This window comes from Hyla sarda, chromosome 10 (genome assembly GCF_029499605.1).
Source record: "Hyla sarda isolate aHylSar1 chromosome 10, aHylSar1.hap1, whole genome shotgun sequence".
In the NCBI taxonomy this organism is placed as follows: Eukaryota; Metazoa; Chordata; class Amphibia; order Anura; family Hylidae; genus Hyla; species Hyla sarda.
In genome coordinates, this window is record NC_079198.1 from 76858833 (window position 1) to 77003011 (window position 144179).

The following is a 144179-nucleotide window of genomic DNA, read 5'->3' on the forward strand; positions in this document are numbered from 1 at the left end:
ACCAATCAGAGCTCCCCTCTCCTGGAGGCGGGGATTATGAATCGTGACATCTGTATACGGGAGCCGGCGGCAGCGCAGTGGAGCCGCATATACCGCCGGCTTTTTAAGTTAATAAATGCAGATCGCAGCGGGTCTCTGGAGAATGACCTGCTGCGATCTGTCCTTCAGCCCGAGGACTACAACTCCCATCATGGACAGAGTCTGTCCATGATGGGAGTAGTAGTCCTAACAGTCACAATAGAGTCCCGCAGACAGGGGATGTGCGTCTCTCAGCGCTCCGGTACTACAACTACTCCCATTATGGGACAGATTCTGTCCCATGATGGGAGTAATTGTAGTACTGCAGTGCTGAGAGACGGCTCCTGCATCCCCCACCTGCATCTTCCACCGTCTGCCATTTTCTACGAGTCCTTGCTAGCACTCTTAGGTTTAGACTACTTTTCTTGCAAAAAAGCGCAATTGCGCAAAAAAAAACATCAACTTTTTTTTTGCGCAATTGATAAATACCAGTCCACTGGATTAGTTGGTGTACGGTACACCAAACTGGTGACAACTTTAGAAAACTGTCCACCAAAAAAAACGCAGCTCTATGCAAAAAAAGCGCAATTGCGCAAAATTTGTAGACGTGAAAAATGGTCTAAATGCAATGATACATGTCCCCCTATGTACATAAATTGGTGATTTGCACAGGCGTGGCTGATTTTGCAACAGTTCTGACATAAACACAAAACAAAAAATACCCACATGTGACCCCATTTGGAAACTACACTCCTCACGGAATGTAACAAGGGGTATAGTTAGCCTTAACACCCCACAGGTGTTTGAAGGATTTTCATTAAAGTTGGATGTGAAAATGAAAATAATTATTTTTTTCACTAAAATGCGGGTATTACCCTAAATTTTTCATTTTCACAAGGGAAAATAGGGAAAAAGCCCACCAAAATTTGTAACCCCACAAGCATATTAGTGAAAAAAAATAAAATAAAGTAATTTACACATCTAACTTTAACAAAATGTCTTCAAACACCTGTGGGGTGTTAAGGTTCACTGTACCCCCTGTTACATTCCTTGAGGGGTGTGGTTTCCAAAATAGCAATCCATGCGGGGGATGGGGGGGGGGTTGCTGTTCTGGCACTATAGGGGCTTCTTAAATGTGACATGCCTCCCAAAAACCATTTCAGAAAAACTCACTCTCCAAAATCCCACTGTCGCTCCTTCCCTTCTGAGCCCTATAGTGCACCCACAGAGCACTTGACATACACATGTGAGGTATTTCCTTACTCGAGAGAAATTGGGTTACACGTTTCAGGAAGATTTCTCTCCTTTTACCCCTTGTAAAAATTCAAAAACTGGGTCTAAAAGAACATGCGAGTGTAAAAAATGAAAATTTTGAATTTTCTCTTTCAATTTGCTGCTATTCCTGTGAAACACCTAAATGGTTAAAAAAACGTTTTGAATGTAAGTTTAAATACTTTGGGGGTGGGGTGCATTTTTTATAATGGGGTCATTTATGTGGTACTTCTAATATGAAGGCCCTTCAAATCCACTTCAAAACTGGTCCCTGAAAAATTTCGATTTTGAAAATCTTGTGATAAATTGGAAAATTGCTGCTGAACTTTGAAGCCCTCTGATGTCTTCCAAAAGTAAAAACATGTAAATTTTATGATGCAAACATAAAGTAGACATATTGGGGGGATTCATCATTATGGGGGACATGTATCATTGCATTTAGACCATTTTTCACGTCTACAAATTTTGCGCAATTGCGCTTTTTTTGCATAGAGCTGCGTTTTTTTTGGTGGACAGTTTTCTAAAGTTGTCACCAGTATGGTCTACCGTACACCAACTAATCCAGTGGACTGGTATTTATCAATTGCGCAAAAAAAAAGTAGATGGTTTTTTTTGCGCAATTGCACTTTTTTGCAAGAAAAGTAGTCTAAACCTAAGAGTGCTAGCAAGGACTCGTAGAAAATGGCAGACGGTGGAAGATGCAGGTGGGGGATGCAGGTGCTGTCTCTCAGCACGGCAGTACTACAACTACTCCCATCATGGGACAGAATCTGTCCCATAATGGGAGTAGTTGTAGTACCGGAGCGCTGAGAGACGCACATCCCCTGTCTGCGGGACTCTATTGTGACTGTTAGGACTACTACTCCCATCACGGACAGACTCTGTCCATGATGGGAGTTGTAGTCCTGGGGCTGAAGGACAGATCGCAGCAGGTCATTCTCCAGAGACCCGCTGCGATCTGCATTTATTAACTTAAAAAGCCGGCGGTATATGCGGCTCCACTGCGCTGCCGCCGGCTCCTGTATACAGATGTCACGATTCATAATCCCCGCCTCCGGGAGAGGGGAGCTCTGATTGGTGGAAAGCTATTCACCACTATTAGCCAATCAGAGCTCCTGTCTTCTGGCGGGGATTATGAATTGTGACAGGTCTATACAGGGGAGCGAGTGGAGCCGCTTCTACAGTATATAATTGTTATGTGTACTGTACCCCCCCCCCCCGACTAATACTCTAATACTGACCCCTTCTATAGTGAGCGCTGGGACCGCTGTGTGATTGACAGGTCCCCAGCGCAAGTGTCCGGCCCCACTGACCTTGTTATAAATCTTTATGATACACACTGCCCGTCCTCCTCTTCATTCTTCTGATACCGGAGACGAGCGGCTTCTGCTTTCACTATAGTCAGAGCGCCCCCTGCCGTTGTCTGGCCCCAGCCCCGTGCAGTGTGGAGGCCGGGAGGGGGCGCTCTGACTATAGACTATGATACAGAAGCCGCGCGTCTCCGGTATCAGAAGAATGAAGAGGAGGATGGGCAGTGTGTATCATAAAGATTTACAACATGTAAAGGTCAGTGGGGCCGGACACTTGCGCTGGGGACCTGTCAATCACACAGTGGTCCCAGCGCTCACTATAGAAGGGGTCAGTCTGGGGGAGGGGGGGGGGTACAGTACACATAACAATTATATACAGTACTGTAGAAGCGGCTCCACTCGCTCCCCTGTATAGACCTGTCACAATTCATAATCCCCGCCAGAAGACAGGAGCTCTGATTGGCTAATAGTGGTGAATAGCTTTCCACCAATCAGAGCTCCGGTCTCCCGGCGACGGGGATTATGAATCGTGACATCTGTATACAGGAGGCGGCAGGGAGTGCAGTGTTGCCGCCGGCTTTTTAAGTTAATAAATGCAGATCGCAGCGGGTCTCTGAAGAATGACCTGCTGCAATCTGTCCTTCAGCCCGAGGACTACAACTCCCATCATGGACAGAGTCTGTCCATGATGGAAGTAGTAGTCCTAACAGTCACAATACAGTTTCACAGCTGGGGGATGCGTAAGAGCCATCCCTCAGCACTGCGGCACTACAACTACTCCCATCATGGGACACAAAATTTCCCATGATGGGAGTAGTAGTCCAAGGGCAGACTGACGGATCTCAGGGGTCTCACTCTTGAGACCCCTTGCAACTTCTCCGCCCCTGCCCCTTAGTGATGACATCATTAGGGGGAGGAGCTTCACAGTCCAGGCCTGAAGCCAGGGTGGTAAGTATGGCTCTGTTCTCATTATGCGTTTTGCATAATGGGAACAGAGCCTTTTTGGCAGTGTGTTCCCAAACAGGGAGACTCCAACTGTTGTTTACCTACAGCCCCCATGATGGGAGTGGTAGTTTAGCAACAATTGGAGGCTCCCTCTTTAGGAACACACTGCATGATGTGCGCTCTCCCCAGGGGAGAGCGCCAAAAATGTACTGACCCATTTTTCGTGTTTTTATTTTCTTGTCATTTCAGATAAGTGAATGCAGAGGACTACCTGAGTGTGACGATGACTAGCATTTTTTTAATGTCAATAAAAGGGTTAACGAGGGCTGTGGGGGAGTGTTTTTTTAAATACATTTTTTATTTCATGTGTTGTGTTTTTTATAATTGAAATTTCAGGTTTAGTAGTGGAAGCTGTCTTGTAGACGGAATCTATTACTAAGCTGGGCTTAGCGTTAGCCCCGAAAACAGCTAGCGCTAACCCCCAATTATTACCCGGTACTCACCGCCACAGGGGTGCCGGGAAGAGCCGGTACCAACAGGCCCGGAGCATCAAAAATAGCGCTCCTTGGCCTAGGCGGTAACAGGCTGGGGTTATTTAGGCTGGGGAAGGCCAGTAACAATGGTCCTCGCCCATCCTGGTAATGTCAGGCTGTTGCTGATTGGTTGGTGTCTGATTGACACTGAAAATATGGGGAAGCCTATGTGTTGTTTTTTTTTGTAATAAAAAAAAAGTGTGTGGTTCCCCATATTTTCAGTGTCAGTCAGATACCAACCAATCAGCAACAGCCTGACGTTACCAGGGTGGGCGAGGACCATTGTTACTGGCTCTCCCCAACCTAAATAACCCCAGTCAGGAGCGCTATTTTTGACACTCCAGGCCTGTTGGTACTGGCTCTTCCCGGCAACCCTGTGGCGGTGGGTAACGGGGTAATAATTGGGGGTTAGCGCTAGCTGTTTTTGTGGCTAACGCTAAGCCCGGCATTGGAAAAAAAATGTATTAAAAAAAAAAAAAAACACTCCCCACACAGCCCTCATTAAACCTTTTATTGACATTAAAAAAGCTGGTCATCATCGCAATACACTGAATCTGACATAGTCCTCCCCATTCACGTATCTGAAATGAGAAAAAAAAAAGTTGAGGACATCATTTGCGATCTCACCTGGTGAGTGCGCCCATACTGCAGTGTGTAACAGGGAGCCTCCAACTGTTCTTGTCTGCCTACTGTATCCTGTATATACAGTCATCTATAGATGGCGGTATATACAGGAGAGCGCACAAAGATTTAACTCAAAGCTGCAGTGTGGGTTAACTCTTTCCTTGCAGGGCTCCTGTATAGTATACATGGATACACTATGCCCCCTGTATACTATACAGCGGGCAGAGGTAAGTAGTGATGCTCTGCACCCTGTATATGTATATGCTATACATCACTCCTTACCTCCTTACACTCCGTGGGGCGGGCGCTCTGCACCCTGTATATGTATATGCTATACATCACTCCTTACCTCCTTACACTCCGTAGGGCGGGCGCTCGGCATCCGACCCATGGAGTAGTACCTGCAGTGAAAAAAATGCCCACAGGGTACAAAAATGTTTGTTTCCGCACATCAGCAAAAATGCCAGAAAAAACACAAGGGGGGAGATTAATCAAAACCTATGTAGAGGAAGAGCGGTGCAGTTGCCCATAGCAACCTATCAGATTGCTCCTTTCATTTTGTAAAGAAGCAATCTGATTGGTTGCCATGGGCAACTGCACTATTCTTCCTCTGTACAGTTTTTGATAAATCTCCCCCAAGAAAAATTACCTAAATGCAGGAAAAGCTGGGACCGTTTTTCAGGCGTTTTTGCTGGTGGACAAAAAAAAAACCTCAGTGGAATCCTGAAAAACAATAGAACAAAAGCCCAGCGTCCAGGATACACCACTATTCCTGTGAGGTGTAGAACAGGTCTACAAATAGAACTGTGTGGAGATTTAGACCATTGCACGAAATGTATCATGGGGCTTGCACAAGTTTGATAAATTTGGAGAAATTGCTCCAAATTTAGACCAACCAAAATGATCTACAAAAAACGTCTACCAACAACAACATTGATATATCTCCCCCTATGTGTCTATTGTAGACACAGTTCTATCCATTTACACTGTTTGTCTATTGTACACTCTTGCTCAGAATTTACTAAGGCTGTGCACTCCTTTGATAAATCTTGTGCAAATATAGAAACGTCCCCCCTCGCTCTACCGTACACTCCTTCTCTACCTCACAGGAAAAGTGGACGTAGGGATTTTGTTCTATTGCTTTGAGGCCAGAATTCCAGTGAGGTTTTTTTATGCATCATAAAAGCGCCAGCAAAAACTGTCCCAGCTTTTTCTTGTGTTTTGTCAGTTTTTCTTGTGGTTTTTTTTTTCTTGCATTTTTTGCTGGTGTGTGGAAACCAAAAAATGTACTAAACTTTTTTTTCTTTCTTTTAAATTTAGATACGTTTATGCGGAGGACTATATCAGATGATGAACAGCATTTTTTTTTAATGTCAATAAAAGGGTTAACAAGAGCTGTGGGGGAGTGTTTTTTTCTTAAATAATTTAGTTTTTTCATTGTGTTGTGTTTTTGATAATTGAATTTTCAGGCTTAGTAGTGGAAGGCGTCTTGTAGACAGAATCCATCACTAAGCCGGGGCTTAGCATTAGCCCCAAAACAGCTGGTGCTAACCTCCAATTATTACCCCGGTACCCACCGCCACAGGGTTTCCAGAAAGAGCCAGAACCAACAGGCCCGGAGCGTCAAAAATGGCGCTCCTGGGCCTAGGCGGTAACAGACTGGCGTTATTTAGGCTGGGGAGGGCCAGTAACAATGGTCGCCCACCCTGGTAACGTCAGGCCGTTGGTTTGTATCTGGCTAATACTGAAAAAATTAGGGAACCACACACTTTTTTTATTTATTAAAAAAAACGCATAGGGTTCCCCCTATTTTCAGTATCAGCCAGATACCAACCAAGCAGCAACGGCCTGATGTTACCAGGGTGTGTGAGAACCATTGTTACTGGCCCTCCCTAGCCTAAATAACGCTAGCCTGTTACCGCCTAGGCCCAGGAGCATCACTTTTGACACTCCGGGCCTGTTGGTAGCGGCTCTTCCCAGCACCCCTGTGGCGGTGGGTACCGGGGTAATAATTGGGGGTTAGCGCTAGCTGATTTTTGGGCTAACGCTAAGCCCCGGCTTAGTAATGGATTCTGTCTATAAGACGGATTCCACTACTAAGGCTGAAAATTCAATTATAAAAAACACAACACATTGAAAAAAAACGTTTATTTAAAAAAACACTCCCCCGCAACCCTCGTTAACCATTTTATTGAAATTTAAAAAAAACGCTGGTAATCGTCGCAGTCCACCCAATCCGACGTAGTCCTCCGCATTCACATATCTGAAATGAGAAGAAAAGAAAAACAAGAAATTTGGGTTAGTACATTTTTTGTGCCCTCCCCTGGGAAGAGCGCACATAATGCAGCGTGTTCCTAAACAGGGAGCCTCTGATTGTTGCTAAACTAAAACTCCCATCATGGGGGGCTGTAGTTAAGCAACAGCTGGAGGCACACTGGTTGCAAAACACTGAGAGTTTGTTACTTAACTCAGTGTTTACCAACCCGTGCGCCTCCAGCTGTTGCAAAACTACAACTCCCAGCATGTACGGTTTGTCAGTGCATGCTGGGAGTTATAGTTTTACAACAGCTGGAGGCACACAGGTAGGGAAACACTGAGTTAGGAAACAGACAATGTTTCCCAACTAGTGTGCGTCCAGTTGTTGCAAAACTACAACTCCCGGCATGCCCAGGCAGCCGAAGGGCATGCTGAGAGTTGTAGTTTTGCAACAACTGGAGGAGAACAGTTTGGAGACCACTGTGTAGTGGTTTCCAAACTGTAGCCCTCCAGATGTTGCAAAACTACAACTCTCAGCATGCCCAGACTGCCAAGGAATGCTGGGAATTGTAGTTCGGCGACATCTGAAGGGCCAGATGTTACAGAACTACAACTCCCAGCATGCCTGGACTGTCTGGGCATGCTGGGAGTTGTAGTTTTGCAACATCTGGAAGAGCACAGATTACAGTGGTCTCCAAACTGCGGCCCTCAAGATGTTGCAAAACTACAACTCCCAGCATGCCCAGACAAAGGCTGTCTGGGCATGCTGGGAGTTGTAGCTTTGAAACTACCAGAAGCAGCAGTGAAGAGCTTCACTGCTGCCTCTGATGCAGATGCCGCTGATCCACATGTCCACTGATCCACATGTCTGCCTCATGTCAGTCTTTAAAAAAACAACCCACCACCACCCCTTCTCCTCTCCAAACCCCCCCCCCCCCCCCCAGCTCTCCCGGCAGGGTGCACTACTCACCCCTGCTGAGCCTGTTCCTGACCGTCCTGCTCGCTTGTTCCTCATGCTTCACTGAACTGGTATGCCTGGGACCAGTCCTGACAGCTGACGTAATAGACGTCAGCGCAGCTCCACCGTCCGACACATTAAACCCACGCCCCTCGGCGTCACGTATCATTGACAGTGACAGATCATCTCTGGGAGCAAGTTAACCCCTTCGGAGTCCAGCAGGTCGGTGGGGACACGATTGGGTGTGTACAGTATACAATTATTTTTGCACAATGTTTCTGCGAGCTCCATCTGCAGACCGAGCTCACAGAAACAGTGAGTGACACCGATTGTCGGACGAACGGCAGGGTTTCCTCCCTCATGGCACCCCCCTTGTGAGCGGCACCCGGGGAGGCCCGCCCCCCACGCGCCCCCCCACGCGCCCCCTCCAAAATGATCTGCTGCGATCCGCATTTTAGTTAAAAAGCCGGTGGTACACTGTCATAAGTACAAGCCCACTCGCCACGTCAAGGCCACCTCAGAGTGGGTCCGTAATCTGACACTGGCATGGCCCCCGGTGGCGACCACTGCCTCCGAGAGTCCATGCCCAATGGGGGTAGCGATCCAGTTGCCAGACAGCCCCACTACTGCCCGACCAAGCCCCTGGCTCTGGGCCACTCCACCCCACAGACAAAGCATCACAGAAACAATGGCCGCCACAGAGAACCACACCAATATGAAACCTACCATGTGCTCGCTGCCAGAGGGCTGGGAGAATGGTGGAAGGAAACACTTATGCAGTTTCCTGCTAATTAAAAACGCCTGGGCCAAATGGGTGGAGTGGAGTGCTGGCTATGGAAGGAGGGAGAGACTACAAATATGCAACACAAAAAGAGAAACATAGCCGCACATCCACCATTTGTAATTCGATCTACTTGCTTCTCAGCATAATTTCAAAAACTAACAGGTTGTTAGTATACATTTTGATCAAAAAGTACAAGCCCACTCGCCACGTCAAGACCACCTCGTTAGAGTGGGTCCCTAACCTGACACTGGCGTGGCCCCTGGCAGCGACCACTGCTTCCGAGACCCCACACCCAATGGGGGGAGCGACCCAGTGGCCAGGCAGCCCCACTACTGCCCGACCAAGCCCCTGGCTCTGGGCCACTCCACCCCACAGACAAAGCATCACAGAAACAATGTCCGCCACAGAGAACCACACCAGTTTGAAACCTACCATGTGCTTGCTGCCAGAGGGCTGGGAGAATGGTTGGAGGAAACCCTTATGCAGTTTCCTGCTAATTAAAAATGCCTGGGCCAAATGGGTGGAGAGGAGTGCTGGCTATGGAAGGAGGGAGAGACTACAAATGTGCAACACAAAAAGAAAAACACAGCCGCACATCCACCATGGTAGGTTTCATACTGGTGTGGTTCTCTGTGGCGGCCATTGTTTCTGTGATGCTTTGTCTGTGGGCTGAAGTGGCCCAGAGCCAGGGGCTTGGTCGGGCAGTAGTGGGGCTGCCTGGCCACTGGGTTGCTCCCCCAGTTGGGCATGGGGTCTCGGAGGCAGGAGTCGCCACCGGGGGCTATGCTAGTGTCAGGTTAGGGACCCACTCTAACGAGGTGGCCTTGACGTGGCGAGTGGGCATGTACTTTTTGATCAAAATGTATACTAACAACCTGTTTTTGAAATTTTGCTGAGAAGCAAGTAGATCAGATTTTAATTGGTGGATGTGCGGCTATGTTTCTCTCTTTTTGTGTTGCACATTTAAAATAAAATAAAAATGCACAATTTTCAATTTCTTCATAAAATTTTGGAATTTTTCACCAAGAAATGATGCAAGTTTCGACAAAATTTTACACCTTACATAAAGTAGAATATGTCACGAAAAAACTATCTCGGAATCAGAATGAAAGGTAAAAACATCCCTTAAGGTGTTAATTAGACATGTGCAATTCGGTTCGGCACGAATGTCTAAATTAACGAATTTTACCGTTTTCGTGCATTCGGACCGATCCGAATGCACGAAAACATATTTTGAACATTCCCGAATAGCCACGATAATACGAATAGTAAAGTAACGAATACATTCGTTATTTCCCGTCCATAATGCTGTAAATAACGAATGCATTCGTTATCTGTAAACGAACGTGAAGAATTCATTCTGATAACAAATATAATAAAAAGGATATAGATAGTTTGATTTTTCGGATACATTCGGTATTCGGGTACATACGGTAAATCTTTTTATTCTTTTTTTGGACTTTAGCGATCCTAAAAAATTACGGAAATACCTTTTTTATTAAAATTTCGCAGGGTATCATAAAAAAATCATAATAAAAAAGATACAGTGGTGATGGAAAAAATTGTATCTAATGAAATGTATCTTTTTATTATGAAATGTTTATTCATTTTTAAACAGGGATCAATTTATGTGAGCGGGTAAAGCACTAAAAATGTAGCCGACAATAATGAAAATGTAGTGTGTGCTTGTTTTTCACTTTTTTTTAAAACATTTTTTAGGTAGTACTACTACTCCCAGCATGGAACACACACTTCCATGATGGGAGTAGTAGTTACCTGTACTAATTGACAGATCGCAGGGGTCCCTTGCGATCATCTTGTATAATGTATAGATGTGGGGGCTGCTCTTCTATGGTCCCTGCACTCAGGTATATATACACATATTCATATTTCCCGCAGAGCTGTGATTGGCCAGATGGTTCCAGCCAATCACAGCTCTCTGTGAGAAATAGGAATATGTGTATATATACGGCCGTGCAGGGGACCATAGGAGAGCGGCCGCCGCATTCATACATTATACTGGAGGATCGCAGCGGGCGTCAGGAGTGATACCCGCAGTGATCTTTCCTTTACTACAAGTACTAATACTCCCAACATGGAGCACACTCTGCTCCATGCTGGGAACTGTAGTACCTGTATTAATAGACAGATCGCAGCGGTTACACTCGCTGCCATATGTCTATTAATGCAGGTACTACAGCTCCCAGCATGGAGCAGAGTGTGCTCCATGTTGGGAGTATTAGTACCTGCAGTAAGGGACAGATCCCAGGGATGTCACTCCTCCTGACACCCGCTGCGATCGTCCTTATGTGAATTTCGGGATCAGCTGTTCTCAGGGCTACAGAGCCAGGAGAACAGCTGATGCTGAGCCGTAGGTATATATGTATATCTACTGCCCAGCAAGAACTTACAGTGAGCTTGCAATGTGTATACAGTATACACATTGCTGGCTCACTTAACCCCTTGCTGAGCTGTGCGCTATGTGCAAGCCCAGTAAGGAAAGAGTTAACTTACACTGCTGGACAGTGTAGGTTAACCCTTTGGGCGGTATACACTATATACAGCTATCTATAGATAGCTGTATACAGTGTATACAGAAGACGAAGTCCAGCTTACTTCCCTCGAGTCCCGGGCGGGGTTCGTGTAGCTCCGCCCCCTAGTGATGACGTCATTAGGGGGCGGAGCTACATAAGGGAACAAGGCTAATTAATCTGAAGCTCTGTTCACATTGTACGTTTTGTATAATGTGAACAGACCCTTCTGGCAGTGTCTACCCAGACAGGGAGACTCCAGCTGTTGCTAAACTACAACTCCCAGCATGCCCAGAGAGCCAAAGGCTGTCTGGGCATGCTGGGAGTTATAGTTTTGCACCAATTGGTGGCTCCCTGTTTGGGTAGACATTGCATCATGGGTGCTCTCCCCAGCGGACAGCGCCAAAAATGTCATAACCAATTTTTTGTTTTTTTCTTCTCGTTTCAGATCCGTGTATGCAGAGGATTACTGCGGATTCAATGGATTACGGCGGATTATTTATTTTTTCCTTTAATAAAATGGTTAACGAGGGCTGTGGGGGAGTGTTTTTTTAAATAAAATAATTTTTCCAATGTGTTGTGTTTTTTTTTTTATTGAATTTTCAAGGTTAGTAGTGGACGCTGTCTTATTGACGGAATCCATTACTAGGCCAGGGCTTAGTGCTAGCCCCAAAAACAGCTAGCGCTAACCCCCAATTATCACCCCGGTACCCACCGCCACAGGGGTGCCGGGAAGAGCCGGTACCAACAGGCCCGGAGCGTCAAAATGGCGCTCCTGGGCCTAGGCGGTAACAGGCTGGCGTTATTTAGGCTGGGGAGGGCCAGTAACAATGGTCCTCGCCCACCCTGGTAACGTCAGGCTGTTGCTGTTTGGTTGGTATCTGGCTGAGAATGAAAATACGGGGAACCCTATGCGTTTTTTTTTTAATTTTTTTTATTTAAATAAAAAAAAAACGCATAGGGTTCCCCGTATTTTCATTCTCAGCACAATACCAACCAAACAGCAACAGCCTGACGTTACCAGGGTGGGTGAGGACCATTGTTACTGGCCCTCCCCAGCCTAAATAACGCCAGCCTGTTACCGCCTAGGTCCAGGAGCGCCATTTTTGACGCTCCGGGCCTGTTGGTACCGGCTCTTCCCGGCACCCCTGTGGCGGTGGGTACCGGGGTAATAATTGGGGGTTAGCGCTAGCTGTTTTTGGGGCTAGCACTAAGCCCTGGCCTAGTAATGGATTCCGTCAATAAGACAGCTTCCGCTACTAACCCTGAAAATTCAATAAAAATAAAAAAAAAAACACAACACATTGGAAAAATTATTTTATTTAAAAAAACACTCCCCCACAGCCCTCGTTAACCATTTTATTAAAGGGAGAAAAAATAATCCGCCGTAATCCATCGAATCCGCAGTAATCCTCTGCATACACGGATCTGAAACGAGAAGAAAAAAAAACACAAAAAATTGGTTATGACATTTTTGGCGCTGTCCGCTGGGGAGAGCACCCATGATGCAATGTCTACCCAAACAGGGAGCCACCAATTGGTGCAAAACTACAACTCCCAGCATGCCCAGACAGCCTTTGGCTGTCTGGGCATGCTGGGAGTTGTAGTTTAGCAACAGCTGGAGTCTCCCTGTCTGGGTGGACACTGCCAGAAGGGTCTGTTCACATTATAGAAAACGTACAATGTGAACAGAGCTTCAGATAAACTAGCCTTGTTCCCTTATGTAGCTCCGCCCCCTAATGACGTCTTCACTAGGGGGGCGGAGCTACACGAACCCGGCCCAGGACTCGAGGGAAGTAAGCTGGACTTCGTCTTCTGTATACACTGTATACAGCTATCTATAGATGGCTGTATATAGTGTATACCACACAAAGGGTTAACCTACACTGTCCAGCAGTGTAAGTTAACTCTTCCCTTGCTGGGCTTGCGCATAGTGCACAGCTCAGCAAGGGGTTAAGTGAGCCAGCAATGTGTATACTGTATACACATTGCAGGCTCACTGTAAGTTATTGCTGGCCAGTAGATATACGATATATACCTACGGCTCAGCGTCAGCTGTTCTCCTGGCTCTGTAGCCCTGAGAACAGCTGATCCCGACATTCACATAAGGACGATCGCAGCGGGTGTCAGGAGGAGTGACATCCGCTGGGATCTGTCCCTTACTGCAGGTACTAATACTCCCAACATGGAGCACACTCTGCTCCATGCTGGGAGCTGTAGTACCTGCATTAATAGACATATGGCAGCGAGTGTAACCGCTGCGATCTGTCTATTAATACAGGTACTACAGTTCCCAGCATGGAGCAGAGTGTGCTCCATGTTGGGAGTATTAGTACTTGTAGTTAAGGAAAGATCACTGCAGGTATCACTCCTGACACCCGCTGCGATCCTCCAGTATAATGTATGAATGCGGCGGCCGCTCTCCTATGGTCCCCTGCACGGCCGTATATATACACATATTCCTATTTCTCACAGAGAGCTGTGATTGGCTGGAACCATCTGGCCAATCACAGCTCTGCGGGAAATATGAATATGTGTACATATACGTGAGTGCAGGGGACCATAGAAGAGCAGCCGGCGCATCTATACATTATACAAGATGATCGCAAGGGACCCCTGCGATCTGTCAATTAGTACAGGTAACTACTACTCCCATCATGGAAGAGTGTGTTCCATGCTGGGAGTAGTAGTACTACCTAAAAAATGTTTTTAAAAAAAGTGAAAAACACGCACACACTACATTTTCATTATTGTCGGCTACATTTTTAGTGCTTTACCCGCTCACATAAATTGATCCCTGTTTAAAAATGAATAAACATTTCATAATAAAAAAGATACATTTCGTTAGATACAATTTTTTTCATCACCACTGTATCTTTTTTATTATGATTTTTTTATGATACCCTGCAAAATTTTAATAAAAAAGGTATCTCCATTATTTATTAGGATCGCTAAAGTCCAAAAAAAGACTAAAGATTTACCGAATGTACCCGAATACCGAATGTATCCAAAAAAAACAACACGAATACCTGAATACCGAATGTATCCGAAAAATCTAAACCGAAAATATTGCCGAACCGAAATTTTTTTCCAAAACGAAAAAACGAAACGAAATTAAACGAAAATTTTTCTAGTGCACAAGTCTAGTGTTAATGTTTTGCCAAGTTGTACAACATATAAAAAGTTTTTGAATCTAGCAGCGCCAATTTAACTTATGTCAAAACTAATCCTTAACTCAGTCCTCTACTTTCTTAATTCTGTCCCACACCAGTTCTCCTCATAAAGCTGTTCATGCCAGACACTGAAGTGCTACAGAAGCAGAGCGGTGGGTTAGCAGGTAGACAGTGTACAGCCTCTACACACAGAGATGCAGGTAGGAATGATCTTCTTTGTTCTTTTACAGAAAAGAGCCAACACGGTGATTCTGTCCCTTATTAATTGGAAGTGATCCGGCTATTTTTAGAGAAACATAATATTCATTATTAATACAAAAGCAATTTTGTGAAGTGATACAGGGTTACTTTTTTATCCTGCACAGACAAAGAGACGCACACTGTGTGCTGAATGCAATGCTGCTGTGTGTCCATTATTAATAGGAATGTATTGAGGGGCTCAGCTGCCGTGATCTTCTGTCTATCATTAATATGAAGCCATGCAGAGGACCATCTTCAGTGACACATCAGATAGCATAGGCAATGGGACATGTCCAAAGCTGCACTGTCCTAGTTATTCTGAGCTGCTTATGAAACCGCTTGCCATTAGTTTAACCATACAAATTAAAACTCCTCTATGTGCCAAGAAAAATCTGCAGCAATTATTGATCTCTGATCGATGGCGCAATACCCAGTCCTTCCAATATGTCACTTCAGATTTCTGAAAGAAAAATCCTCTTTACAACCTGCTGCTTAGACTTTAACATTTCTGTTTGCATTGTGTTTTATGCACTCACTCTGTGTTCTGCTGCTGCGTGTTCCTTTACCTGCCAAGACTTGCTGTGAGATTTTATATTTCATTCTGTACAGTAAAAGGATCAAACCAGTGATGTATAAACCTGCCAAAGATGTTAAAGGAACAGACACAGAGCGCTGGTCTGAAAATCACGACTTGCCTTCTATTGGAAATAGAGTGCATTGTGTTTTGAATTTGCCCTTTTCTCTTTCCAAAGTATTGCATGCCAGTTATTTTACCCTTTTATAAAATGTATGCACAGAGAAATGCAACCTCCAACATTAAAGGGGTTATCCAGGAAAAAAACTTTTATTTTATATATCAACTGGCTCCAGAAAGTTAAACAGATTTGTAAATTACTTGAATAAAAAATGGTAATCCTTTCAGTACTTATTAGCTGCTGAATTTGAGTTGTTCTTTTCTGTCTAAGTGCTCTCTGATGACACCTGTCTCGGGAACTGTTCAGAGTAGAAGCAAATCCCCATAGCAAACCTCTTCTACTCTGTGCAGTTCCCGAGACAAGCAGAGATGTCAGCAGAGAGCACTGTTTACAGACAAAAAAGAGCAACTCTTCTTCAGCAGCTGATAATTATTGGAATAGAAATCATTTACAAATCTGTTTAACTTTCTGGAGCCAGTTGATATATATAAAAAAAAGTTTTTTCCTGGAATACCCCTCTTAAGTCATATGGCACTAAGAATAGAAGAGCTAGGGGCATGATATAGCAGATTTTTTTGAAGTAGTAAGTGGCACAACTGAGCTTTTTACCAGGTTGCTGAGGCACCTGTTGGTTAATGAAAATCTAGGAATATTTTTGCCACTGCTGGGCAAACAGAATGCAGAAACAATTACAAAATAGCAGTAGTTCCCAGTACTTTTGCCCAAGTATCCCTTAGAAGCCCATATTAACGAGATTGTAATTAAAATGTACCAGTAGTTTGCAAAATCTTTTTATATAATGTAGAACAGAACATTATGGGAAGCATTTATGAAGGTATATAGAGCCTTTTTTTTTTTTTTTTTTTGCTTACTCCGGGTGCATAAAATGTTTCACTTGCACCCAGGCACTATTTTGTGCGACTTTTGTGGCTAAGCAAAAAGTTACAAACAGCCTTACCTGAGCAAATTTCAGTTTTCCCTTTGCAGTGGTCACGTATTTAAGATGTGCGAAAGTCACACGTAAGCAAAAAAAAAAAGTCAGAAACCCCTTACAAAAAGTCGCACGTCTGCTCCAGCTCTGATCTGGAGTACAAAACTCCCATACGTGAGCAAATTTAAAAAGCTTTGCAAAAAAGTCACACAAAAGTCTCAGCTGCGACTTCTATGTTTTGGTTATGTGCTCGAAATGTATCAACCCCCTGTGATAGTATGATAAATATGTAGCACGTAGGCAAAACTAATGCAAAAAAAAAGCCTTCAGAACTTGCTTACCAAAGCAAACAATGATAAATGTCCTCCTATATACATTGGTAACAAATGTGTACTGTCTGTGTGTCTCTGTGGGGAGACAGAATACAGGAAGTGTGGGCGGGACAAACAGGGATCTGTGCAGGCTCCTAGCTTGTCAATCATCCTGCTGTGTGAACCGGGAGGCATGATACAGATCCTCGCTATACAATTTATATTATTTTCTTTACTCCATATCCTCTTATGAGGACCCCATCTCCTCTCCCTATTTCCCCTGGCCCTCTGACTCATAGGTGAAATGTTCTCTGATCAGAGTTGGTCACTTTTTCTTTTCTTCACTATCTGGCCTAGGATTTCTTTCAAGACTAAGACTTTACAAGTCTCCACAGAACCTGCCAAACAAACATTTTAGGCTCCTTTATTCAGCACAATGGCCACTTGTTTACAAACTCCCCATGTGTATTGTCCTGCAAAGTAATAGTGCTTGCTTTGTGCCCCCATATAGCAGCTAGGCCCCCTCTGTGCCCCCATGATGCCCCCTAGTAAGCAGCCCCCATACTTCCCTCCATTTAGTAGTAAGCCCCCTTTGTGCCCTTTATAGTACTAAGCCCCCCTACTGCTCTCATATAGTAGTAGATGGCCCCCATATAGTAGAAGGTGGCCCCTTCTGTGCCTCACATATAGTTGTAGGCCCTTCATACTGCTCCTATATAGTTGTAGGCCCCCATACTGCCTTGCTTCAGTTCTCCATTGCTACTCTGGTCCAGGTACCTACTGCTACGGCCCACCCATAGCAGTAGTTCCCTGGTCCAGAGGAGCACTGAAGCTGACGTGGTAGTTACCATCCACGACAGCTCGATCATTCCTTGCGGCAGCAATTTCAGCTAATACCAACAGCCATTGGTCACTTCCCTTAAAGTGACTGTAATTCCCTCTGCTACTTCAAGATCAGGCAGTATGATCAGTGGCTGTGATTGCCATTGCCGATTTTTTTTTTTTTTTTTTTTATGTACCTCCAGGAGAACTGCTAAATACCACGTCTTGGGAACCGCTGCTGGTCACAGTTCAAGTTCAAAAAGACAAATTAAGATCTACAAGTGGGAGATCTTGTTACAATCCAATGCAAACAAAGTCAGTAAAATACAAATTCCCAGCACTTCAATTCATCTATAAAATCAATATATAAAATGTCTCTTTCTCTGGTCTTAAGTGCCCTTATCTACAGTTTTACTGGTACTTTTATAGTAAAGTTTTATGCTTTGTATTATTTAGCTCTGTGTATAAAAATCCCAGAAATATCTTGGATCTCATGATGAAGCATTAAGTGTGAAACCAGTAGGGACATTACAGAGTTTGTGAGATGTACACAGTGCTAATTACCCTACAATTCTGGGCATTCCATATGTGTCTATAAACAATAAAACAGGCAGATACTAAGGAGAACATTTATACAGGCTAGTCTGATCCTCTATAATACCCAAAGTTTGAGCAAAGATGATTCCTTTCAAAGATGACAGCTCAATGGAGATTTGTATCCATTTATACCTAGAGCTAGAAAATAAAAGGTAAGCCATTGCTATAAAAGTGCCAGTAGGACTGTACATAAAGACACTTAGGAGTTCAGGGGGAGGGAAGTGCAGTCGGACCCCACACCAATCAGCTTGTTGTCCTCTATCTTGTTTGAGTTGGGGCCTGCTATTTTCTAGAAACAAATCAAGTGATATCTCTTAGTCTCTGCTTGCTGAGCTTTCCAGTTTAATATATTTCTAATTGTTTTACCTACAACAAAACACCAACTTTTCCCTTGTATTGGGCTATTGTACTAGATTCTTAAAGTGTAAGCAATTAGGCACAGAAAAAACAAAAAAACTAAAAGGAATGACTGATAAGGCAATTGACCATTACAAGTGATAGACCTCATGTTGAGAAGTATCTTTATCTTTAAAGGGGTACTCCGCTGTAAACATCTTATCCCCTATGCTGGGATCTCTGCTGTGGCACCCCAGTCAATCAGTGCACGGAGCGAACTCTGCTCCATGCCCGATGACTGGCGATGCCAGCCGCTACACCCCCTCCATTCACCTCTATGGGAGGAGGCGTGATGGCTATGTGCTAGACATCACGCCCCCTCCCTTAGACATAAATGGAAGGGCCGTGACATCACAAACGCAGAAGCTGCAAGATACCGTGTTCCGAATGCCACCCCCGCGACCTTATATCTTGTCCCCTATGCTTTGGATAGGGGATAAGATGTTTTCAGCGGAGTACCACTTTAAGGCATCTATGTCTTTATGCTGGTAAGATTAGAGCACTACATATTTGTACAACATAATGTATACTCAAGCATTTCTTATCGGATACTATTTTCATTAATTTGTCTCCAATAGTAAATAATGGCACTATAATTCAATTTACTCTCTTCTTACGTCTTTATGTTTATTCCCTCTCAGGTTTCTGCAGCTGTGTCCCACTTAGTATACAAGGATGTTATCTACCACAACCTATGAATACATTTCATAATGATACTGATGTAATATTTCCTTTCCAGCGTTCCATTTTATTGAAAACCATCTGCATCATGATAGGTATTGCTTTCAGTTTATTACTGTTTATAGTTTAGTATCAATTGCGAAATAGGGCACATTACTCTTAAATAAGTTTAGCCATTCAAATCACTCACAATCCAATACAATTCAATAGTAGAAATCAGAACCTCCATAAATATTTGCCTAAAATTGTTGTCATAGTCCTTTTGTTGGCAACAAAAAATTGTATAAGTAAGGAATCTGTTGAAATGACATGCCGATATATCAATGCATTTGATATCCATCCATTGGATAGACATGGGACCCTTTCAATTCGAAGACTCAAGCATGGTCAGCTGGTAACTACATTCTGTAATTTTCCAAACACATCCAAGTTTTGGCTTAGTGTTGATGCAGAACTTTTCAGTCTGAGATAAAATCCAGATACATTTGTTAAATTACCCAGAGTCAATAGTCTAGTCATAAAACAGAATGGGTCACTTGTATATCTGAGCATAGACATGTCAGCATGTCATTTTGACAATTTCCCCAAAATGTCTGTGCCCCAAAGGCACAAATCATGGTCTGAAATCTGTCTTTTCCTTTTTTTCCAAAACCCTTTTAAAAAACATAAAATGATGACTTTCCACCTCTCAATGTCCAGTAAAAAGATTCCCATCCTTTTAATCATGGGGAGAAACTCTTAAAAATAATTTCACTTAAGGAAAAACCAAATTCCTATTGTTATGTCAAGGATAAAGTATCTAGTGTAATTCATTATATAAGACCATATTCTGGCTGACCACTTTTTTGCTGCTACGCCACCAGTTTGAAAGCTTTATTTTATGCCGCTGATTCTGCTACCTATTGTAGCATAATTAGCTGCACAAAATATGGTGCAGCTCCTGTACGCGTGAACGCACCCTCTAAGGGTATTTTTACATGTACAGATTTGCTGAAAAATTTCTTGTTGAAGTTAAAGGAGCATTCCAGTCAAAGGCATCTTATTCCCTATCCAAAGGATAGAGGATAAGACATCTGATCGCGGTGGTTCTGCTGGGACTCCCCGCCATTCTATGTGGGGCTGCAGCTCCAGTCTCAGAAACGCCCCCTCCCATAGACATGAATGGAGGGGTCGTAACGTCACGTCTCCAGTCCCGGAAACACAGAGGTTTCCGAAACTGGAGCTGCAGCCCCGCATAGAATGAGGCTGCTGCACGGAGATGGCACAGGGTCCCAGCGGCAGGCCCTCCGCGATCAGACCCAACCTTTTGGATAGGTGATAGCATTTCTTTGGCCGGAATACCCCTTTAATTAGGAAAACGTGCAACAAATGTGCAGCATATCTACAAGTGTGGCCAATCTGGGCCTATATGTAATCATACCCTGAAAGTGACAACTCTTGATGCTGTCAAACCTCCATTAAACCCCAGGATTCCAGGGCACCCTGGTCTGTGGTTTAAAATAACCCCAAGTAAAAGATCTTTGAAGCTAAGAAAGTAGTGAAGTACCCAAGCAGCAAACATTGCTGATTCTAAGGCCCTGCATGCAATAGGACATGATCAGTAATGGGTGTGTACCTGTAAAAGTAAAGTTACCTCATTGGGCTAAGTCCAAGTAGGCCAGATATATGCTTAGTTCTGTCCCAGTACTCAATGGATGGAGGAAGGTAAAAACTATTAAACAAATCCAAAAAAAAGTTGCAAAATGCTAAACAAAGCTTGGAAACTAAACTAAACTGAGGGGACAGGTGCTGGTTAAGGCATATAGGAAAACCAAGTCTGGTTCTCACACATCCAGGTAAAGATATTTTTCATAGAATAGGCAAAAGTAGATAGGAGACTGGGTGACTCGGGCTTGCAAAACTTTATAACGTGGTATAAACGTGGTGATCAGAAGAAGTATCATTTAGATTTGAAACAGCTGTCCTCCCAGCCCACTTCCCTGCTTCTCTGGCTTTTCTCTTCCACTTGGCTATGTGTGAGTTTTTACCTGGAAAGTTTTGCAAGCCGAGTTACCCAGTCCCCTATCTACTTTTACCTTATCTATAACAAATAGGAAAGTCTGCATAGATTTCAAACAAGTGTTTGACCAAAGTGTCAAACTGAAGCACAAAATGGGACCCAAAAGCAACCTATTTATGAATGTGACCCTGTCAAATCATTTAGGAAAATGAATACATTTTGTATTTCAGATACCTTATCAACATAAAATACAGTGGTCCCTCAACATACAATGGTAATCCGTTCCAAACGGACCATCGTTTGTTGAAACCATCGTATGTTGAGGGATCCGTGCAATGTAAAGTATAGGACAGTGGTCTACAACCTGCGGACCTCCAGATGTTGCAAAACTACAACACCCAGCATGCCCGGACAGCCGTTGGCTGTCCAGGCATGCTGGGTGTTGTAGTTTTGCAACATCTGGAGGTCCGCAGGTCGTAGACCTCTGTTAGAGAAAGTTGTACTCACCTGTCCTTGCCGCTCCAGAACGTCACCGCTCGTCACCGCTGCCCGGGATGATGCCGTCCAGCGCTGTCGCCGCGTCCCCGAGGTGTCCCCGACGCTCCGGTAAGGCCTCTGCTTCCCTGGCCACCGCACTCTCCGTTGCCGCCATCACATCGCTACGCACGCCGCTCCTATTGGATGATGGGACGGCGTGTGCAGCGACGTGATGACGTCGCTGGAGAGCGCCGACGATGCAGAGGATCCCGAAGAGGATGCGCCGGAGCCCCGAGGACAGGTGAGTGGCCATCACCGGAGCTCACGGGGCACTGTAAACGGCTATCCGGTGGCAGCTGAAGCAGTCAGCGCTGCTGGATAGCTGTTTATGCGATTGCCCCGACGTAAAAAAGCATCGTATGTTGATGCTGCCTTCAAAATGCGATGGCCTTTGAGAGGCCATCGCATGTTGAAATTATCGTATGTCGGGGCCATCGTATGTCGAGGGGTAACTGTATAGGTCTTATGTTCATAACAAGGTATTTGAAATACAAAATGTATTTATTTCATTAAATGACAATGTTTACCATAATGTACCATAAATGGTAGATAGGGGGTTGAGCAAAGACTGGTTTAAGTAAATTCTTCTAAAATCTGCCAACCAGTCTGCTGTTTGTCTCTAAGAAGAGAATTGAATTCTCACTCTGGCTCTAGTTTTTAACCTGCAGGTTTCCAGCAAATTTACATTCTACAACAAATGAAGTGAAGATGAAAGAGAGGGGGGTTTACAGAAGAAGCAAAGAGATTAAAGCAGACGTTTTAAGATTAATCTGCTGGTCTTCCTTGCTCTACTTTCTACAGATAATTATGGCTGAGGTTCTGTCCTCACAGCTATTGTGCGAGCAGGATTATTAGGAGATCCACATATTAAGCTGAGGAGACATGAGGCTGGCACAGAGGAGCAGAACGATGTATTAAAATGCCATTACCTGGAGCTAATAGTAAAAACACAATTAAATACAAAAAGTGATAGGGAGTGTGTATACTCACATAATAATATAGGATACGCAAGCGACTCACCGGATCATTAATTAAAGTATTAAAATCTGCAGAACTATGGCAATTGAAAACTATTTGTTTCTAAGATTTACATGAGACCCCTTTTCAAGACTTAATAGCTATAATTACCAGGCGGTAAGGAGAATCTCCAGTGAAGGAATTAAAATGAAATACTCAAAATATGTAATACTAGCCTGGCCCTGAAAAGTCTGTTTAAACTCCTGCTGAACGCATAAAGTCACATTTGTAACAAATCGGTAAATTGTTCTTATGTATGCATGTATCTAGAATCTTAAAAAGAAAAATCATTATGGTAAGCATACAGTTGTGGTCAACATTACTGGCACCCCACTATGTAAGTACATCATGTAAAATATCTCCTGAATTAAAGAGTTTACTGAGGCTGGGTAATAATAAACTCATGCATTTGATACAGAAAAGTACAAAAAAAACTTAAAAACTTTTTAAAACTCGCCAGCAAAATAGAATACAAAATTGAAACCAATGTCTAGACATACATATTAAGCAAAAACAAAAGGATAAAATCAGACTAACCTGTGATTAATTAGAAATCAGATCTACCGGCCCCACATTGTTTGTGCTCACATGACTTTTATCAGCCTATATATGGTGGCTTTAAAGAGTACTTCACTGGCCAGCATTCAGAATATTTAGTTCAGAATGCTGTGTGCACGCTGCGGGGGTTGGCCATGACCCCTCGTGAGGTCACGCCACGCCTCCTCAATGCAAGTCTATGGGGCGTGACAGCCGTCATACACCCTCCCATAGACTTTCATTGAGGGGGCGTGGCATGATCTCATGAGGGGGAGTGGTCAACCCCCGCATCACACACAGCCTGTTCCAAAATGTTCCGAACGCTGGCTAGTGGAGTACCCCTTAATGTTTATAAAGGCCAGCTTTACCCCCTGAAAGAGACCTTCCTGAGCACACTAGAAAAGCTATTATCACCAAACACAAGGCTATCTCCATGTAGAAGAATACCATTACTTGTCAAAAACCTTTATGGGCACGATGAAAAGAGTTCAAGAAAATCCTTTAAAAATTGGTTCAAAATATAACAAAAAAAAAAAAAACATGTACAACATCTTAAGAACTTCAATCTGAGCTGGAGGGTTTGGGTTGGTTTAAAGCCATAATATATTTCCCAAACTGAACAAAATGCTTTCTTTGGGTGAAGGACAAGGAGGACCCCACTGTTTAAAGATAAGCGTTAAAATGTATGACTGGACTTTGTGAAAAGTTACATTGACAAACCACAATCCTTCTGGATAAACAAATCCAGACAAGAGATATAGTAAGTTCAGGCACTGCTAGTCTACCATAGGGTGACAGTCTTACTGTGAGAGAGGCTTGTTGCGGTGAACAGTGTTGCACACAGTACTAATAGGTGGGGCTCATTTGTGAAAACGGCAGCATGTAGATACACTCCAAGATAGCATGAATGACAAAGGCACTCACCAGGTACTGTGCGACATCTTCTTTATTATATATGATACATTGGTGCAAGGAAAAGGCGGCCACAAGCCGCTACAAGTATAAGACGCCAGTGAACATTGATTGGTGAACTGCGCACACTGGCGTCTTACACTTGTAGCGGCTTGCGGCCCCCTTTACCAGCACGAATGTATCGGATATAATAAAGAAGAAATCACACAGTACCTGGTGAGTGCCCTTGTCCTTCTTGCTATCTTGGACTGTATCTACCTTCTGGGTAAATGTTCTTGGGATAAAATCAAACTGGAGTTCTTCAGAAATGCATACCGGCAATATATTTATAGAGGAAATGAAGGCTATAAAGAAAAATGCTCCCTACCTACAGTACACTGAAACTTGGTGGAAGACCTATAATGTTGTTCGGCTACTTTAATGTCTCTGAGACTTGAGGCTTTTACTGTGTTACAGGAACAATTAAATACAAAGATTATCAGAGTAATATGTGCTCCCAAGTGTAAGAAAACTAGGCATGACTCAAAGGAAGTAGGGTCTAAAGCAGGATAATGACCAAAAGCACGTATCCAAAAGTACATGTAAAGGGATAAGCAGGAAAAAGGAGTTGTTTTAAACTGACCAGCAATATAACCTAATCTCAATCCAATAAAAAAATAAAAAAAAAAACAGTAGAGAGAGATTAATTCTGCATTCATCATCATAACATATGTTCACACTGGCCATACATAATGACATCCAAAATAAAGGATGACTATGAGGATATTTTATTGGAAACATTCATTTATGGAAAAAAATCATCTCCACAAAACACAATCTGTTTATAAAGGCCAGTGACTAGTGACTATTGCACAATAAATATATGCATTGGTAATCACTTTCTAGACAATGATGGTTCGTCATCGATTAACTAAAATGATTATACGTTAAGTTTCACCTGACAAACCGAAGCTTTGGTTGAACTGGTCCATTACCATCAGCTATGATATAGAAAGTGGATTTCCACTTGTTACTTTCCATTTTCACAGGTCAGTAATCCAAAATGGTTCCTACATTTGTACACATTTTTTGTCAGCAGCCCATTCCATAATAAGATAGGAAGAGTCTCTTCTGACAAATAATAATTTTAATGTCTGCATAAAAAAAGGCAACTAGCCGACAACTGAGGATTTAAACACTTGTTAGAGGATCAATGGGATGTTTACACAGACCAATGAATGGGAACCAAAATTCAAAGGAGCATTCATTCACCCAAACATTGGACCATTTAAAATTACACTAAGAGGTAAAAAGGTAAAAAAAAAATACACTTTATTAAAGTGCATTAGCTAGAAGCAGGACAGAAGACAGAACCTATGCCCCCTTCTGCTCTCCAGCAATTCAGAACTAGGGATATATCACAGCTTGTCTTGTCAAGCAGGAAGGGAGGGGAGCAGCAGGGAAGGACAGGGAAGAGACATCCCAGCATGCGGGTTCATTGTTTACCTTACATCTGGACAACTGGTGGGCAAACAACTCATCAGCCCATATGACTTCACCATCCTATGTGACAACACTAGTCAAAGCTGACTATATGAAATATCAAGCTATGGTTTATATCTAAGAGTAATGAGATATCAAATTTTGGACATGAACTGTATGGCTAATATTTAGCAACTGTGTTGAATGCTTCATGGTAATATTCTCTTGGACTAATGAGGAAAGCCGATTACAGTCATTCGTCTAGGAACACAGGAACATCATTTTTGTGATCAGGGGCCCCAGCTGTTGAACAATACACTGATATTATGTGAATAAGTGTTGAAGTGTGACTGTCACTAATTTGAACCCTCATAAACTAATCCCAGGATGACAAAGTTAACAATTACAATTCCTTCACCCCCCCCCCCTGTTTACACAGCCACATCCTTCCTAAGTCATGACAGGAGTGAAGGTACGTCTTTCGTGTCCTTCATTGCTATGTCCACGGTGAAACCTCTTAGGGATGTACTGTGTGACAAACCCTTCTTGCCCTACATGCCTTATCAATGCGCACAATTACAAAATTTTTATAACATGGCTAAAATCTCCCTTAATCTTCACTGGCCACTTACGCCCTTTGAATCCCTTTGTGTTGCCACATCACCAGAGGCCTGTCTGGTAAGCATGTTCTACAGTCTCCTTCTCAATTGCTATCGCGACCACCCCTTGCCATTTCTCTCGGGTGGGAACATGAACTTGGTTGTACATTTACTGATGGGGAATACGACATTTCCCTGGCCCTATGTCATAAGTCAAAAATATCTTGCAAGGCACAGGAAACTAACTATAAAATACTTACCAGATGGTATAGGGTTCCGACCTTTCTTACACATATGTACCCCTCTCTCCCGAATGTGTGCTGGCGATGTGGTGCTGGAAGGGGCACTATGCTACACATATGGCTCACTTGCCCTATACTGTCGCCCTTCTGGACTCAGGTCCTATATGTGATTCACATACCTTAGGTAAAACTACAACTTGACCCGGGTCCCCTCTTTCTCTCGATTCTCTCTGGTCCAATCTCTTAGTGGTCAAGATCTCTTCTGTGATTTCTCTTGTTAGCCGCAAGAACAGTAATCCCTTGTCTCTAAAAATCTACCCTTCCTCCCTCCCTTTCATCTTGGCTTCAGGAGATTGTCCACCTCCATAGAATGGAATAACTGCTAGCTGATTCCCATGAACAACTAAACTTACATCAATCAATTTGGCACCTGTGGACGGAATTTTCTTCCTCCCCAGAGTTTAGGAACCTATATTCACTGACCTTACCATCCATAACGTAACTACCATGCAGCCCTCCCCACATAATCTCCCTTGGAGTTCTCCCTCGTTCCCTTTGCCTCCTTTTCTTATTCCATGGTTTGGGCAGTCAGGGGGATGCGCATGTCCGGCGAGGTAAGTCTCTTTCTCCATTACCTGTCTCTCTCCGCCCCTTTCCTCCATACTTTCTTTTTTGCTGCATATGCTCTTCACCGCATGATATTTCTGAAGATGTACACCCTCTTGAATTTTATGCATACGTCATTTTCCATATGCTGTCTCGACATTGCCTCCATTTTTATTTTAGTTTTTATGTCTTGTTATACTTATTGGAAAGGTTTAATAAACATTCTACTATTTAAAAAAAATGTACAATTCAAGCATACCTTTTGCTGCTTTCTAGAAGCTTTGATCAACAACAGTTGGATCCCCTGTTTGTCACCGCTGGGACCGCCGTGTGATTGACACACAGGTTCCAGTTCTTCTTACATGTGGACGGCAAGTTTTCTACTGTAGAAGAAAAAACAGTGCCCATTCTCCTGTCTTCCTAGAGATCACACCGGTGATGTGTTTTCATAGCAAGCACTCGCTCTCTCTTCGAATGCTCGCTCCCAAAGGCCCCAGTGTGCGGCGTAATGCTAGCAGCAGGGGAGAGAGCCAGAGCTTGCTGTGAAAACTGCCCACCCGCATCGCTTCACCAGGGTGCACTCTAAGAAGACAGGAGAATGGGCACTGTTTTTTCTTCTACAGATGAAAGCCTGCATGTAAGAAGAATAAGGGGCCTATGCGCTGGGACCTGTGTGTCAATCACACAGCAGTCCCAGGGCAGAAATACAGGTGATAGGCGAGGCGGCCATGTGCCATAGCCACGCCTACCCCACTGTTGTTGACCATCTTATAAAGCATTTTTTAGCCTGATCAAAGCTGCTAGAAAGCAGCAAAAAGGTATGCTTGAATAGTAAATGTTAACAACATTGTCATCCTATGGTTAGTTTAGGGGGGTACAAAATAGTGACAGGTGTGCTTTAAGTGTCCTTAGCATAGTTTAACCCTGATTAACCAATACATCCAAGTGAATCACAATCAATTCGGTGGATTGATGAACAAAACATAAAAGATCTCACCTCTAGTCAAAATGTTAAATTATTAGAACATGTTTGTTTAATTTTCTTTTAATTCAAAGAATGTTCACAATTCATATTGTATTATTTTAATACATGATAGATGCAATTAATAATTGCTGGTATGGTGTATCATTATGGGTTTAGCTGCCTTAACTTGAAGTTTGAATGTCAGCGATATCAATGCCACTATAGAGCATATTAACTCATCCTGTGACACAATACATTCGCTGTTCCTTGTCTGCCGAGTGATCTTGAAATGAAAGTATTAAAAATTAAACTTCCTAGAACAAAACCATTTTGTAGGGAGTATTAAACTCTTCGGTGGTTGCTCAGCTCAGATGGCATATAAGACCCACAGGCGTCCCCTGTACATGGTGATGTTCATAACCCAAGGTCATAAGAGAAAGAGAACAGGAAATCATTTTGTTGGCTATTCACCTTTTTATATGGCGTTCAATAAATATCTATCAATTTATTCTCTGTCAGAACAATAGACACTCAAGGGATGCAGAGCCATGATGATAACTGTAATTAAATTTACTAGCTAATTACCAACTAATGAAACAACAGCTGGTCTTCATCCTAAAGTTGTGGGCTGTACCGACTTACCAATATGTGTTCTGCAAAGTTTGTATCATATCACCTCCAGCGACAATAAGTTATGTGTAATTCAGACAAATCAGTTTGGTTATGGAAGACTCTGCTGAGACAGTGTTTTGTATAGCGAATGCCACCTACACTAAAGATAGTAACTACTGTTTACATTGTTCTGCCGAGAAGAATAGAATAACTTTCTGTCCCACTTATATCACATCAACACCCATAAGTTTAACAGTCACAAGTATTGTCACGTCTGACAGTAAGGAACAGAGTACACTAATGCTCAGCCCAGCCACTGTCCTTACTTACTTGGACGATCTGCCCTTAATGGCAGTCTCAAACTGGGTGATGGTCCCTACACTTGATAAAGTGCAGGGATGTCAGGATTATCAGACCAGGTAAGGTTAGTGACAAATGGGCAGACTAAATACAAAATCAGCAGACAACAGGTGGAAGGAAAAACAAGTCAAAGAGTCAATACCTACAGGGGAGCATAGTACAAAATCAGACAGAACAAACAGATTGGTTGACAGGGTTGTCAGTAATATGACATACAGCTTTGCACTGAGCAGAGCAGGTCATCATCAGGAGACCCCAGGAGAACTGGTAGGTTCATGACAAATATGAGTCGGAAAATTCAACCCAAAAAATGGGGAGAACTATGAGGCACATTTTGACTTATTTTGTGGTACTGTATGTGACCTTGTTTAATCATAATGCAGAGAATTGTTTCTATTACTGTAGAATTATGTGTAGATATAAAATTCAAGCCTTAATTCATTAGGGATCGTCCTTGCTTTCACCATTGCCAATCACCAACTTGGCCCAAGGAATTGCCTGCTCAGCCAATCAATAACTGCAGGTGGTCACTGCTATGGCAAATCATTGTTAAAAACGGGCATTTCCTATGTGACTAGAGGAGACCAGGAATTGGGAAACAAGAGTGACAAGTCACCATCAGAACTTGAGCAGTGGCGGCTTGGGCAGGTGAGTTCAACTTTTGTTTCCTTTTTTTATTTTTTGTAAACCAGACAATTTCTTTAAACAAAAGGGAGGAGATTTATCATTAGGTGTCTATTGTAGACACAGATCTACCCCTTTACACTGCTTGTCTTATTTACACTCCTGCTCAAGATTTACAAAAGTTGTGCAGTCCTTTGATAAATTTTGTGAAAATATAGCAACGCCCCCTTGCTCTACCGTGCACTCCTTCTCTACCTCACACTTCACAGAGCTGTAGCATTTTCCCGCTGGACACTGCTCACATAGCTAGAAGTGTTGGAGCAGCAGTGTGCACCAAACAAAACTCTGCACAATAGTAAAATCATAAATCTTTATAAAGTACACAGAGAGGGAGATTCTCAAAACATTTTGCGCCCAAAAATCGATTTTGGCGCGAAAAGTATCGACCACATTTTCAAAGAGCTTTGTGCCATGGTTTACACTGTTCACATCAGTTTTGTGAGTGGGCGTGACCACATATATTGTCTGCTTTACATGATATTTTCAAAGAGGTGAGAATCCAGTGTACATCAAAAATTTCACACCAGCTTTTTTGATAGAAATCAAATTTTGTGTAGAAATCACAGAAATGGGTGTTTTATTTTTAATAAAACATTTTTTTTCCAATGTGTTGTGTTTTTTATAATTGAATTTTCAGGCCTAGTAGTGGAAGCCATCTTGTAGACATAATCCATTACTAAGCCGGGGCCTAGCATTAGCCCTGAAATCAGCTAGTGATAAGCCCCAATTATTACACCGGTACCCACTGCCACAGGGGTGCTGGGAAGAGCTGGTACCAACAGGCCCGGAGCATCAAAAATGGTGCTCCTGGGCCTAAGCTATAACAGGCTGGCATTATTTAGGCTGGGGAGGGCCAGTAACAATGGTCCTTGCCCACCGTGGTAACGTCAGGCTGTTACTGCTTGGTTGGTATCTGGCTGATACTGAAAAAATGTTGAAACTACACACATTTGTTTATTTATTTATTTAAAAAAAAAAGCATAGCCCCCCCCCCCTATTTTCAGTATCAGCCAGATACCAACCAAGCAGCAACAGCCTGACGTTATCAGGGTGGGCGAGGACCATTGTTACTGTCTCTCCCCAGCCTAAATAATGCCAGCCTGTTACCACTTAGGCCCAGGAGCACCATTTTTGATGCTCTGGGAATGTTGGTACCGTCTCTTCCCAGCACCCCTGTGGCGGTGGGTACCAGGGTAATAATTGGGGGTTAGCGCTAGCTGATTTTGGGGCTAACGCTAAGCCCGGCTTAGTAAGGGATTCTGTCTATAAGACAGCTTCCACTACTAAGCCTGAAAATGTAATAATAAAAAACACTCCCAGAGAGGCCTCGTCAACCATTTTATTGGAAATAAAAATGCTGGTCATGGTCGCAGTCCACTGAATCTGATGTAGTCCTCCACATTCACATATCTGAAATAAGAAGAAAAGAACAACAAGAAATATGGGTTAATACATTTTTTGCTCTCTCCCCTGGGTAGAGCGCACATAATGCAGCATGTTCCGAAGCAGGGAGCCTCCAATTGTTACTAAACTGCAACTCCCATCATGGGGGCTGAAGTTAAGTAACAGCTGGAATCTTCCTGTTTGGGAACACACTGCCAGAAAGGCTCTGTTCCCATTATGCAAAACGCATAATAAGAACAGAGTCAGAACTGGACAGTGTGGCTTCGCTTCCTACTGACGTCATCACTAGGGGGCGGAGCACTAAAGGTTGCAGGGGGTCTCAGGAGTGAGACCCCCTTTCGATCTGTCCCTCTACCCTTGGACTACTACTCCCATCATGGGGCAGAGTCTGTCCCATGAAGGGAGTAGTTGTAGTACCGCAGCGATGAGGGATGGCACTTGCACATTCCCTCGGCTGCGGGACTTTTCGGACTACTATTCCCATCATGGACAGACTCCATCCATGATGGGAGTTATGGTCCAGGGGCTGAGGTGCAGATCATTCTGCTGAGAACCACTGTGATCCGCATTTATTAAGTTAACAAACCGGTGGCACATGCAGCTACACTGCACTCCCCGCTGACTCCAGACAGGGATTACTGTATAGACTGTCATAATTTATAATCCCCGCCGCCGGGAGGCCGGAGCTCTGATTGGTGAATAGCTTTTCACCAATCAGAGCTCCCATCTCCGGGTGGGGATTATGAATTCTGACAGTGTATACAGGAGCCGGCGGGGAGCGCAGTGTAGCTGCACGTGCCGACAACTTTTACAGTTAATAAATGCGGATCACAGTGGGTTTCTGGAGAATGATCTGCTGAAATCTGCACCTCAGACCCTGGACTATAACTCCCATCACTGATGAAGCCTGTCCATGATGGGAGTAGTAGTCATAAAAGTTCCGCAGCCGGGGGATGTGCAAGTCCCGCAGCCGGGGGATGTGATATGCAAGTGCGGTACTACAACTACTTCCATCATGGGACAGACTCTGTCCATGATGGGAGTTATAGTACAGGGGCTGAGGGGCAGATCGCAGCAGGTCAGTCTGCTGAGACTCAGTGCGATCCGTATTTATTAAGTAAACAAGCCGGCGGCACATGTGGCTACACTGTGCTCCCCGCCGGCTCCTGTATACAGCTGTCACATTTCATAATCCCCACCCTGGAGATGGGAGCTCTGATTGGTGAATAGCTATTAACCAATCAGAGCTCCAGTCTCCTGGTGGCGTGGATTATTAATTATGACAGTGTATACAGGAGCCGGTGGGAAGTGCAGTTTAGCCGCATGTGCCGCCGGCTTTTACAGTTAATAAATGTGGATCGCAGTGGGTATCTGGAGAATGACCTGGTGTGATCTGCCCCTCAGCCCCTGGATTATAACTCCCATCCTGGGCAGAGTCTGTCCCATGACGGGAGTAGTTGTAGTACCATAGCACTGAGGGATGCCACTACTGGACTACTACTCCCATCATGAACAGACTCCATCCATGATGGGAGTTATAGTACAGGGGCTGAGAGGGAGATCACACCGGGTCATTTTCTAGAGACCTGCTGTGATACATATTTATTAACTGTAAAAGCCGGTAGCACATGCAGCTACACTGCGCTACCCGCCAGCTCCTGTATACACTGTCATAATTCATAATCCCCGCCCGGAAGACGGGAGCTCTGATTGGTGAAAAGTAGAGTTGAGAGAACTTACAGTAAACTGGCTCGTAGCAAACCTCGCAGCTCGGCTGTTGATTTCTTTAGTCTGCGTGAATTAGTTCAGCTTTCCAAGGGCTCTGGTTGCCTGGAAAAGTCTAGGCTGACAGTCTTAGGTCTCCTAGGTCTGTATCCACCTTTTCCAGGCAACTGGAGCCCTTGGAAAGCTGAACCAATTTATGCAGACTAAAGTAATCAACAGCCGAGCTGCGAGGTTCGCTACGAGCCAATTTACTGTAAATTTTCTAAATTCTAGTGAAAAGCTATTCACCTATCAGAGCTCCGGTCTCCTGGTGGGGGGGGGGGGGGGGGATTATGAATTATGACACTCTATACAGTATTCCCCGTCTGAAGCCGGCGGGGAGTGCAGTGTAGCCGCATGTGCCGCCGGCTTGTTAACTTAATAAATCGGGATCGCAGTGGGTCTCAGCAGAATGACCTGCTGCGATCTACACCTCAGTCCCTGGACTATAACACCCATCATGGATGGAGTCTGTCCATGATGGGAGTAGTAGTCCTAAAAGTCCCGCAGCCGGGGCAAGTTCCATTCCTGAGCGCTGCGGTACTACAACTACTCCCATCATGGGGCAGACTCTGGTCATCATGGGAGTTACAGTACAGAGGCTGAGAGACAGATCACAGCAGCTCATTCTCCTGAAACCCTCTGCAATCTGCATTTATTAACTGTACAAGCTGTCAGCTCCACTGCGCTTCCCGACGGCTCCTGTATACAGCTCCAATAATTCATCATCCCCGCCGCAGGGAGATGGGAGCTCTGATTGGTAAATAGCTTTTCACCAATCAGAGCTCCCGGCTCCCGGCGGCGGGGATTATGATCGATGACAGCGTATACAGTATTCCCCGCCGGGAGCGCAGAGTAGCCGCATGTGCTTTTACAGTTAATAAATGCAGATCTCAGTGGATCTCTGGAGAATGACCCGATGCAATCTTCCCCTCAGCCCCTGGACTATAACCCCCATCATGCGAAAAGTCTGTCATGATGGGAGTAGTAGTCCTTACTGTCCCAAAATAGTTAATATATTATGTTTCCAAAATGCAAAGGGGAACACAAGTTTCACATTCTCAGATGCTTTCTGACACTTTGGTACGTGTGTTCCGAGGTGGTGTATATTTGCGCAAGAAAAATGCTTTTGCACTTTTTTTGCGTAAAAAAAAAAAAAGCAGTTAATAAATTCGATTGTACAGTAGAAAGTGCTCTATGGTAAACTTAACCGTAGACATGGCTATGAAGAATTTTATCAGATTTTGTGGAGAAATAAATGCAAAAAAACTCTTGTGCAAATTTTTGCGTAAAAAAATACACAAAAAAAGCTCTATGTACAATGATAAATTCCCCTCAAGGTCCATATAAGTTTTTTTTTTAAAGGACCAGCAGGCCGTCTTATGTGTATGGGGGCCTCTTGAGTCTCCCAAAATGGATTCAAGAGAGAAAGGAATTATACATATTGAATTTCAACTGCCTGATCCTTTTGCAGTCACATGTAGGAATAGCTCCATACCTCCTGCTGCTTTTTAGCCTGCTCAGCTCTTGCCAGTCCTATCAATAAATCAGATTGCTTCTTTAATTTTTCAGAAACCTTTTTTAAAAATTAAAGAAGCAATTTGATTGGTTGCCATGGGCAACTGCACCACTCTTCCTCTACACAGGATTTCATAAATCTTCCACATAGACTCAGATTTATAAAACTGGTTTACAATCTAGAGAGTGTAAACTGAATTAAACAGTCTAAGGATGGGGCAAATTAATTACAGTGCCTGAAAGGGGTACTCCGGTGGAAAATAAATATATATATATATATATATATATATATATATATATATATATATATATATTTTTTTTTTTTTTTATCAACTGGTGCCAGAAAATTTAAAATATTTTTAAATTACTTTTATTTAAAAATTGTAATCCTCACAGTACTTATCAGCTGCTGTATACTATAGGGGAAGTTGAGTTGTTATTTTCTGTCTGACCACATTGTTCTTTGCTGACACCCGTGTCCATGTCAGGAACTGTTCATGGAAGATCAAATCCCCATAGCAAACCTATCTGGACAGTTACTGAAACGGACAGAGGTGTCAGCAGAGAGCACTGTGGTAAGACTGGAAAAAAAATCAAAAAGAAAATAACTTCCTGTGGAGCATACAGCTGCTGATAATTACTGGAAGGATTAAGATTTATTTTTTTTTTTTAAACATTTAAGAAAAGAAACTCAAACAATGATATTTGGCAATACTAAACAACAAAGAAAGTTTAAGCAATTTAGATCTCTCTTCCACTCCATTCATACTCTCCATATTCACTAGGCATCCACTGCTTCCCTCTAACCTCCATCCCTAATCTGTTTTTCTAACTGTTTTTACTAACTTCCCCCCATTTCCTAAATTTGGGATTTGTATTTCAAAAGATTCCCAGATTCTTCTCCATTTCCTTCAATTTCTTTGATTAGGCAAACTATCTAGTCTCAATTTCTCCATAATGCAAGTCTGTTTTAAACTTCTTAAGATACTAGGGATTTGGGGGAGTTCCTGGGATTTCCAACATCTTGCAATACCTACACGGGCTGTTGCTAGGATGTGGTAACTTATTGCTATTTTCTCTAATGATAATACTTCTAGTCCCAAAGACAAAAGGGCCATTCCCGGTCCCCAGCCTTGGATGTCCTCTGTTTCTAATAATTTGCTTAATATGTGGTAAATACTACTCCAGAAGGGCTGAATTTTTGTACAGTTCAACCATATATGTAACATTGACCCCTCCTGTGAATCGCAGCGCCAGCACAAAGAGGAGTTGGTCGTATTAAATTTAGTTATTTTCAGCGGGGTCATATACCATCTATACAGCAACTTACGTGAGGACTCTAGGTGAGATACGCAGTGAGATACCTTTGTTGGAATAGTGTATATAAAAGCCCATTTTTCTTCTGTAATGATAATTCCCAGATCTACCTCCCAACTGTCCTGATAACTTTGCCTATTACTCTGCTTTATTAATTGGAGAGCTTTATACGTTTTAGAAATACCTCCTCTTTCCCCCTTTGTTTTAAAGAAATGTTCACTATAGGCCGATTTCTCTGACGGGTTCCTCCATTTAAAAGATGAGATACAGTGTCTGAGTTGCAGATATTTGAAGAAATCTTTAGAGGAAATTCCATACCTAGTTGAAATTTGGGGAAATTGAAGGAGTACTCCCTTTTCACAAATAGAGCCCACTGTCTTAACCCCTTTACTTATCCATATGGACAAGTCAGTTGCTGGTACTAGGTGTTGTATGACTTCCATGGGGATGTCTTCCAATCTCCCCAAATTAATTATATTTTGTTTTGAAGCTTTTAGCCACTCTGTTATGCTTGCTTCCAATGCGGAAGGAAACATTATTTTAGTCCTATTTTGGAGTGCTGCTTCCCACAATATCTCTCTGGGATATCTTACTCCCGCTGCCTGAGTTTCCAGGGCAATCCAATGCATCTCCAAATCATTATGCCACAATCTTTGTGTTTGGGTAAGTATTATAGCTCTATAGTAATTTAAAACATTAGGGCAGCCTAGACCTCCTTTTTCCAACGGTTTATATAACCCCTTAAGGACCAAGGACGTACCGGTACGTCCTTGGTCCTGCTCTTCTGATATAACGCGGGGTTACACAGTAACCCCGCGTCATATCATGGCGGGCCCGGCGTCATAGTGAAGCCGGGACCCGCCTCTAATAGCGCGCAGCGCCGATCGCGGCGCCGCGCGCTATTAACCCTTTAGCCGCGCGCTCAAAGCTGAGCCGCGCGGCTAAAAGTGAAAGTGAAAGTTCCCGGCTAGCTCAGTCGGGCTGTTCGGGATAGCCGCGGCTAATCGCGGCATCCCGAACAGCTGACAGGACAGCGGGAGGGCCCCTACCTGCCTCCTCGCTGTCCGATCGCCGAATGACTGCTCAGTGCCTGAGATCCAGGCATGAGCAGTCATCCGGCAGAATCGTTGATCACTGGTTTCTTATGAGAAACCAGTGATCAACATAGAAGATCAGTGTGTGCAGTGTTATAGGTCCCTATGGGACCTATAACACTGCACAAAAAAAGTGAATAAAGATCATTTAACTCCTCCCCTATTAAAAGTTTGAATCACCCCCCTTTTCCAATAAAAAAAAAAACACAGTGTAAATAAAAATTAAAATAAACATATGTGGTATCACCGCGTGCGGAAATGTCCGAATTATAAAAATATATCATTAATTAAACCGCTCGGTCAATGGCGTGCGCGCAAAAAAATTCCAAAGTCCAAAATAGTGCATTTTTGGTCACTTTTTATATCATTTAAAAATGAATAAAAAGTGATCAATAAGTCCTATCAATGCAAAAATGGTACCGTTAAAAACTTCAGATCACGGCGCAAAAAATGAGCCCTCATACCGCCCCATACACGGAAAAATAAAAAAGTTATAGGGGTCAGAAGATGACAATTTTAAACGTATTAATTTTCCTGCATGTAGTTATGATTTTTTCCAGAAGTCCGACAAAATCAAACCTATATAAGTAGGGTATCATTTTAATTGTATGGACCTACAGAATACATATCAGGTGTCATTTTTACCGAAAAATGTACTACGTAGAAACGGAAGCCCCCAAAAGTTACAAAACAGCGTTTTTTTTTCAATTTTGTCGCACAATGATTTTTTTTCCCGCTTCACCATAGATTTTTGGGCAAAATGACTGACGTCATTACAAAGTAGAATTGGTGGCGCAAAAAATAAGCCATCATATGGATTTTTAGGTGTAAATTTGAAAGAGTTATGATTTTTTAAAGGCAAGGAGCAAAAAACGAAAATGCAAAAACGGAAAAACCTCCGGTCCTTAAGGGGATAAAATTTTTGTTGCTATACGAGGCTTCTTATTTCCCCAAACAAAGTTTTGTATTATTTGTTGGAGAGTTTTGATTGTTTTTATTGGGATTTTTACTGGCAGATTTCGGGGGGTATATAAAATCTTGGGCAATAATATCATTTTTGAGACTGCTATTCTGCCGATCCAAGAAATCGGCAGTCATGTATATGAGCCTATGTCTGTGTTTAATTGATGATAGAGCCTGTTTATACTTATTTTAATAGAGTCCTGTGGAGAAGGGGCTAAATCAATACCCAGATAGGTCATTGACTTATTGGTCCAGTGAAAGGGGTAAGATTTTTCTAATTGTGATTTAGTGTCTGAGTAATAGTAATAGTAAGGCTATTGATTTAGAGACATTTAATTTATAATAACTAATTGATGAAAATTGCGCAATCAGGGCCATTAGTGATTTTAATGATTCTGTTCGGTTGGTACATGAGATAAGAATATCATCGGCAAACAGACTTTTACAATGCTCGTCACTCCCTACTTGAATGCCCTGGATTCCCTTCGATCTCCTCACTTGTTCTCCAAGGTAAACAACAATGGGGACAGGGGGCAACCCTGTCTTGTACCATTTGAGATGCCAAATTTCTTTGATAACACTCCCTCTGTATATACTTTGGCACTAGGGGCCGAGTACAAGGCCATTATAGCTGAGATTAATTTTGGGGGGAAGCCGAATTTGGTCATCACTGAGACCAGATATCCCCAGTGTACGCGGTCGAATGCCTTCTCTGCATCCAATCCTAGGAAAAGAGAAGGCACCCGACTGCGTCCCACTATGTCGATCAGGTCCAGGACTCGTCTAGTGCCGTCCGATGTTTGGAGCCCTTTTGTGAATCCGACCTGATCGACTTGTACTAAGTTAGGGAGTATTTTATTTACTCTATCTGCAATAATTTTGGCGTAGAGCTTAATATCTTCATTAAGTAATGAAATTGGCCTGTAATTTGATGTTGAAGATAAAATCTTTCCTTCCTTAGGGATTGTGATCACAGTTGCCTCTAACATCTCAGCCTTCACTGAACCTGAGTTGAGTATTTCATTAAATATTAAGATTTTTAAATAGAAGTGATTTAAAAATCTGTTTAACTTTTTGCCAGCAGTTGATTTTTAGAAAAGAATGTTCTCCACGGGAGTTTTTTGACGTTTGCGCACAGCCTTATACAATATTGTGTAGTCCTAGTTCTACAGCTGGACACATCTTTATACTAGTCTGAAGTTGCCTTAAAGCACTAGTGTCAAACACAAGGCCTGTGGGCCGAATCCGGCCCGCCAGACCTCGTCATGTGGCCCGCGTAGCCGCCGCAGGCCGCCAGCCTTCGCCTTTTATTCTCGCTTTTTTCTTTTTTTTTATGCTTTTTTTACGTGACTAGTTTACGGTAGAAACAAGCAGCTTTGGTTGTCGTAACCTAACCAATTAGCCTTCGAGCTAAAGCGAACATTTCCTAAAGCTCAGCCTGAGCCCAGATGCACACAGCTCATTTTTTAGGACTCTAAGTTTTTTTGTTGTTTTAACTACTAAAGATTCTCTTCACAACTGCTTCTCCAATATACATATCAATGTAATTTACAGCACAGGGGCTAGGCAGGAAAAAAGCTTGCGTTTTATTTGATGACATGATGTATGCTGCTATATAGGTGAAATCAGCATTCAAAAGAGCTGGAGACACTGTGACATATAGGTTTCTGTGACTTGGAGCAGGATTTCAAAGGAAACAATTAATCCTGAGAAGACTCCTAGGAGAGTCTACTGTGAGAGTCCTGATTATCCCTCCACAAATAGGGGGAGATTTTTCAAAGCCTGTGTAGATGAAGAGTGGTGCAGTTGCCATGGCAACCCATCAGATTGCTTCTTTCATTTTAAAAAGGACATGGCAAATATGCAGCAGAAAATTGCACACGCGTGAATGTGCCCTTAAAATGTATTGGTGTTTTTAACTCAGAAATCCTGTATCCAATTCTAAAAATCCATAAATCATAGGCCAGACTTTTTCTCTTTATCATACATTGCTCTCAGATAGAGCAACTCAAATCACTTGACCGGTTGACGTTCAACACAATTACAGACAGAATAGGTATAATGTTCTCCCATGTGATTTTCACAGATGTAGATTTTGAGGTCCATCTCTATGTTTTGCAAGTTAAGGGGTACTCTGGTGGGAATTTTTTATTTTTCAAATCTACTGTTGCCAGAAAGTTGAACAGATTTGTAAATTACTTCTATTTAATAATCTTAAAACTTCCAGTACTTATCAGCTGCTGTATACTACAGAGGAGGTTGGGTAGTTCTTTCCAGTATGACCACAGTGCTCTCTGCTGACAACTCTCTTCATTTCAGGAATAGGGTTGCCACCCAGCCGGTATTTTACCGCACAGCTGGTATTTCCATCTTCCTGCCGGTAAATATGTATGTAAAATACCGAAATGACTGCTACAAGGCAGCAAGACATCAGTAACTGGTCACCAGAGAGGAGGCAGAGGAAAGGCTGCTGTGCCTCTTCCCCCTGTGCTGTGAACTCCACTCTTGTTTGGAGTCAGCTCATTTGCATAATTTATTCACTGCCCTTCCTGAACCCGGCTGTTCCAGCACACAGTCTTCTCCTTCACTGTGCTGTGATCCCCCTCCCTCCTCTCTATTACACCTATACCTGGACCCAATATATGCAGAGATTGGCAGCTGCTTCTGGCTGAGCCTGGTACCGCAGGGAGCTGTGATGAGAATGCAACTGCTCCTCCTCTGCATGCTCAACCCTGTGTGAGAGAAGCAGCATGAGAAAGTCCTGTAGCAGGTCTGCAGAGTGTACAAAGATGGGAAAGGGTGGTCATGGGTTCTTGTGTACTGCTATAGTCCCCTCATGTGTCCTCCTGTAAGCCCCCCATATCTACACTGTTGTACTCCCCCATATGAGTCCAGCTGTAACCCATTAAATCAGTCCTATACTCCCCCATATGAGCCCTGCTGTAACTCCCCCCCATATCTGCCCTGCCATACTCGCCCATAAGTGCCCTGCCGTAAATATGGATGGGCACACGGGGGGGCCCTTCAGTTGTCAGTCCACTCCTGGATAAGCCCTGGCCCTGCCCACAGCAGCTGCCGCCTCAGCTCACTGTTCTAACAGCGCCATGGACACCGCTGTGGCGATGGCTGCCAAGGCTTACAAGTGACACCTCTGAATTTGCAGCAGGAAACCACACAGTGCCAACCGCCCAGACCTGCTGGTGCCAATAGAAGCTGCCTGCACCTGAGCCTGGAGAAATACAGACCAGGTAGATACAGTGCCAGGATGGCAGGGGGGAATCAGGGAGGGGGGGGTATCATTTGGCTTATAATGCATATGGTTGGATGATCGGTGGGGGGGGGATTGAATTTGAAATGGCCCTGCCATTGATGCCCCTGTGTAATTTCAATCCTCTCCTCTGATCCCCCCTGTGCCATTTCAAACCTTCCCTCTGATCCTCTCTGTGCCATTTCAATCCTTCCCCTCTGATCCTCCCTGTGCCATTTCACCCCCCCCCCCCCACCCCTGAATCCCTACTTCCGATGATGTCCCACATATGTACATGTCCGGTCTTTTTTTGCACAAAAGTCAGGGACTGTCCAGAGCAGGAGAGGTTTGCTATGGGGATTTGCTCCTACTTTGGGGAGTTCCTGACATGGACAGAGGTGGCAGCAGAGAGCACTGTGGTCAGACTGAAAAGAACAACTCAACTTCCTCTGGAGCATACAGCAGCTGATTAGTACGGGAAGGATCAAGATTTTTAAATAGAAGTAATTTACAAATTTGTTTTACTTTCTGGCACCAGTTGATTTGAATATATTTGTTTTCCACCGAAGTACCCCTGCTGTAGGAAAGGAAAAAATCACACTAAATTGCCATATTTCTAGGAATCCTACACATTGGCTCTCTAAGAAAAGCTGTCATATGTAAGTAATGGACATGATACAAAAAAGCTGAAAAGCAAAAGATGTGATCCTCCACAAATTAACCAGCGGGCAATGTTAACGTACACTGCTTCCTGCTGGCCCATGTGGTCAGTGTCTTACTACAAAGAAGGTAAAATATTTATTCTGTGGTAATTAACCATAATTACTACTTACAAATGTGGAGGACCCTGTCCTTGGCCAAGAGAGTTCAGCAAATCATTTCTGCATATCCACGGGATCCAATTAACATGCCGGCTAATGACCTTAGGTCTCATCTCTTACAAATAAGCTTGGAGGATCATTTTGCCTGAAATTAATTATCTGATTATGTAAGGTTATTTTATTAGTCCTCTCCTCCCACTAAAAGTTCTGTTTTCTTCCAGTCAGTTTACTGCTTACAGACCTGTAAATCTAGAAGCAAGATAATGAACAAGAATATGTCTTGTGGTAAAATCTCTAACAGGGTCCTTAGCTACCATGTGCTAGTTATAATGCTGCATTCTTCTCAAATGTCAATGGGGCTTTTGGCTACATTCTGGAACTAGGACCTGCCTGTCAGTTCTACCTTTGCATCCGCTATATCAATAACCCTGACATTAAGCTAAAGTACTGTATGGGCAGTGCATTGGGATATTGTTCAGACCATTAACCTCCTTAAAGGGGTACTCCGGTGGAAAACTTCTTTTTAACTCCTTAAGGACCGTTTTTTTTTTCCATTTTTGCATTTCCTTTTTTTGCTCCTTGCCTTTAAAAAATCATAACTCTTTCAATTTTGCACCAAAAAATCCATACGATTGCTTATTTTTTGCGCCACCAATTCTACTTTGTAATGACGTCAGTCATTTTGCCCAAAAATCTACAGTGAAACGGAAAAAAAATCATTGAGACAAAATTGGAAAAAAAGTTGTTTTGTAACTTTTGGGGGCTTCCGTTTCTACGTAGTACATTTTTCGGTAAAATGACACCTTATCTTTATTCTGTAGGTTCATACAATTAAAATGGTACCCAACTTATATAGGTTTGATTTTGTCGTACTTCTGGAAAAAATCATAACTTCATGCAGGGAAATCACTTTTTGCGCCGTGATCTGAAGTTTTTAACGGTACCATTTTTGCATTGATAGGACTTATTGACTTTTTTCATGATATAAAAAGTGACCAAAAATGCACTATTTTGGACTTTAGAATTTTTTGGCGCAAACACCATTGACCGTGCGGTTTAATTAATTATATATTTTTATAATACGGACATTTCCGCACACGGCGATACCATATATGTTTATTTTTTTTTTATTTACACTGTGTTTTTTATGGGAAAAGGGGGGTGATTAAAACTTTTAATAGGGAAGGGGTTAAATGATCTTTATTCACTTTTTTTTCACTTTTTTTTTTGCAGTGTTATAGCTCCCATAGGGACCTATAACACTGCACACACTGATCTTTCACATTGATCACTGGTTTCTCATAGGAAACCAGTGATCGATGACTCTGCCGCTTGACTGCTCATGCCTGGATCTCAGGCACTGAGCAGTCATTCAGAGATCGGACAGCGAGGAGGCAGGTAGGGACACCGGGGTCGTGAGGCGAGGGATGTGAGCCTCCAGCGCTGCCGGAAGCCGCAACAGGTGGGTGCTACAGCCGAGATCTGACATCTTATCCCCTATCCTTTCGATAGGGGATAAGATGTCTAGGGGCGGAGTACCCCTTTAAGGCAAGGACCTCCACGGTAATATTTTCTGAAATATTTCCGGTACCCCGAGCCACATTAGAGAGGCAGCGGTAGATTAGGGAGGTAAACAAGGGGCTCAGACGCTGGTGTAGGAAGGAGGGGTTTGGGTTCATGGAGGACTGGGCCGACTTCGCTGTCGGATACCGGCTCTACCGTAGGGACGGGTTGCATCTCAATGGGGATTCTGATAGGGGTTGGCTATAAGCCACCAAACATAATGGAAGAGCCAGAAGATCAATAACTGAGGCAAATAGATAAGGCAGCAAATCAGAATGATGTGATAATAATGGGGGACTTTAACTATCCTGATATAAACTGGGAGACTGAGACCTGTAAATCTCACAAAGGAAACAGGTTTCTGACTATAGCTAAAGACAATTATCTGTCCCAAATGGTGAAGGGCCCAACCAGAGGCGACGCCCTACTAGACTTAATATTAAAGGGGTACTCCAGCGCTAATACATCTTATCTCCTATCCAAAGGATAGGGGATAAGATGCCTGATCGTGGGGGTCCCCTTTAATCAGCAGACCTGACAGAGTAACTAATGTGCAAGTAGGAGGACATATATTATAGCTTGTTCTTCAATAAGGGAATCTCTCGAGGGGCCACCAAAAAAATTTACTTTAGGAAGGCAAAGTTTGATCAACTCAGATTAGCCCTTAAAGGGGTATTCCAGGCAAAGACTTTTTTTTTATATATATATCAACTGGATCCAGAAAGTAAAACAGATTTGTAAATTACTTCTATTAAAAAATCTTAATCCTTCCAATAGTTATTAGCTACTGAAGTTTTCTGTCTAACTGCTCAATGATGATGTCACGTCCAGGGAGCTGTGCATGATGGGAGAATATCCCCATAGGAGCTGGACAGCTCCCTGGACGTGAGTCATCAGAAAGCAGAAAATAGCAACTCAACTTCAGAAGCTAATAACTATTGGAAGGATTAAGATTTTTTAATAGAAGTAATTTACAAATCTGTTTATCTTTCCGGAGCCAGATGATATACAAAAAAAAGTTTTGGCCTGGAATACCCTTTAAACAATATAAATTGTTATAATGTCCTCAAAAACACTACTGACTTTTAAAAATACACTACTGACTTTTAAAAATATCTTAAATTCTCACTGTAAGATGTATATACCTTATGGGAACAAAAGGGTCAGAAATAAAAGAAAACCAATATTTATGAATAAAAATGTTAAGGGGTCAATAAATGACAAAAATAAAGCATTTAAACTAATAAAACAGGATGGCAGTGAGGAAGCATTAAAAAGCTACAGAGAAAAATAGAGACAGAAAGACTTATTGCCAAAGAAAGTAAAACTAACCCCAAAATGTTTTTCAACTATATAAATAGCAAAAAGGTTAAAAATGAAAGTGTTAGCCCTTTAAAAACTGATGAGGAAGAAATTATAAACGGGGATCAGGAAAAAGCAAATATATTAAACAAATTCTTCTCCACTGTATTCACCAAGAAAATTGAAATGCCAGGTGAAATACAGTGTGATGAGGTAAACTCCCCAGTACAGGTCACCTGTCTAACCCAGGAAGAAGTACAGTGCCGCCTACAAAAAATCAAAATAGACAAATCGCCAGGTCCAGATGACATTCACCACCATGTTCTAAAGGAATTAAGTTATGCGATAGACAGACACCTATTTTTAATATTCAGGGACTCTATAGTGACAGGGACTGTTCCCCAGGACTGGCGCATGGCAAATGTGGTGCCAATATTTAAAAAAGGGGTCAAAAGTTGACTCCGGGAATTATAGGCCTGTTAGTTTAACCTCGGTTGTATGTAAATTGTTTGAGGGTTTTCTAAGAGATGCTATTTTGGAGTATCTTGATAAAAATAAATGTACGACTCCATATCAGCATGGGGATCAGTCCTGTCAAACTAACCTGATCAGCTTTTATGAGGAGGTGAGCTCTAGACTGGACTTGGGGCAATCACTGGATGTCGTATATCTGGATTTTTCCAAAGCATTTGATACTGTGCCACAAAAAAGGTTGGTGCATAAAATGAGAAGCATTGGGCTGGGGAAGAATGTGTGCAAGTGGGTAATTAACTGGCTCAGTGAAAGGAAACAGAGGGTGGTTATTAATGGTACTTTTACTGATTGGGTGACTGTTACTAGTGGGGTACCACAGGGGTCAGTATTGGGTCCTATCCTATTTAATATATTTATTAATGACCTTGTAGAGGGGTTGAACAGTAAAGTAGCAATCTTTGCAGATGATACTAAACTCTGTAAAGCGGTAAACACAAGAGTACATTGCACTGTAACAAATGGATCTGGATAGGTTGGAGGTTTGGGCTGGGAAGTGGCAGATGAGGTTCAACACTGATAAATGTTAGGTTATGCAAATGTGGAAGAAAAATCCAGGGTGGGATTATGTATTAAATGGGAGAACACTTGGGACGACTGACGTGGAAAAGGAATTGGGAGTCTTAGTTAACAGTAAATTTAGCTGTAGTGACCAGTGTCGGGCAGCTGCTGCCAAGGCTAATAAAATCATGGGGTGCATCAATAGGGGCATAGATGCCCACGATAAGGAAATAATTCTACCACTGTACAAATCACTAGTCAGACCACACATAGAATACTGTGTACAGTACTGGGCACCAGTGTACAAGAAAGATATAGTGGAGCTGGAGAGGGTTAAAAGACGGGCAACTAGAGTAATATGGGGAATGGGAGGACTACAGTAGCCAGAAAGATTATCACAATTAGTATTATTAGTATTAGAATTTGAATTATTTAGTTTAGAAAAAAGAAGGCTTAGGGGCGACCTAATAACTATGTATAAATATATCAGGGGGGCAGTACAGGGATCTCTCCCATGGTCTATTTATACCCAGGACTGTATCTATAACAAGGGGGCATCCTCTATGTCTAGAGGAAAGAAGGTTTCTACACCAGCACAGACAGGGGTTCTTTACTGTAAGAGCAGTGAGACTGTGGAATTCTCTGCCTGAGGAGGCGGTCATGGGGAACTCTGTAAAAGAATTTAAAAGGGGTCTGGATGCATTTTGGATAATAATAACATTACAGGTTATTGATTCTAGATTTATATCAACTCAGTAAGGACTCATTAGGGTTATAGGTTGAACTCGATGGACTCTGGATTCGACCTTATGAACTAAGGGGGACATGTATCAATGTTGGTGTGTAATAGACTAAAATGTTGACGTTTCCAAGCTGTGCAAATTTTGCTCAATTGCGCAAAATTTACCATTTTAGCGCAAGCCTCATGATAAATTAGGTGCAAACTTCAAACTTGAACCGCTCTTCCAAAGTGCACAAGATTGTCAAAAAGGTCTATCCTGCATCAAGGTAATTTGCTCTATTCAATGGTACATGTCTGTTTTTCCAAAGTCAGTTTAAATAATTGTTGTTTAATCTTTCTCTCTGTTTTGCTATTTAATTTATAGTAAGGATATTATTTGAAAATATTCATTATAAGGTTAGATCATGTCGCTGGATGTTGCTTGTGAGTTTGCCTTAGAGGGAGATTCTTCTCCTATACCTGGTCCCTCTCAAGAAATTGGCGCCTTTCGTAGGCGCTGGTTAGGATATACTAAGAAGGAATTTTTTTCCAAATCATTGGTTTTGGTTTGTGTTACCACAAAATGTCCAAATCTGATTTTAAAATGTTTTTATTTTTTTGTTAATTGAATCCTTTTATTCCATTGTGTTTGTTTTAATGCATTTGCAATATGATGTCTTGTTTTTCTGGTTTATGTTGGTGATTGTTTATGTTTGAAAAATGAACACATTTAGGGCCTATTCACACGTACAGTATTCTGCGGAGATTTGATGCACAGGATTTGTAACTGCCGATTAGAAGCTGTGCTCAGTCATTCAGTTTACATTGAAATCTGCAGCAGAAAATCCTGCGCATCAAATCTGCGCAAAATACTGTACGTGTGAATAGACCATTGAAAAGCAAAATCAACTTTTAATTGTGAAGTAACCTAAGGGGAAACTGTGCAATGACATCACATATTAATGAACCACTTCCAACAAGAAATCCCTCACAAAAAAAGCAATTTGAAGAGCCGTGCATGCTTGGATTAAAACAGTGTAGCATCAGACACTTTTCTATGTGTCCTTGCTACCACTCGTAGATTTTTTGCAAAAAAAAAAGTGCAATTGGGCCCAAAAAAAATCCACATTTTTTTTTGCGCACATGATACATACCAGTCCACTGGATTAAATGGTGTATGGTACAACAAACAGGTGACAACTTTAGAAACTCATCCACCAAAAAAAAAAAAAAAACACAGCACAAATGCAAAAAAAAAAGTGCAAATGTGCAAAAATTTTTGAGGTGAAAAGTAGTCTAAAGGCAATGATACATGTCCCCCTATGTTACTATGCAAAAGGAACAGTTGTCAGCAAGAGCACTGTGGACAGACAGAAAAGAAATGCAAAAAGAAAATAATTTTCTCTGTAGTATTCACTAGCTAATAAGTACTGGAAGGATTAAGACTTTTTAATAGAAGTCTTTTACAAATCTGTTTAACTTTTTGGCACCAGTTGATTTAAAAAGAAAAATGTTTTCCACCAGAGTACCCCTTTAAGTCTTGTTACGTTGAAGCCTTGATCTAAAATAAAATATCAAGTTTTCCTTCATTATTCTGCACTCAGTACCCCATAACGACAAAGTGCATGCAATGAGGGACATTTATCAAGGTATTTAAGAGCCTTTTTTTTTTATTTTCAGTCTCCATGTGCACAAAAGGTCACATGTACCACTAAGCACTTTTTTTGTGTAACTTTTGTGGGTAAGGAAAAAGTTACAAACAGCCTTACATAAGCAAATTTCAGTTTTCACTTTGCAGTGGTCACGTATTTATGATGTGCGAAAGTCACACGTAAGCAAAAAAAAAGTTGCAAACCCCTTAAAACAAGTTACAAGTCTACTCCAGGTCTGACTTGGAGTACAAAACTCCTGTACATGAGCAAATGTTTTTAAAAGTCTCACAAAAGTCTCAATTGCGACTTTTGTGTTTTGCTTATGTCCTCCAAATTTATGAACCTGCTGTGATAGTATGATAAATATTTACCACATAAGCAAAACCAAAACAAAAAAAATTACTTCAGAACTTGCTTACCAAAACAAACAATGATAAATGTCCCCCAATATGTTAGAAATCTTTGCTAAGTTATTTAAAAAGGAAACTTAAATATTACATTTACATGAGTATTCAGACCCTTTACTCGGTGCTTAATTGAAGCTCCTTTGGCAGTCATTATAGAGGATGAGGCCACCTGGATTTAGGGATTCTGACATTTTTGTAATGGGGACTATTGTTGGAAGCCATTTTTAGGTATCTCCAGAGATGTTTGATTGGGTTCAAGTAAGTGCTCTGTCTGGGTCACTCAACGACACATTCACAGAGTTGTTCTTAAAGGACACTGGAAAATATATATATATTTTTTTTTTTGATTTTTTAAATTACTTCTATTTAAAAATCTTAGTCCTTCCAGTACTTATCAGCTGCTGCATGCTCCACAGGAAGTTATTTTCTTTATTAATTTATTTTCTTTCTGACCACAATGTTCTGTCCATTTTAGGAACTGTCCAGAGTAGGAGCAAATCCCCATAGCAAACCTATCCTGCTCCAGACATTTCCTGACATGGACAGTGTCAGCAGAGAGCACTTGAGGTCAGAAAGAAAGGAAGTTCAAAAAGAAAAGAACTTCCTCTATAGTATACAGCCACTGATTAGTACTGGAAGAATTAAGATTTTTAAATAGAAGTAATTTACAAATCTGTTTAAATTTCTGGCACCAGTAAAAAAAAAAAAAAATGTTTTCCAGCAGAGTACTCCTTTAACCTCTTAAGGACGCAGGGCGTATGGATACACCCTGCATTCCGAGTCCTTAAGGACGCAGGGCGTATCCATACGCCCGTGGGAATTCCAGGTCCCCACCGCTAGCCGGTTGGGGACCGGAGCCGGATCCCGGCATATCGCCCAGGGGGGTCATTATGGCCCCCCCCCCCCATGTCGGCGATGGCCGCAGATCGCTGGACAATTCAGTCCAGCGATCTGCGGCGATTCCGGGTCAATCGGGTCTCCAGTGACCCGGTGACCCGGAATCACTGGCTGATCGGGGCCGTCTCTGAGGGCCCCGAACAGCCATAGCCAGCAGGGGTGAGGTGGCACTGGTGCCACCTCACGATCGCCCTGATTCGTAGGCCGGATTACCGGCCGACCAATCAGGGCGCCTGCTGCGGGTGTCACTCCCGCACCCGCTCCGCCCCTCTTCCAGAGGACGTGAGCGGGTGTGGGAAGACGACCCCGGGTGCTGGGGACCTCGATCCCCGGCGTCCCTGTTGGGATCGGGGCCCCAGGAGTGACGGCCGCGGCGAGGGACTTTCCTGCGACGGAGCAGCAGCAGGAGGTAAATGACAGCCTCCTGCTGTTGCTTAGCAACAGCTCCCAGCATGCAAAAAGGGCATGCTGGGAGCTGTAGTTATGCAACAGCAGGAGGCAGACCATCACAACTCCCAGCATTCCCTTATGGGCATGCTGGGACTTATGGTTTTGCAACAGCTGGAGGCACATTTTTTCTATGGAAAAGTGTACCTTCAGCTGTTGTATAACTACAACTCCCAGCTTGCACAAACAGCTAAAGTGCATGCTGGGAGTTGTAGTGGTGCATCTGCTGGTTGCATAACTACAACTCCCAGCATGCCCATTGGCTGTCGGTGACTGCTGAGAGTTGTAGTTTTGCAACAGCTGAAGGCACACTGGTTGCGAAACTCATTTTTTGTTTTACCTAACTTAGTGTTTCACGACCGGTGTGCCTCCAGCTGTTGCAAACTACAACTCCCAGCAGTCACCTTACACCATGCACCGTACATGCTGGGAGTTGTAGTTTTGCAACAGCTGGAGGCACACTGGTTTTGAAACACTGAGTAAGGTCACAAACTCAGTGATACATAACCAGTGTGCCTACAGCTGTTGCAAAACTAAAACTCTCAGCATGTACAGTCTGTCAGCGCATGCTGGGAGTTGTAGTTTTGCAACAGCTGGATGTCCCCCCCCCATGTGAATGTACAGGGTACACTCACATGGGCGGAGGTTTACAGTAAGTATCGGGCTGCAAGTTTTAGCTGCGGCAAATTTTCTGCAACAGCTCAAACTGCCAGCGAGAAACTACTGTGAACCCCCGCCCGTGCGTCTGTACCCTAAAAACACTACACTACCACAAAAAATAAAATAAAAAGTAAAAAACACTACATATACACTTACTCCTACACAGCCCCCCTCCCCTCCCCAATAAAAATGAAAAACGTCTGGTACGCCACGGTTTCCAAAACGGAGCCTCCAGCTGTTGCAAACCAACTACTCGCAGTATTGCCAGATAGCCACTGAGTGTCTAGGCATGCTGGGAGTTTTACAACAGCTGGAGGCACCCTGTTTGGGAATCACTGGCGTAGAATTCCCCTATGTCCACCCCTATGCAATCCCTAATTTAGGCCTCAAATGCTCATGGCGCTCTCACTTTGGAGCCCTGTCGTATTTCAAGGCAACAGTTTAGGGTCACATATGGGGTATCGCCGTACTCGGGAGAAATTGTGTTACAAATTTTGGGAAGTATTTTCTGCTTTTACCCTTTTTAAAAAGGTAAAATTTTTGGGAAAAGAAGCATTTTAGGTAAAAAAATATATATATTTTTTTACGTATGCAATAGTCGTGAAACGCCTGTGGGGTATTAAGGTTCACTTAACCCCTTGTTACATTCCCCGAGGGGTCTAGTTTCCAAAATGGTATGCCATGTGTTTTTTTTTTGCTGTCCTGGCACCATAGGGGCTTCCTAAATGCGGCATGCCCCAGAGCAAAATTTGCTTTCAAAAAGCCAAATGTGACTCCTTCTCTTCTGAGACCTGTAGTGCGCCAGCAGAGCACTTTTCACCCCCATATGGGGTGTTTTCTGAATCGGGAGAAATTGGGCTTCAAATTTTGGGGGGTATTTTCTGCTTTAACCCTTTGTAAAAATGAAATTTTTTGGGGAAACCAAGCATTTTAGGTAACATTTTTTATTTTTTTTTACATATGCAAAAGTCGTGAAACACCTGTAGTGTATTAAGGTTCACTTTACCCCTTGTTATGTTCCCCGAGGGGTCTAGTTTCCAAAATGGTATGCCATGTGTTTTTTTTTGCTGTTCTGGCACCATAGGGGCTTCCTAAAGGTGACATGCCCCCCAAAAACATTTAACGCTCCTTCCCTTCTGAGCCCTCTACTGCGCCCGCCTAACAATTAACATAGACATATGAGGTATGTGCTTACTCAAGAGAAATTGGGTTTCAATTACAAGTAAAAATTAGGTCTACAAGAACATGCGAGTGTAAAAAATGAAAATTGGGAATTTTCTCCTTCACTTTGCTGCTATTCCTGTGAAAACCCTAAATTGTTAAAACGCTTACTGAATGTCATTTTGAATACTTTGGGGCGTGCAGTTTTTATAATGGGGTAATTTATGGGGTATTTCTAATATGAAGACCCTTCAAATCCACTTCAAACCTGAACTGGTCCCTGAAAAAAAGCGAGTTTCAAAATTTTGTGAAAAATTGGAAAATTGCTGTGGAACTTTGAAGCCCTCTGGTGTCTTCCAAAAGTAAAAACTCATCAATTTTATGATGCAAACATAAAGTAGACATATTGTATATGTGAATAAAAAATAGAATATGCCACGGAAAAACAATCTCGGAATCAGAATGATAACTAAAAGCATTCCAGAGTTATTAATGCTTAAAGTGACAGTGGTCAGATTTGCAAAAAATGCCCGAGTCCTTAAGGTGAAAAGGGCTCAGTCCTTAAGGGGTTAACGGGGTACTCCACTGCTCAGCATTTGGAACAAACTGTTCCCAACGCTGAAGCCAACACCGGGAGCTCGATATGTCATAGCCCTGCCCCTTCATGATGTCATGCCCCACCCCCTCAATGCAAGTCTATGGGAGGGGGCATGGCGTCACGAGCTCCCGGCGCCAGCTCCAGCGTTCGGAACAGTTTGTTCCAAACACTGAGCAGCGGAGTACCACTTTAACCCCTTAAGGACCAGGCCCATTTTGGCTGGACCAGGCCAATTTTATTATTGCATTTTCGTTTTTTCCTCCTCGCCTTCTAAAAATCATAACCCTTTTATATTTCCATCCACAGACCCATATGAGGGCTTGTTTTGTGCGTCACCAATTTTACTTTGTAATCACTTATTTTACCATAAAATGTAGGTATCGACCGATATAGTTTTTTAGGGCCGATACCGATAATCGGTGGAGGTTAGGGCCGATAGCCGATATCTTATATCGATATTCCAGTATAAGTTATCGGCTATTTATCCCCCCGTGACACAGCTGCAGATCATTGATTTAAAGCGGCGCTTTAAATCAATGCACTGCAGTGGCTTTTGCGGTGCCTTAGGCCACCTTCGCCACCACCCGCTTCTCTCCCCCTACCTGTCAGGGTGGTCCGGGCCATCCATCCTTCCTGTAGTGTCCGGCGGCATTCCGGGTGGAGGGTGAACCGGTCCGGGCTGTCCTTCTTCTCCGGGGGTGCTCTTCTCCACTCCGGGCAGGCTCCGGCCTAGTAATGCAGCATAGACGCCGCTGCGCAGTGATTGCCCGTGCGCAGTGAGCAAAAATCCATACCGTGGGATAAAAAAAACGGTATCCGGTTCATACCAGTATACCGCCCAGCACTACGGTGGGGGGTGCGACGCGGTGCGTTGGGTTGGGGGGGGGCGGTCGCGGTGCGGCGGGTCGGAGGGGGGGGGGGGTCGCGGTGCGGTGGGGGCGGTGCGGGGGGTGGGGCATTATCGTCTTATCGGCAAGGTAATTGCCGATACCGATAATGCCCAAAATCGTGATTATCGGCCGATAAAATCGGCCATACCGATAATCGGTCGATCCCTAATAAAATGTACTGCGCAAGCCCAAAAAATATTATTTATGTGGGGAAATTGAAAAGAAAACGCAATTTAGCAAATTTTGGGGTTTTGTTTTCACGGTGTACACTTTCTGGAAAAAATTAAAAAAAAAAATATTCTGGGGTTAATCCTTTAACGACCACGGACGTAAATATACGTCGTGGTTTGGCGGGACTTCCCGCATCAGGACGTACATTTACGTCCTGTGTATGACCGCGAGCATCGGAAGGGTGTTCGCGTCATACACGGCAGGTTCCGGCTGCTGCCGGGGACCCGCCGGTAATGGCCGACATCCGCGATCGCGCGGATGTCCGCCGTTAACCCCTCCGATGCCGTAATCAATACAGATCATGACATCTGCGGCATTGCGGCACTTTGATTGGATGATCGGATCGCCCGCAGCGCTGCCGCGGGGATCCGATCATCCAGCATGACAGCCGGAGGTCCCCTTACCTAGCTCCGGCCATCTCCCGGGGTCTTCTGCTCTGGTCTGCGATCGAGCAGACCAGAGCAGAAGATCACCGATAATACTGAGCAGTGCTGTGTCCCATACATAGCACTGCACAGTATTAGCAATCAAAGGATTGCTATAGATAGTCCCCTATGGGAGCATAAAAAGTGTAAAAATAGTTGAAAAATGTAAAAAATAAAAATAAAAAAAAGTGAAAAATCCCCTCCCCCAATAAATATGAAAATTGTCCGTTTTTCCCATTTTACCCCCAAATGATCCCGTACGGTGAATGACGTAAACGTAAAAATGATCTAAAAGTTTTATATATGCAAATGTGGTATCTAAAAAAAAAAGTAAAGATGACGGCGCAAAAAATGAGCCCTCACACCGCCCTATATACGGAAAAATGAAAAAGTTATAGGTGGTCAAAATAGGGCGATTTTAGATTACTGATTTTGAACAAAAAGTTTTAGATTTTTTTAAAGCGGTACAAAAATAGAAAAGTATCTAGCCATGGGTATCATTTTAATCATATTGACCCACAGAATAGAGTAAGACGTCCTTTTTACCGTAAAGTGTACAGTGTGAAAACAAAACCCTCCAAAATGTGCAAAATTTTGGTTTTCATTTAAATTTCCTCCCTAAAATTTTTTGATGGGGTTTGCTGTACATTTTATGGTAAAATGAGAGGTTTCATTACAAAGTAAAATTGGTCACGCAAAAAACAAGCCTTTATATGGGTCTGTAGATGGAAATATAAGAGTTATGGATTTTAGAAGGCGAGGAGGAAAAAACGAAAATGCAAAAATAAAATTGGCCTGGTCCTTAAGGTGAAAATGGGCTTGGTCATTAAGGGGTTAATATGATTAAAATGATACCCATGATATATGCTTTTCTATAATTGTACCGCTTAAAAAAAAATCGCAAACTATTTTACCAAATTTTGTATGTGTGAAATTGCCCTATTCACTTTCAAATGTTTCCGTATACGGGGCGGTATGAGGGCTCATTTTTTGTGCCGTGATTTGTAGTTTTTATCAGAACCTCTTTTGCTTAGTTTTAACTTTTTATAAATTTTTTATAAAAAAATTTTGGAATAAAATGCAGCAATTTTGGACTTTTTAAAATGTTTTTTACATTTACGCCGTTCACAGTATGGGATAATCAACAATATATTTTGATAGTTCAGACTTTTAGACATGCCGCGATACAAAATATGTTTATTTGATTGCTAATACCGTTCAGTGCTATGCACAGGGCATAGCATTGATAAGTATTATGGGTGATCATCGTCTCTGGTCTGCTCGATCTCAGACCAGAGTGGAAGACCCCTGTAAACGGACGGAGGCAGGTGGGGGGACCTCCGTCCGCCATTATAGATTATCGGATCCCTGCTGATTGCGGTCATGGCAGAGCGTAAATGTATGTCATGGTGCGTTAAGTACCACGGAACCATGACGTACATTAACGTCCATTGTCGTTAGGGGGTGTTGCGGTTCTACGGTGATAATCATGTCTGCAGCTCCACTTATTGTGGAAAATCCTGCATGCTACACCAATTGTGATTTTAGAATTAGAGTAAGACAAACATTCCCCTCCTCCGACCATGTGCTCTATTTGTTGGAGTCAAAATGGCACCAACTATATGAAAACGGAAGCAGGAAGTTCAGGCTAAATTTATAGGTCCTAAATATGTTTGTAAAACACCCAGAAACACTGATTAAGTTTTGTACAACTATGAAATAATTGCACAAGAGGACGGTATTCCCACTTTCACACAGGTCACTACTAGATGGCATGAAAATCCTATCATCATGTTGTATGCAGGGCTCCGCATGACCACCTTCATGATGGATAGTGGTGCCACTTCTAGTGTCCTGTGTAGGGATCTATACCATGGTCCCTTGCGGAAGTCCGATCCTTCAATGGGAATCAATGGGATCTTAACCAGAAGCTACCTAACCAAACCTCTGCCAGCCTGTACCCCATGGGGTGACCATTTAACCTTCCATTCCTTTCAAATCATACCTGAATGCCCAGTAAACCTCCTGGGAAGAGACCTCATATGTAAACTCAAATTATATATCACTGCATCCCCGTCCGGGTTACATGTCACGTCTGACCTCACAACCATAGTCACACCTGCAGGGTACTATCCTGCTGGGCATTATCCTGTTATGTCCCCGGCCCATGTCCCACCTGAGATAGACCCCATTGTCTGGTCACATGGAGACCATGATGTGGGACTCATTGACTGTACACCGTACAAGGCAAGACTCAAACCAGACATTCTCCCGGTCTACCAAAAACAGTACCCCTTGTCACCTGAAAAAATTGAATGTATCCACCCTAAGCATTTTCTACAAATCAGAGTTTTAGAACATTCTGTCTCTCCCTACTGCAGAGCTAGATCTGCGAGCCATCAACAGACTAATTGTGCCTATTGCCCCTATCCTTCCTGATGTCACCCAGCTGTTGTCATCAATCCCAGCACAGGCAACTAATTTTTCTGTCCTCGATCTGAAGAATGCTTTCTTCTCGATCCCAGTGGACAAAGAGACCAGACTCCTTTTTTGCTTTTTCCTTTGAGGGACTACAGTTAACCTGTTGTAGAATGCCCCAGGGGTATGCTTATTCACCAGTTGTGTTCAGCATTGTCCTCTAAGCCACTTTAAAATCATGGCATGCCCCCCAGGGCTCTTTTCTCCTTCAATATGTTGATGAATTGTTACTGTGTAGTTCTTCTGAGGAGGCCTGCCTTGAGGATGGTGTTTCTTTGTTGCAATGGCTAGGAAAATGTGGTCACAAGGTGTCTGTTATGCCCTGCTCTCTGGCCGCCTGCACCAGCCTTGAGTGCATTGTGCATCTGTCCCCGGCTGCCGACGGGGCCGGGATTCGCTTTGCGGGATGCGCCTGCATGCGAATCTCGGCCTGTCCCTCACCCTGTACTGCTGCCCCTTCCGCTCCTGTGTCTCGGCTCCATTGCATGCACGACCAGTATGCCAGTACGCCCATAATTACTGTTTGCACCTGACACTACCTTATAAAGTCCCTGCACCTCCCTCACTTCCCTGACGGATCTTCAGTGCCCCTAGCCTGAAATGAAGTATTCCCTATAGCCTGTTTACCTTGTCCGTGTACCCAGACATTCCGCTACGTTATTTGACTCCGCACCTTTGCCGCCTGCCCTGACCTTCTGCTACATTGACTACGCTACTGCCTTATCCTCCTGTACCTCGCCTTGCCCAGCTACCTGTTTTGTCGAGCCGTGTCGGAGGCAGCGACCTGGGTGTTGCCTGCCTCAGCAAGCCCATCCTGCCTTGCGGTGGGCTCTGGTGAAGACCAGCGGCACCTTAGACTCCGCTCCCCGATACGGTCCGAGTCATCAGCCACACAGGTTAGAGGATCCACATCCAGCTTCGTTACAGCAAGATCCAGCCATGGATCCCACTGGGGTTCCTCTGCCCGATAGCCTGGATCTCGCTTCCACCGTGGCGCTCCAGTCACAGCAGTTGGCCTAGCAGCCACAGCAGATGAACCAGTTACCCGCCTTGATGCAGCAGTTGCTATCTGCTCAGCAGCAACCATCACAACCACAGCCTCCTCCTGCTCCGGTGGTGCCTTCAGCTCCTGCAGTCCTCTACGGTTCTATACTCCGCCTGTCTCTTCCCGAGAAATATGAAGGGGATCCAAAGTCCTGTCGTGGTTTCGTGACTCAGTGCTCCATGCACATGGAACTCATGGCAGATTTGTTGCCTACAGAACGAGCAAAGGTGGCCTTCATCCTCAGTCTTGCATCCTCACGCGCGGTGATGCTCTCACTATCAATCTCTAGGCGTTCCTGACAGAATTTCGGGGTGTCTTCGAAGAACCTGCTCGAGCTTCCTCCGCTGAGTCATCACTGCTGAGCCTTACTCAGGACAACTCCTCTGTGGTCGAGTATTCCATTCGTTTTCGTACCCTGGCATTGGAGTTAGCATGGAATGAAGAAGCTCTCTGCGCCACCTTCAAGAGAGGACTGTCAACTCAAATCAAGGATGTTCTCACTGCCCGGGAATTGACATCTAATCTCAATAACCTTGTACAGTTGGCATCCCGGATTGATATCCGTTTCTCAGAGTGACGTGAGAAACTACGCCAAGAAATGGAGTCTGCATGACATTGGCGCTTTTCTCGTCTGGCACAAGCCTTCCAGCAACCACCACAACCTTCTATGTTGCCTCCTGCAGTGGAGGCTATGCAGGTGGATCGGTCTCGCCTGACCCCGCAGGAAAGGAATCACCAACGAACTGAGGATCTCTGCCTATAGTGCGCCAGTGCGGGTCACTTCCTAAAAGACTGTTCTCTGCGTCCTCAGCCAGGGAAACACTCGCACCTAGGGTTTGTAGGAGAGGCCTCCCTAGGTGTGAATACCACCTCTCCACGCTTAAATATGACGGTCCAGCTTTTTCTACCTTCCAAAGAGATCATCTCCGTTATTGCCTTTCTGGACTCTGGTTCCATGGGATATTTTATTGATGCTTCTCTAGTGCAAAGGCATCGTCTTCCGGTGTCCCGCCTGTTAAAGCCTCTCTTCATCTCCTCAGTGAATGGTGAAAGACTGGATTGTACCGTGCTATATCACACAGAACCATTGACTATGCAGGTTGGAGTCTCGCCTAGGGAGAACTTGTCCTTCTATGTTCTCCCACATTATACTTCTCCTCTCTTGCTTGGCCTACCATGGTTGCAACTTCATGCTCCGAAGCTGGATTGGAAAACTGGAGAAGTTCTTCGCTGGGGTCCGCATTGCAACAATAACTGTATCCACATACATATCACAAAGATGGAACCATCATCTAGTCCTATGCCCGGTTGGCCTCCTTTCTTCTGGACTATGCTGATTTCTTACCACCACATTGCCCCTACGATTGATCAATTAACTTGCTACCCGGCACCACACCTCCCAGGGGCAAAATCTACCCTTCATCTGTTCCCGAAACTCTGGCCATGTCTAATTATATCCAGGAGAACCTTCAGAAGGGATTCATCAGGAAGTCCTCTTCCCCTGCCTGAGCTGGTTTCTTCTTTGTGGAAAAGAAAGACGGGTCTCTGTGACCTTGCATCGACTACCGTGGTCTGAATAAAATTACGGTAAAGTACCGCTACCCACTTCCTTTAATCTTGGAGTTGTTTGATTGTCTGTGAGGTGGCAAAATCTTCTCTAAATTGGATCTTTGTGGGGCCTATAATTTGATTCATATACGAGAAGGGGACGAATGGAAGACCGCATTTAATATGTGTGATGGACACTTTGAGTATCTTATGATGTCATTCGGACTCTGCAATGCTCCAGCGGTTTTTCAGTTCATTAATTATATTTTCCGTGACCTCCTGTACTCGTGTCATTGTTTACCTGGATTAAAAAGCACAAGCGGATGCGCTCCGTGGTGTAACACCAGGGTGTAATTGGTAACGCTAAATGTAAACTGCGCTTACCGCAAGGAGTTGTACTACAGCCAAGTACAACAATGGAACAATGTGTTTCATCAAAGTGTCTCTGCAGCTTCTTCCCGCTGTGATAATAGCACGATAAAAGCAGACAATCTCCAGACAGCAAAGCAGGATGGATAGGGGCGCTGAGACAAGGTTGAGATTTAAAATGGTTTATTTCCCATCATGCAATGCGTTTCACGGTTACCCGCTTCCTCAGGCAGCCTGCCTGAGGAAGCGGGTAACCGTGAAACGCGTTGCATGATGGGAAATAAACCATTTTAAATCTCTACCTTGTCTCAGCACTCCTATCCATCCCGCTTTGCTGTCTGGAGATTGTCTGCTTTTATCGTGTTTACCTGGATGACATACTCATCTACTCGCCCAATGTGCAGTCTCATCGCTCTCACCTACGTCAAGTCTTACAGCGTCTCTGAGAAAACCATCTCTACGCTAAACTTGAGAAGTGTACGTTTGAACTAAACTAGATACCCCCTGGAAAGGGGAATGTGCATTAGCTAAAATCCTCATGCCCATACACATTATTCCATTAGAGGAAATAGTTGAACAGACTCTCTCTTACACTCCACACACAAGGCACACGAGGGACACCCTTCCAGGAAGTTTTGACCCCTATGTCTATATAGATGCAATAGGGGTCCCAATAGGGGTTCCCGATGAGTTTAAGGCCTGGGATAAAGCTGCTGCCGGTTTTGAATCAATAATCCTGTATGTAACAGTGAATAGAAATGTGGCTTGGGCCAATTATATCTAATACAACCAACAGCGATTTGTAAATTATACCAAGAATGCCCTAAAGGGAACTGAAGAACAGTTAGAGGCCCCCTCCCAAATGACTTTCCAGAATAGGATGGCCCTATATATGATCCTGGCTAAAAAGGGAGGGGTGTGTAAATACATATATAAGGTGGATGGATGTTTCACTTACTTCACAGACAACACTGGCCCTAATGGGAAGGTAACCCTAGCTATCAAAAAGCTAGAAGACTTATCTATAGAATTAAAAAGGAACTCCGGTGTCGACAACCCTTGGAGCCAGTATTTCAGATGGCTTACCAATTGGAAACAAGCCATTGTACAGTTGTTTATAGTGATAGGTATAGTACTGTTGATTGCTGCCTTTAATAATAAGCATTATAACAACACTCGGAAATAGAACCATGTTATTTGAAGAAATATTATGGTTCTAAGAGGGGATTGAAAGGCTGCAGGAGAACTGTCCTTTCTTTTTGTGTTTTTTTCTAAGTTCCCAGTTTTTTTCTAGTTTCTTGATAAGTTTTGTTTTCCCCTAGCTGACGTCACTTACTGAAGAAATGAAACTTACTGTGTAAACTTCTGCTATTGGCTAAAACTACAACTATTGTACCAACCACTTACTTGTGTCAACTCCCCAAATTGATAGATACGCCCTTGGCTTTTAAATACCGATGCTAGATAACAATAAAGTTAGAGTGTTCTCTTCATACCTACTTGTCTATCATCTTTTCCCATGAGTGAGACACCCTCCTGGCACCAGGGAAGGTCACGCAAACCAAGGTGAAAGCAGGGCACTTATGCCTGGGGCATATAGTGAGGAGTAGCAGTTCCTTTCAGGGTCACACGTGACCGTATGACCGGAATCGCCGCAGACCGGTTTTTATTCTTGTTTAGTCCCTACAGCTGTATTTTGAAGTTGTTGCTGTTAAACCCAGTCTATCTTGTTTTAGTTCATTTAGTGTTCTACCAAGCCTTGCCTTTGTCTCTGGGCCCTAGTGCATGCTTATTGCTGTGTTAGGATGTATTTGCGGATTTGCAGGGTTATCATAGAGATATTTGCAGGCATAGTGGGGGAGATTTATCAAAACCTGTCCAGAGGAAAAGTTGCTGAGTTGCTCATAGCAACCAATCACATCACTTCTTTAATTTTTGGAAAGGCCTGTGAAAAATTAAAGAAGCAATCTGATTGGTTGCTATGGGCGAATCAGCAACTTTTCCTCTGGACAGGTTTTGATAAATCTCCTCCAGTGAGGCTTAGGGGTGTCTGGTGTTAGCTGTAGTGTTCAGGGATAGGTTTAGGGAACGATTAAGATATAGCTAGTTAGGGTCAGTTTTTTGCACTTTTGTCCTATTAATCTTTTTCTGCTCTTTCTGACTGCCATCACTCGGTTTGTACCATCGTCCATTCCATTATCATACAGGTACTGTTATCTATTGGTGAGTTACTATTCTTGCTATTTGTTAACTGCTTCACATAGTTATACAGTAATACATACTTGTCATAGAGTTTGGCCCTACTGTAAGTCCTAGGGGTATCTAAGTACTGTGAGCTACTGTTAGGACCAAGGAAAGGTCAAAGACTATAGATTAAGTTAATTTCTTCGTTCTTGTAACCAGCTGACAAATTTAAACTTAAGGGTCCTTTCTTTAAAAACATAAGCCTAAGTGTTTATAAAGTTAATAAATTAAGATTTAACAAGAAAATCCCTTTATTACTTTCATCAATATGAGTTCCTGCTATTGACACATGGAGCAGATTAATAGGAAGGGAATTGAGGCCCCAGAAAGGATAAATAACTCCAAGAATCATTTCACTAATAAAGAACTCAGGGCTCTGGAGGATTCCTGGGACACAAACACGAAGAAATTAAATGAGTGGAGGAATCACTGTGATAGGACTGACAATTATTTTCCTGGAGCTGAACTGCCACGGTCTGAGAGAATTAGCTTTTATCTTTTAAAACTCAGCCATCTCCTTCATTGACACAAAAGAGAAGTCCTGTCCAGATCTCTGTGATCTCTGTCCGTAAGTAAAAATAAAAAATTAGGCCTCAGTTGCTAGAGAAGGATGATTTACCTACATTCATCCGAAGGCATCAGGAAGATTAAAGGGTTATCTCCCATTAGGTGATTTTAGTACGTACCTGGCAGACAGTAATGGACATGCTTAGGAAGGATCTGCGCTTGTCTTTAGGCTAAATGGCTATGTTGTGAGATTACCATAATATTTGTGGCTAGCTTTTTGTGAACTGGTATTTCCTTTTTGAGTTTTTTTCTTTGCCTACAAATCCCATAATTTCATTACCCTCCCTCCCACACATCAGCCACCCCACCTATTGAAACATAAATTAGCTTCATCTATTTAAAAGACCTGTGGTTTTCAATCAGGGTGCCTACAGCTGTTAAATTAGTTGCAGATTGATCTCTCCCACCAAGCGATCCCTCCACCCATTGAAGCAGACAGGCTCCCTGTCATCAGCTGACTAGTGAGTCAGGTCTCGGCCACTTTGCAACCTGGAAAAATCTGAGACAACAGTCATTTTGTATGCTGTTAAAAATAAGTATTGGGGTAAAAATCACTGAAGAATTGTGAGAAATCGTCACACACAGTTACAAACACTATATTATGAACTACACTAACTTTACAGCCCCTGTAGCATAGTCAAATAAAAAAAATCCTGGAATACCTCTTTAATTCACATAGTTTGTGACTGGGAAGCGGAGATGCTGAGATGTATTATGCCAACCTTTCTGAGCAAAGGAAAAAGCTGCTACGCCTAACACAACACTACATACAGAATCAGTGATAGGATTCTGCTACACTATTTGTGTCCGATGAGTAAAGTGCCAAAAGATAATACATAGTGTAGCTGTACTTGACATGTTCTACTAAGGGTGCATGCACACCACGTTTTCACTCTATGGGTGTCGGATCCGGCAGGGGGAGGGGAAAACCGTGCGCTCCAGCCGGACCAACGCCCTAATCCAGTGACTTTAATGAGCAGCTTTACTCCGGTTTTCTGACCGGACCTCAAAACTTAGTATACTACGTTTTGAGGTCCGTTCATAAAAACAGATACGGGTCAAAAATGAGCCAACCGGAGTAAAACGGTGACTCCGGTTGGCTCATTGAAGTCAATTGATTAGGGTGTCGGTCCGGCTGGTGTATGGGTGCATGCGGTTTTCGCCTCCGCCAGCCTGATCCGGCACCCGTAGAGTGACGTGGTGTGCATGCACCCTAACTCAAAAAAATACCAAATCCCCAGTGGCTCAGGGCAAAAGGTTGAAGGTGTATTCCATCTTGGTGAAAAGACTGGGCTTTATTCTCATCATGTTAAAGGGGTATTCCAGAGTAAAATGCATATATATATATATATATATATATATATATATATATATATATATATATATATTTTTTTAATTACATTTTTTTTTAATCAACTGGTGCCATAAAGTTATACACATTAGTAGATAACCTGTAAAAAAAATTCTAAAGAAAAATTCAAGACTTTCAGGACTTCTCAACTTTTGTATTCACCTGAGGAAGTCATGTTGCTCTTTACTATTTAACACAATGCTCCCTGCTGCCACCCCTGCTTACAGCAGCTAATAAGCACTGGAAGGCTTGCATTTTTTAATTCCTTAAGGAAGCAGGATTTTTCCGTTTTTACATTTTCCTTTTTTTCCTATCACCTTCTAAAAATCATAACGCTTTCAATTTTGCACATAAAATTCCATATGATGGCTTATTTTTTGTGCCACCAATTCTACTTTGCAGTGACATTAGTCATTTTACCCAAAAATCCACGGCAAAACGGAAAAAAATCATTGTGCGAAAAAATTGAAGAAAAAATTTCATTTTGTAACTTTTGGGGGCTTCCATTTCTACGCAGTGCATTTTTCGGTAAAAATAACACCTTATCTTTATTCTGTAGGTCCATATGGTTAAAATGATACCCTACTTATATAGGTTGGATATTGTCGTACTTCGGAAAAAAATCATAACTACATGCAGGAAAATGTATCTGTTAAAAATTCTCATCTTCTAACCCCTATAACTTTTTTACTTTTCCACGTACGGGCCGATATGAGGATATATTTGCGCCATGTTCTGAAGTTTTTATTGGTACCATTTTTGTATTGATCAGACTTTTTGATTGCTTTATATTTCTTTTTTTCATGATATAAAAAGTGACCAAAAATACGCTATTTTGGACTTTTGAATTTTTTTGCGCGTAGGCCATTGACCGTGCAATTTAATTAACAATCACACGTGGCGATACCACATGTGTTTATTTTTATTTACACTGTTTTTTTGCAGTGCTATAGCTCCCATAGGGAGCTATAGCACTGCACACACTGATCTCTTATGCTGATTTCTGCAAAGCCATAGCTTTGCATGGATCAGCGAGATAGGGGCTCGATTGCTCAAGCCTGTAGCTCAGGCTTTGAGCAATCAAATCCAGATCGGACGCGACGGAGACAGGTAAGGGGACCTCCGCTCGCGTCCTAGCTGATCTGGACATCACGATTTCATTGCAATGTCCCGATCAGCCCGACTAAGCTGCCGGGGAGCGTTAACTTTAACTTTCAGACGCGGCGGTCAACAGTTGACTGCAAAGTCTGAAGGGTTAATAGCGCGCAGCACAACGATCAGTGCCGCGCACTGTTAGCCCAGGGTCCAGGCTATGACTAGGGAAAGACCCGGGACCGACCCTGTGCGGTGTAACCCCGTTTTAAACACCGGGACCGGGCAGGCATAGGGTCTGTCATGCACGTCCCCGTCTCCTAGGGCGCGCGTGCCGGAGCTCTGAAATTTAAATGGCCAGTATGCCCATAATTACTGTTTGCACCTGACACTACATTATAAAGTCCCTGCACCTCCCACACTTCCCTGCCGGATCTTTAGTGCCCCTAGCCTGCGATTAAGCGTTCCTTTTGCCTGTTTGCCTCTTCCTGTGTATCCAGACCTTCCTGCTACGTTATTTGATTACGCACTTTGCCACCTGCCCTGACCTCCTGCTAAGTTTGACTACACTTCTGCCTCATCCTCTGGTACCTCGTCTGCCCAGCTACCTGTGTGGTCGAGCCGTGTCAGGAGTAGTGACCTGGGTGTCACCTGCCGCAGCAAGCCCATCCTGCCTTGCGGAGAGCTCTGGTGAAGACCAGTGGCACCTTAGACTCCACTCCCCAATACGGTCCGAGTCATCGCCACACAGGTTAGTAGGATCCACATCCAGCTCCGTTACAATGACTATGCATAATAGCTCAGCCATTGAGGTATATTGGGCCTCTACTGTACCTCCACATGCCTTTAAATTTTATGTTAGATGCCATATGAATCCAACAGTTTTTAAGGGAAAATAATTTTATCCATGTAGGTATATGTACAGCTATATAATTTGAACCCATAAAAGTTAATTGGCTGTATGTTTCAGGTATGTTTTTTTTTTTTTATAGTTTAAAAAAATGAATGCTAATGTATTTTTAACAGGTAAATAATAGCCACCATTTAATATTTATTTACATTCATTTAGCTTCCAATTTAAAAAATAAATATATATATATATATATATATATATATATATATATATATATATATATAAGAAAAAATGGCTTTGTGTTTTTCTGCAGATAGATCCAAAGCAAGAACATGCAATTTCTTAACTGCAAATGCATTTTTCTTATGTATAATGTATTATTTCTTATGTATAATGTATAATGCATTGTGTATTTGTGTGAGCTTTACAAATGTATGTAAGGAATGCACACTTTTGACAATGCTCTTTCCATAAGAATTAAAGGGGTTCTCTGATGAAAGAAACAACCTGGGGATGGAGTCAAACAGTATAATAAAGCAACTTGTTGATATAATGTTATTAGCCATGATGCAGAGATCTTACACATGAGCTGTGCTGTCTGTCATCATATCACACTGTCAGAATGCATAGCTCGCATTCATGCTCCCCCATCTCCTCCTGTCTGCTTGGGATAAGACCATTGTTGTGAAGAGGGGGGCTCATATTACTGCTCTTTTGATTTACGACTCCTTAGAGAAGGCAGAAGAAAGCCTTTTTCAGACACAGTAGTTTCCATCAGAACAGGCTCACTGCTGTCTCATCTATGGAGTCATAAATCTAATAAACAGTAATATGAACTCCCCCTTTATATCACTTGTTGCATCCTGAGCAGACAGGAGGGGAGGAGAGATGGAGTAGACAAATTTAAAGAGTGTGACATGATGTCACAGCTACAAACCAGACAGATCTCTGCACTATGGCTAATAAAATTATATTAGTACATTGCTTTATTATACTTTTTGACAACATACACAGGTTGTTTCTTTCACTGGAAAACCCCTGTAATGATAAGCAGATATTTATGTTTACTCAATATTTGACATAGGCAGGGAAGTTGTTCTTGTGACCTGGGTGCTGGGTGTTTAGGTCAGTGACATTAAATGTTGAATCAAATGTAAGAGAGTTTGGCTATGATGGTTAGTTGGCTGTGATATTCCAAACACTGCTATCCTTATGATGTCATCATTGACATTTTGAGTTAGGATAATATGGTAGACTATTAAATGGACAAACCCTTAAAGGGATACTCTGCTCCTGGACATCTTATCCCCTATACAAAGGATAGGGGATAAGATGTCTGATTGCGGGGGTCCCTAGGGACCTCTGCGATCTCCCTGCTGCACCAAGCATTCTTTTAAAGCATCAGGTGCAGCACTGGAGCCTCGTGATGTCACAGCAACGCCGCACTCGTGACATCATGGACACGCCCCCTCAATGCAAGTCTATGGGAGGGGGCATGATGTCTAGATGTCTAGGGGAGGAGAACCCCTTTAAACAGGACTTACTGGCAGTATACTGTAGTCAGATAGAATAACCTAGTTTGCCATGCATTGACATAGGCATAAAAAAGGAGGAGGCTGGCTGCGGAAATATGAGGCCAGAAAAGGAAGGCGCAGAAGAGACTTAGTAAGGAGTAGAGATGGTTACACAGCTTCCTATTGTTACACCAATAGATGTATTCATTTCCACCTAACATTTTTCCAACCTGGTTATTTTGTGATGGAAAAATATACATACAGTGTCCAGCAGTGCAGAACAGACTGAAAAACAGTACAATATAGAAATACTATCTAAGTATTACACACAATAGAAGTCTAAAGATCCTTCACTAGACGTTCCACATGCTGCGCTATAATATTCTAATAAACCTTAAATGTCAAACAGGCACAATGGGTGAGCCATAAGGGGGACAGGAGAGAGAAAAAGTGGAAAGAGAGGGGAATCACAGGGCCAAAGCTTTATTCAAGGACAAGTAGTTATTAACAGACAATGTATTAATTCTCCTAGTAAAGAGCCAGCTAGTAGGAAAACTTAGAGTAAAAATTCCATGAGGAACAAATGTGCAAAGTAGCTCTCCTTCAAAAAGAAGAACACTGCCCCACTAGCGTTACCTATAGGTAAGACTTGATAGGCAAACATCTATTTTGTCTGGTGGAAAGTTATTTTTCATGGCTTTTGAATTTATGGAAATGAAGGGATTGCATTAACAGAGGATCAGCTATTACATGAGATACACACAATACAGCACTCATTTCATCAATAGCTCATTTTTTATATTATCTACCTTTTTAAATGTTTATGACCTTGCCATGCAGGATAACCTACAAAGTAGCAAATGCCTACTAAGTTAACTTTACACAACACTTCCAGATAAAAGTATGTATACAAGGAGCATTTCTTGATTTACAACCTGTAATCTGATGAAAAATCCCCTTTCATGATAATACGCATCATTGATCATTTTAATTCAGACAGGGTCACAATTATAATGGAATGATCCCTGGGAAGAGGTCAAGCGCAGCAATATTTGGTGAAACATTTAGGAACATGATTGAAGACCAGAATAACTTCATATGCTAGAAGTTAATTATAAAAAACCTATTACTTATTTATAAAGAATCTAAAATGCCAAGTAGCACATGATCATCTCCTTTCTTGGCATAGGTATATGATACTTTGTTTTTCCACTTTGCATTTTTAGATAAAAAAGAATGTTCTTTGTCCCCTGAAGTAGATGGTTTTTACTTTTATGTTTTGGAAAAAGTAATATGTAGAGCTTTATAGGAATTGTTGATTACTTTGGCTAATAAAATATTCAGTTGACATCAAATGCGCTAAACTACAAGGACCATCAGCTTTTCAATTTAGTTAGTTTAAAATGTCTCCATTATTTCCCACCAATACTCTCTACAGGGATAAAAGCAGATAACTGAGGGCCCCTGTGCAGAAGCAGTGTGCAGGTCTCATTCTACAAGCATTGCTGCAACTTACATCGTACATCTGAGAAAGTATTGTAAGAGAATATGAGAGCTCTCCAATACACAGCTATTAGCCTCAGCTACCAATCCACAGATTTGTGTACTATTTATTAATTTCTTCTGCTACTGCCCAACCCCCCCAACCAACTCTTTCCGCCATTAGTTCTGGCTCCTGATCCTCCAATGAGTTCACATCACCACTGCTCAGTTCTCAACAAGTTTATGTCTAGTTGAGAGCAGTTTTGACCACCCCCTTGGCCATCCTTAGACTGGGATCTGAGTGCTCTCCCCACTGAGAACTGAGCAGTGATAACCACTCCGTTCAGAGTCTATGCGCTCATTAGGAAATCAGACAACGAAACTAACTGCACCAACAAATATAATAAAATAAGCTTGTGAATATGTGGAAAGGTGTCTCCACATTAATGATGACAGCTCAATTGTTTTAAGCCCTTAAGGATCAAGCCCATTTTGACCTTAAGGACCAAGCCAATTGTCACGCTCTGCGCAGTGTACCGGGGTCCCCGTCTGCCGGCGGGGCTGGGATTCGTATCGCGGGACGCGCCCGCATGCGTATCCCAGCCCGTCACTCACCTCGCTCTGCTGCCTCTGTGTATCAGCTCTGGGGCGTGCGTCCCCGACTTCTAGGGTGTGTGCGTGCCAGAGCTCGGAAATTTAAAGGGCTAGTGCTCCCATAATTAGTGTTTGCACCTGCCACCACATTATAAGTTCTGCAGCTCCCACACTTCCCTGCCAGATCTTCAGTGCACCTAGCCTGAGATTAAGCATTCCATTTTGCCTGTTGCCTTACCCGTGTATCAAGACCTTCCTGCTACATTATTTGATTCTGTACCTTTGTCGCCTGCCTTGACCTTCTGCTACGTTTGACTATGTTACTGCTTTATCCTCTGGTACCTCGCCTTGCCCAGCTATCTGTGTGGTCGAGCCGTGTCGGGGGTAGCGATCTGGGTGTCGCCTGCCGGAGCAAGCCCATCCTGCCTTGTGGAGGGCTCTGGTGAAGACCAGCGGCACCTTAGACTCCGCTCCCTGATACGGTCCGTGTCATCAGCCACACAGGTTAGAGGATCCACATCCAGCTCCATGACACCAATTTTATTTTTGCGGTTTTTCCTCCTCGCCTTCTAAAATCCATAACTCTTTTATATTTCCATCTCTAGGACCATATGACGGCTTGATTTTTGTGTCACTATATGTACTTTATAATGACTCCTCTCATTTTACCATAAAATGTACCATGAACCAAAAAAATATATATTTTTTTAGTAAGGAAATTTAAATGAAAACCACAATTTAGCAAATTTTGGAGGGTTTTCGTTTTCACACTGTACACGTTACAGTAAAAATGACATATTTTCTTTATTCTGTGGGTCAATACAATTAAAATGATACCAATCTTTATGTACTTTTCTATTATTGTGCTGCTTTTTCACTTTTCCGTATACGGGACGGTATGAGAGCTCTTTTTTTGCGCCGTGATCTGTACGATCCACTAACCAGGAGCAGGTAAGAGGTACATAGTACCAGCCCCATACAGTATCCCATTTGTGCCTTGTTTATATTATCGGCCCTGTGCCATCAGGGCCAATCAAGTAAAGTTGGACAGGATTAAGGGACCTACAGCGCTGCCCAGCACTTTGTCTATATACTGTACCTGTGATAAAGGGATCTACAGCGCTGCTGAGCGCTTTTACTACATACTGTACCTGTGATTTTTTTTAGATTTATATATATATATTATATCGGCCCCATGCCACCTGGGCCATATAAGTGAAATAAAATAAGACATTGGTATTTACAACCGGCAGAAAAAACCCAATGTAAAAATCAGTACAAGACATCATATAAAAATACTTACACTTTGTCATGCTGGACCCTGAGTATGCATGTGCAGGATCCACCTTGCCTCTTTCTACAACAGTGCTTTCCTTCTATCTCCCCCAGCAACGGGTTGGCTTCTCTCTTTTCCCAAAAACTTCAGGACAGAGGTATCCCCCTTATGTTCTTAATTGATGTATTCAATGATCCTCGGACAACTCCTCAATGTTTTTACAGAACGTATGTGTTCACGGAAGCGAGTGTGCATGGGGAGTATAGTTCTCCCTAGTTCTCCACTCGATTCCGTACACCGCATAGTCTGTGCAGCAGGTAATAAGGTCTCTTTCAAACACGTTTTTTCAAATGGGGACACCATTTACACCGTCCACAACAATGGTTCCCATTGGTGCCGATCCGCTGAGCCAGTCTGATTTCTTGTTCTTTTCTGAAATAAAACAGCTATTAGTGAGCATGTTACTTATGTTCTTTACCTTCCTAAAGGCTATTACAGGTCTATTTTGTGTCACACTGGTTAGTAGGGGGTCTTTTTGGATAAGAGACCAGTTATCATTTATGGCTTTTTTGATTACATTAGAAAGGTGACTGAAGTCATAAACAAGAGAAAATCTATCAGATGTGGATTTTTCTCTCTGGGGATCAGACTCTCGGTTCTGATGAAGATCTTTTAGTTTTTTCATTTTATTTCCTTTCAATAAGACTGCACAATCCTGAGATGCTGCTCTTGCGAAGGCAGCATCTATAACCTCTTGATGGTAACCTCTAAGGGTTATTCTTTGTGCAAGATCCTAAGCCTGCATTACAAAGCTATCATCCGAACTGTAGGCACATGTATTGGCCATAAGGTACATCTGTCTTGACGTGGCTCGGATGATAGCCATGAAAATGAAGGAGTGTGTTCCCTGCGGTGGGTTTTCTGTAACCCCTTGTGTGGAGTTGTCCATTTTCTGGTTTCACTACCACATCAAGGAATTCCAGTTCCACGGTGCTGATCTTGTAGGTAAACTTTAGATTCATGTTATTAGTATTGATGTGGTTGACGAAATCTGTGAAGCCCTTACTCGTACCACGCCAGACGATAAAAATGTTGTTCTTGAATCTGTGGTAACTGCCAATCCACCTGCGGTATGGATTTTTTTGCGGAAAAAACATAGTTTTTCTCAAAAACTTCAACAAACAGATTAGCAAGAGTGCCCATGGCCAACCGGCTTATCTGTTTGTTCCACACCTGGTTGAACTGGAAATTGTTACTGGTGATGATCAGAGTGAGGGCGTCACAGATTAAGTCAACACACAGGGGAGTTTTGTTTGATCTGGATAAAATGTCACGGACACATTGGATACTGAGGGATTGCAAGTAGCCATCTTATCAAATACATTCCTGGATGTTAGAAAGAAAGTCGTTGGTATCCTTTACCAGTGCATGTATATCGTCTAGTAATGGATGGAGTAACCAGTTAATGTATTTAGACAAAGGCTCCATAATGGACCCCCCCCCCCCCTCGGACACTATTGGGCATCCGGGGGGGAGGAATTATGTCCAGCGTTTTATGCACTTTAGGTTAAAAAAAAACAGCAAGGGAAATTTGGATATTTGGGAAACAATTTGTTAGCTGTTTTATTACTTAAGATACCCTTTTCTACGTATGTTCTTAAGAGGGTTTGGAGTTTAGAACTATATTTATTTTTTTTGGGGGGGGGGGATTTACTATTAGGACCTCATAGTTAATATCCAATGTGTCTGTGACATTTTATCCAGATCAAGCAAAACTCCCCTGTGTGTTGACTTCATCTGTGATGCTCTCACTCTGATCCTCACCAGTAACTCTTTCCATTTTGTCCATGGGTGGTACAAACAGATTAGTGGAGTGGTCTGGCCGTGGCTAAACTTTTTGTTGCGGCTTTTGAGAAAAACTATGTTATATTTCTGCAATAAAATCCATACCACAGGTGGATTGGCAGTTACCACAGATTAATGGACGACATTTTTATGGTCTTGGAGGATACGAGTGATGGCTTCACAGATTTTGTCAACCACATCAATAATAAAAATATGAATCTAAAGTTTACCTATAAGATCAGCACAGTGGAACTGGAATTCCTTGATGTGGTAGTGAAACCAGAAAATTGACAACTCCACACAAGGGGTTACAGAAAACTCACCGGGGGGGAACGCACTCCTTCACTTTCAGAGCTATCATCCAAGCCACGTCAAGACAGTGGTACTATATGGCCAATTCTTATGCCTAAGGATCTTGATCAAAGATTAACCTTAGAGGTTACCATCAAGAGGTTATAGATGCTGCCTTCGAGTGGTTACACTAATGAGCTGACTGGCCCTTTAAATCTTAAAGCTCCGGCGCGCGCATGCCCTAAGGGACGGGGACACTCGCGCCGGAGCAGAGAGGAGGAACCAGAGGCGGGGGAAACACCCGGAGAGTGACAGACTGGGGGTCGCATGCGGGTGCGTCCCGCAATGCGAGTCCCATCCCCGTCAGCAGCAGAACGTAAGGGGACCATGCGCTCACAGCCAGCGTGTGAGGCAGGAGCGCATAGCGTAACAGTACCCTCCCCCCCCCCTTTGGTCTCCCCGTCCTTTTACGAGAGAGGAAACTCCTGAGAAGGTCAAGGTCCAGGATATTCTCCTCCGGTTCCCAAGATCTCTCCTCAGGACCATAACCCTCCCAGTCGACCAAAAACAATTGTTTACCTCTCACAGTTTTTGCAGAAAGGATCTGTTTAACTTTGTAGACATCTGAGGAGCCGGAGACAGGTGTTGGGAGAGGATTCTTCTGAGAAAGCCGGTTTACAACAAGAGGCTTGAGGAGAGAGACATGGAAGGAATTGGGAATATGTAACGTAGCAGGTAGACGGCGTCTGTAGGAGACAGGATTGATCTTTTGTAGAATCTGGAAGGGACGAAGGTAGCGGGGACCGAGCTTGTAACAGAGGATCTTGAAGCGGATGTATTTGGATGAAAGCCACACCATGTTACCAGGAGAGAAGGACGGAGGAGGTCTTCTACCTTTATCCGCTTGTGCCTTCATGCGTGAAGAAGCCTGGGACAATGATTGTCGGCTCTGTTGCCAGATGGTGGAGAAGTCACAAACCAGCTCATCAACAGCAGGCACACCGGAGAAGACTGGGAAAGGAAGAGGAGGACGGAGATGGAGTCCGTAGACAACAAAAAAGGGAGACGACCTTGTGGACTGGGAATCCTTAAGATTATATGAGAATTCAGTCCAGGGAAGAAGGTCGACCCAATCATCTTGGCAAGCTGAAACAAAATGCCGAAGATAAGCCTCAAGAATTTGATTGACCCTTTCCACCTGACCGTTGGACTGAGGGTGGTAGGCCAAGGAGAAGTCCAGATTGATGTCAAGACGGTTACAAAGGGCTCGCCAGAACTTAGAAACAAACTGCACACCTCAATCCGAAACGATAAGCTGTGGAAGACCATGTAAATGAACGACATGTGACAAGAAGTACTTCGCCAGCTGCGGAGCAGAAGGGAGACCTGGTAGAGGAATGAAGTGAGCCATCTTGGAAAACCGATCTACCATGACCCAGATGACGGTGTTATTATGAGAAGGTGGCAGATCGGTGATGAAATCCATGGCAATATGGGACAAGGGAGTCTCTGGAATGGGTAGAGGCTGTAAGAGGCCTGCAGGTCTTTGCCGAGGAGTTTTGTCACGGGCACAAGATACACAGGACCGAACAAAATCAGAAACATCACGTTCAAGATGGGGCCACCTGTAGTGCCGGGAAATAAGATGTAGGGTCTTGCATATTCCAGGATGTCCTGCTGTTAAAGAAGAATGACCCCATTTCAACACCATCTCAATCTGGTGGGCACAAAGGATTTTCCCAGAGGAATTTGCTGAATCTCGGCAGGAGCGGCAGGAATCAAATGGTCAGGAGGAATAATGTGCCTAGGCATGGAGTCCAAACCAATGACGTCAGAGGACCTGGAGAGTGCATCATCCCTGATTTTCTTGTCTGCAGGACAGAAGGGAATGAAGAAATTGAATAGGGAAAAGAACAGTGACCATCTTGCCTGGCGGGGGTTCAAACGCTGAGCTGACTGAAGGTATAGAAGATTCTTATGATCGGAGTAGATGCTGACCGGATGAGAAGAACCTTCCAGTAAATGTCACCATTCCTCCAAAGCTAGCTTAATAGCGAGAAGTTCACGATCTCCAATGGAGTAATTCCTCTCAACAGAAGAGAAAGTCTTGGAGAAGAACCCACAAGTTGCACTCTAGCCCTTGGCTTTTTTCTGTGTGAGGACGGCACCCGCTCCAATAGAAGAGGCATCAACCTCCAACGCAAAGGGCGTCTCTGGATCAGGTCTTGTAAGCACGGGAGCAGAGGCAAATGCAGACTTTAAACGGGAGAAGGCCTCTTCAGCCTCTCGAGGCCAGGACTTAGGAATGGATGCTTTTTTCGTGAGAGCTACAATTGGAGCAACCAAGGATGAAAAATGTGGAATAAACTAACGATAATACTTAGCGAATCCCAGAAAGCGTTGAATTGCACGTAGGCCCAAGAGATGAGGCCAATCCAAAACTGCAGATAACTTATCTGGATCCATTTGCAGGCCCTGATGAGAGACAATGTAGCCAAGAAACGGAAGACTAGACTTTTCGAACAGGCATTTCTCCAATTTGGCGTAGAGATGATTCTTCCGTAGTCTCTGAAGAACCAGGCGAACATGAGCACAATGCTCCTCCAAGTTGGAAGAGAAGATCAGGATGTCATCAAGGTATACGACAACACAGGTGTAAAGAAGATCACGGAAGATATCATTAACAAACTCCTGGAAAACGGCTGGAGCATTGCAGAGACCAAAAGGCATAACAAGATACTCAAAATGTCTGTCACGAGTATTGAAGGCTGTTTTCCATTCATATCCCTTGCGGATACGAATGAGGTTATACGCACCGCGTAAGTCCAGCTTGGAGAAGACCTTGGCACCACGTAAACGGTCAAAAAGTTCTGAGATAAGAGGTAGAGGGTAACGGTTCTTTGCCGTGATTTTGTTAAGTCCCCTGTAGTCAATGCATGGACGGAGTGAGCCATTCTTCTTCCCTACAAAGAAGAAACCTGCTCCAGCAGGATAAGAGGACTTGCGGATAAATCCTTTTTGGAGATTCTCCTGGATACACTCAGCCATGGCTTTGGTCTCAGGAACTGAAAGAGGATATATCCTCCCACGAGGAGGAGTGGCACCAGGCAGAAGATCAATAGGGCAGTCGTAAGGACGATGTGGAGGCAGAGATCCAGCCTTAAATCTTGGTAGGTGGCGGCAGGCCAGATAAAGGTGGAAGACAAGAAACAACTTTACGCAGAACAGGTTGGAGGCAAGAATTTTGACAGGATTGTCCCCAGCGAATTACTTCTCTAGTTCTCCAATCCAGTTGCGGGGAATGGCGTTGCAGCCAAGGAAGACCAAGAAGAATCTGAGAAGTACAGTGTGGCAGAACATAGAATTCAATCTTCTCTTTATGCGATACTCCCACTTGCATGACGAGAGATTCAGTATGGAAGTGAACCTTACAGTCCATATTTTGTCCATTTACAGAGGAGATGAACAAGGGCTTGGCAAGCCGAGTAAGAGGAAGATGATACTTGTGGACTAAAGCCGCATCAATAAAGTCACCTGCAGATCCGGAATCCAAAAATGCTGTAGCGCTGAAGTGAAGACTTGTACAGGAATAGTTAAGCTTGGAGAAGTAGAATTATCACCCAGGGATGCCTTTCCCACATACCCTAGGTGCGGACGAACAGTACAGTCCTTGAGAAAGTGCTCTGGGCTAGCACAGTACAAACACAAATTCTCATTGCGTCGGCGTGACCTCTCCTGCTGCGTAAGATGAGGATGATCCCCTTGCATAACCTCTTTGGCAAGAGGCGCAAGAGACAGAAGAGGAGAACGTTGGGACACAAGTGTCAGGTGGGCAGATTCCCTCTCAAAGCGCAATTCCTCCTGCCTTTCGGCAAAACGCACATCAATGCGTGTGGCCAAGTGGATAAGTTCAGACAAAGAAGATGGAGGATCTCGTGCGGCAAGGGCATCTTCAATCCTGCTTGACAGTCCTTTTTTAAATGTGGCACACAAGGCCTCTTCATTCCAGGTGAGTTCAGAGGCTAGAATGCGGAACTGAACTGCATAGTCACCAACGGTAGAATCTCCTTGACAGAGATTCAGCAACGCTATCTCAGCTGAAGAGGCACGTGCAGTTTCCTCAAAGACACTGCGAAATTCGCCCAAGAATGCAGACAAATTGGAAGATACTCGATTACCATGGTTCCAAAGGGGTGTAGCGCAAGCCAGGGCTTTTCCAGTAAGTGGACTAATGACAAAGGCCACCTTACTACGTTCAGTCGGAAACAGTTCAGACATGAGCTCCAAATGCATGGAGCACTGTGTAACAAAGCCTCTGCATGACTTGGAATCCCCATAATACTTGGAAGGCAAAGGCAGGTGTAGCTGGGAGCCAGGAGAGACTGCAGGAGCTGGAGGAGGGAGTGGGCCAGATTGAGGTACCTGCTGTGCTGTTGCAAGGCCAAAAGTTGTTGCATCATGGCTGCAAGTTGAGAAAATTGCTGCGCTTTTTGGGACAACTGCTTTGAGTGACGTATCACAATGGAGGAAAGATCCGCAACTTCAGGCAGGGGTTTCTCAGCGGGATCCATGGCCGGATCTTACTGTAACACTCACGTTTTTGTAGACAGGAACTCCGGTGTATGTGGATCCGCTGGACCTGTGTGGCAGATGACTCGGACTATGCCAGGGAGCGGAGTCTAAGGTGCCGCTGGTCTTCACCAGAGCCCGCCGCAAAGCAGGATGGGCTTGCTGCTGCAGACAACACCCAGGTCGCAACGGCTGTCAACGGCTCGACCACACAGGCGGCTGAGGAGATGCGAAGCACAGAAGGGATGAGACCACTCGTAGTCAGGATAGCTGTAGGTCAGGGCAGGCGGCACAGTAGCGTAGTCGGGACGTAGCAGAAGTTCAGTAGGCAGGCGGCAGAGAAGCAAGGTCAAGGTCACAAGAGCAGGAGATCTGGTACACGGCAAGGCAATACAAATGAATGCTTTCTCTAGGGCACAAGGCAACAAAGATCCAGCAGAGAACTGAGGAGGGTGGAGGAATTTATCAACAAGACACAGGTGGTTACACTAATGAGCGTACTGGCCCTTTAAATCTTAAAGCTCCGGCGCACGCACGCCCTAAGGGACGGGGACACTCGCGCAGGAGCAGAGAGGCGGAAGCAGAGGCAGGGAAAACACCCGGAGAGTGATGGACTGGGGGTCACATGCAGGTATGTCCCGCAATCCGAGTCCAAGCCCCGTCGGCAGCAGAAGGTAAGGGGACCATGCACTCACGGCCAGCGTGTGAGGCAGGAGTGCATAGCGTAACATTCTGTACTAGGTCACCACATCTGCACTCCCTCTGGAATGCCAGATCTGTACTGTGTCAGTTACGGAGTCTTTATGATTGTATGAGATACTCAATTACCTGATTATTAGAAATAAACAAACCAATTTGGTATGAATTAGACTTGGGCTGAATTTTACAAAAAGTTAGGATTAGTTAGAATCTGAACTTTTTGTGTTTCTTTTTGTTCCTGTTCCTGTACACTAGTGGCCCAGAAGCAAGTACTGATGCTGTTTGCATCCCAGCTTCCACTTACTGCATTTGTTGGGCTATGCTCTCTGCACACGGCCCAGCTGCTCAGTGTACTGTACAGGAGCAGGGAATCCCACCTTTGACCGGAGTCTCTGCTCCTAAAAGTACCTAGTGTGGGCAATAATAGATCAAAATCTGAACAAATCTGCCAGAGTAGGCCCAATCCCCTCTTGGCTCCTGTCCAGATTATCAGGCTGCATAGACTATACAATATGTCTGCTGTTGACTCCCCAGGTCTTTGCGATCCCCTGCAATAACATATAATAGGACAAGACATTGTTCTATAGCACGCACCTGTATACTTATTACATATAATAGTTGTGCAGGATGTGCTGATCAATTTTTGCTTTTTATGTCACTGCTGTTTATGAACCTGCTTTATAATATGCCAGATGTTACATCTGTGAGGGACAATCTGACACTACAGTCACATAATGTCTTGTCCTGTAATGTGTTATTGCAGGGGATCCCAAAGACCTGGGGAGTCAACTGCAGACATATTTTTTTTTTGCTTTTTATGCTACATATGTGGAGGGAGTGGCTGCCTCCATTTTGGTTTATGCACTTCACTTATTCCACTTGGTATTTTTAAGTAGGGGATAGCTGGATCTTACATGCCCAGAAACTGTAGGCTTAGTGCTAGCCCAAGAGAGGCATATCTACAATGTATGGTCTGTCCCTTATCGTGGTGGGATGGTACACACAATTTGGCCAAATGGTAAGCTAAGAATCTCTATTTTTCTCTATAGCAGTATTGCCATGAAAAATGTGTTATATTTCACAAATATCTTAGGGCTAGCATCGTGCTGCTGTAATTCTCTTGTTTGCATAAGCAGCAATGAAGCTGGGAACCCAAGGAGTGATAGCAGGAGGATAGGAAAGATATGTTTATTGTTAGGCTAGGATCACATATGTCCAGTGTCTGGCATACGTAATCCCAGCCTAAATCATGACACAACTGATGCCACAACTGCTGACAACATGCATCAGTTGTCATCAGTTGTGTAGAAATTTTTCTGAACACTGAACGGGGAAACACAGCAAGATACACAGGATGATTCTGAATTGTCCTATTCAAATGAATGGGATCAGTTCTGCTATCAGTTTCCCTCCGGTGCATGCAGGAGGGAAACGCCACCAGAAGCCTGATATATGTAAAGGAGGCCTTATTCTCTTTAGTACCATTTTGGGATTTTTAGATATTTGGGAAATCCCTTTGAAACAAAGCTCTTTATTTAAGCTACAAAAAAATCAAATTGTTGAATAGTTGTGCCTGCAAATTCCATCAAATCATACCGTATTTGTGCTTAGTCTGCAGACAAAAGACACATTCACCTTTCGTGTTTCAATTTCTAACATATGTTACATATTCAGGTTCATCATTCCTAGAGGCTTGAATCAACAGACAACCACTAGTGGGCTTTTTCTGTGATTACTGCACAGCAGATTGAAAACATTTGCTATATATACGTGCAGTGATGTAAGAACACTTAGCTGTTCCCAGATGACTGACAGATCCAATGTCAGTAAATAATTCACAGGCAGAAATCCTGTAGGCTCATGGCTGTTCAGCAAGTGAAAACTTTATATCAAACTTACCCTGTGCCCTAGAGGTCAAGATGCCCGCAGCATGAGTCTGGAGCTCACATAACTGAACTATTTCGGAGTCAGACCTTATGCTGTGTAATTTCATTTCTCTCTTTTTTTTCATACAAAGAAATGGCAAACTGGAGAAAAAAAGCAAAAACAAACACATATTTCAATAAAGGTCTAGCCTGCACTTAAATGTGTACAGTTTGACAAAAGTTCAAACTGTATTTTTTTTTTCCTAATACATTTAGGTTTGAGCACATTTTATGTCTTGTTTCTCACCCATATATTTCAGCAATTTATGCAAGCTAGGGGTTTTGTAAGCCTTGCTAAATTCCAATAATAAAGCTATCTTTGTGAGAAAAAGAGGAGGAGGGGGGATCAGAGACGGCATAGCGAATATTGGCGAAAATTTGCACAAGATCCAGCTGTATGCAAAAATTCTGTGAATTATTCAATTTATGCAGGGTGCACAGGCTTACTGTGTGGGAAACAGATCTTAATAAATACCCCCAAACTCTTTCAAGTACTCTTAATTACTATTTAACCCCTTAAGGACCAGGCCCATTTTGGCCTTAAGGACCAGACCAATCTTATTTTTGCATTTTCGTTTTTTCCTCCTTGCCTTCTAAAAATCATAACTCTCTTATATTTCCATTCACAGACCCATATGAGGGCTTATTTTTTGTGTCACCAATTGTACTTTGTAATGATATCACTTATTTTACCATAAAATGTATAGCACAACCAAACAAATATTATTTATGTGGGAAAATTTAAAAGAAAACCGCAATTTAGCACATTTTGGAAGGTTTTGTTTTCACGCTGTACACTTTCCGGTAAAAATGACATGTTTTCTTTATTCTGTGGGTCAATACAATTAAAATGATACCCATGTTATATGCTTTCTATAATTGTATTGCTTAAAAAAAATTCTCAAACCATTTTAACAAAATGAGTATGTTTGAAATTGCCCTATTTTGACCACCTATAACTTTCTCTTTTTTCCATATATATGTGGCGATATGAGGGCTCATTTTTTGCGCCATGATCTGTAGTTTTTATCAGTACCACTTTTGCTTAGGTTTTACTTATTATAAATTTTTAATAATTTTTTTTTTAATAAAATGTGACAAAAAAGAAGCAATTTTGGACTTTTCTTTTTTACGTTTACGCCATTCACCGTACGGGATAATTAACAATATATTTTAATAGTTCAGACTTTTACGCACGTGGAAATACCAAATATGTGTATTAATTTTTTTTTTTACGCTTTTTCGCTGGTAAAATGAGAAAAACTGACATTTTACTCTTTTATTGGGGAGCAGATTTTTCAATTTTTTTTACTTTTTTATTAAAAATTTTTAACTTTTTTTTTTTTTTACACTTTTTACGTCCCCCAAGGGGACTATTCATAGCAATCATTTGATTGCTAATACTGTTCAGTGCTATGTATAGAACATAGCACTGATCAGTGTTATCGGTGATCTTCTGCTCTGGTCTGCTCGATCTCAGACCAGAGCAGAAGACCTCGGGAGAGGGCTGGAGCCTTGTGATGGGACCGCCGGCCACCATGCTGGATGATCGGATCCCCGCGGCAGTGCTGCGGGCGATCCGATCATCCATTCAAAGTACCACACTGCCGCAGATGCTGTGATCTGTATTGATCACGGCATCTGAGGGGTTAATGGCAGACAACTGCTCGATCGCGGATGTCCGCCATTACCGGCGGGTCCCTGGCTGCTGATATCAGCCGGGACCTGCCGCGTATGACCCGTGCACCAGCCCGGTGCTCGCGGTCATGGCGGCGCGTAAATGTATGTCATGGTGTGTTAAGTACCACGTCACCATGACGTACATTTACGTCCATTGTCGTTAAGGGGTTAATAGAAAGAAGGGAACCTAATTCAAGAACTCCAACAGCTGGATAGCCTTTTGATTTAATTGGCCCCATATTATCCAGTCTAATCTTTCAAGAGAATCTGTCAGCTTTATATCATGCTTAGACCTGGCACACATGGGCAGGTAGGGAGACAAAACAAAGCATGCTTTTCTCTTAGCTAATGGCTGTTTTCAAGGTTATTAAATCATGTTTTGTTTTTGAATTCAAGAGTTGTAGAGGTGTTGAGCTACAGCATGCATGCCTCCTCAATCTGCCACTTCTAGCACTGAGCCTTGGACATCAATTATTCAGGAGGGGTGAGAGAAAGCGTACATGCTGCAGCTATGACTTGAGCTTGGAAAGAAAACATGATTTTATAACTGTGTAAACAGCTCAAAAATAAATAAATAAAGGGAACACATAAACAACACAATGTAACTCCAAGTCATTCACACTTCTGTGAAATCACACTGTCCACTCAGGAAGCAACACTGATTGACAATCAATTTCACATGCTGTTGTGCAAATGGAACAAACAACAGGTGGAAATTATAGGCAATTAGCAAGACACCACCACTAAAGTAGTGGTTCTGCAGGTGGTGATCACAGGCTACTTCTCAGTTTCTATGCTTCCTGACCGATGTGTTTGTCACTTTTGAATGCTGGCGGTGCTTTCACTCTAGTGGTAGCATGACACGGAGTCTACAACCTACACAAGTGGTTCAGGTAGTGCAGCTTATCCAGGATGGCACATCAATGCGAGCTGTGGCAAGAAGGTTTGCTGTGTCTGTCAGCGTAGTGTCCAGAGCATGGAGGTGCTACCAGGAGAAATGCCGGTGGCATGGAGGCGGCCATAGGAGGGCAACAACCCAGCAGCATGACCGCTACCTCAGCCTTTGTGCAAGGAGGAGCAGGAGGAACACTGCCAGAGCCCTGCAAAATGACCTCCAGCAGGCCAAAAATGTGCATGTGTCCACTCAAACGGTCAGAAACAGACTCCATAAGGATGGTATGAGGGCCCAACGTCCACAGGTGGGGGTTGTGCTTACAGCACACAGGATGTTTGGCATTTGCCAGAGAACACCAAGATTGGCAAATTCGCCACTGGCGCCCTGTGCTCTTCACAGATGAAAGCAGGTTCACAGTGAGAGCATGTGACAGAGTCTGGAGATGCTGTGGAGAATGGTCTACTGTATGCAACATCTTCCAGCATAACTGGTTTGGCGGTGGGTCAGTAATGGTGTTGGGTGGCATTTCTCTGGGGGGGGCCGCACAGCCCTCCATGTGTGTCACGATTCGGCTGGCTGGAGGTGGATCCTCTGTGCCAGAGAGGGATTGGCGTGGACCGTGCTGGTGGACCGGTTCTAAGTTGCTACTGGTATTCACCAGAGCCCGCCGCAAAGCGGGATGGTCTTGCAGCGGCGGTAGCAACCAGGTCGTATCCACCAGCAACGGCTCAACCTCTCTGACTGCTGAAGATAGGCGCGGTACAAGGGAGTAGACAAGAGCAAGGTCGGACGTAGCAGAAGGTCAGGGCAGGCAGCAAGGATCGTAGTCAGGGGCAACGGCAGGAGGTCTGGAACACAGGCTAGGAACACACAAGGAAACGCTTTCACTGGCACAATGGCAACAAGATCCGGCGAGGGAGTGCAGGGGAAGTGAGGTATAAATAGGGAGTGCACAGGTGAGAATACTGATTAGGCCTGCTGCGGCAATCAGTGGCGCAGCGGCCCTTTAAATGGCAGAGACCCGGCGCGCGCGCGCCCTAAGGAGCGGGGCCGCGCGCGCCGGGACAACACAGACGGGTAACGGGTCAGGTACGGGAGCCGAGATGCGCATCGCGAGCGGGCGCGTCCCGCATCGCGAATCGCATCCCGGCTGGGAGTAATATCGCAGCGCACCCGGTCAGCAGGTCTGACCGGGGCGCTGCGAATGAGAGAACGCTGCGAGCGCTCCGGGGAGGAGCGGGGACCCGGAGTGCTCGGCGTACCAATGTGCTTGCCAGAGGTAGCCTGACTGGTATTAGGTACCGAGATGAGATCCTCAGACCCTTTGTTAGACCATATGCTGGTGCGGTTGGCCCTGAGTTCTTCCTAATGCAAGACAATTATAGACCTCATGTGGCTGGAGTGTGTCAGCAGTTCCTGAAAGAGGTAGGCATGGATGCTATGGACTGGCCCGCCTATTCCCCAGACCTGAATCTGATTGAGCACATCTGGAACATCATGTCTCGCTCCCTCCACCAATGCCACGTTGCACCACCGATTGTCCAGGAGTTAGTGGATGCTTCAGTCCAGGTCTGGGAGGATATCCCTCAGGAGACCATCCACCACCTCATCAGAAGCATGCCCAGGTGTTGTAGGGAGGTCATATGGGCATGTGGAGGCCACACACACTATTGAGCCTTATTTTGGCTTGTTTTAAGGATATAACATCAAAGTTGGATAAGCCTGTAGTGTGGTTTTCCACTTTGATTTTGAGTGTGACTCCATATCCAGACCTCCATGGGTTGATAAATTTGATTTCCATTGATCATTTTTGTGTAATTTTTTTGTCAGCACATTCAACTATGTAAAGACGCAAGTATTTCATACAATTAATTCATTTAATCAGATCTAGGATGTATTATCTTAGTGTACCCTTAAATTTTTTGAGCAGTGTAGATACTTCATAGTGTTTGTTTCTCAGTGATAACAACAAAAGGGACCAATGGGTGGAGGGTTAATTTACTCAATGCTATTTAGAATTGATCACTGAGTGATCACTAGAACCCTAAATTTACCACCCACTAAATTAATTATGAAACCTAAAATATAACTTTTAATGCCAAGCCATTTAAAATTCCAGTGTATATGTCTCCAGTTAATTGCTGCAATAACATATCTGCTGCATGTAACCACATGCTAGTGTTTGATGTATGATTCCAATGCCTCGGCTGCAGTCCGACAGGCAATTTTAACTAGGAGCACACTGTAGTTAAAAACGATCACACAAAACCCTCCCCATGGAGAACATACATTTCCCATTAATTTGCATGGGATATTAAACAAAAAAAAACAACCCTCACAAATGGGGGTAGTTAAGGGTTAAATTAACTATCCTATATTTTAAGTGGACATATAAGTAACATGTGACCAAGTTTTATTGAAATATCTCCAGCCGTTTAGAAGTTAGGCAGTAACATATATTTCCGATAGACTTGTATGGGACTTTAAACATAAACCCCGCCCCTGGCAAATGGGGGTGAGTAAGGGTTAAATCACCTATCTTATGTTTGTTGCTGACATATAAGTAACATGTGTGCCAAGTTTCATGTTATTATCTTTAGCCGTTTAGAAGTTTTTGTGGAACATACACACATACACACATACACACACACACACACACGTTGAGTTTTATATATATAGATATGCTGCCATGCATAGAGGTCCCTGTCTAAAAGGCTGTCACCTGCCTCCCCAACATTTCACCAGTGACCTGGCTTTATCAAGGATTTACGAGGCTAATGAATTAAATGGATGGATTAAAAACATAATGGCATGCCGAGTTCCATCCAATACCAAGTTTTTTCCTTTCAGCTTCTTCAGGGAAATTTCAAATATGATTAAATTCTACTTCGAATATGTTAGTCAGAAGCCTGTCTGATTTCTATATTATTATTCTGTCAAAAGATAAGACCTTTAATTCTTTTAATTTTACACTTTTTTATTCATAATACATTATAGTGCCTCTAGAAGGTGCCACATTATAGATATATTTTCCTCTACAGAACTAGGTCACTGAATGAAAAAAAATTATAAAAACAAATAATGTAGCGCTGGAGCCCTATTAAAATAGAAAAATAAACTATATTTAGCTACTCTAGTTATCTCCACTGGTCCTGCCGCAGCTCTTGTACTCATCTTTAATTTACCTCCAAGACAAGTGCTCGGCCAGAACCTTCCTACTTATCCAATCACTGGCCAAAAAGGGACTGTAGTGGGGCCAGGAAAGTCCATCTTTAAAGGGGTACTCCAATGGAAAACATTTTTTTTTAATCAACTGGTGCCAGAAAGTTAAAAATATTTGTAAATTACTTATATTAAAAAAATCATAATCCTTCCAGTACTTATTAGCTGCTATTTGCTCCACAGGAAGTTCTTTCTTTCCTTTTTGTCTGACCACACTGCTCTCTGCTGAGACCTCTGTCCATTTTAGGAACTGTTAAGAGTAGGAGAAAATCCCCATAGCAAACCTCTCCTGCTCTAGACAGTTCCTAAAATGGACAGAGCTGTCGGCAGAGAGTACTGTGGTCAGACAGAAAGGAAATTCTAAAAGAAAAGAACTTCTTGTGGAGCATATAGCAGCTGATGGCAGCTTGTGGAGTAAGGCACCAGAAGTCCTATATACTTGCAGGGGTCTTGAAACAAACCCCCATCCTTCACCTTTGGGGGTAGGTTAAGGATTAATTTAACTATTATATATTTTTATTTGACATATAAGTAATATGTGACCTAGTATTAGTGAAATTTATCCAGCCATACGGAAGTTATGCTGTAACATACATTCCCATAGATTTGCATTTGACTTTTAAAAAAAAACCAACCCTTGCAAATGAGGGTAGGTTAGGGTTAAATTAACTATCCTATGTTTTTATTGGACATATAAGGAGCACGGGACCGAGTATTATCGAAATATCTCCAGCTGTTTGAAAGTTATGCAGTAACATATATTTCCCATAGACTTGCATCGGACTTTAAATAAAAACCCTGACTCTCGCAAATGGGGTGGGTAAGGGTTAAATTACCTATCCTATGTTTTTTGTTGACATATAAGTAACATGTGTACCAAGTTTCATGTTAATATCTTTAGCGGTTTGAAAGTGATGCTGGAACATACACACATACACATATAAACACATACATACACACACTGGGGGGAATTCACCAAGCTGTGCTTACACAACTTAAGTATACTGTTTTCCATGGTGTAAGTGTTTCTTAGGTGTGACACATTTATCCTACTATCACAGGGGGGGTTGATAAATTTGGCATACACAAGCGAAAACACTTTTTTAGCATACACTAGCTGAGTACAGTGACCCCCCGACCTACGATGGCCCAGACATACGATAATTTCAACATACGATGGCCTCTCAGAGGCCATCGCATGTTGAAGGCAGCATCAACATACAATGCTTTTGTATGTCTGGGCCATCGCATAAACGGCTATCCAGCAGCGCAGACTGCTTCAGCTGCCGCCGGATAGCCGTTTAAGGTACCCATGTGGTCCGGTGACGATCACTTACATGTCCCCGGCACTCCAGACCGTCCTCTTCGGGATCCCCTGCATCACCGTCGGTCTCCATCGTTGTCATCGCATCACCACGCACGCTATCCCGTCATCCAATAGGAGTGGCGTGCGGAGCGGTGTGCGGAGCGGCATGATGATGGCGATAAGGAACGACTATCCCAGGCAGCGGAGACGGTCTGGAGCAGCGACACCACGAAGGTGCGGCGACAACAATAGACGGCGACATCCAGGGCAGCGGTGACGGTCCAGAGCGGCGGGGACAGGTGAGTATACCTTCCTATATTTAACATTGCAAGGATCCCTCAACATGCGATGGCTTCAACAAACGATGATTCATTTGGAACGAATTATCATCGATGTTGAGGGCATTGCCCGGTTTTTCCTTCCTAATCCTTGTTGGGGAGGAAAATCAACAAAGTAGGAAAACTTTGACTTTATATCCCATCCTCATATATTGTTGTCATATCCCATCCTCATATCCCATCATTATATCCCATCCTCATATCCCGTCCTCATATCCCATCCTTAAATCCTGTCCTCATATACCGTCCTCATATCCCATTCTCATATCCCATCCTTAAATCCTGTCGTCAAAACCCGTCCTCATATCCTGTCCTTACATCCCGTCCACATATCCCGTCCTCATATCCCATCCTCATGTCCCATCCTCAGTTGGGACTGAGTTGTGATGAAGATATTGTAAGCCCAAAATGGAAGGGGATGTGGCTTTGTGGGAATGGGTGTTATTTGCAAGCCAGACTGATGCACAAAAAGGGTAGAAAATAAAAGGGTGTGGCTTTAACAGTGGGTATGTCTTTGTGAGATGGGACGTGGCATGCGTGGAGGGTGTGGCTTGCAAGCTGGACTGCCACATTCACCTGGAGATGCAAAGCGGAGTGTAACACGTTTCAGAAGACAGGAACCCCGGTGTATGTGGATCCATTGGAACTTTGTGGCAGATGACTCGGACTGTACCAGGGAGCGGAGTCAAAGGTGCCGCTGGTTTTCACCAGAGCCCACTGCAAAGCGGGATGGACATGCTGTGGCAGGCGGCAATCAGGTCGCTACCCCTGGCACAACTTGACCACACAGGCAGTTGAGGAGATGCGAGGCACAGGAGGGATAAGGAAGCTCATAGTCGGCATAGAAGAAGGGCAGGGCAGGCGGCACAGTAGCTTAGTCAGGAACGTAGCAAATGGTAAGTAGGCAGGCGGCAAGGAGCAAGATCAGGTCCCAGAGCAAAGAATCAGATACACAGCAAGGCAATAACAGGAATGCTTTCTCTCAGGCTCAAGGCAACAAAAATTCAACAGGAAAGTGAGAAGGGTGGAAGAATTTATCAATGAGCCAAAGGTGAATTACACTAATGAGCGCAATGGCTCTTCAAATCTTAAAGCTCCAGCGCACTTGGTTACCCCAAGGGATGGGGACACGTGTACTGGTGCAGAAAGGAAGAGGCAGGGGCAGGAGAAACACCCGGTGAGTGACGGACTAGGGCTTGCATGTGTGTGCAACCCGTGATGCAAGTCCCAGCCCAGTCGGCAGCAGCAGGTAATGGGACAGCTCACGGTCAGCATGTGAGGCCGGAGCGCATAATGTAACAGTACCCCCCCCTTTGGTCTACGAGTCAGAAATATCCTGAGAAGGTCACGGTCCAGGATATTCTCCTCAGGCTCCCAAGATCGCTCCTCAGGACAGTAACCCTCCAAGTTTTTGTAGCAAGAATCTTTTTAACCTGGAAGATGTCAGAAGAGCCGGAGACAGGTGTAGGGACAAGATTCTTCTTAGAAAACCGGTTTATGACAAGAGGCTTGAGTAGAGAGACGTGGAAGGAATTGAGAATACGTAATAGCGAGGACTGAGCTTGAAACAGGGGATCTTGAAGCGCATGTACTTGGCTGAAAGCCACACCATGTCACCAGGAGAGAAGGATGGAGGTCTTCTACTTTTATCCGCTTGCGCCTTCATGTGTGAAGACGCCTGGGATAACGACTGTCAGGTCTGTTGCCAGATGGTAGAAAAGTTACGGACTAGCTCATCAACAGCAGACAAACCTGAGGAGACTGGGAGAGGAAAAGGAGAACAGAGATTAAGTCAAGACAAAAAAAAGGGGGACGACCTTGTTGACTCGGAATCCTTATGATTATATGAGAATTCAGCCCAGGAGAGAAGGTTGACCCAATCATCTTGGCGAGCTAAAACAAAATGCCGAAGATATGTCTCAAGGATTTGATTAACTCTCTCCACCTGACCGTTGGGCTGAGGGTGGTAGGCCAAGGAGAAGTCCAGATTGATGTCCAGACAGTTACAAAGGGCTTGCAAGAACTTAGAGACAAACTGCACACCACAATCCAAAACGATATGCTGAGAAAGACCATGTAAACAAAAGACATGCAACAAGAAGTACTTCGCCAGCTGCGGGGCAGAAGGAAGACCTGGTAGAGTAATGAAATGAGCCATCTTGGAAAACCGATTTACAATTAGTGTTGCTCGCCAATAACCGCAATGCGAATGTTATGCGAATATTCGTGAATATAGCACTATATATTAGCAATTACGAATATTCGCAGTTTTTTTATTTTTTTTGTTCTTTCACACTACACATCACAGTGATCATTCCTCTCTGCTTCCAGCTTGTGTGGTGTAAAGAAGGCTCTAATACTACTGTGTGAGACTGGCGTACGAATTTCCGCTTATGCAAATTTTCACATATGCAAATTTCCGAATATGCAAATTTCCGCATAGGCAAATTTTCGCATATGCGAAAATATTATGTGAATATTACGAATATGCGAATTTTGCGAATATATGACGAATATTCATCCATATATTCACGAAATATCGCAAATTCGAATATGGCCTATGCCGCTCAACACTATTTACAATGACCCAGATGACAGTGTTATTATGAGATGGAGGCAAATCGGTGATGAAATCCATGGCAATATGGGACCAAGGAGTCTCTGGAATGGGTAAAGGCTGTAAGAGTCCTGCAGGTCTCTGTCAAGGAGTTTTGCCAAAAAAACAAAATCAGAAACATCATGTTCAAGATGGGGCCACCAGTAGTACCGGGAAATAAGAAGTAGATTCTTGCATATTCCAGGATGTCCTACTGTCAAGGAAAAATGACCCCATTTCAGGACCTCAATTTGGCGGGCACAAAGGATTTTCCCGGAGGAACTTGCAGGAATCAAATGGTCAGGAGGAATAATATGCCTAGGCGTGGAGTCCAAACCAATGATGTCAGGGGACCTGGAGAGAGCATCAGCCCTGATGTTCTTGTCTGCTGGACGGAAGTGAATGAATAAGTTGAACCTTGAAAAGAACAGTGAACACCTTGCCTTGCGGGGGTTCAAACACTGAGAAGACTGAAGGTATAGAAGATTCTTATGGTCGGAGTAGATGCTGACCGGATGAGAAGAAACTTCCAATAAATTTTGCCATTCCTCCAAAGCTAGCTTGATAGCAAGGAGATCACGGTCTCCAATGGAATAATTCCTCTCAGCAGGAAAAAAAAGTCTTGGAGAAAAACCCACAAGTAACAGTCTAGCCCTTAGCGTTTTTCTGAGCGAGAACGGCACCCGCTCCAATAGATGAGGCATCTACCTCCAAAGCAAAGGGCCTCTTTCAGGATCAGGTCTTGTAAGCACGGTAGCAGAGGCAAACACAGACTTTAAACGGGAGAAACTTTAAACTTGGCCTCTTCAGCTTCTTGAGGATTAGAAGCCTTCTTAGTGAGAGCTACAATAGAAGCAACTAAAGACCAAAAAATGTAGAATAAATTGACAGTAATAGTTTGCAAATCCCAGAAAGCGTTGAATAGCACGTAGGCCCGAAGGATGAGGCCAATCAAAAACTGCAGACAATTTATCTGGATCCATCTGCAGGCCCTGATGAGAGACAATGTAGTCAAGAAACGGAAGACTAGATTTCTCAAACAGGCATTTCTCCAGTTTGGCATAGAGATTATTCTTCCGTAGTCGCTGAAGAACCAGACGGACATGAGTACTATGCTCCTCTAAGTTGGAAGAGAAGATCAGGATGTCATCTAGGTATACGACAACACAGGTGTAGAGAAGATCACGGAAGATATCACTGAGAAACTCTTGAAAAAACTACTGGAGCATTGCAGAGACCAAATGTCTGTCACAAATATTGAAGGCCGTTTTCCATTCATCTCCCTTGCGGATACGAATGAGGTTATACGCTCCGCGTAAGTCCAACTTGGAGAAGACCTTGGCACCACATAGACAGTCAAAAAGTTCTGAGATGAGAGGTAGAGGGTAACGGTTCTTGATCAGGATTTTGTTAAGTTCCCTGTTGTGAATACAAATTAGCCATCCTTCATCCCTACTAGTGTTGCTCACGAATATTCGCAATGCAAATTTTATTCGCGAATATCGCATATTCGCGAATTCGCGAATATTCGCGAATATAGCACTATATATTCGTAATTACGAATATTCGTTTTTTTTTTTTTTCTTCCACAGTACACATCACAGTGATCATCCCTCTCTGCTTCCAGCTTATGTGGTGTAAAGAAGGCTCTAATACTACTGTGTGAGACTGGGGCGCGAATTTTCGCATATGCAAAAAATTTGCATATGCTAATTTTCACATATGCGAATTTTCCCTTATGCTAATTTTCGCATACGCGAATATTCGCGTATGCGAAAATAAAACGCGGATGTTACGAATATGCGAATATTCGCGAATATAAGACGAATATTCGTCCATATATTCGCGAATATTCGCGAATTCGAATATGGCCTATGCCGCTCAACACTAATCCCTACAAAGAGGAAACCAGCTCCAGCAGGAGAAGTAGACTTACAGATAAATCCCTTTTGGAGATTCTCCTATATATACTCAGCTATGGCTTTGGTCTCGGGAACCGATAGAGGGTATATCTTCGACGAGAAGGATTGGTACCAGGCAGAAGATCAATAGGGCAGTCGTAAGGACAATTTGGAGGCAGAGACTCAGCCTGTTTCTTGCAGAAAATGTCAGAGAAATCTTTGTAAGGTGGTGGCAGGTCAGGTAAAGGCTGAGGACGAGAAACAATTTTAGACTGAACTGATTGGAAGCAAAGATTTTGACACAATTGTCCCCAATGAATATTCTCCCCAGTTCTCCAATCCAGTTGCAGAGAATGGCGTTGCAGCCAAGCAAGGCCAAGAAGAATCTCTGAAGTACAGTGTGGCAGAACATAGAATTTAATCTTTTTTTTGTGCAATACTCCCACTTGAATGACAAGAGATTCTGTACGGAAGTGAACCGTACAGTCCAGATTTTGTCCATTAACAGAGGAGATGAACAAGGGCTTGGCAAGCCGAGTAAGAGGAAGATGATACTTGTGGACCAAAGAAGCATCAATAAAGTCACTTGCTGATCCAGAATCCAAAAATGCTGTAGCACTGAAGGAAAACTTGGCTGAAGCGAAGACTTGTACAGAAATAGTCAAGCATGGAGAGGTAGTATTCACACCCAGGGACACCTCTCCCACAAACCCTAGGTGCAAGCATTTTCTGGATACTGTGGGCGAGCTGTACAGTCCTTGAGGAAATGCTCCGGACTAGCACAGTACAGGCTCAAATTCTGACTACGTCGTCGTGACCTCTCCTGTTGCGTAAGACAAGAACAATCCACTTGCTTAGCCTCTTCGGCAAGAGGCGCCGGAAACTGAAGAGGTGAACATTGAAACACAGGTGCCAGGCGAGGGTATCTCCGTGTTCATACAGGTTCCCTCTCTAAGCGCAGTTCCTCCTCTTAGCAAAATGCATGTCAATGCGTGTGGTCAAATGGATAAATTCAGTCAAAGAAGATGGAGGATCACGTGCTGCGAGGGCATCTTTAATCCTGCTTGACAGTCCTTTTTTGAATGTGGCACACAAGGCCTCATTATTCCATGCAAGTTCAGAGCCAAGAGTGCGGAATTGAACCACATAGTCACCAACGGAAGAATTCCCTTGGCAGATGTTCAGCAACACCGTCTCAGCAGAAGAGGCACGTGTGGGTTCCTCAAAGACACTGTGAAATTCTTCCAAGAAGGCCGACAAATTGGAGGATACCAGATCACCACGGTCCCAAAATGGTGTAGCCCAGGCCAGGGCTTTTCCGGACAGTAGACTAATGACCAAGCCCACCTTCGCACGTTCTGTCTGAGACAGTTCAGACATGAGCTCAAAGTGCATGGAGCACTGTGTAACGAAGCCTCTGCATGACTTGGAATCCCCATCATACTTGGAAGGTAAAGGCAGACGTAGCTGGGAGCCAGAAGACACTGCAGGAGCTGGTGGTGGGAGTGGGCCAGGTTGCGGTACCTGCTGCTGTTGTAAGGCCAAAAGCTGTTGCATCATAGCTGAAAGTTTACTTCAGGCAGGGGTACCTCAGCGGGATCCATGGCCGGATCTTAAAATAACACTCACGTTTCAGAAGACAGGAACCCCGGTGGATGTGGATCCGCTGAACCTGTGTGGAAGATGACTGGGAGCGGAGTCTAAGGTGCTGCTGGTTTTCACCAGAGCCTGCCGCAAAGCAAGATAGACTTGCTGCTGCAAGCGGCGCCCAGGTCATTACCCCTGGCACGGCTCGAACACAGAGACGGTTGAGGAGATGCGAGGCACAAGTGAGATAAGGCAGCTCGTATTCAGGATAGCAGAAGGTCAGGGCAGGCGGCAAAGTAGCATAGTCAGGAACGTAGCAAATGGTCAGTAGGCAGGCAGCAAGGAGCAAAGTCAGGTCATGGAGCAAAGGATCAGATACACAGCAAGGCAATAACAGGAATGCTTTCTCTCAGGCTCAAGGCAACAAAGATCCGGCAGGGAAGTGAGGAGGGTGGAGGAATTTATCAATAAGCCACAGGTGAATTAGATTAATGAGCACACTGGCCCTTTAAATCTTAAAGCGGAAGAGAGGAAGAGGTGGGGGCAGAAGAAACACCCGGTAAGTAACAGACTGGGGCTCGCAAGCGGGCACATCCCACGATGTGAGTCCCAGCCCCGACGGCAGTAGCAGATAACAGGATCATGCACTCACGATCAGCATGTGCGACCGGAGCGCATACCGTAACACAGAGCTTGTGGAGTAAGGTACTGGAAGTCCCATATACTTGCATGGGATTTGAAACAAAAATCCATCTTTTATATGAGGGTGTACGTAAGGGTTAATTTAAATATTATATATATATATATATATATATATATATATATATATATATATATATATTTTGACATATAAGTGATATGTGTACTGGGTATTATCAAAATATCTCCAGCTGTATGGAAGTTATGCTAGAACAAACATTTCCCGTAGATTTGCATGGGACTTTAAACAAAAACACCAACCCTCACCAATGAGGGTACTTAAGTGGGCACTGTCACCAACTTTATTTTTTGATATGTTGTAGTACTTATGTACTACAACATATCTCTAATATACTTTTATTATTATTTTTTTTTATTAAAATGCTTTAATTTACGTTTGAAAACCGGCCACTAGAGGTCCCCCTCCTAGTGGCCGGCTGCAGCCTGGCGTGACGTCACGCCTGAAAAAGGACTGATGCGGCCGGGCATCGGTCCTTTTTCATTCAGCCTGCGCTCGCTCCCTGCCTGTCAATCAGACAGGCAGGGAGCGAGTGCATTGGCTCCCCTGCCACTGGCTGGGAGGCCACTCCTCCCGCACATCGCCGCCTCTGCCTCGTTGCCGCCTCGTCGCCACCGCTGTCCCTGCACTCCCGCTGCTGGACTCTGCAGTAAGTGTAATGAGGGAACGGGGTATGCAGGAGGGGGGTTTGTGATGGAGGGAACGGGGTATGCGGGGGGGGGGGGTTGTGATGGAGGGAACGGGATATAGCGCAGGGGGAGGGAGACGGAGGGGACGGGCTAGCGCCGCATGTAGCTAACTAATAGTTTATCTACACAGGGTGCCTCCAGCTGTTTCAATACTACAACTCCCAGCATGCCCTGACAGCCAATAGATGTCAGGGCAAGCTGGGAGTTGTAGTGGTGAAACAGCTGGAGGCACCCTGTGTAGATGAACTATTAGTTAGCTACATGCGGCGCTAGCCCGTCCCCTCCGTCTCCCTCCCCCTGCGCTATATCCCGTTCCCTCCAGGCATCAGTGACGTGGTGCCTGGTGGGGAAGTCTGCCGGGTAGTGAGCAACAGGCATTTTTAATATAGTAAAAATAAAAATTAAAAGCAGGGAGGGGGTTAGGGATAGATTGGCAATAGGCAGGGACAGAAAAAAAATAGGATGGTGGGAGCTAGCCTTTAAGGGTTAAATTAACTAGCCTTTAATTTTTAGTAGACATATAAGTAACATGTGACAAAGTATTATCAAAATATCTTCAGCCGTTTGGATGTTATGCAGTAGCATATATTTCCCATAGACTTGTATGGGACATTAAACAAAAAAGGTTAATTTACCTCTCCTATGTTTGTTGTTGACATATACATGACATGTGTACCAAGTTTCATATTAATATCTTTAGCAGTTTGTAAGTGATGCTGGAACATACACATACATACATACATACATACATACGTACATACATACACACATACATACACACACACATTGGCCCTCATTTACTATTGCAAACCCGACATGTTTTGTCAGGTTGTGCGCCAGATTCTGTCACATTGCACCTGATTGTGTGAAATTCTGTCTGCGACAGATTTTGCACCAAAATTGAAAAAAACCCGACTAACTCTCCATTTTGCTAAGAAAACCAGAAAAAGAGGCATGGCCACCGGGAAAAGGGGGTGTAGTCTCCTAAAAGGGATGTGTTCCCGAAATTTTCACGAAAAAAAACATATTTACGAAGGTTTCCACGTAAAATGTGTTGGATTTGAGATGAAGAAAACCAGACAGATCAGAGCATGTGTAAAAAAGCAAAGTGTAGGAAAGTGGAAAATGTAGGGAAACCTTAGAAAATACTGTGGAAAATAGACTGTAGGGAATTAAAACCCACAAATAAACCTACACTCCACTCTTCTCCTCTTTGACTTTTCTGCTGTAAAGCCGCATTTGTAACAAAAATGTGCGACATATCTGTACTTATAAATTTTTTTTTACCACTTTTTCCCCTAAATGTACTAACCCATTTTTTGTATGTTTTTCTTCTCTTTCAGTTCTGTGTTTGCAAAGGACTACTTCAAACTACAGTGACCTGTATTTGTTGTTGTTTAATATTAATGAAATGGTTAACGAGGGCATTTAGGGGAGTTTTGTTTGGAATTTTAAAAAAAATTACGTGTGGTGTTTAATTTTTATTTTTTGTTTTCTTAACAGACATAGTAGTGGAAGCTGTCTAATAGACGGAATCCATTACTAAGCTGGGCTTAGCATTTGCCCCCAAAACAGCTAGCGCTAACCCCCAATTATTACCCCAGTACCCAGCGCCACAGGGGTGCCGGTACCAACAGGCCCAGAGCACCAAAAATGGCGCTCCTGGGCCTAGGCGGTAACACGCTGGCATTATTTAGGCTGGGGAGGGCCAGTAACAGTGGTCCAAACTAGAGATGAGCGAATCGAATTGGACGAATTCGATCCGAATTTCATAAAAAATTTTATTCTGACCGAATCCGAATTTCCCCTTGATTCGAAATATCAAATTTCTTCATTCATTCCATTTTGTTACTACTCTAAGGCTAAGATTACACTGAGTTTTTGCAGTAAAAAAAAACTGTATTTAACAAAAAAAAATTTTCTATAACAAAATGTTATTCAATTTTTAAACAGAGACCAATATATGTGAGCAGGCAGGGACCTAAAAATGTAGCTAACAATAATAAAAATTTAGAAAGGGGCCATTTAACCCCTTAACAACGCAGGACGTAAATGTACATCCTAGTGAGGTGGTACTTAACGCACCAGGACGTACATTTACGTCCTAAGCATAACCGCGAGCATCGGAGCGATGCCCGGATCATGCGCGGCAGGTCCCGGCTGCTGATTGCAGCCAGGGACCCGACCGTAATGGCAGACATCTGCGATCCCGCAGATGTCTGCCATTAACCCCTCAGATGCCATGATCAATACTGCAAAAAATGAGCCCTCATACCGCTGCTTATACGGAAAAATTAAAAAGTTATAGGTCTTCAAAATAGGGGGATTTTAAATGTACTAATTTGGTTAAAAGTTAGCGATTTTTTTAAGCGCAACAGTAATAGAAAAGTATGTTATCATGGGTATCATTTTAATCGTATTGACCCAAAGAATAAAGAACACGTCATTTTTACCGTAAATTGTACGGCGTGAAAACGAAACCTTCCAAAATGAGCAAAATTGCGGTTTTCTTTTTAATTTCATAACACAAGTAGTATTTTTTTTGGTTGCACCATACATTTTATGATAAAGTGAGTGATGGCATTACAACGGACAACTGGTCGCGCAAAAAACAAGCCCTCATACTAGTCTGTGGATGAAAATATAAAAGAGCTATGATTTTTTGAAGGCGAGGAGGAAAAAAAACAAAAACATAAAAAAATAAAATTGTCTGCGTCCTTAAGGCCCAAATGGGCTGAGTCCTTAAGGGGTTAAATGTAAACATAATATATTTTTTTGAATTAATTTAAACTTTTTATTAGTAATGTGTTTTAGTAATGTGTTTTATAAATTGTGTGTGTGTGTTTTAACTTTTTTCACTTTTATTTCTTAATTTATTTGTTATTTTTTAGGTAGTACTACTACTCCTAGCAGACTATTCCATGATGGGAGTAGTAGTACCTGTACTAATAGACAGATCGCTGAAACCCATTTCGATCCTCCTATACACAATCCTTCAGTTCTCTGAAGGTGTTGAGTCCACCACTTGAAAAGGGAGGAACTGCAGCACCAGCAACTTGGACAGGAGCACATTCAACTTCTGCATCGTTGGATGAGAGGGTGCATACTGTTGTCTATTGGACATGGCTTTGCTGATGGATTGCTGGCGTAATGATTGATTTGAAGTATGAGGAGCAGGGGCATCTGAAGCGACAGAAGATGGGTATGATACACAGCTCCCTTCAGCTGAGGTGGTGGAGCCTTGGCTGGCTGAAACAGGGAGCGGCGTGCCACTGGGTGATGCAGCAGGTTGGACCACCGCCTCGGAGCCACGCAGGACCGGGTGCTAACATTGGGACCCTGGCCACACTTCACCCTCTGCCGACACATCTTGTATGTGGCCAGGTTAACATCCTCCGGAGGCTGGATGAAAAACTGCAACACCGCCGAGTAGCTGATTTTCCCACCAACAGTCCGCACTGATTGACTGCTTCTGCCGCCGACATCAGGAACCCCTGTTCCACTACCTCCCTGGAAGGTAGGCTGCCGCGAAGCAGGTTGTCTACCACGGGCACGTTTTGCTCCAAACTTTCCACTTCTGCCACCATGCTGACTGCCAAACATGTTACCACCTTGCTGGCTCAGGTGCTGCCTCACGGCCAACCTGCAACCCTCTTCTCCTGACGATGATGATGAAGCCCCTTCTGCACCCAGCTCCCAAGTGCGATCGGCTTCATCATCATCGAGTTGTGTCTGCACGTCACTCATGTCCTCCTCATGTCTTCCACTTTTTGGCTGGGCAGTAGCTGCTGACTGTCCTCTAAATAGTGGAGCTGAACCCACAGCATAAAATACTTCTTTATGGGTGGGAACAGCATAGAACAGAGTCAATGGGAGGACAGGGACTGCTCTCGGGCCATGGCAATTAAGGGTTGTATCTGAGGAACCCACTGACTGTTGAATGAGGGTGTCAGATGTCACTTGTGATGAAGTGGATTACCGTGTTAACCAATCGATGATGGCAGATGGGTTGCAGGTCGAGACACGACTGCTAGCTGAAACCGGGAGCTCAGGCCTCTCGCTGCAATTCCTGCCACCACTCGCGCCTAGTCTGCTGCGAACTCTGCATGATGAATTTAGGCCTCTGCCACTCCTCTGTGCACACCCTGGCACTTCTTTGCCTGACATACTTAGTGTGTATATGAGGGGAGTACAATACGCTCCACTACGCTTAAAACAGTATTTGTCTACAACACCAGCAGGTGTGTACTTTTGCCTGGCCTTTCACAGTATCTAGGCCCTTAAGACTTTAACAGGAACAAAATGGTACACTACTTAGATGTACGCACAGATTAAACTTAATAGAGGACAATATGTTTTTAGTGCTCTGCTCACCCTAACTGGCTGGCTACTATTAGCTTTTCAGTTGTTGTACACACAAGTGCTGCAGCACACAGTCGCTGTGTACTACACAAAAAATTCCACTCTTTCTCTCAAACTTACTCCCTTCCCTATGAGTCCTTCTAGGCTGGATATGGGCTTGAGGTGAATCATTGCTGTAAAAAAGCTTTTCTGTGCAACACACACTGCTCTCTGTTCCTCTCTGCAATAGAATGCTGATGTGACTGGGAGGTGAATCACTGCTGTACAAATGCTTTTCTGTGCAACACACACTGCTGTCTGTCCCTTTCTCTCTCTCTCTGCAATAAAAGGCTGAAGTGACTGGCCGCAAGATGGCTGCCGATTATATAGGGCTGTGACATCAGCAGGGGTGGCTGGTTGCTGATAGGCTGCATGCTGCATGTGATTCAGGGTCATCCCGCTGACCCTTATTCCTTGACCCATGTCCTCACATGTGGATCAGCCATTTAATATGCCCCGGAGCATGGACTGCACTAAAGAAGTTTAATGAAGCAATTTGTGCAATCAAATTGCGGCAATATTCGGATTTCTTGCAAATCGAATCTTTCCTGAAATTAGTAACGAATTCGGATTCATCAGATTCGATTTGCTCATCCCTAATTATATCACTGTGTGAATAAAGAAAAACTCTGTAGCTGTAGCCTTGGGCTGTGTAGAATAATAAAGCAATATAAGGTGCTAAGGCCACAGGCTTTTAATGGTCTAGCTTTAGGTGACAATAAGTACCGCTAAACATTACCACATTCTCAGAGAATGAGCTCAGCAGGAACTGCTCTGGACGATAGAACTGCCTTAGTAACTGATCACCCTTCCTGGCATTGTATGTTGTACCGGTGAATGCAAACTCTAGTGGAAGATGTAGCTAGTGAGTTTTATTAGGACAAAGATTTCAGAATGTGTTCCCACAACTATAAGGGGGGACCTTATAACTATGTATAAATATATCAGGGATCTCTCCCATGATCTCTATATCCACAGGACTGTATCTATAACAAGGGAGCATGATCTATGTCTAGAGGAAAAGTTTCCACACCAACACAGACCCTGCAGTAGTCTATGAGAGACTTTTTTATCTGGATCTTTTTTTTTTTTAATCCACAAATTGTTTCCCGTGCCAGTATGCGGTAGACAACAGCCTACTTTGCCTAACCTTCTTTGTCACCCTGCTTTGTGTTTTTAAGCAAACTCCGCTCATGTAACTCTGCTACTTGACAAATAGCAAAGGTTGTTATTTTATAATGGGGGTTAAAACATTATTTCATTTAAAAGCTTGTTTAAGAGTTGAACCTTTTGTCTTTCTCTTGCTGAACTCTATTTTGAGATAATGAAGCCTGCATCAATGAGATACAATAAAAGAAAATCAAGGTTTTATGGTTGACTTTTCGAGGGGAGTTTATTGGATAAGCAACAGGGTATCTTTCATTTCTTACTTAAAAATGTACCTGTTGCTTTAAAAATCCTTTGACACATCCTAATTAATTGTTCCCTAACCAGTGTGCCTCCAGCTGTTGCAAAACCACAAACCCAAGCATAGAGACATCAAAAGGTATGATCAGACAGAGTCTAAGGGGGGTCATTTATTAAGATGTGCCATCGGTGCAGATGCTAAAATATAAAAAAAAAAAAATTTACATAAATGTTGATTTTCAAGGCCTTGTTCATACTGCAGACTTTCCAAGCAGAATCCGGCGGACAAATTCGGCAAATAAATTTAAATGCTGCAGAGTCACATTGCTTTCAATGGGATTCTGATGCGCTGTGCACACGGCGGAGTTTCCATGGCCGAAATATTTGCTGTCGAAATTCTTTCTGCGTAATCTGATAAAGAAATGCATTGCTGTCAATGGAGACATCACATTTCTGAGCGGGCTCGTTGTCTGCCCACTGTAGTGTGTCAATTTCTCCTCTTTTTCTATGTGTTCAGACCTTTCAATTAAAACTTTTGACATGTCCCTACAAAAAAAAAAAAAAGTTGTGCCCATTTAAATTAAAATATTTTACTATTTTTGTACAGGCAGTTTCTTCATCCCAGGAGCTAAATGTGTGCTTATTATTGTATATTAGATTTTTCGTGCTGAAATCGCCCCCTCGGCTTATACTCGAGTGAACTCTCCGCCTTTCAATCCCTTCTCAGTGGTCTTCAACCTGTGGACCTCCAGATGTTGCAAAACTACAACTCCCAGCATGCCCGTACAGCCATCGGCTGTCTGGGCATGCTGGGAGTTGTAGTTTTGAAACATCTGGAGGTCCGCAGATTGAAGACCACTGAGGCCTTCGTCATCATCCAGACCCCCTTTAGTTTTCTACTCACCTCCCCTCGGTGGGAAGGAGGCGTGAGCTGGTCCAGGCCATCTATGCTGCAGGGACCGTCCAGTGGGGAGGGTTAGTCGTTCCGGGCTGTCCATTTTCACCTGGAGGCCCTCTACTCCGCTCCGGGCTGGCCCCGGACTAGTGACGACTAGTGTTGAGCGGCATAGGCCATATTCGAATTCGCGAATATTCGCGAATATATGGACGAATATTCGTCTTATATTCGCGAATATTCGCATATTCGTTATATTCTCGTTTTATTTTCGCATATGCGAATATTCGCGTATGCGAAAATTGGCATATGTGAATATTAGCACATGCAAGATTAACATGCGTGAAACTTCGCATATGCGAAAATTAGCATATGCGAATTTTCGCATATGCGAACTTTAGCATATGCGAATTTTAGCACGCCAGTCTCACACAGTAGTATTACAGCCTTCTTTACACCACACAAGCTGGAAGCAGAGAGGGGTGATCACTGTGATGTGTACTGTGAAGAAAAAAAAAAAAAAAAAAAAAACGAATATTCGTAATTACGAATATATAGCGCTATATTCGCGAAATTCGCGAATTCGCGAATATGCGATATTCGCGAATAATATTCGAATTGCGAATATTCGCGAGCAACACTAGTGACGACAATGCACAGGGACGTCCCTGCGCAGGAACGTCCCTGTGCGTCATCGTCAAGGCAACATCACTAGTCCAGGGCCGGCCCGAAGTGGAGAAGAGGGCCTCCCGGTGAAGATGGACAGCCCGGAACGACTAACCCTCCCCACCGGACGGTCTTTGCAGCATAGATGCCCGGACCAGCTCACCCTTCCTTCCCACCGAGGGGGGGTGAGTAGAAAACTAAAAGGGGGTCTGGATGATGACGAAGGCCGCAGTGGTGTTCAACCTGCGGACCTACAGATTTTGCAAAACTACAACTTCCAGCATGCCTGGGCATGCTGGGAGTTGTAGTTTTGCAACATCTGCAGGTCCACAGGTTAAAAACCACTGATGAAGGGATTGACAGGCGGTGATGATGAAGGGGGGGATGATGACGAGGGGGATGATGACAGGGTGATGATGACGGGGGGGGGGGGGGGGTGATGTATTTCTCACCCTAGGCTCATAGTCGAGTCAATAACTTTTCCTGGGTTTTTGGGGTGAAATTAGGGGCCTCGGCTTATATTCGGCTCTGCTTATACTGAGTATATACAGTAACTGACAATATCCTTTTGGGGGTGGGGGGTGTCCTCCTGATCCTATTACTTCCTAAAGAGCAGGACATTGACACCACTGTGTTTGAAATTACTTTAACAGTGGTTTTACTGCTTGAATAATGAGTCAATAATATACCATAGTAATAGGAAATAAGAGAAAGAAACGATATTCACAGCTGTTCTCCAGATTTAGACAACAAATTCCCATCTCCTCTTTCTATTTTCCTTTGGATTAGCAGGTGATTGTTTGAAATATGGATCTGAGAATGTTGTGTGCAGGACTTGCTTCCGCTCATTACACCAATGGTACAGAATATTTGTAATCTCCACAACACATTCCTGGTTACGATAAAGGTTACAATCTAGATAAGAGTCTGCGTATCTCGGATCAGCAGGCGTATATTCCATCTTTACATTTAAATGAAATTGCAGGTAATGTGAGCGACTGATCATATCTCGGCACTGTCTTGATTTCTCCATCTTTCTGATTTCATACTTTCTCTGTTTGACGGAATATATCTGTGACTCTAAAACATTCATTTAATAGTTGGATTTGTGGAAATTTGTGACTTTGATACATTGAATATTCAACATCTTAGTTAATGTCTACCTTGTTTTGCACAAAAACGACTTTTAATTTTGGTATATTTGTATTAACTCTTTCTTTGTAAGGAGAAATATCAGGATTCCTTGGCTCATTGACTGTCTGTATGCAAACCGCATTGAACAATATGACAAGCAGTGTGCTCTAGGTCAACAAGGGAAGGGTGTATATATCGACCAAATGGGAATTTGATATCAATCTATCATCTGCCCTCAATTTTCAAATAGCCAAGAGCTTATCATACTTCTCACCCATACAGCAAAAATCTGCTATTATACAACTTATGATTTAAATAGACATTTCCATCAGTGTCTTTTGCTAAATAACATGCCAGAAGGTGTAACATTACTCACCAAATAATGGCTACTCTGTTGATGGGTGTAGTTTATGTGTCTTGATTAAATTTTATTAATAAACCTGTACTTATCCCCAGCATTCCCCCGGTGCCTCCAGTGTCCCGCTCCTGGTCTCCAGTGTTATTCCCTTCCTGGTATTTTTTTTTATTTTTTGCCTCTACTCCCATAAACTTTACTGAAGAGAGAGAACCATCTCTCCATTCAATCTTAGCCTGAATGCCACAGGCCTTTGCCACCTCATATAGTGGAAAAGGGTCAAGAGATCACCATTCTCCTTACTGGGAGGGTCCCAGACTTATCCATTTTGCCTTTTCCATTGAAAGTGTTATGCCCTGCGCTCCGGCCGCCTGCACCCGCCGTGAGCGCATAGTTCATCTGTCCCAGGCTGTCGGCGGGGCAGGGGTTTGCATCGCAGGATGCGCCCGCATGCTAATCCTGGCCCGTCACTCACCCTGTACTGCTGCCGCCTCCGCACCTGTGTCTCAGCTCCCCATCTCCTAGGGCGCGCGTGCACCTTTGCCGCCTGCCTTGACCTTCTGCTACGTTGACTACACTACTGCCTTATCCTCCTGTACCTCGCCTTGCCCAGCTACCTGTGTGGTCGAGCCGTGTCGGGAGTAGCAACCTGGTTGTCGCCTGCCACAGCAAGCCCATCCTGCCTTGCGGCAGGCTCTGGTGAAGACTAGTGGCACCTCAGACTCTGCTCCCCGAAACGGTCCTAGTCATCAGCCACACAGGTTAGAGGATCCACATCCAGCTTCGTTACAGAAAGCTCTATAGACACTAAATCAGATACTGCATATATACACAAGCCTTTGATACCTGCATCCTTCACAGGGTATAATATTGGCATTGCTTTATATGTTTTGTTCATAGCATTGTAAGATACAGACACTGTTATTCTCAATTATAGTCTACGAAAAATACAGACACAACTGACATAACAGAACAATTCCATTAATTCCTTTCCGAGTTTTATTTTCACAGGGCTTGCTTTGATCTTTTATCCTGCCACAAATCATATTGCAAGTATACATATCACAAGTGCATGTAGGTAGCATTCACTTATCGTTAAGATGTATTCAAGATATATTTTTTCCTCTAAACTGTGCACTTGTTAAACACCCTGGGATATGTTAGACATATTGCGTGCCTTACTGATAAATTTCATTTTACCTTGTTTGTAAACTTACATGTAATCTAATACATTTACCTGTATTAGTGTTGAGCGGCATAGGCCATATTCGAATTTGCGATATTTCGCGAATATATGGATGAATATTCGTCATATATTCGTTAGATTGGCATATTCGTAATATTTGCGTTTTATTTTCGCATATGCGAAAATTAGCATATGCGAAAATTAGCATATACAAAAATTAGCATATGTGAAAATTAGCATATACAAAAATTAGCATAAGCGAACATTTGTTACACCACACAAGCTGGAAGCAGAGACAGGTGATCACTGTTATGTGTACTGTGGAAAAAAAACGAATATTCGTAATTATGAATATATAGTGCTATATTCACGAATATTCGCGAATATGCGATATTCGCGAATAAAATTCGCATTGCGAATATTCGCGAGCAACACTAACCTGTATATATTTTACTATACATAGATTACAATTGGCAGAAAACCAACATTTAACTACTCCCCCCACCAAATAGAATTTGCTCTGCGACATATTTTTATTTATATATTACATCCAGGATCTGAATTTGGCTAAACTATTCAGAATATGCACAATTGATAAACATCTATTTTGCTATTCTGCATTTGTATGAGCTTCATCAAAATGTATTGTGTTTTTTGGTCAAGTGGCCTTTTCAACAGCAGCTGTCTTGGAATTGCTATTTGTTGCCTCATGAAGCTGAATTCATATTTCATAGAACTGTTTTCTACTTTTACTGTCTGTTTGGTCAAGTAGCATTTTTATGATCATGATTTTCATGTGTGAAAATGACAATGGATAATGGGTTTATACATAAACTGAAATGGGAGTCAAAGATAATGTCAGATGACATAATGGGAATTTTGGTCATAATTTAAAAGTATTTCACTACTGGAGTAAAATAGCAACAGTATGCAAATGCAAGGCCTAGTAACAATGAAGTAAAAACCGGATACTGATTTTATTTCTGACATTCACATCTACTGGTCATGGCCTCAAAATAATAAAATAATAATAAGCTGGTAAAAAGGATAAAAGGTGGTGCCAATGTATTCTTCTTTATTCTTAGGGGTTAGTCCCTAACCTGACTAGGTGACCATCAGGTAACTGGATTCTCATGAGTACTTGACAGTTTGGCTCCGGACGAAGCTGCCTCCTTTATACAGAGGGAGAAAAAACAGGGAGACAGAGGACAGCGCCTCATGTATTACCCTTGACACCAACAGTCCAGGCAGGACTCTAAAAGCATAGACTCTATAGAGTGGTCGCTCACCAGATAGTGGAGAAAACAGGCATATAGACCCCTTAGGGTTACTCAAGCAGAGGTGGTAGGTGATGGCAAGCTGCAAGCCAAAGGTCCAGATGGGTGAGGAAAGAATCTTGTCCCATAAGCATGTAGACAGGAAACCTGAAAAAAGATGGACCCAATGAGTTGCTCATATACTGTGGTAAGACAGACACTGGGGGCATAAGTAAAGAGTAATTTGTAAGAGTGTAGGAATGCACCAGAACTGGCGCATGCTGTTTTAAAATTGGGTGCATTTTAAGATTGCCTTGTTTTAGTTTGCAACATTATTCAGTTGGCTTAGCGTTTTGTGAATTTGTGCAATTTTGGTGCATTTAAGTCATGTCCACTTTCTGCAAACGCCCACCTCATTGTCGAGGATGGTGCAAAACTAATAGTTTTTGTCTAATTTGTTCTGAAAACGTGCGTCAGATGCATCAATTTCTTATGCGCACACTTTTATTACCGTATATACCCAAATATAAGCCGAGGCCCCTAATTTCACCCCAAAAACCCAGGAAAAGTTATTGACTCAACTATAAGCCTAGGGTGGGAAGTACATAATCCCCCCTGCCATCATCCAGACCCCCATCATTACCACCCTCATCATCATCACCGCCTGTCATCATCCCCCCTTCTTCACCACCGCCTGTCATCATCCCCCCTTCATCATTACCCCTTCATCACCCCCCCTTCATCATCACCGCCTGTCATCATCCCCCCCTTCATCATTACCCTGTCATCATCCCCCCTTCATCTTCACCGCCTGTCATCACCCCGTCATCATCCCACACCCCAACTTCATCATCACCGCCTGTCATCATCCCCCGTCATCATCCCACACCCCCTTCATCATCACCGCCTGTCATCATCCTCCCTCATCATTACCCTGTCATCATACCCCCTTCATCATCACCGCCTGTCATCATCCCCCCCTTCATCATTACCCTGTCATCATCCCCCCCTTCATCATCCCCCTTCATCATCACCGCCTGTCATCATCCCCCTGTCATCATCCCACACCCCCCCTTCATCATCACCACCTGTCATCATCCCACACCCCCCCTTTAACATCACCGCCTGTCATCATCCCGCACCCCCCCCCCCCTTCATCATCACCGCCTGTCAATGTGGTCTTCAACCTGCGGACCTCCAGATGTTTCAAAACTACAACTCCCAGCATGCCCGGACAGCCATCGGCTGTCCGGGCATGCTGGGAGTTGTAGTTTTGAAACATCTGGAGGTCCGCAGGTTGAAGATCACTGCGGCCTTCGTCATCATCCAGACCTCACCCCCTTTAGTTTTGTACTCACCTCTCCACGGCGGGAAGGAAGGGTGAGCTGGTCCGGGCCATCTGTGCTGCAGGGACCGTCCGGTGGGGAGGGATAGCTTTGGGCCCGGAATAGTGATGTTGCCTTGACGACAACGCACAGGGATGTTGCGCATGAACGTCCCCATGCGTCGTCGTCAAGGCAACGTCACTATTCCGGGGCCGAAGAGCGGAGAAGAGGCCCCCCCGGTGAAGATGGACAGCCCAGAACGACTATCCCTCCCCACCGAACGGTCCCTGCAGCACAGATGGCCCGGACCAGCTCACCCTTCCTTCCCAAAGTGGAGAGGTGAGTACAAAACTAAAGGGGGTGGGGGGTCTTTATGATGACGAAGGCCGCAGTGGTTTTCAACCTGCAGACCTCCAGATGTTTCAAAACTACAACTCCCAGGATGCCCGTACAGCCGATGGCTGTCCGGGCATGCTGGGAATTGTAGTTTTGAAACATCTGGAGGTCCGCAGGTTGAAGACCACTGAGGGCAGAGAGTTCACTTGAGTATAAGCCGAGGGGGGTGTTTTCAGCACGAAAAATCGTGCTGAAAAACTCGGCTTATACTCGAGTATATACAGTATTTCCCTTAAAATTCCTTGTGCAACTATAGCTTTAACAATAAGGAAAATTGGTAAATATAAACATAATAAATAAAAAGAAAAAACTGAAATCCTTAAGCATCTAGACAAAATAAGGGATAGTAATATGTGTAAAACTAATTTTGTCCATTTGACCCAATTTTTACATCCTATTACAAACAATATGTCACACTAAAGTATTATCTTGCTCTTCCAGGCATTAACCCCTTAATGACCAAGGATGTAAATTTACAATTTACGTCCTGGTGCTGCGGTACTTAGCCCACCAGGAGGTATATTTACTTCCTGTACATGACCGCCAGCATCGGAGCGATGCTCGGATCATGCGGGGCTGGTCCCGGCTGCTGATCGCAGCCAGGGACCCGCCGGTAATGGCAAACATCTGTGATCGCACGGATGTTTGCCATTAACCCCTCAGATGCAGTGATCAATACAGATCACGGCATCTGCAGCAGTGCGGTCAGAAATATGGATGATCGGATTGCCCGCAGCGCTGCCGCGGTGATCCGATCATCCAGAACGGCGCACGGAGGTCCCCTCACCTGCCTCTGCCCCCTTCCACGGGTCTTCTGCCCTGGTCTGAGATCGAGCAGACCAAAGCAGAAGATGAACGATAACACTGATCAGTGATATGCCCCATGTATAGCACTAAACAGTATTAGCAATCAAAGGATTGCTATAAGTAGTCCCCTATGGGGACTATTAAAGTGTAAAAAAAAAATTAAAAAAGTAAAGAAATAAAAATGTCTAAAATCCCCTCCCCAATAAAAATGAAAAATTTCCTTTTTTCACATTTTACCCCCATAAAGTGTAAAAAAAAAAATATATATATATATATATATATATATATATATGAATAAAGCAAAATCATCATTGATATTGCCGCGTGCGTAAATGTCTGAACTATTAACCCCTTAAGGACCGGAGGTTTTTCCGTTTTTGCATTTTCGTTTTTTGCTCCTTGCCTTTAAAAAATCATAACTCTTTCAAATTTACACCTAAAAATCCATATGATGGCTTATTTTTTGCGCCACCAATTCTACTTTGTAATGACGTCAGTCATTTTGCCCAAAAATCTATGGTGAAGCGGGAAAAAAAATCATTGTGCGACAAAATTGAAAAAAAAAACGCTGTTTTGTAACTTTTGGGGGCTTCCGTTTCTACGTAGTACATTTTTCGGTAAAAATGACACCTGATATGTATTCTGTAGGTCCATACGATTAAAATGATACCCTACTTATATAGGTTTGATTTTGTCGGACTTCTGGAAAAAATCATAACTACATGCAGGAAAATTAATACGTTTAAAATTGTCATCTTCTGACCCCTATAACTTTTTTATTTTTCCGTGTATGGGGCGGTATGAGGGCTCATTTTTTGCGCCGTGATCTGAAGTTTTTAACGGTACCATTTTTGCATTGATAGGACTTATTGATCACTTTTTATTCATTTTTAAATGATATAAAAAGTGACCAAAAATGCACTATTTTGGACTTTGGAATTTTTTTGCGCGCACGCCATTGACCGAGCGGTTTAATTAATGATATATTTTTATAATTCGGACATTTCCGCACGCGGTGATACCACATATGTTTATTTTTATTTTTATTTACACTGTGTTTTTTTTTTTATTGGAAAAGGGGGGTGATTCAAACTTTTAATAGGGGAGGAGTTAAATGATCTTTATTCACTTTTTTTTTCACTTTTTTTTTGCAGTGTTATAGGTCCCATAGGGACCTATAACACTGCACACACTGATCTTCATCATTGATCACTGGTTTCTCATAAGAAACCAGTGATCAACGATTCTGCCGCATGACTGCTCATGCCTGGATCTCAGGCACTGAGCAGTCATTCGGCGATCGGACAGCGAGGAGGAAGGTAGGGGCCCTCCCGCTGTCCTGTCAGCTGTTCGGGATGCCGCGATTTCACCGCGGCTATCCCGAACAGCCCACTGAGCTAGCCGGGATGCTTTCGGTTTCACTTTAGACGCGGCGTTCAACTTTGAACGCCGCGTCTAAAGGGTTAATAGCGCGCGGCACAGCGATCAATGCCGCGCGCTATTAGCCACGGGTCCCGGCCGTTGTTAGAGGCCGGGCCCGACCCGCTATGACGCGGGGCCACGCCGTGGCCCCGCGTTATAGATCGGGAGTGGACACATGACGTTCCAGTACGTCATGTGTCCTTAAGGGGTTAAACAATAATGTTATTGATCCCGTATGGTGAATGGCGAGAACATACGAAAATATAAAAGAGTTACAATTTTTAGAAGACGAGGAGGAAAAAACAAGATTGCAAAAATAAAATTAGCCTGGTCCTTAAAAGGGTAGTCCGGAGCTGTAGTGTTTTTTGAATATGTTGTGTATATGGTTGTGCTTCATTTATGTGCTGTGTTCGTTGTGTGTGTGCCTTACAGTTTCTGTGCAATCTTACCTTTTATCCTCGGCAGAAGTATTGTAGTTTCACAGTTTTTTCTTGATCACAACCACTTTTTTTTCTCCGTTCGGTGCCCATCTTGCGTTTGTGACCTCACACTTGCCCTCCTCTGTGTCTCCTCCTTGCCGCCCGCCTTGTTTGAATATTCATTGCGTTGTCATTAGTTCCTCCTTCTTGGATTGTGCCCTTCTATGTTTTCCTGCTCCTGTTTATTGTCCAATTATCTGGTTTGGTGGTGTCATGTGATTGGCGTGTCTTCTCCTCCTTCACGCTTCGCTGTTAGTGTGGGGTTTGGTTGCACTGCAGCGCTGCCGACGTAATGTTTTCTCTTTGCGCATGTGCTTAATGTGGGGCCTTCCAGAAGAAGGGGCGTGTCATAAAGGAACTCCTGCAAACTGGGAAAATCAAAACACAAAGGCGAATTCGGGGCGGGGAAAACATGGTAAGCAGGAGGATGGGCGGCAACATAAGCATAGGGAAGGGAGGGAAATTATGGGAAGCACAGCCCAACTAAGCATAAGAACGCCACCTACAATAGCAGCAAAAACACGTGATGTGCCCGCAAATGCTCCTGGGAAATGAAGTTTAGTCACGCAAAAACATCGGAAGACGGGGAGAAATAACAACTCAGGTGGAACGCGAATAGAAACGCATTGGACCCGCAAACACAGCCCAACAGGTTAGACAACTGTTAGATTTAAGTAAACCAGCCTGGAGAGGGCATAATGTGGAAAAAAAAAACATTACAAAGCCGGAGTACCCCTTTAAGGTCAAAATGGGCTTGGTCCTTAAGGGGTTAAAGTCCAGGAGCCACTTTACTACCACTATGGGTGTGATGATTTTTCTTTTCTGGACTTGCACATAAACAAGTGTTTTCCAACCAGTGTGTCTCCAGCTATCCCAACACTACAACTCCCAGCATGCCTGGACAACCTTTGGCATGCTGGGAGTTGTAGTATTGCAACAACTGGAGGCACATTTGTTGGGAAACATTAACATTAAATGGGGCACTCCTCCCCTAGACATCTTATCCCCTATCCAAAGGATAGGGGATAAGATGTCTGACCCTGAGGGGGTCCGGCTGCTGAGACCCCCGCGATCTCCATGCTAGCACCACGACATTCTGAACACAGAAGCCCCCTCCATTCATGTCTATTGGAGGGGGTGTGATGGCTAGTACATAGCCATCATGCCTCCCCCATAGACATGAATGGAAGGAACATGATGACTGTGATCGCCCATCATCCGGTACGGAGCGGAGTTCGGTCCATGCACTGGATGACTGAGGTGACGTCCTGGAAATCACGGGGGGGTTCCAGCAGCCGGACCCCTGTGATCAGACATCTTATCTTCTATCCTTTGAATTAGGGATAAGATGTTTAGGGCAGAGTACCCCTTTAAAGGGGTACTCCGGGGGTAAAACTTTTTTTTTTTTTTTTAAATCAACGGGTGCCAGAAAGTTAAACAGATTTGTAATTTAGAAGAAGAAAGCAGGTAGATGCCAGCGGATAAGAAACTTCACCTTTATTTTTGTCACCTTAAAAGTATAGACATGGAAAGACTTCAGTAAGACACATGGATAAAATCCTTGGAAGAAAAGCCAGGCATGACGTGTTTCAGGTCATGTGACCTGAAATGCGTCATGTCTGGCACTTCTTTCAAGGATTTTATCCATGTGTCTTACTGAAGTCTTTCCATGTCTATACTTTTAAGGTGACGAAAATAAAGGTGAAGTTTCTTATCCGCTGGCATCTACCTGCTTTTTTCTTCTAAACTTGGAGGATTATCCTGCCGTGCGGTGACCGGGTGAGCTGACTGTCTGTTTTTGTGCAGATTTGTAAATTACTTCTATTAAAAATATCAATCCTTCTAGTACTTATTAGCTGCTGAATACTACAGAGAAAATTCTGTTCTTTTTGGAACCCATTGCTCTCTGCTGACATCATGACCACACTGCTCTCTGCTGACATCTATGTCCATTTTAAGAACTGTCCAGAGTAGAAGAAAATCCCCATAGCAAACATATGCTGCTTTGGACAGTTCCTAAAATGGACAGAGATGTCAGCAGAGAGCACTGTGGCCATGATGTCAGCAGAGAGCTCTGTGAAATAATTTCCTCTGTAGTATTCGACAGCTAATAAGTGAATAAAGATAATTTAAAACCTTCCCTAATAAAAGTTTGAATCACCTCCCTTTTCCCATAAAAAAAACTGTCTAAATAAAAATAAACATATGTGGTATCGCTGCATGTGGAAATGTCCAAATTGTAAAAATATATTGTTAATTAAACCGCATGGTCAATGGCGTACATGCAAAAAAAATTCCAAAAATTCCAAAGTCCAAAATTGTGTATTTTTGGTCACTTTTTATATCATGAAAAAATTAATAAAAAGCGATCAAAAAGTCCAATCAATACAAAAATGGTAAAAAAAAAATTTCAGATCATGGCCCAAAAAAATGAGTCCTCATACCGCCCTGTACGCAAAAAAATAAAAAGTTATAGGGGTCAGAAGATGACAATTTAATATAATATAACAGATACATTTTCCTGTATGTAGTTATGATTTTTTCTAGAAGTACGACAAAATCAAACCTATGTAAGTAGGGTATCATTTTAATCTTATGGAACTATAGAATAAAGATAAAGTGTCATTTTTACAGAAAAATGCACTTTTTCCATTACTTCGTAGATTTTTGGGTAAAATGACTGATGCCACTGCAAAGTAGAATTGGTGGCGCAAAAAATAAGCCATCATATGGATTTTTAGGTGCAAAATTGAAAGTTATGATTTTTTAAAGGTAAGAAGGAAGAAATAAAAGTGCAAAAACGGAAAAAACCCTGGTCCTTAAGGGGTTAAGGTACATGGTACCAAACAAGCATCTATGGGCCTTCTCTAGCATCGTTCTAGATTGCTATGACATTATTTCCAAAAAGAAATGGGTTCATCATATGACATATTTATTTCCTTGACACTTTTTGGGGCAGAATGCTAGACTAAAAATGTGTCCGTTTTTCTATAAATTGCTCAGGTTTTTTTCTGTCCAGGAGATGTAAGGATAAGAGTATGATACTCTGACTTATTGTATAATCAATGCAAATTTTAAAGAGGCATAAGTCGATGCAGTAACTGATGCTCCGGTGATCACCATTTGTACAGATCTTGTTTTAGGAGTCCTTTAGGTCTCATCAAAGTCACTGTGAATAGCAGCATTTTTCTACTGACAGGACAAAGGTTTTTTTTTTCTCCCTGTTCACGTTGTATAAAACATATACGGATCAGGTCACATTAAAGCAGGTTTTTCTGTCCCACAAGGCTGACGTTCAGGCACAAAGCACACAACACTTTCTCCGCTATGTGGCTCAGCAGGAAGCTGTAATCACTTCACAGTTATTATTCCTTAAACTACATCAACTTTCTCGGTGCCTGCACAATATTAAATAAGAGAGACAGCAGGGAGTAGGCAGAGAAATATGAGGGTGTGTGTTTACGTGCAATTCTCTACTTCATATATTATACTTATACTGACAGCTTTGCAAATATTGCACATGAAGATGCACTGGTAATACTAATGTCACGCCGAGCGCTCCGGTTCCCGCTGCTTTCCCGGAGCGCTCGCGGCATGCCTCTGTATGCAGCGCTCCGGTCAGCACCGCTGACCGCGAGCGCTGCTTCCATATCACCGGAGGGGACGCGATCCGAGGCACGGGACGTGCCCGCACTCGGATCGCGCCACGTGTCTCTCACCTGCCCCGTCCTCCTGCTCAGTCCCGGCACGTGCGGCCCCACTCTCTAGGGCGCGCGCGAGCCGGGTCTCTCAGATTTAAAGGGCCAGTGCACCATTAATTGGTGCCTGGCCCAATTAGTTCCAAGCACTCCCTACACTATATAAACCCACTTCCCCTTCCTGTCCCTGCTGGATCTTGTTGCCTTGTGCCCTGAGAAAGCGTTTCTGTGTGTTCCATTGCCTGTGTATCCAGACTCTTGCCGTTGCCCCTTACTACGAACCGTTGCTGCCTGCCCAGACCTTCTGCTACGTCCGACCTTGCTCTTGCCTTGTCCTTGTGTACCACGCCTGTCTCAGCTGTCAGTGAGGTTGAGTCGCTATCGGGTGGAACGACCTGGGGGTTACCTGCCGCTGCAAGTCTATCCCGCTTTGCGGCAGGCTCTGGTGAAAAACAGTAACCCCTTAGATTCCATTCCCCTGGTATGGCCCACGCCATCACCTCACTGACACAGAGGATCCACCACCCGTGTCCTCCCCGCTTACCAGTCCGGATCCTGACAGTAGATCCTGCCATGGATCCCGCTGAGGTTCCGCTGCCCAGTGTCGCTGAGCTAACCTCCGTGGTCGCCCAGCAATCACAGCAGATCGCGCTACAAGGACAGCAGTTGATTCAGTTGACCGCTATGCTGCAACAGCTTCTGCCACAACAACAGCAACGATCTCCTCCGCCAGTTCCTGCATCTCCTCCGCAGCAAGTGGCTGCTCCCAGATTCCGCCTGTCTCTACCAGACAAGTTTGATGGGGACTCTAAACAGTCCCGTGGATTCCTGTCCCAGTGTTCCCTACACCTGGAGATGATGTCTGACCAATTTCCTACAGAACGGTCTAAGGTGGCGTTCGTGGTCAGCCTGCTGTCTGGAACGGCCTTGTCATGGGCCACACCGCTTTGGGACCGCAACGATCCTGCCATTGCTACAATCCAGTCCCTCTTCTCAGAAGTACGTAGTGTCTTTGAGGAGACAGCCCGGGCTTCCTTAGCCGAGACTGCTTTGCTGAATCTTGTCCAAGGGAGTTCTTCAGTGGGCGAATACGCCATCCAGTTCTGCACCCTCGCCTCTGAGCTATCCTGGAATAATGAGGCCCTCTGCGCGACCTTCAAGAAAGGCTTATCCAGTCACATCAAAGATGTCCTGCCCGCACGAGAAATTCCTGCTAATCTTTCTGAACTCATCCATTTGGCCACCCGCATCCATATGCGTTTCACGGAAAGACGCCAGGAGCTTCGTCAGGAAAAGGATCTTGTTCACACCAGGCGGTTTCCCTCCCAGGCTCCTCTCTTTCAATGTCTTTTGCAATCTGTTCCTGTGCCTCCTGCCGAGAAGGCTATGCAAGTGGATCGGTCTCGCCTGGCCCAACAAGAGAGGACTTGCCGTAGGAATGAAAACCTGTGCCTATACTGTGTAAGCACCGAACATTTCCTAAAAGACTGTCCTATTCGTCCTCCGTGTCTGAGAAACGCACCTGTTCACCTAATTAACGTAGGAGAGTCGTTGCTAGGAGGGAATTCTACCTCTCCACGATTGACTTTACCTGTGCGGATTGCTATACACGCTAATGCTACTTCCTTCTCCGTTGTGGCCTTCTTGGACTCGGGTTCAGCAGGAAGTTTCCTTGAAGCCTCCCTAGTCAACAAATTCAACATTTCAGTTACCCGTCTTGTCAAACCTCTCTTCATTTCATCCGTCAATGGAGAGAGACTGGTCTGCACCGTTCGTTACTGCACTCAACCGCTACTCATGAGTGTTGGAGCTCACCATCATGAACATATTGAATTTTTTGTGCTACCAACTGCACTTCTGAAATTCTTCTGGGCTTGCCCTGGCTCCAAAGTCATTCGCCTAGCCTCGACTGGGTTATCGGCGACATTAAGAGCTGGGGATCTTCTTGCCACAAGCGATGTCTTCACCCAGTTTCTTCCTGCCAAGTCTCCATGGCTACTCCTTTGCCAGGTCTTCCTAAGGCCTATCAGGACTTTTCAGACATCTTTTGTGAAAAGCAAGCAGAGGTCTTACCACCACATAGACCCTATGACTGCCCTATCGACCTGCTCCCTGGTACCACACCGCCCCGTGGTAGGATTTACCCACTTTCTGCCCCGGAAACACAAGCTGTGTCTGAGTACATACAAGAAAACCTCAAATGAGGTTTTATCCAGAAATCTTCTTCTCCAGCTGGAGCTGGATTTTTCTTTGTCGCTAAAAAAGATGGATCTCTCCGCCCTTGTATTGATTACAGCGGTCTCAATAAAATTACCGTAAAAAATCGCTATCCTCTGCCTCTCATCTCCGAACTCTTCGACCGACTGTGAGGTGCCAAGATTTTCACCAAACTTGATCTAAGGGGCGCATATAACCTCATCCGTATTCGAGCAGGCGACGAATGGAAAACCGCCTTCAATACCAGAGATGGTCACTTTGAATACCTAATCATGTCCTTTGGTCTATGCAACGCCCCAGCAGTCTTTCAGGACTTTGTTAATGAGATTTTTCGGGACATGCTGTACTCCTGTGTGGTAGTCTACCTTGACGACATCCTCATTTTTTCCTCCAACCTAGAGGAATATCGCCTTCATGTTCGTCAAGTGCTCCAGCGCCTACGCCAAAATCAACTTTACGTCAAAATTGAGAAGTGTCTATTCAAACGCAGCAGTCTTCCCTTTCTGAGATACATTGTGTCCGGACAAGGTCTTCAAATGGATCCTGATAAACTTTCTGCGGTAATGGATTGGCCTCGTCCCACTGGCCTGCGAGCAATCCAAAGATTTCTCGGATTTGCAAATTATTATCGTCAATTCATTCCCCACTTCTCCACCATCGTTGCTCCTATTGTAGCACTGACTAAGAAAAATGCTAATACGAAATCCTGGCCGCCACAGGCGGAGGAAGCCTTTAACCACCTCAAAGCCGCCTTCTCCTCTGCTCCAGTCTTGTCCAGACCAGATCCTCAGAAGCCCTTCTTCCTCGAGGTTGATGCCTCCGCTGTTCTCCTATAAAAATCAGCTTAAGGAAAAAATATCACTTGCAGATTTTTCTCTAAAACCTTTTCCCCTCCAGAAAAAAATTATTCCATTGGAGAGCGTGAACTATTGGCTATTAAGTTGGCCCTTGAGGAGTGGAGACATCTTCTGGAAGGATCCCTTCACCCCATCACCATCTATACAGATCACCATCTATACAAATCTGTCTTATCTCCAATCCGCCCAGCGGCTAAATCGTCGCCAGGCTAGGTGGTTGTTGTTTTTTGCCCGTTTCAACTTTCAAATTCATTTTCGTCCCGCAGACAAGAATGTCAGAGCTGATGCTCTATCTCGTACCACCAATGCCTCTGAAGCCGAGACCCTTCCTCAGCACATCATCCCCCCTGAGGGTCTGATCTCTTCTGCTCCTGCTTCTCTGGTGCCTATCCCTCCAGGAAAGACATCTGTTCCTCCCTGTCGTCGCCTCCGGATCCTCAAATGGGGCCATTCCTCCCTTCTGGCTGGTCACGCTGGAATCAAAAAGACTTTACAGTTGATTGCCAGACACTATTGGTGGTCCTCCTTGGAAAAGAATGTGACCGATTTCGTATGAGCCTGTACAGTGTGAGCACGTGACAAGACCCCTCGTCAGAAGCCTTCAGGTCTTCTTCATTAGTGTTGAGCGGCATAGGCCATATTCGAATTTGCAAATATTCGCGAATATATGGACGAATATTCATCATATATTCGCGAACATGCGTATATTCATAATATTCGCATATGCGAAAACTAACATACACACAAATTCGCGTATGCGAAAATTAGCCTTTGCTAATTTTCGCATATGCGAAAATTCGCACACCAGTCTCACACAGTAGTATTAGAGCCTTCTTTACACCACACAAGCTGGAAGCAGAGAGGGCTGATCACTGTTATGTGTACTGTGGAGAAAAAAAAAAAAAAACGAATATTCATAATTACGAATATATAGTGCTATATTCGCGAATATTCGCAAATTCGCGAATATGCAATAATAAAATTTGCATTGAGAATATTCGCGAGCAACACTATTCTTCATCCACTGCCGGTGCCTGAACAGCCTTGGTCCCACATAGCCATGGACTTCATCACTGATCTTCCTGTATCCCATGGCAACACTGTCATCTGGGTGGCCGTTGATCGTTTTTCCAAAATGGCTCACTTTATTCCGCTTCCAGGCCTTCCTTCTGCGCCACAGTTGGCGAAGCAATTTTTTCTGCAGATTTTTCGTCTTCACGGGCTTCCCACGCATATCGTCTCGGATAGAGGCGTTCAATTTGTGTCAAAATTTTGGAGAGTTCTCTGTAATCAATTAAAGATCAAATTAAATTTCTCGTCCTCCTATCACCCCCAATCTAATGGACAAGTGTAAAGAGTGAACCAGATTCTTGGTGACTACTTGTGACATTTTGTCTCCTCCCGCCAAGATGAATGGGTTGACCTTCTGCCCTGGGCTGAATTCTCGTACAATTTCAAAAATTCTGAGTCTTCCGCCAAATCTCCATTTTTTGTGGTGTACGGCCATCACCCTCTGCCTCCCCCTCCCCATTCCCACTTCTTCTGGAGTTCCTACCGTGGATGAAGTAACCCGGGACTTCTCCGCTATCTGGAAGGAGACTCAGAAGTCGCTCCTACTGGCCTCGTCTCGTGTGAAGAGACATGCTGATAAAAAGAGAAGAACTCCTCCTGTCTTTCTCTTTGGGGACAAAGTGTGGCTCTCTGCCAAATACATACGGTTTTGTGTCCCTAGCTATAAATTGGGTCCTCGCTACCTCGGCCCTTTTAAAATCAAAAATCAAATCAATTCTGTCTTTTACAAGCTTCATCTTCCCTCTTCTCTTCGCATTCCTAACTCTTTCCATGTGTCTCTTCTCAAACCTCTTGTACTTAACCGCTTTTCTCCCAAAGTCACTGTTCCTGCTCCCATTTCTGGCTCCTCTGATGTCTTCTCCGTTAAAGAAATCCTCGCCTCCAAGATCGTCTGAGGTAAAAAAAAATTTTTTGGTAGATTGGGAGAATTGTGGCCCTGAGGAGAGATCATGGGAACCCGAGGCCAATATTTTAGACAAAGATCTCATCCACAGATTCCTCGGTTTAAAAAAGAGGGGGAGACCCAAGGGGGAGGGTACTGTCACGCCGAGCACTCCAGGTACCGCTGCTTCTCCAGAGCACTCGCGGTGTGCCTCTGTATGCAGCGCTCTGGTCAGCACTGCTGTCAGCGAGCGCTGCTTCCATGTCACCGGAGGGGACACGATCCTGCCCTATCCTCCTGCTCAGTCCCGACGCGCGCGGCCCCGCTCTCTAGGGCGCGCGCGCGCCGGGTCTCTCAGATTTGAAGGGCCAGTGCACCATTAATTGGTGCCTGGCCCAATTAGTTCCAAGCACTCCCTACACTATATAAACCTACTTCCCCTTCCTGTCCCTGCCGGATCTTGTTGCCTTGTGCCCTGAGAAAGCGTTTCTGTGTGTTCCATTGCCTGTGTATCCAGACCCTTGCCGTTGCCCCTGACTATGAACCGTTGCTGCCTGCCGAGACCTTCTGCTACATCCGACCTTGCTCTTTGCCTTGTCCTTGTGTACCGCGCCTGTCTCAGCTGTCAGTGAGGTTGAGTCGCTATTGGGTGGAACGACCTGGGGGTTACCTACCGCTGCAAGTCCATCTCGCTCTGGTGAAAACCAGTAACCCCTTAGATTCCGTTCCCCTGGTATGGCCCACGCCATCACCTCCCTGACACAGAGGATCCACCACCCGTGTCCTCCCCGCTTACCAGTCTGGATCCTGACAACTAATGGCGGGCAATATACACAAGTCCAAAGGTATCACCAATTGTCTTCACCAAAAAGCCTGTGTGTCAGTTCACTATTATTGCAATAACAATGCAACTACTAAGAGGTCAATATTTTTATACAGTATATATTATAATACACAATGGAATGCTTAGGTTTAAATATGATTACAGATAACATGTCCATCAGAGTTAGAAGAGCTGTTAGAATGCATTATTTATGGAGTAAAATTGACATATCTTAACAAAATAACATATTTTAAAGGGGTATTCCAGGAAAAAAACTTTTTTTCTTATATCAACTGGCTCCAGAAAGTTAAACAGATTTGTAAATTACTTCTATTAAAAAATCTTAATCCTTTCAACAATCATTAGCTGCTGAAGTTGAATTGTTGTTTTCTGTCTGGCAGAGAGCAACAGTGCTCTCTGCAGACATCTCTGCTTGTCTCGGGAACTGAGTAGAAGAGGTTTGCTATGGGGATTTGCTTCTAAACTGGGCGGTTCCCGAGACACTTGTCATCAGAGGGCACTTAGACAGAAAAGAACAACCTTAACTTCAGAAGCTTATACGTACTGAAAGAATTAAGATTTTTTAATAGAAGTAATTTACAAACCTGTTTAACTTTCTGGAGCCAGTTGATATATAAAAAAAAGTTTTTTCCTGGATAATCCCTTTAATCTTGACAAAAGTTATTTTTTTTCATATAACGGTATAAACCTTAAAAAGAAAGATGATCATTAGAGCAAAAATTAAAACACATGCATTTTGTACACATTGTACATTTACTAAGTGCAAACATATACATCATTTGCATTATGATACACTTGGCTGGTCTAGATCATATTAAGTTCTCAAGTGTCAAGCAGGGGGTGCTGTATGCAATAGCATGCATGCCTCCTTCCTCCCCTACCCCTTCAGCACATAAATCAGTGAAGGCAGGGAGGGTGGGGGAGAGAGGAGGCATGTATGATTCTTTCTGATTCTTTAGCTCTGAACAGAATCCACAGCTGACAAATTTAACACCTACTCCAAGTTCTCAGAAGCAGGAAGAAGACAGGAGATTGGACAACAAGAAGAAGATGAATAATAGTGGAAGGGGATCATCAAAGAACAAAGGGTAGTTAAGTATAGCTTTTTTCCCTTGCAACACATTAATTTTAAGTAATTTAAGATAAACAACTGTGACATCACAAGTGGGTTTTAGACAAGCAATATGCTGTGGCATCACAATTAGTCCAAGTATGACAAGCAGCTAGTATATCAAAAGAGTAGTCTGTTTATATCTGGTAAGCTACTGTATATTGTCTTTTTTTCCCATATGTTTGAACAGCTAAGCAGATACAAATAGTCTTTCTGCCCTTCCATTTGAGACCACATTTTTATTGCTGTACTCAATGGTTCTTATAAATCCTGAAATGCTTCTAGGGTATGGAGAAGGGGGGGGGATTTATCAGACTATGTGCAGAGGAACAGTGAAGCAGTTACTTATAGCAACCAATCAGATTCCAGCTTTTATTTCTAAAAAGTTCTAAAAATGAGAGCTGGATCGGCTTGGTTGCTATTAGCAACTGCTCCACTGTTCCTCTGCACATGTTTTGATAAATTTCCCCCATAATCTTTAAAATATAAAGAATGCTCTTTTTTTTGTAGGAATATTGATATAATATAGAAATAATTTGATGCTAAGCATGTTTTTTTATGGGCAACGTAGGGAACCTGTTTATTAAACAATTGAATTCTATCTCTGTCCTTAACTTGTTCTCTGATCATACAGTATGTATGGTTCCTAAATTTGTTCCCTCTTTTTTTTTTTTTATTACAGATACATTAATAATTAAAGGAAAACATCGATCAGCAAAAGTATCAATTGCGTCTGTACTCACTACTATACTATTAAGGGGCGCGAATGGTTGTAAAAAGAAGTCAATGAGTGCCATAAAAGTATTGTATGGTACATTATGGAAAGGGGAAGTTGTGGATCTTTACAATGACCATATAGAAGACATTTGGACCGAACTAAGCGGCAGCAGCCCTCTTTAAGAGCCCAGTGTAGGCTACTATGGTGCATTCCTCTTTGCTGTACATCTGATCCATACCATATGTAAAATATATAAATATTTATTTATTTTAATAACATAGCTGTCATCCACAATTTCTTCTACAGCATAAGATTCATACATACTATACACCAGGGGACCTACTGCAGCTGCATCTTTGTATTCTCTATTATCCTTGTTTTCTGTGTCTAAACTGAAAAGTTTTCTGAATATATGCAGAGAGCTTATACATAGGGAAAATGTTACATCAAAATGCAAATAGATGCCCCATTTCACTCAAAATACATTATGGCATTTTTTGTGTTCACCAGTAAATTTACTCACGAAAATTATCAAATAAAGGGGCACTAAATATACAGTAATTTACTCAAGAAATTAAACCCTCTAAAACAAAGCATTTGTTACGCCGAGCGCTCCGGGTCCCCGCTCCTCCCCGGAGCGCTCGCTTCACTCTCCCCGCGGCAGCGCTCCGGTCACGTCCTCTGACCCGGGGCGCTGCGATTCCGCTGCCAGCCGGGATGCGATTCGCGATGCGGGTAGCGCCCGCTCGCGATGCGCACCCCGGCTCCCCTACCTGACTCGCTCCCCGTCTGTTCTGTCCCGGCGCGCGCGGCCCCGCTCCCTAGGGCGCGCGCGCGCCGGGTCTCTGCGATTTAAAGGGCCACTGCGCCGCTGATTGGCGCAGTGGTTCCAATTAGTGTTTACACCTGTGCACTTCCCTATATCACCTCACTTCCCCTTCACTCCCTCGCCGGATCTTGTTGCCTTAGTGCCAGTGAAAGCGTTCCTTGTGTGTTCCTTGCCTGTGTTTCCAGACCTTCTGCCGTTGCCCCTGACTACGATCCTTGCTGCCTGCCCCGACCTTCTGCTACGTCTGACCTTGCTTTTGCCTACTCCCTTGTACCGCGCCTATCTTCAGCAGCCAGAGAGGTGAGCCGTTGCTAGTGGATACGACCTGGTCACTACCGCCGCAGCAAGACCATCCCGCTTTGCGGCGGGCTCTGGTGAAAACCAGTAGTGGCTTAGAACCGGTCCACTAGCACGGTCCACGCCAATCCCTCTCTGGCACAGAGGATCCACTACCTGCCAGCCGGCATCGTGACAGTAGATCCGGCCATGGATCCCGCTGAAGTTCCTCTGCCAGTTGTCACTGACCTCACCACGGTGGTCGCCCAGCAGTCACAACAGATAGCGCAACAAGGCCAACAGCTGTCTCAACTGACCGTTATGCTACAACAGTTACTACCACAGCTTCAGCAGTCATCTCCTCCGCCAGCTCCTGCACCTCCTCCGCAGCGAGTGGCCGCTCCTGGGATACGCTTATCCTTGCCGGATAAATTTGATGGGGACTCTAAGTTTTGCCGTGGCTTTCTTTCCCAATGTTCCCTGCATCTGGAGATGATGTCGGACCTGTTTCCCACTGAAAGGTCTAAGGTGGCTTTCGTAGTCAGCCTTCTGTCCGGAAAAGCCCTGTCATGGGCCACACCGCTCTGGGACCGCAATGACCCCGTCACTGCCTCTGTACACTCCTTCTTCTCGGAAATCCGAAGTGTCTTTGAGGAACCTGCCCGAGCCTCTTCTGCTGAGACTGCCCTGTTGAACCTGGTCCAGGGTAATTCTTCCGTTGGCGAGTATGCCGTACAATTCCGTACTCTTGCTTCAGAATTGTCCTGGAATAATGAGGCCCTCTGCGCGACCTTCAAAAAAGGCCTATCCAGCAACATTAAAGATGTTCTGGCCGCACGAGAAATTCCTGCTAATCTACATGAACTTATTCACCTAGCCACTCGCATTGACATGCGTTTTTCCGAAAGGCGTCAGGAACTCCGCCAAGATATGGACTCTGTTCGCACGAGGCGTTTCTTCTCCTCGGCTCCTCTCTCCTCTGGTCCCCTGCAATCTGTTCCTGTGCCTCCCGCCGTGGAGGCTATGCAGGTCGACCGGTCTCGCCTGACACCTCAAGAGAGGACACGACGCCGTATGGAGAACCTCTGCCTGTACTGTGCTAGTACCGAACACTTCCTGAGAGATTGTCCTATCCGTCCTCACCGGATTGGTCCACTGGGGAGATCAAGAGTTGGGGGTCCTCTTGTTCCAAGAACTGTCTAAAACCGGTTCCCAGTAACCCTTGCCGTAACTCTGTGGTTCCTCCAGTAACCGGTCTCCCTAAGGCCTATATGGACTTCGCGGATGTTTTCTGCAAAAAACAAGCTGAGACTCTACCTCCTCACAGGCCTTATGATTGCCCTATCGACCTCCTCCCGGGCACTACTCCACCCCGGGGCAGAATTTATCCTCTCTCTGCCCCAGAGACTCTTGCCATGTCCGAATACGTCCAGGAGAATCTAAAAAAGGGCTTTATCCGTAAATCCTCCTCTCCTGCCGGAGCCGGATTTTTCTTTGTGTCCAAAAAAGATGGCTCCTTACGTCCTTGCATTGACTACCGCGGTCTTAATAAAATCACGGTTAAGAACCGCTACCCCTTACCCCTCATCTCTGAACTCTTTGATCGCCTCCAAGGTGCCCACATCTTCACTAAATTGGACTTAAGAGGCGCCTATAACCTCATTCGCATCAGAGAGGGGGACGAGTGGAAAACGGCATTTAACACCAGAGATGGACACTTTGAGTATCTGGTCATGCCCTTTGGACTGTGCAACGCCCCTGCCGTCTTCCAAGACTTTGTCAATGAAATTTTTCGTGATCTGTTATACTCCTGTGTTGTTGTATATCTGGACGATATCCTAATTTTTTCTGCCAATCTAGAAGAACACCGCCAGCATGTCCGTATGGTTCTTCAGAGACTTCGTGACAACCAACTCTATGCCAAAATTGAGAAATGTCTGTTTGAATGCCAATCTCTTCCTTTTCTAGGATATTTGGTCTCTGGCCAGGGACTACAGATGGATCCAGACAAACTCTCTGCCGTCTTAGATTGGCCACGCCCCTCCGGACTCCGTGCTATCCAACGCTTTTTGGGGTTCGCCAATTATTACAGGCAATTTATTCCACATTTTTCTACCATTGTGGCTCCTATCGTGGCTTTAACCAAAAAAAATGCTGATCCCAAGTCCTGGCCTCCTCAAGCAGAAGACGCCTTTAAACGACTCAAGTCTGCCTTTTCTTCGGCTCCCGTCCTCTCCAGACCTGACCCTTCCAAACCCTTCCTATTGGAGGTTGATGCCTCCTCAGTGGGAGCTGGAGCTGTTCTTCTACAAAAAAATTCTTCCGGGCATGCTGTCACTTGTGGTTTTTTCTCTAGGACCTTCTCTCCAGCGGAGAGGAACTACTCCATCGGGGATCGAGAGCTTCTAGCCATTAAATTAGCACTTGAGGAATGGAGGCATCTGCTGGAGGGATCAAGTTCTCCTGTTATTATCTACACCGACCACAAGAACCTCTCCTACCTCCAGTCTGCCCAACGGCTGAATCCTCGCCAGGCCCGGTGGTCTCTGTTCTTTGCCCGATTTAATTTTGAGATTCACTTTCGTCCTGCCGATAAGAACATTAGGGCCGATGCTCTCTCTCGTTCCTCGGATGCCTCAGAAGTTGAACTCTCTCCGCAACACATCATTCCACCTGACTGCCTGATCTCCACTTCTCCTGCCTCCATCAGGCAGACTCCTCCAGGAAAGACCTTTGTTTCTCCTCGCCAACGCCTCGGAATCCTCAAATGGGGTCACTCCTCCCATCTCGCAGGTCATGCGGGTATCAAGAAATCTGTGCAACTCATCTCCCGCTTCTATTGGTGGCCGACTCTGGAGACGGATGTTGTGGACTTTGTGCGAGCCTGCACTATCTGTGCCCGGGATAAGACTCCTCGCCAGAAGCCCGCTGGTTTTCTTCATCCTCTGCCTGTCCCCGAACAGCCTTGGTCTCTGATTGGTATGGATTTTATTACTGATTTACCCCCTTCCCGTGGCAACACTGTTATTTGGGTGGTCGTTGATCGATTCTCCAAAATGGCACATTTCATCCCTCTTCCTGGTCTTCCTTCTGCGCCTCAGTTGGCTAAACAATTTTTTGTACACATTTTTCGTCTTCACGGATTGCCTACGCAGATTGTCTCGGATAGAGGCGTCCAATTCGTGTCTAAATTCTGGAGGGCTCTCTGTAAACAACTCAAGATTAAATTAAATTTTTCTTCTGCATATCATCCCCAGTCCAATGGACAAGTAGAAAGGATTAACCAGATCTTGGGTGATTATTTGCGACATTTTGTTTCCTCCCGCCAGGATGACTGGGCAGATCTCCTCCCATGGGCCGAATTCTCGTATAACTTCAGGGTCTCTGAGTCTTCCTCCAAATCCCCATTTTTCGTGGTGTACGGCCGTCACCCTCTTCCCCCCCTCCCTACTCCCTTGCCCTCTGGTCTGCCCGCTGTGGATGAAATTTCTCGTGACCTTTCCATCATATGGAGAGAGACCCAAAATTCTCTCTTACAGGCTTCATCACGCATGAAGAAGTTCGCGGATAAGAAAAGAAGAGCTCCCCCCGTTTTTTCCCCTGGAGACAAGGTATGGCTCTCCGCTAAATATGTCCGCTTCCGTGTCCCTAGCTACAAGTTGGGACCACGCTATCTTGGTCCTTTCAAAATTTTGTGTCAAATTAATCCTGTCTCTTATAAACTTCTTCTTCCTCCCTCTCTTCGTATCCCTAATGCCTTTCACGTCTCTCTTCTCAAACCACTCATCCTCAACCGTTTTTCTCCCAAGTCTGTTCCTCCCACTCCTGTTTCCGGCTCCTCGGACATCTTCTCGGTCAAAGAAATTTTAGCTGCCAAAAAGGTCAGAGGGAAAAATTTTTTTTTAGTGGACTGGGAGGGTTGTGGTCCTGAAGAGAGATCCTGGGAACCTGAGGACAACATCCTTGACAAAAGTCTGCTCCTCAGGTTCTCAGGCTCTAAGAAGAGGGGGAGACCCAAGGGGGGGGGTACTGTTACGCCGAGCGCTCCGGGTCCCCGCTCCTCCCCGGAGCGCTCGCTTCACTCTCCCCGCGGCAGCGCTCCGGTCACGTCCTCTGACCCGGGGCGCTGCGATTCCGCTGCCAGCCGGGATGCGATTCGCGATGCGGGTAGCGCCCGCTCGCGATGCGCACCCCGGCTCCCCTACCTGACTCGCTCCCCGTCTGTTCTGTCCCGGCGCGCGCGGCCCCGCTCCCTAGGGCGCGCGCGCGCCGGGTCTCTGCGATTTAAAGGGCCACTGCGCCGCTGATTGGCGCAGTGGTTCCAATTAGTGTTTACACCTGTGCACTTCCCTATATCACCTCACTTCCCCTTCACTCCCTCGCCGGATCTTGTTGCCTTAGTGCCAGTGAAAGCGTTCCTTGTGTGTTCCTTGCCTGTGTTTCCAGACCTTCTGCCGTTGCCCCTGACTACGATCCTTGCTGCCTGCCCCGACCTTCTGCTACGTCCGACCTTGCTTTTGCCTACTCCCTTGTACCGCGCCTATCTTCAGCAGCCAGAGAGGTGAGCCGTTGCTAGTGGATACGACCTGGTCACTACCGCCGCAGCAAGACCATCCCGCTTTGCGGCGGGCTCTGGTGAAAACCAGTAGTGGCTTAGAACCGGTCCACTAGCACGGTCCACGCCAATCCCTCTCTGGCACAGAGGATCCACTACCTGCCAGCCGGCATCGTGACAGCATTTATTTATCACAATTAATTAAACCTTCTTTCCGTTGGTATAATGAGCTAAGGTGGGGGATGAATAGTGGGGATAAATAAACAGTATATAAACAATGAACTATATCCTATAGAAAAGGCTTATCCCTGCCTAACAGTGGAGAAGGCGCCCCCAACTTCAAACGACGGCTGTCCACTCCCTAAACTCATGTAACCCTAGGAAGGGGTGTGTTATACCTTAGCAGAAGATCACCGATAATACTGGTCAGTGCTATGCCCTATACATAGCACTGAACAGTATTAGCAATCAAATGATTGCTATAAATAGTCCCCTATGGGGTCTATTAACCCCTTAAGGACCAAGGACGTACCGGTACGTCCTTGGTCCTACTCTTCTGCTATAACGCGGGGTTACACAGTAACCCCGCGTCATATCATGGCGGGCCCGGCGTCATAGTGAAGCCGGGACCCGCCTCTAATAGCGCGCAGCGCCGATCGCGGCGCCGCGCGCTATTAACCCTTTAGCCGCGCGCTCAAAGCTGAGCCGCGCGGCTAAAAGTGAAAGTGAAAGTTCCCGGCTAGCTCAGTCGGGCTGTTCGGGATAGCCGCGGCTAATCGCGGCATCCCGAACAGCCGACAGGACCTGCCTCCTCGCTGTCCGATCGCCGAATGACTGCTCAGTGCCTGAGATCCAGGCATGAGCAGTCATCCGGCAGAATCGTTGATCACTGGTTTCTTATGAGAAACCAGTGATCAATATAGAAGATCAGTGTGTGCAGTGTTATAGGTCCCTATGGGACCTATAACACTGCAAAAAAAAAGTGAAAAAAAAAAGTGAATAAAGATCATTTAACTCCTACCCTATTAAAAGTTTGAATCACCCCCCTTTTCCAATAAAAAAAAAAACACAGTGTAAATAAAAATAAAAATAAACATATGTGATATCACCGCGTGCGGAAATGTCCGAATTATAAAAATATATCATTAATTAAACCGTTCGGTCAATGGCGTGCGCGCAAAAAAATTCCAAAGTCCAAAATAGTGCATTTTTGGTCACTTTTTATATCATTTATAAATGAATAAAAAGTGATCAATAAGTCCTATCAATGCAAAAATGGTACCGTTAAAAACTTCAGATCACGGCGCAAAAAATGAGCGCTCATACCGCCCCATACACGGAAAAATAAAAAAGTTATAGGGGTCAGAAGATGACAATTTTAAACGTATTAATTTTCCTGCATGTAGTTATGATTTTTTCCAGAAGTCCGAAAAAATCAAACCTATATAAGTAGGGTATCATTTTAATCGTATGGACCTACAGAATAAATATCAGGTGTCATTTTTACCGAAAAATGTACTATGTAGAAACGGAAGCCCCCAAAAGTTACAAAACAGCGTTTTTTTTTCAATTTTGTCGCACAATGATTTTTTTTCCCGCTTCACCATAGATTTTTGGGCAAAATTACTGACGTCATTACAAAGTAGAATTGGTGGCGCAAAAAATAAGCCATCATATGGATTTTTAGGTGTAAATTTGAAAGAGTTATGATTTTTTAAAGGCAAGGAGCAAAAAACGAAAATGCAAAAACGGAAAAACCTCCGGTCCTTAAGAGGTTAAAGTGTAAAATAAAAGTAAAAAAAGTAAAAAAAAAGTTGAAAAATTCGATCCCCCAATAAAAATGTAAATTATCCCTTTTTTCCCCATTTTACACCCAAAAAGTGTAAAAAATATATATATATATATATATATATATATATATATATATATATATATATATGTGTATATATATATATATATATATTTGATATTGCTGCATGTGTAAATATCCGAACTATTTAAATAATCTTAATCTTAATGATCCCTTACGGTGACTGGCGTGAACGTAAAAAAAAAAGTTAAAAAAGTGCTAAATTGCTGCTTTTAAAAAAAAATAACATTAAGGTAAAAAATGGCTCCGTCCTTAAGGGGTTAAGAGGCTGATAAAAACCTATGGAGTGCATTGCGGCCGTCCTTTTGGAGAGAAAGATAAGAGAAAGCAGAGAGTGCACAGGAACTACTGATCACAGAAAGTATTTATCCAATACAAAGCAAGGTGAGCAAAGCATTGAGCACCTCAGACAGTGACCTCCTGTCACCTCATTACTCTGTCCAGTTGGTGCACAAAAAATTCCAGCAGTGTCACTGCAGAACAAGCCCAAAAAGCTATTACATTACAATACAAAGCAAGCTGAGCAAAGCAGTGGACTGCCCTTTCAACACAAAATATGCATTAAAAGCATTTATAGTGAATGTGTAATACGCACTTTAAGCCAAGCTTAGTGCATTTTCTGGGTTTAATCAAACATATAGAGGGAGATTTATCACTGAGTTGTTTTGTATGTCATTTTGAAAGTCAATTTTGTTGCAGGATTTTTGACGCGCATAATTTATCATTTATATACTGTATATCACTTGGAAGTGATGCTGGAACATACACACATTGGCCCTTATTTACTAAGAGTGTTGTGTAGGTTTCTTTGTGGGTTTTTAATCCCTACAATTTTTTTTCCAATGTATTTACTAAGGCTTCCTTACATTTTCCACTTTCCCTATATTTTGCTTTTTTTTTTTTTTTTTTTTAACGCATGCTCTGTAGGGTTTTCCTATACCTTACTAAATATGTTGGGTTTTTGTGAAAATGTCGGCCCAACGGCCATGCCCCTTTTTAATTTTTTTTTTTCAATTCTGGCACAAATTCGGATGCAAATTCTGGAGCAGACAGAATTTCTGGTGCAATGCGACAGAATCTGGCACACAACCTGACAAAACATGTTGGGGTTTGCAATAGTAAATGAGGGCCATTGAGTTTTTATATACAGGGTTGGCCATTTATATGGATACACCTTAATAAAATGGGAATGGTTGGTGATATTAACTTCCTGTTTGTGGCACATTAGTATATGTGAGGGGGGAAACTTTCAAGATGGGTGGTGACCATGGTGGCCATTTTGACGTCGGACATTTTGAATCCAACTTTTGTTATTTCAATAGGAAGAGGGTCATGTGACACATCAAACTTATTGGGAATTTCACAAGAAAAACAATGATGTGCATGGTTTTAACGTAACTTTATTCTTTCATGAGTTATTTACAAGTTTCTGATCACTTGTGTTGGATTGTCAATGCAACCCTCTTCTCCCACTCTTCACACACTGATAGCAACACCGCAGGAGAGATACTGGCACAGGCTTTCAGTATCCGTAGTTTCAGGTGCTGCACATCTCGTATCTTCACAGCATAGACAATTGCCTCCAGATGACCTCAAAGATAAAAGTCTAAGGGGGTCAGATCGGGAGACCTTGGGGGCCATTCAACTGGCCCACGATGACCAATCCACTTTCCAGGAAAATGTTCATCTAGGAATGCTCGGACCTGACACCCATAATGTGGTGGTGCACCATCTTGCTGGAAAAACTCAGAGAATGTGCAAGCTTCAGTGCATAAAGAGGGAAACACATCATCATGTAGCAATTTCGCATATCCAGTGGCCTTGAGGTTTCCATTGATGAAGAATGTACCCACTATCTTTGTACCCCATATACCACACCATACCATAAATTTTGCGTTCCAACAGTCTTGGAGGGATCTATCCAATGTGGGTTAGTGTCAGACCAATAGCGGTGGTTTTGTTTGTTAACTTCACCATTCACATAAAAGTTTGCCTCATCACTGAACAAAATCTTCTGCGTAAACTGAGGGTCCTGTTCCAATTTTTGTTTTGCCCTTTCTGCAGCACCTGAAACTACGGATACTGGAAGCCTGTGCTAGCATTTCTCCTGCGGTGTTGCTATCAGTGTGTGAAGAGTGGGAGAAGAGGGTTGCATTGATTTCAATTGATTTGTCACATGACCCTCTTCCTATTGAAAAAACAAAAGTTGGATTCAAAATGGCCAAATTCAAAATGGCCGCCATGGTTACCACCCATCTTGAAAAGTTTCCCCCCTCACATATACTAATGTGCCACAAACAGGAAGTTAATATCACCAACCCTTCCCGTTTTATTAAGGTGTATCCATATAATTGGCCCACCCTGTATATACATGCTTGAGAATGATGGCGTGATGCCATCGAAACTTCACATCCACTGCTGACCATGGGTCAATAAACTATGGTTTTATTCACGTACTATTGGAGTGCTGTTGGATGTTTGTGGGCTTGGATCTTGAATTACAGCCTGCGACTGGGACTGTGTATATGTCTGCTTGCACCCTGCACCTTGGTTTATCCACATGGCTGTGCTGCTTCTCGCCATTGGAGTATATATATATATATATATATATATATATATATATATACTCAATGGGAGAGATTTATCAAACCCTGGGCAGAGGCAAAGTTGCCCAGTTGCCGATAGCAACCAATCAGCTTTCTTGTTACTTTCTTAATAAGGCATCTGAGAAATGAAAGAAGCGAGTTGATTGGTTGCTATGGGCAACTGGGCAACTTTGCCTCTGCACAGGTTTTGATAAATCTCCATAATGTGTGTATATTCCAGCATCACTCCCTAACAGCAGAAAATATTTCCATGAAACTTGGTACACATTACTGATATGTCAGCTAAAAATATATGATAGGTAAATTAACCCTTACCCACCCCCATTTGTGAGGGCCAGGTTTTTCATTTAAAGGGGTATTCCAGGCAAAAACTTTTTTTTATATATCAACTGGCTCCGGAAAGTTAAACAGATTTGTAAATTACTTCTATTAAAAAATCGTAATCCTTCCAATAGTTATTAGCTTCTGAAGTTTTCTGTCTAACTGCTCAATGAAGATGTCACGTCAGAGGAGCTGTGCATGATGGGAGAATATCCCCATAGGAACTGGACAGCTCCGCAGGAGGTCCTGGAGGTCTGCAGTTGAAGACCACTGCCGGGCCTTCGTCATCATCCAGACCCCCCTTTAGTTTTCTACTCACCTCCCCTCGGTGGGAAGTTAGGGTGAGCTGGTCCGGGCCATCTATTCTGCAGGGACCATCCGGTGGGGAGGTTTAGTCATTCCGAGCTGTCCATTTTCACCTGGAGGCCCTCTTCTCCGCTCCGTGCCCGACCCCAGACTAGTGACGTTGCCTTGACGACGACGCACAGGGACGTTCATATGCAGGGATGTCCCTGTGCTTCAACGTCAAGGCATCGTCACTAGTCCAGGGCCGGGCGCGGAGCGGAGAAGAGGGCCTCCCAGTGAAAATGGACAGCCCGGAATGACTAACCCTCCCCACCGGACACTCCCTACAGCATAGATGGCCCGGACCAGCTCACCCTTCCTTCACACCGAGGGGAGGTGAGTAGAAAACTAAAGGGGGGGTCTGGATGATGACGAAGGCCCAGCAGTGGTCTTCAACCTGCGGACCTCCGATGGCTGTCCGGGCATGCTGGGAGTTGTAGTTTTGCAACATCTGGAGGTCCACAGGTTGAAGACTACTGAAAGGGATTGACAAGCGGAGAGTTCACTCGAGTATAAGCCGAGGGGGAGCGGCTGAAAAACTAGGCTTATACTCAAGTATATACGGTATTTCATTGTCAGTTCACAGAGAACCTGTTTTTCACTGAACCAAACTTTTTCGGAAAGTTCAGCAAGCCCGACGGGTACACTCTGTGAACAAGCAATAAAAAAGCCTCAAAACGTGTTCATTCTTTCGGTGAAGTACTGCACGATATACATTGCCATCTGTGGGGTCTGGCAATGTCCACACAGTCTTAGCTGATTAGTCCAACTAATTTAGTTGCCACCGGATTCCATAGTGACTGTGAACCCAGCCTTAGAATGGAGCCTAATAGCGCATGTGAGCAGCTGCTCCAAAGTAAAAGGCTTCACTATCTATATTAGCTAGACAATGAATTAAGTGATGGTGCGCATGCGCGACTCTCTAGTCCATTCCATCCTGCGGATAAAGAATACGTTTTCTAACTGAGTATTATTAATGGTGCTCAACCATCTACTCTGTAATTGTAATCTATACACAGCACTCTTCATGTAAATATTGGGACAGCACTGCCTTGGGCCATGTATGCCAGTTCACAGCAGGAAGTTAGAAATGTGAATTTTCTTAATCTCTCAAATCACTGTGTTCTGACTTCTTTTATTTTCCAGCATCTAAAACAGCTATTGCTCATTCCTTGAGCAGTCCCTCTATCAATATGTCTCTTGTTAAGAGGAAATTGAATTGGATAATGATTAATGAAAAGCTTTCTAACATTTTGCTACATAAACAGGATGCTTTTTGGAAACTTTTCCATTCTTGATCCTTTTTATTTTCCTCTTTGTCAACAATCTATGTAATACTCACATCTCTTATAATGTCTAGCCCATGCAATTAATTTGGGTCTTGTATTCTATATCCATTACACAGCATATATTTTAATTGACTCATGACAATTTTCTTCATTTTTACTCTCTTCTCTTTATACCCAAATGGGTGTTGTAAATGGATGATTAAAATAATATTATTGGAATCGAAAATGAAGGCTTTAGTGATCTAGTTAAAATAAGGTAATTTAGATGGATTGAAAAATTAACATGTTTTAAATGTAGCTCAAGCGCTCAGCAATAGCTGTGCAGATTAACCCATGAACACAATGATAGAAAATGACAAATTTATTATGTGGCAATCTTCACACAGTCTAATCATGAGAAATAAGTGGTCTGTTTCTCTGGAAGACCAAACTAATCAGAAAAACAGCCATAATGCCGACACATTTTAATGTCTGTATTGTGGTCACATTAAGTACTATTACTATGGTGATCAGAGTCCAGTTTAGTTGAGCCACTCGAGGTCTAGTTTTAACTGTAATATGGACTCTAAAATTAACTCTTTTTATGGCCATGCAAACTTGGTCAACATCATATAGGTAGGTAGTATGCTCCACATTCACCCAACTGTACACCTACAAAACTGTATCCAATTCATACTAAAATGATACTTTTTTGGCATACATTGTCTATGAAAACTGTGTGTACTTATGGAATTTTTTTGATCATATTCTTTAAATGTCCTCCACAGGCGTGGTGTGAATTAAGCCCTAAAGGGATTTTCCAGGCTAATATAATTGATGGTTTATTTTGAGGATAGACCATCAGTCACTAATCAGTGGGATACTGACCACCATCACCCCAGCCCATCAGCTCTTTGGTGGTCATACTACACAGTGAACTGTGCATTCCATTTCTACTGCTGTACTTTTCTGCTGCTTTGTAGACATTTTAAATTTTGGGTGAAATTCCTCAAAAATATGATGCAAAATAGAGTTAATAGACATAAAATGGGATTCAGGAAAGGTCAAACAAGCTGGGTCAATAGCAAAGGGTACAAAATAAATAAAACCAGAGCGCTAAAACCAGATAAAAGGGCAAAGGGTCAAAACCAGGGGATCAACACACTGCAAAATAAGAACCAGAGGCAGAATGAACAACAGTCAAAGGTCAAACCAGGGGCATAATGTTAGGTTCAAATTGGCAAAATCAGAGAGTTAGGAAACAAGGCAAATTATTAGTACAATAGGAAAACTTGTGTAGGCTAGTAAGACCAATTATTTAAATAGACACTATAGGGACACATGGGAAGCCAGCATCAGCTTTATTTGGCCAATCCTCCCAGCCTCCTGATTGGCCCACTCCCCCTGCCCATCACATTTAGACAGGTGTATTCGTGCCCGACTAATGATTATTTTTAGCTTGCATTAACATTTCCATAAGCCCAAGAAATTAGGGTTTTTGAATGAACAGTGGCCTAAACAAATGGGCCAGTTATTTCTACGAACATTAAGTGGGCCAATAATTGTTTTCACGGGCAAATCACAGGTGAATCCATACATGTACTCAGCAAGAAAAACACTCTTTTCTCAGCACTCCAGCGTCACGATGCATATGTTTACATCACTGTCTGGTTTTCCCAAAACCCATGCTAATGCTGACATCTATCCCTCTAGCTGGAAACCATGAAACCAGCCATTTTTGCTGCTAACAACAGTGACTGCACATGGCGGCATGAACAAACAGACCCAAAGGTGCACAAACAGTATACCACAAAACACTAAACTCACAAAACACACAAATAGAATTCACATTTCACAAGCAAACAGCGACAAAACAACACAGCAATTCTTTACAAACAGCCAAGCAGCCCCCTTACTCAACAATCCCTAAAAGCAGATAATGATATTTCCTCATCTGAACAGAGGGAGAAAAGAACACATCTCACAAACATCTATAATACATGCGTTTATATTATTGTTATTATACAAAAATACTAAGTGTTGAATTTAAAACGCAAAAGAAACATCTACAGATATACACTTTAGAAAGGGTGAATTTATACCCATTTCAACTGAGTGATATAACCAGTGCAGGATAGAGATGACAGAATAATAATCTACATTTCACTCTCAATACACTATTCTCAGTAGTCTGACAGAAGAACATCTTTGTTGAATTTTTTGTTTTAGAGATTGACTAAATGTACACAGTATCCTTAAGGACAATGTGCGGTTACAAGGGCTTTTCATTTTATGAAATATCCAGCAAATATCTCTTCAAAGCCAAAACTGTGAGGTCTGACCGCTGAGATCACAATGGACATGCCTAGTTTCTATTCCCAGCTGAAAAGTTTTTCAAATAGACATACAGAAAAAGTCAAGTAATAATAAAACAATTTGGAGGTATGTTCATATGGCCATATTACAGCCTCCATATTGTACAGCATCAGGACATGCCACCCATACGAGTGTACAGGTCAATTTAAAGGGGTTATCCACCATTAGGTGATTTTAGTATGTACCTGCCAGACAGTAATGGACATGCTTAGGAAGAATCTGCGCTTGTCTTGGGGCTAAATGGCTATGTTGTGAGAGTTCCATAATGCTGTGGCTAGCTTTAGTGTGAACTGGTATTTCCTGTTTGAGTTTCCTTCAAGCACCTACAAATCCCATAATTCAATTTTCCTCCCTCCTACACATCAGCCACCTCACCCATTGAAACAAACAGCTGAATCCATTCACAAGACCTGTGTTTTTCAATCAGGGTGCCTACAGCTGTTGCAAAAATACAATTAGTTGCAGATTGATCACTCTCCCACCAAGCAATCGCTCCATCCATAGAAGCAGACAGGCTCCCGGTGATGACAACAGTAATTTGTATGCTGTTCAAAATAAATATTGGGGTTAAAATCACATAAGAATTGTGAGACAACAGTCACACACAGATACAGACACTATATTATTAACTACACTAACTTTACAGCCCCTGTAGCATAGTCAAATACAAACAAATCCTGGAATACTCCTTTAATACAGATAAATACAGCTGTCTTCTCTATTGGATTGTGTGTGAATCTAAGAACAGAAAAGTGTGGCACCCTCCACTAGACTGAGTATGCACATACAGTATCTTCCATAAATAAGTACACTCCTCACATTTTTTTGTTAAAAATCACTGGAAAAAATGACACTCTTCCACAATGTTAGGTAGTAAGTGCATTTAGTTTAAATGTCCAAATTGGGCCTAATTAGCAATTTTCCCTCTCCAGCGTTATGTGACTTCTTAGTGTTACATGGTTTCAGGTGTGAATGGGGAGCAGTTGTCTTACATTTTGTGTTATTGCTCTACACGGCACCTCATGGCAAAGAACTCTCTAAAGATCTAAAAAAAAGAAATTGTTTCTCAACATAAAGATGGCTATACAAAGATTACCAAGACCCTGAAACTGAGCTGCAGCATGGCAGGCAAGACCATACAGCCGGTTTCCAGGAAAGGTTCCACTCAGTGCACATGTTCAGCATCATATCCAGAGGTTTGCTTTGGGAAATGGTACCTATAAAAACTACAGATCATGACGCAATACAGCCCTATATACAGAAAAAAAATTATAGGGGTCAGAAGAGTTATAATTTCTAAAAGGTTTACTCCGGCCCTAAGACATCTTATCCCCAATCCAAAGGATAGGGATAAGATGTCTGATCGCGGGGGTCCCGCCACTGGGGACCCCCACAATCTTTCATGCAGCACCCACCTGTGTGAGCTCAACGCGGCACTGGAGGCTCAGAGTCGGAAGCGATATGACCATGGGAGCGGAGTATCGTGATGTCATGACTCCACCCCCGTGTTATGTTTTACGCCCTGCCCACTCAATGCAAGTCTATGGGAGGGAGTCGTGACGTCACAATACTCCGGCCCCGTGGTTGTAACACTTCAGACTCGGAGCCTCCAGTGCTGCATGGAGCTCACACAGGTGGGTGCTGCATTAGAGATTGCGGGGGTCCCCAGCAGCGGGACCCCCACAATCAGATATCTTATCCCCTATCCTTTGGATTGGGGATAAGATGTCTTAGGGCCGGAGTACCTTTAAAAGTAGTAAAATAAAACAAAACCTATATAAGTTGGGTATTATTTTAATCATTTGGACCTACAGAAGAAAGAAAATGTGTCATTTTTACTGAAAAGTACACTAGGTAGAAACAGAAGCCCTCAAAATTTGCTGAATTAATTTTTTAAGTATAATTTTGCCCCACAAATACTTTTTTGGTTTAACCATAGATTATTTTTAACATGAGTGATGTCATAACAAAGTACTATTGGTGGCGCAAAAAATAAGCCCTCATATGGGTCTGCAGGTGGAAGGATAAAAGCGTTATGGCTATTAAAAATTAAGTTCTGATGTCCTTAAAGGAAATCTGTCATCTGCAGGGACATGCACAGACATTTTGGGGGGCAGGGAATCTAGGTTATAAAAAAAAAGGCACTTATTAGTAAACATTTTTTGTAAAAAACTCACATTGTTAACATAACCCAATTCCTGAGGTAAGGGACCTCTGGCAGTCATATCAGCTGAATAGCACCCTGCATCACCCCACAGAGTTACCAATCAGCCCTCCAGAACCCACTGGCACCACTAATTTGCACTTTAAGATGCTGCCATTGACTTTGAACGTAGCATCTTAAAGGAGTACTCCCGTGGAAAACTTTCTTTTTTTTATCAACTGGTTCCAGAAAGATAAACAGATTTGTCAATTACTTCTATAAAAAAATCTTAATCCTTCCAGTACTTTTCAGGAGCTGTAAACTACAGAGGAAATGTTTGTCTTTTTGGATTTATCTTATGTCACGACCAGAGTGCTCTCTGCTTACCTCTGCTGTCCATTTTAGGAACTTTCCAGAGCATAATATGTTTGCTAATGGGATTTTCTCTTACTCTGGACAGTTCCCAAAATGGACAGCAAAGGTCATCAGAGAGCACTGTGGTCGTGACATAAGAGAAACCCAAAAAGAAAAACATTTCCTCTGTAGTATACAGCCCCTAAAAAGTACTGGAATGATTAAGATTTTTTAATAGAAGTAATTTACAAATCTGTTTAACTTTCTGGCACCAGCTGATCTAAGAAAAAAAAAAAGTTTTCCACGGGCGTACCCCTTTACGTGTATAAGCGCGACATTGACGTGATTACAGCCATTACTCACTGGCTTTAAAGCGAGCGCAGCACCTAAGCTTGCTTCAAAGTGCCTTAGCGAGCACACAACATACATGCACATCAAGTGTCATTAAGGAGTTTATTCAAAAAGCACTAAGTGCAAACACTAACCTTTCTGAGGTTTAATGACAGCTAACAAAACTTGTGAGGGCATCATAGGGCAGCAGCCTTTAGCCACCTTTTGACTCAAGGTGTGTACGTCCCTGGTCATCAGTGTCACTTGCACTAACCTGTTGGTACAGACAGGTCATGCAGGTGACCCTAATGATAACCATACTTACTTGTCTCCACTCTGTGGTTCTGTTCTTCCACTATCTTCTGTTCTGGGGCTGGCATGAGTGGAGATTTCTGACATTACCACCACTGTTTGCTTGCAGAGGGATCCAGCAGCCAAGCAGCAGCCCCAAGCTGGACCCAGAATGGAAGATACGGAGAAAGATAGTGGGAGAACGGGATCACAGGTAAGTATGATTATCATCAGTGTCACTTACCTACACAAAAATCTTACCGCTAAAAGTTCATTTTTAAAAATGCCTCTGAAAAATTAAAGAAGCAATCTGATTGGTTGCTAGGGGCAACTCCACTACTTTTCCTCTGACACCTTTGTGTTACTTGGGGTTTTCTCTAAATGTCTCATAGACATGATTTTAATTTTGTTTGTGTTAAGTTCAATGGGTACAGTTTGTGGCAACAGTTATATTCAGGGGTACCGCATGTGGAAGTGTTATATTCATAGTGTAGAGTTTGTGGCAGGATTATATTCAGGGGTACAGTATGTGGCAGGGTTATATTCAGGGGTACAGTATGTGGCAGTGTTATATTCATAGTGTAGAATTTGTGGCAGGATTATATTCAGGGGTACAGTATGTGGCAGTGTTATATTCACAGTGTAGAGTTTGTGGCAGGATTATATTCAGGGGTACAGTATGTGGCAGTGTTATATTCATAGTGTAGAGTTTGTGGCAGGGTTATATTCAGGGGTACAGTATGTGGCAGTGTTATATTCATAGTGTAGAGTTTGTGGCAGGGTTATATTCAGGGGTATAGTATGTGGCAGGGTTATATTCAGGGGTACAGTATGTGGCAGTGTTATATTCATAGTGTAGAGTTTGTGGCAGGGTTATATTCAGGGGTATAGTATGTGGCAGGGTTATATTCAGGTGTACAGTATGTGGCAAGGTTATATTCAGGGGTACAGTATGTGGCAGGGTTATATTCACAGTGTAGAGTTTGTGGCAGGGTTATATTCAGGTGTACAGTATGTGGCAGGGTTATATTCAGGGGTACAGTATGTGGCAGGGTTATATTCAGGGGTACAGTATGTGGCAGGGTTATATTCACAGTGTAGAGTTTGTGGCAGGGTTAAATTCAGGGGTACAGTATGTGGCAGGGTTAAATTCAGGGGTACAGTATGTGGCAGGGTTATATTCAGGGGTACAGTATGTGGCAGGGTTATATTCAGGAGTACAGTATGTGGCAGTGTTATATTCATAGTGTAGAGTTTGTGGCAGGGTTATATTCAGTTGTACAGTATGTGGCAGGGTTATATTCATAGTGTAGCGTTTATGGCAGGGTTATATTCAGGTGTACAGTATGTGGCAGGGTTATATTCAGGGGTACAGTATGTGGCAGGGTTATATTCAGGGGTACAGTATGTGGCAGGGTTATATTCAGGGGTACAGTATGTGGCAGTGTTATATTCATAGTGTAGAGTTTGTGGCAGGATTATATTCAGGGGAGTACAGTACATGGCCGGATTGTAATAATTATTGTCTTCATTATTAGGATGAGGATCTACTGACAAAGTGAGTGGCCAACAATTTCTGGGCATCAAACTCTTCAGAGGTAAGAGACAGCAGTCTGGGGGCCGTCTGTGGTGGCCAATGGCATTGAAGGGGGGAGCACAGGGCAATTTTTTGTATCGGGACCTGTGGTTTCCAGCTACACCCCTGCCCGAACACCTCAATGCCAAGGAAGCTCCTAGTCTAATCATTAGACCTGTGGTAGTAAGGTCAGCACTGCAGCCAAATGCAGTACTTGTGGATGATATAGCTAGATATAGGTAGAAGGAATATTGGTACTAGATTGTAATTGTCAGAAAAACTTTTTATTCTAAGCATATTACATCAAATAACCAACCCTGCACGCATTTTGGTACAATGGCCTTCTCAACTGAATGCTAAACAATGGCAGGATCACAGGCCACAAGGGATTTTAAGGTGGGCCGTATGTTGTGCAGAACTGGTCTAGATGCCAGCCAGGTGAAAACTAGGAAATGTCAGAAATACGTCTTTTCAGCTGACACAATCTATGGAACCTTATTGCTCAGGGAAGGAGACTATCCAGAGGAATGAATTAAATAGGGTATGTTGAGAGGATATGAGTGGAGAGAGGAAACATCAGCATACATTGGCTCTATAAATGTGCGAGAGCCAGAACACATGAACTACAAGGGTGTGGATTAGAACTATGGCATTAGGGTGATTCCACAGTAGAAACCCAGCGGGCAGCAGCAATCACCACATGGAATGGCATATTGAACCCAGCGACCATGGTGACAAGAGCGGAGAGTGTGACATATAGTGAATGCATGAAATGTTTTCTCCACAACAGACAGGGGTGGATGGACATTTCCTACATTATCACCTTATAGCAACCAAAGATTGCTATCTCCTAAGCACCTAGGAAATATGAGACTCCTTGCAGGCCATAAAAGAGATGCAGTCATAAAAATAGCAGGCAAAGGCTACATAAACATACTTTCTGCGCAGCTTGACCTTATTCAAATAACTTCGTAATGCAAAAGAATCTACATTTTTATGTACTTTTATACAAACTTCAAAATATTCATCTAGGACAAATGAAAAATAAATGATCCTATCTACTCAGTTTCTCTATGTATTAGACAGAGGAAATTTTCTATACTCAAATTCATATGTCAAATGTTACCTACTTGGGATTGTATACCCATATGGAGATAACAGGTTTGAGCAAAATTGATAAAGAGTTAATGTCAGGTGCCTTACGATGGGTGCAAGATATAAAAAAAACGATCTGCTGGTTTTCTCTTCTTTTCTAAATGTGACTCCTCTTCCAACATCACATAGGACAATGTGCAAAACAGTTAAATAAAATAATTTGCTAATGCAGTGATCCCTCAAGTTACAATATTAATTGGTTCTGGGAAGACCATTGTACGTTGAAACCATTGTATGTTGAGACCAGAACTCTATGGAAACCTGGTAATTGGTTCTAAAGGCACCAAAATGTCATCCAAAATTAGGAAAAAGTGAGAATTAAAGAAAAATAAGTAGATAACTAATATAGATAAAGCAAATCCTTACATATAAAAGTAAGAAAGATCTGCTGAGAGCTGTAAATCACTGTCTATGTCAGTGTTTCCCAATCAGGGAGTCACCAGCTGTTGCAAAACTACAACTCCCAGCATGCCCGGACAGCCAATTGTTCAGGTAGGAGAAAAATATGAGATATGAGATAGATATGAGATAGATAGATATGCGATAGATAGATAGATATGAGATAGATATGAGATAGATAGATATGCGATAGATAGATATGAGATAGATAGATAGATATGAGGTAGATAGATATGAGATAGATTGATAGATAGATAGATATGAGATAGATAGATAGATAGATAGATATGAGATAGATAGATATGAGATAGATAGATATGAGATAGATAGATAGATAGATAGATATGAGATAGATATGAGATAGATAGATATAAGATAGATAGATAGATATGAGATAGATATAAGATAGATAGATAGCTAGATATTAGATAGATATGAGATAGATATGAGATAGATAGATAGATAGATATAAGATAGATATGAGATAGATATGAGATAGATAGATATGAGATAGAAAGATATGAAATATATAGATAGATATTAGATAAATAGATAGATAGATAGATAGATAGATAGGTAGATATGAGATGGATATAGATAGAAAGATAGATAGATAAATATGAGACAGATAGACAGATAGATAGATAGATAGATAGATAGATAGATAGATATGAGATAGATAGATAGATAGATAGATATGAGATGGATGGATAGATAGATAGATAGATAGATAGATAGATAGATATGAGATAGATAGATAGATATGAGATGAATGGATAGATAGATAGATAGATAGATATGAGATAGATAGATAGATAGATATGAGATAGATAGATAGATAGATAGATAGATATGATATATATATAGATAGATAGATAGATAGATATGAGATAGATAGATATAAGATAGATAGATAGATAGATAGATAGATATGAGATGGATATGAGAGAGATAGATAGATAGATAGATAGATAGATAGATGTGAGATAGAAAGATATTAGATGGATAGATAGATGATAGATAGAGATAGATAGATATAAGATAGATACAGTAGATACAGTAGATAGATAGATGATAGATAGGACATGGATATCTTTTTACCAACCAGGGCGCTTCCAGATGTTGCAAAACTAAAAAAAACTACAACTCCTGGGCCTTTGGCTGTTGAGGTATGCTGGGAGTTGTAGTTTTGCAACAGCTGGAGGCACCCTGTGGGATGGATAGATCGATAGGTAGATAGATAGTGTTTTCCAACCAGGGTGTCTCCAGCTGTTGCAAAACTACAACTCCCAGCATGCCTGGACTGTAGTTTTGCAACAGCTGGAGGCACCATGGTAGGAAAACAGTGATCTATGCCCAGTCAATCTATCTATCTCAGTGTTTACCAACCAGTGTGCCTCCAGCTTTTGCAAAACTACAACTCCCAGCATGCCCGGACAGTCTTTAGCTGTCCGGAAGTTGTAGTTTTGCAACAGCTGGAGGCTCCCTGGTTGGGAAACACTGCCTTAATGGATTAATGATAAATAAACAAGCAGTGTGTCCACATGTTGTGGCCCCAGTGGGGTCACTCTCCCTCCTCCGGGGTCCACAGGTCACCTACAGGTCACATTACAAGAACAATTTTTTGAAAAATCACGGCAAAAATGGCGCAGTTTTACCGCGATTTTTCGAAATCGCTGTAAAAACCGTGCCATTTTTGCCGCAATTTTTCCCCAAAATTTTTCTTGTAATGTGACCTGTAGGTGACCTGTGGACACCGTAGCAGGGAAAGTGACCCCACTGGGCTGCTACCCCCCAGCCCCAGGTTATACTGCTAGTGAGAAGAGAGGCAGGACAGGGGACATAACTTCCCCTCATAGCCGCTGTGCTCCTGGGAGGCCTGTCAGCTCTCCGCCTCCGTCCTCTTCCTGTGCTGGGGGCGGAGCCATGAATCAGATACCTTCATCCCTGCACTACTGCCTG

The 144179-nt window shown here is 43.5% G+C and overlaps 1 protein-coding gene and 1 long non-coding RNA gene across 2 annotated transcripts; one reads left to right on the top strand and one right to left on the bottom strand.

Annotated features, from left to right (window-relative positions):
• The first annotated feature begins 8188 nt into the window (after positions 1 to 8188).
• LOC130293213 (uncharacterized) lies at positions 8189 to 97424 on the top strand. The gene is made up of 5 exons (XM_056541715.1): positions 8189 to 8231; positions 14503 to 14604; positions 19038 to 19172; positions 29369 to 29571; positions 97287 to 97424. Exons 1-5 carry the CDS (start codon positions 8189 to 8191, stop codon positions 97422 to 97424), a joined length of 621 nt encoding a protein of 206 aa, XP_056397690.1.
• Positions 97425 to 105434: 8010 nt separating this feature from the next.
• On the bottom strand, positions 105435 to 107136 carry LOC130293865 (uncharacterized). Its single transcript, XR_008848320.1, has 3 exons — positions 107054 to 107136; positions 105729 to 105863; positions 105435 to 105611 (listed from the first exon to the last, which is right to left on the bottom strand). It is a non-coding gene; the product is annotated as an uncharacterized LOC130293865 (long non-coding RNA).
• Positions 107137 to 144179: the final 37043 nt, after the last annotated feature.

Excerpts from the sequence above, each read along its gene's own strand:
- LOC130293213 (XM_056541715.1), top strand. The coding sequence starts at position 8,189 with ATGTTTCTGCGAGCTCCATCTGCAGACCGAGCTCACAGAAACA. Across the intron at positions 8,232-14,502 it reads AGACCGAGCTCACAGAAACA|TTCTCCTCATAAAGCTGTTC; the intron begins GTGAGTGACACC and ends GTCCCACACCAG. Across the intron at positions 19,173-29,368 it reads AACCATCTGCATCATGATAG|GGATCGTCCTTGCTTTCACC; the intron begins GTATTGCTTTCA and ends TTAATTCATTAG.